At 42.4% G+C, this 123,600-nt stretch overlaps 2 protein-coding genes across 2 annotated transcripts; one reads left to right on the plus strand and one right to left on the minus strand.

The window, feature by feature from the left end:
* Positions 1-4,657: 4,657 nt before the first annotated feature.
* On the plus strand, positions 4,658-66,743 carry LOC142160965 (tRNA (32-2'-O)-methyltransferase regulator THADA-like). The gene is made up of 31 exons (XM_075216118.1): positions 4,658-4,797; positions 5,175-5,352; positions 8,263-8,349; positions 10,179-10,206; positions 10,384-10,532; positions 11,434-11,556; positions 12,926-13,046; positions 18,415-18,560; positions 19,004-19,085; positions 19,161-19,297; positions 19,539-19,736; positions 27,808-28,474; positions 29,142-29,294; positions 34,394-34,503; positions 36,328-36,485; positions 37,659-37,801; positions 39,336-39,515; positions 40,182-40,327; positions 40,409-40,537; positions 55,809-55,913; positions 55,984-56,178; positions 56,289-56,439; positions 56,549-56,774; positions 56,867-57,094; positions 57,673-57,877; positions 57,992-58,189; positions 61,527-61,756; positions 62,049-62,234; positions 62,320-62,565; positions 62,691-62,899; positions 65,510-66,743. Exons 1-31 carry the CDS (start codon positions 4,667-4,669, stop codon positions 65,791-65,793), a joined length of 5,529 nt encoding a protein of 1,842 aa, XP_075072219.1. The 5' UTR covers positions 4,658-4,666; the 3' UTR covers positions 65,794-66,743.
* An 11,334-nt stretch (positions 66,744-78,077) lies between these two features.
* Positions 78,078-122,127, minus strand: LOC142108711 (somatomedin-B and thrombospondin type-1 domain-containing protein-like). Its single transcript, XM_075192550.1, has 5 exons — positions 120,900-122,127; positions 97,837-98,019; positions 97,637-97,727; positions 80,132-80,290; positions 78,078-79,375 (listed from the first exon to the last, which is right to left on the minus strand). The coding sequence occupies exons 1-5, from the start codon at positions 121,126-121,128 to the stop codon at positions 79,270-79,272; spliced, it is 768 nt and encodes a 255-aa protein (XP_075048651.1). The 5' UTR covers positions 121,129-122,127; the 3' UTR covers positions 78,078-79,269.
* Between the last annotated feature and the right edge of the window lie 1,473 nt (positions 122,128-123,600).

Raw genomic sequence — 123,600 nt, forward strand, 5'->3', positions numbered from 1 at the left:
AGTCCTGGTAGGGTACCGGCAACAATTCTGGACTAGGCTGTATAATTCTAAGAGGCAAGGTCAAGCAAGACGTAGAGCACCCGGGACTCCAACGGACAATCTCCCCTGTTTTCCAATTAATAAGGGGGTTATGACTGCAAAGCCATGGATACCCCAATATCAAAGGAGCAGAGGGACAAGAGATAAGATAAAAGGAGAGCTTCTCCGTATGGAGGACTCCGACAGACAACCGAACCATTGGAGTCCTGGCGAGAATCCTTCCCCCAGGCAAGGGGTTACCATCCAAACCACATGTGGTGATGCTTGATCCTAACCTGATATGTGGAATATCAAGTGTCTGAGCCAAATGTATATCCAGAAAATTACCAGCTGCACCACGGTCAAGAAAAGCTTTCAAGTCCATGGATCTCTTATGGAAAGTAAGACGTCCAGGGACTAATAAAGAATTGTCTGAAGAGGTAATCTGAAGACCCAAGCGCACCTCTTCACCTGCACTTAGGCTTTGGAGTTTCCCGGCTTGCTGGGACATGAACGGACTAAGTGGCCTGGTTGACCACAATACATACACAAGCCTAGTGAGCGTCTTCTGGAGCGTTCCTCCGGAGGCAAGCGATAAGCGCCCAATTGCATAGGTTCAGAGGAATCAGGCAAAGTGTTATTGGAGCTAGTGAAAACGTCCATCGGAGCAGCGGACTCCCGTTCAGCCTTCCTCTCTCTGATCCGACGATCAATTTTTATGACAATGTCACGGGCACTAGGAGTCTTTGCCCAGGATATCACCAGATGATGGACTTACCAGAGAAATAGAGTTGGTGCTATGGTTCTCTGGTAGCAGGGTGACAACGGAACAGGAGAAACAGCAGATGGTGAGAGAATGCTCGAGGAAAGTCTATGACTAGCAGCAGCTGGTAATGAGTAGATGAATGTACACGAGGAACCAGATGAACAAGGGAACGTGAGGAAAGTCAGTGGTCTGCGTATAGCAAGTTGTACCACTGCTATAGTGAGGAGGAATGTCCAGGAGTAGCGAGGAGGTAGTGAGAGTCAGCGGTCTGCGTATAGCAAGTTGTACCGCTGTCTATAGTGAAGGAATGGAATCCAGGTGAAGGTAGGTAACGGGGAAGTCAGTGGTCTGCGTATAGCAAGTTGTACCACTGCTTATGTGAGAGGATACTTGAAACTGGTGTCATGGGGAACAGGAGTCAGTGGTCTGCGTCAGCAAGTTGTACCACTGCTATATATATGTGAGGAGGGGCACGAGGAGATGAATGTAAAGCAGAGTATACACGGGGCACACAGAACTTGATCCCACGATGATATCCACAATACAATGATAACTGACAAGCACTGCTCGAAGTATACAAAGTCACAATAACTATCCAGGCAATAGGAAACAAAGTCAATGTAACAATAGCTTCAGTGGATAGGAGGCTCCGGAGGAGAACACAACTCAGTCCAGATGGATATGCAATACACAAGCAAAGTCAATGGAAAGTATGCATACCACGGTTCAGGAGAGCAGGCTGTCAGAGAGACGTGCAGGGATACCTGAACGGCTGAAGGCCGGCAGGAGGAGAGACCACTGGAGGGTGGAAGCGGTAATCAGGTTGGTGCAGCGCACGGCAGGTAATCCAGAATCCACGAAGCAATACTCAGGAAGCAGTAGTAAGTGGAACTGGAAACATGAAGAACACAGGAGAGTTGAGGCTGTCTGGTATCCAGTAGTAGAGGTGGAGGCAGCGGAGAGCTGACACGATCAAACCCAGGAGAGTTGAGACGATCAGGAACTCTGTAGCAGTAACGGAGGCAGTGGATAGGAATCAGCTGAGTGCAGGCACGATGAACACAGGAGAGTTGAAGTGAACAGGAACTCTGTAGTAGTAACGGAGGCAGCGGATAGGAATCAGCTGCGTGCAGGCACGATGAACACAGGAGAGTTGAAGTGAACAGGAACTCTGTAGTAGTAACGGAGGCAGCGGATAGGAATCAGCTGCGTGCAGGTACGATGAACACAGAAGAGTTGAAGTGAACTAAAACTCTGTAGAAGTAACGGAGGCAGCGGATAGGAATCAGCTGAGTGCAGGCACGATGAACACAGGAGAGTTGAAGTGAGCAGGAACTCTGTAGAAGTAACGGAGGCAGCGGATAGGAATCAGCTGCGTGCAGACACGAGGAACACAGGAACACCTTCAGAGGCTCATGGGGAATGAGACTCCAAGATCAGGTAACCAGGTAATGATCACAGGTGGTTTAAATAGGGAGGGTTGCCTGATCATCCAATCAATTAAAAGCAACAGGTACTGAAGGTTTGAAAGGCCTGCACATGCGCAGACCCTCAGGATGGCGGATGGCCACGGTTCCTGGATACACGGGAAATGGCACTCACAGTCCGGTGAGTGACAGACAAGTTGCATCAAGTTCTCCAGCGTGTCGGATATTGGATACTGAACTGAATCCTTAATCTGCTCGGTAAGTCCTAAGCGAAATTGACTTCGCAATGCTGGGTCGTTCCAGGCGCTATCAGTGGACCATCGCCGAAATTCCGCACAATACTCTTCCGCTGAGTGACGTCCTTGCCTTAGCGTATGGAGATGAGCCTCAGCTGAGGCTACCCTGTCCGGGTCATCGTACAATAACCCCAGAGCTTGAAAAAAGGCATCCACAGACTGTAAGGCTATACTTGTGGAAGGCAAGGAGAAGGCCCAAGACTGAGGGTCGCCCTGGAGTAATGAGATGATGATCCCTACCCTCTGTTGTTCGGAACCAGAGGAACGTGGTTTCAGACGAAAGTACAACTTGCAGCTCTCTTTGAAATTACGGAAGGCTGGCCTGCTTCCAGAGAATTGGTCAGGCAAATTCATCTTAGGCTCCGGTGTGTCACCAGCGGAAACTTGATGGAGCTGCCGGTCTCTGGAAGCCCCTTCTTGGACTGCCAGATGCTGGGATAAAGTCTGCACCACTTGGGAAACCGCCTGTATCTGGTTGGCGAAGGGTCAAACTCACAGGCAGAGAAGCAAAATCCGAATTCCAGGCAAAAGGTCAAGGTCAGAAGAGAAGGGTCACAGGTCCAATAACAAGCAGGGGTCAAAACACGGGTAGTCAAATCCAAGGTAGCAGGAACCAAAATGGATAGCACAAGCAGGCAGCTGGACCGAGGACAGAACGCTATAACCGGCAGTGAGGCTGCAGACCTCACTGCCCTAAATACCACAAGCCACCAATCAGAGCCTAGCTCTGAGTCTCACACAGCCCCCATATAAATTACATTAATCAGCCCACAGGCTGTGTTAGATTGCGCGCATGCGCCCGGCCACTAGTACCGCCGGGACGCAGCGCTAAAGTATAAGCGTTGGACCGTTGCCTTGGCAACGGCCGACCAGGAACTGGAAATGACGTCCCGGTCGTCAAGGTGACAGCCGGGACACTAGCAGACCCAGGAAGCGAGCCGCGGCGGCTCGTAACAGATATCATCCAAATATTCCGCCACAAACTGACTGACAACTCATTTAAGTAACTTGTTCTTTAAAGTTTAGCTTTTTTTTGCACATAGATTCTTCACTGTGCCTGTTCCAGTACAGTAACAAATGCCCAATGTTCTCCCACGTCCACCAGTCATGCAGAATTTAGTCATTGCGTTTTGCTCTTGCACATCCATGTGCAGTTCCACAGAAGTGAACGTGGCACTATGGCTAAGGTTTAACTCAAGGGGAGGGCTGGCAAATTTTAGCCCTGGGAGCAAGACTCGACTCAGCAGCCTATTAGGAACATTTTAAAGGACAAAAATGCAGATGGCCCAGTGAACCAGCCCAAGACAGCCCACTATAGGATCGGCCCGAAGGGCAGGTGCCCCCGGCCGCTGGTTTAACCAGAGAATATGTGCTATCTTGTGACAAATCTTTCTTTAGTTTAGCAGTGAATAGCTCTGGAAATTTGAGTTAATTGCAATAAACATGGTACACTGTTCACTGCAATAAAGTTTGCTTTATTTCTAGCAATGTCAATATGGTCCACAAATATATGTTTTTGGGTTCGTAAATGACCTATGATGTATACTCCAAGCAGTGGTTTAATCAGTGGATCATTCATATGAAATACCGTTAAAAGCCTGTATAATCCTTACAACTAGGGTATGTGTAACTCTGGAACTGATGCACCCATTCATGTTGTAACTTAGATAAAAGCTTGGTGGTGCTTTTACATAGACAGAACACAACAAAATACAAATCTGAAATGTTAGTTTATATGCCTTTAGCATCATCTAAAACATATGGGAGTAGAGCCTTAAATAAAGAAAACGCCGCATGCAGTATCAGCAGTTCTACATGGCCAAGAGCTGTTTCTTATTTGTCAAGGCTTGTATTGCTTTGCATATAAGCATCCATAATAATCTTAATTAAAACTTTTTTAAAGTATGGTTTGTATAATGCTTTATTTCATACTGTATTCTTCCACTAAGTTAATTTTATGACTCTATAATGTTCAGTGCTCTCAACAACCCTAGCACATTTACTTTATATAATGAACTAATGAGCAGTGAAGACATGCACTCTCACTTTGTAGTTATTGGTTTTGTGTGATATTCCTCCGTCTCACAAGGTGGCGCTGTGCCCTACGTAGATTATTAGTGTATCCTGAGCTGCATCAGAATGACGTCAGAGTTGACAGCATGATGGCTGCGCCCATTGTAGTACATGCTTGCGAAATGTTGCAGGAACCGGGGCAGTGTGTCGGTTTCTACCAAAAACGGGGGCTAAGCTCATTGAGCTTAGTAGCGTTGAAGCTCGAGCAGTTTGCAAAGTGAGTGTCATCATTCATTGCTCTGCATCATATTCAAACTGAAGATACGCTCGTGCTGTTTATCTTGGGATACCCGATGAGGCACTGAGAAGAGCCCCACTGATAATGTGTTATAAACTATATGCTTCTTCATTCCCTTTCTTCTAGTTATTTACTAACCCAAGTGCCAATCCAGTAACCTATAGTAACCAATCAGCATCAGTTTAGTGAAAGGCAAGCTGATGAAAGCAAGTATATAATTGCTATGGCTTACTGCACCCTGCTATCTTGCAACTATATTAGTAAACAACCTTCAATGAGTCCAAATATTTTTCTTTGCAATAAATGCTGCACATTTTGCAAAGCCTGACCTCATGTCTAATTAACTTCTCTTTTAGGGCTTCTGTGAAGCGTTGTAAAGAAAAGCATATAGATGAGGCTGCCCAAGCATTGGAATCCGCAGAGCAGATTTTGGGAGACCTTACTGAGGATGAACTCCTTCCACTACTTACTTGTATCCTCACCTGTCAGATTGATTCTTGCAACAGCTTAAGCTTTTTCTTGAGGCTTGAGAAGGTGAATTGATTGTTAGTAATATGCACAAGGATTTGGATAGCCTTCAAAGAAACTAAAAGACATAATAAATAGTAAAATGTAGCTTCAAGAAACAAATGAGCTTCATTACATTGTATGCAACTAATTTCTTAAAAAATATCGGCTCCTAATAAATGTGGTGCTTTTGCTTTTAGAATGCACTGGATTATATATCACAAACAACTGGCATTATATATGAACAGACCTCAGTGGTAGGAAAGAAGATGCACAATGCTTTTATAAACAAGTGCAAAAAAGTAAAGTTCCTAAGTGTGACATAAGTTTATGAAAAAGATGTACAAGTCATAAAAATAAATCGTACTTGAGCAATTAGCGAACAAACGCCTGTGTTACTTTTTCTCCTCTAACTCCATTCTTGACTCTCAGCAATCAGGGTTCCATCCCCAACATTCCACTGAAACTGCTCTCACAAAAGTGATCGATGATCTACTTACTGCAAAGTCTAAGGGTCGTTTTTCCATGCTCATTCTCCTGAACCCCTCTGCAGATTTTGACACTGTTGATCACCCTCTTCCCCTACACCCTATTCAATGCATTGGCATTTGTGACAGTTATTTCCTTGTTCACTTCCTACGTATCGAACTGCTCCTTTAGTGTTTCTACCTCTGGCACATCCTCTCCTCCACTCACACAATCAGTTGGGGTCAGACAAGGATCTGTTGTTGTTCCTTTATTTTTTTCCTGGTAAACCTCTTGGGGCACTAATTCGTTCATTCAGCCTCCAGTACCACTTCTACGCTGACACCCAAATCTATATCTCTTCCCCTGACCTCTCCCTTTCTGTACTATCTTGTGTAACCATCTGTTTTTCAGCTATCTCCACATCGATGTCCCAACACTACCTAAAGCTCAATATATCCATAACAGAGCTTACTATTTTCCCTCCTGCCAGAGTCACCAACTCCCCTCAAATCTCCCTCACTGTTAATAACACCACAGTATCCTCAGTCTCCCAAGCCCGCTGCCTTGGTGTCACACTTGACTCCGCCCTCTGCTTTATTCCTCACATCAAGACTCTCTTTCAGTCTTGTCGATTCCACCTTAAAAACATTTGCAGAATAGTCCCTCTGATTACTCAACATGCTACTAAAGCTCTTATCCATTCTCTCATCATCTCCCGTCTTGACTACTGCAACCTTTTTCTATCTGGCATTACTGACACCCATATATCAACACTTTCATCCATCCTAAATGCTGCTGCTGATCTTCCTCTCATTCCACATCTGTTTCACCACTTTGCAAATCCTTACAATGGACCTCTGTATCCTCCAGAATCCAATTCAAATTACTCACCCTTAACTACAAAGCCCTCAGCAACACCACCCACTCATACATCTCAAATCTCATATCAAAATACTCTCCGTCTGCCCTCTTAGATCCACCTCTGACCTGCCCCTTGTGTCATCTCTGGTAACCAACTCTCACAACTACAAAACTTCTCCCATGCTACTCCCCACTTATGGAATTCCCCACCATGCCCAATCGGGCTTTCCCACAGCCTTCAAATCTTTAGACTTACTCTAAAAACCCATCTATTTTTTTTAAATCTTACATTATCCCTTATGATACTGTTCACACCAATACACCCTCACAGCTGTCCCAATCTCTAAGCCACACTCGCTCCTCTTGTTTCAGCTGTGCCCTCTTCCACTTTGATTGTAAACTTTCTAGTGAGCAGGGTCCTCCATACTCTTTGTTTTCATGTCTGCATTTATTTTGTCTGCCTTGTATGTCATGTTTTCCCTTCTGTACTCCTTCTGGAGCACTGTGGCGCATTACAAATCTACAATAATAATAATAATAATAAAAATGCTGTTATGGTGGGACCTATATTACTGCAAGAGATCTGGGCAATCAGATGAGGGTGGACTATTTTGAATCCATGATAGAATTTTGTAATATTACCAAGGTATCCAGTGATGTTACATAAGTGTTGATAAATATTATGGATAGTCCTTTTGAGGAATAGTCTTAATATTATATGCACAACACAATTCCAATTTCATAACTCCAGTGCTTCAAAGTGTGAGTATCAACATAATTGTGAAGTACCCAGTGCACAATCAAGTGTCCAAAGAAAGTAATGGTGCACCCAATGGAATTAATGTTACCTCAATAAGTGGATGTTTCCAATGAAGCAACAATCATTATACATTTTTGTACTGAGCACTTTATAAATTTTTCTATTGGGTACATTATTATTTTTTATTCTTTTTGTCCTTGGCCACCTAATGATTGAACACCATGCACTTTATAATTATACTGATAATCACACTGTGCAGCATTGCATTTATGACATTGAACTGAACTGATGTGCATGAAACATTGGGATTTTGTTCAAAAGAACTATTCTTTGGGCAGTACTTACAGTATGTCACATCGCTGGACACTTTAGTATTGCTGTGTAGATATCACTGCTTCAGGCATTGGAGTCCTGAAATTGAATTTTTTAAAAATATTTTTGTGCATATAATATCAGAGCCTTGTCTGCAAATACTATTAATAATGTTTGCCAGCACTTACTCCACATTATTGTTTACTGACTTATTAATCAATATCATGAGTATGGAATTCTCATTATGTTCATTATGTTGAAGATACTGTACTGGATACTGGATTTTTTTTCTGAATTCAGAATAATGTTGTGTAAGCCACAGTGGCCTCATCATGAGCAGTATAAGATTAACACACACTTGAGTAGATCTCTTGGTTGTAAGCTCCCAAATATGGAAGTCTTTTAAGGTTGTATGATGGATTCCATTCCAGGGTAGATCTCATTATAATTTGCATTGCGCGTGTCCCTATATTATTGTCTGTATTTCTGACATAGCACATGTATAAATAGATGATGATGTGTACATTTGTTTTCAGGTATTATTAAAGATCTCGAAGATTAGACCATGTCTGGTGTCACAACACAGAGAATCATTTCTGAGATCTCTTTTGCACGGTAAAGAGGTGAGAATAAAATGGAACTGTCCATAAGCCACAATAAAGCTTTATCCTTTTTATTAAAATATAAAACTGCCACAAAATGTATGTTATATGGTGTTCCTGCTGTATAAAGCCACAGCAATAGAATTCACAAACTTGCACACAGGTCTTCTTGTTAATGTTCATTCCCTAAGAAATGTGCTTGATTCAGAAAAAAATATACTTATACTTAAATATAATTTACTAAAGCTAGGTACACACTACAGGTTTTTTGTCCAATAATCGCCTCAACCAGCTGAGATACGACCGCTCGTTCGAAAGTCGGGTCAGTGTGTGTAGTGACATGATGGTCGAAAGTCTTCCCAAATGATCATTTGTCGCCTCACTTAGTTGGTCGTACCGTTCAATATTTTTGTTCCAATCACCTTTCCATCGTGTAGTGTGTATAAATTTGCGATCGATCCACAATAATCCTCCAATACTCCCTCCAGCTGGTCGGCGTGCGTATGGAAATTTCAGATGCCTGTACCTGTCCCATGTGGTGCGGTGTCCGCACACCACTGACTTGTTAATTAGATGATTGTAGCGGAATAGCAGTAGTCTATTGTATTGATGTGTCTAGCATATGGCAGCCAGTTTAATATAGTGTAGTGTTATGCCAAAACAACGTTTTTATGTGTATTGCTTATGTCTGCCTTCTTAATTAGGTCCCTGTGCCACCTTTTTGTCCACGCAATATACATTCTTTTGTAAAGCAAAATATACGTATGTCAGAATGGCTAATTCTTTTATAGTGTCCATGCATTGTACTAGAATACATACGTTTTTTGTGTTTTGTATACATGTGTATTGTACCGGTCTGGTTGCAGACCATTACACTTGTGTAAAGCACTTGTGTTATGTAACCCTTTACATCTATATTGGCAACCTATTCATATTTACCCTTTCAACACTTATACCTTTATAAACTAATAAACTTATAAAGGAGAGAATGTGTCTCTCTTGAACCAATCTTTGTTTCAACAAGATCTATTCTTTCTCCTTCTTTCTCTTCAGTTTCATACCTGCAGTCTTCTTGCTACAGCAAGCAGGAGAAGTGCAGTTGCTTGTCGTTCTTCTACTGTATCCATCGTAGGGAAAAAATATGAATGAAGAGGCAGTGTTGTCTTCTGTTTTGATGAGTTTTTGGGTGTTAGCTATAGTGAAAGCTCTGTCCCTTTATGCTAATGTCTTTGGTATACGGTATATCGTTACATGACCCCTGAAATTAAAATTATTGTTCACAAAAACTTGGCTGTACAAGTCATTACCGGGACGGTCACTCTTCCCTTTATCATCTATAACGAGGCTAGTGTGTCTTGTAGTCTATAGTTAAATCGATCGGCATAAAAAGTTGGTGTAAAATTAGGCAGTGTGTGCCTAGCTTAAGCGGTGATTTCGATGAATTGCAGATTCTCTGCACTTTGCCGTCATTTATTAAAATGTCAATTTTATTAAAGACAAAGCCCCGTGGGGGTTGTCTTTAATAAAATTGCTGTTTTAAAAAATGACTGCAAAGCGCAGAGAATTGGCGATTAGACGGATTCACCGCTTAGTAAATATACCCCTGAGTGAGTGATTATTTACACGAAGTCCCATGTGCAGTTCATGAATTCTTGTGCTCTTACTACATGTGAACCTGGGAGGACGTCAATCTCAGACTTGCTCTGGGGAATCTATTGTATATATTAGTGCAGTCGTTGGGTGTTCACCATGTTTGTATTCTAGTTACTACTGTATGTACTGTTTATGTTTAAAATTATATATAACATTCACAAATCCTCATAAACCCACTTTACCTTCTTTGGTCACAGGTGTTACAGCTCAGAGACATGCAGACAGGTACCACTCCTTAAACCCCTTCTAATTATAAGTGTTGTGTTACTGGAACCCTGTACATGTTATTCTTACGTCATCTACCTCAAGTCAATAAATTCTGTTCTTTGATTTTATATATTTATTTTTTTCCATATGTATGTGATTAATCGCACACTGCACGTTTTTGTTTTTTCTCTCCAGTATGTATGTATTTGGAGGGAAGCGCTGCTGGAAGGACATATTTTAAAAATCATCTGCAAGCCTTGCTTTCACAAATGTCTCTAAATTTGTCTTCAATGTTGCAGAACCAAATTGTTGAAAGCACTGGTCACTGTCATCTCACTGTCAAAGTAAGATGGATAGGCAACTAATTATGTTATTATTTATGGTTTATATAATGCTCATGATATTCTGCAGCACTGTACAGAGAATTTGTAATCATTCAACTTTCTGCCCCATTAAAGATTACAATCTAAACTTCCTAGCAAATCACACAATTGTTTTTATTGCACAGTGAGGGCCCACACAAACACGGTAAGAACATACTAACTGCACACACATACGGTTCATGACAGAATCAAACCCATGGGGGAGCTGTATCAGATAGACAGATGCCCTTAGAGATATTCAAAAAGACTGGAATGGAGCAATAATTGATAGTTTAAGTGTTTTATCAGTGTTTGGTTCTCAAATGTTGCAGCCTAGGATTAGATCATTTAGCAAAGTTACACATTGTAGAACTTTTATTTTGGATTCTCCAGTCCATATAAACATGCATATAGTTGTCAGTTTACTGTACATTCTGGTGCTCAAAGTTCAGCCAATTTCATTGGAAGTAAAACTGAACAAATAGTATCTTAACAGATGTTGCATGAGCTGAAAAGACTCTTAGATTGTTTTCTGGACAAACGTACAGTAAAAGAAAGAACTATCAGAGGGAGGATATGCAAACCTGTAACATGTAGGTTGCTTGGTATGCAAGAACTATATGGTACAATGAAACATATATACAACAAAGTAAAATAGTTGTCTCATCTAAGAGATAACACACTCCCAATAAAGAACATAAAGGGGACATAACTGGGAAAATAATAACCTTACACATAGCAAAATCACAACTCTTCTTATTGAGTTTTACCATCTTATGTCTTTTGCCATTTTGATGCATTATTTGGTTTTTTCACTTGTTTATGAAGAGGCTTCTATAGGTTTATAATATAATCATAGTAGCATATCCTCTTTCTTTTCTAGTTGTGCCTTCTCCTGTTTAGAGAGCTGGCTGAGAATATTAGCCCATTGGTGTGGGATTCTGCTTTCACTCCTAACCCTGTGGAAAGCATTCTGGGATCTCTTCTGCATTTAATTAGAGACCAGGTAATGCATATTTGTGTTATATTGGCCACACACGATTGGTTGGTGCTGTCCGTTGGCTTCTGTGTTGAGACATTTACTGAAAAGTTAGGAAAATCCATTGTTTACTTTGAAATCTGATTAACAGATCTGATATGTGGCAAGCTTTAAATACTGGACAATAAAACATGGTTAGTACTGAATGTAATATTTATCAAACCACAAAAAAATGTGCACACACATTCTATGCTCAGAATTTAAAAAGTTACAGTTAATGAATTTTACATTTTAGCTCATCCCCTACTATAACCCTACACCATTAGCTCCTCCATTTTTTATTTAGTGCCCTTTTTTGTGGGGCTGCTAGGGCAGTGTGAATTTTTTTTTATTTCCCTTTTATTGCATTAGAAGTATTCTCTATGAGAACTTTGCTATACAGAGTCGGGCATAAGTGTTAGGATTAGTGCTTCTCTTCTGCTGCCACCTCTTAATTCAAATGGCTCCCAGAGGGGTCAGCTTGGAGAACAGTGACCAGGCACCCAGGGGCAATGAGCAGTCCGCTGTCTGCTTCACTGGAGTATGCAGCAGTCCTCCTGCTGCTGCTGTTTTCTCATTATTGCTCTGAACTTAGGAGACTTTTTGACTTGATTAATTTTTACACATCCTTATCCAGTCCATTATTAGTGACTGTGTAATGTATGCGTGTGCTCTCCTTTCTCAATAAAGATTTGGGTGACTAGCTATCAATTGTCACTCTGTTCTGTCACTGTATCTCCTTATTGATATAGAGTACTGACTGTATTTAGCCACTGTGTCCTATTATTACTAAATATCTCTCTCTCTCTCTCTCTCTCTCTCTCTCTCTCTCTCTCTCTCTCTCTCTCTCTCTCTCTCTCTCTATATATATATATATATATATATATATATATAGATATATATTTAGTAATAATAGGACACTGGCTAAATAAAGTCAGTACTCGATATCAAAGATTAGCTAATGTTACAATTTGTTGTTCAAATATTCACTATGCTATAAGCAACTTTTAAAAAAATGCTTTTTGAGTCAAGTGGAATTTAAACCTGAAAAATAGTTTTTTGTCTTTTGTGGGGGGAACTGTATTATTTTGGTTCTCCTTGTATGTAGTACAGTTTTGTCACGTCCCAAAGTCAACATGGACAATGAAATCCTGATCTGTGTGCAGAATAACTGAATTTTGCCATATTTTATAGATTATTCATAAGTAAATAAATCCTATTGTAAGTTATATTTTCCTTTGAAAAATTGCAAACTCATTTTGCATATAGTATAATATATCCCTCACAAATATATTTATTTATAGCAGAGCTTTTATGCATGCATCCACCTACTGATGTTGTCACATGACTCTTTTAGAACGTTAGTCGCGATGCCAGACTGTTAGCAGGAACAGCTGTGGCCTCCCTGGCAAACACAGGACCAACAGCAGAGTCTGCAGCCCAAGCTGCCATGAACCTTGTACAACAGTTAAACAATGGTGAGCAAGTTGCATCAGTAAGAAAACACAGATTTGACATATTACGGCATTGTGTGGTTTTTTTTTCCGATTCTCTTTTTCTTCAATTCTCTAAGCAAGTTATGGACAAACTATGTTCCATTTATATGCCAATGTGACTTTTTAGGCCTCTTACCCACTGGTGTCAAAAATCATGCTTTGACAAGTGTTTTTTTCTCATTCATTTTATGGAGGACACTGAAGATATTGGGGTATAGAGTGTGTGGATATGGAGCTTGGCTACTTTAAAGTTCCAGGAAAAACTGGTCACTGCCAACACAGGTCGATAGTGGTCAGCCCCTGGCATCAGGGCCTGTACAGGTGCAGGGTCACTGGGTGCTGGAGGGTGGTCATATGTGGGTTCCCATATTGGCAGTGCCGCACTAGGCAGGAGGGGTCCTTCATGATGGCAGCCTCCTGCTTTGCTGGGCCCAAGGGGGAGGTGCCATCCCTGCACATTGTTTCTACTCTGGAAAACCTACCTAAACGAGCAGACATAGAGGGCCAACATTGGAGCAGCATTCATAGCAGGCAGAATCAGCAGTCTGGCAGCTCCTGTCTCCTTTCCTTCTACCCTATTCATGCACTAGATTGGTGGTAAGACTTGTTGTAGGAGTGCTTATTTTCTTTTTTCCCTGTCTCTATCTAGATGACCTGTGTCTGCATTTGACAGGACAGTCTAAATTTATGGAACCCTTTCTTCTCGCACCAGGAAATGTATACCCTCCCAGATACTATGGTAGTTCTTGGCAGAAATTGGCTTTCTGGCTCTCTGCACGGTCTGCATCATACTGTCTGAGAGCTCTTTAGCTTATAAGATATCGGCTTCAATAGCCAACCCGTGAAAGCTAGCCGTACTAAATGTTGATTCAGGAACGGGCTTGAGAGAGAAGGTCTTGATGACATCTTAGATTTCAGCCTATCACATGATGCGAGACGTCTCCCTCATAGCTCCTGGTACCTTCCTGGTGGTTCAGATACGCCACTGATGTGGCATTGTCCAATTGCACCTTTAGGGCTATTCACATAAGGATGAGCTGCGACTTGACCAGTGCTTTGAGTACTGCACTCAGCTCCAGTATGTTGATCGGGAGCTTCAACTTCTTTGGCATTCACCGACCTTGGAATGCTGTTGAAGGACTATTGACCCCCCAACCTTGGAGACTGGCATCCGTGGTGAGGATACTATTCCAGATGGTGAATGGATGTCCGCTGGTGAGGTTGCTTCTCTTCAGCCACCACAATAGAGACTGGTGCACTCTGCGAGACAGTACAGTGAAATACACTTCCCTTCATTCAGAGTGGTGGTAGAAGCCCCCGGAACCTCCTGCCTGTTTCGGTGGTGATTTTGTCCCTGCAGTAATCGTTAGGAGTGGGCAGTCAAGCTAGATGGATTCCACGACTACACTGGTGCAATTTGTACAGTAAGCATTTTTTTTTAATGAAAATTATTAAAATGATGGGGCTGTTAAGCAGCCCCAGAGAATGTGCCACCTCCTGCAGTCACTTCATATAAACTGAATAAGTTAGCCACTAGAGCTGTAGAGGGGTAGGAGCTTACCACTGCAGAATTCTTTAAAGTGCCAGAGCACCTCACTCCACATCTTTACCCCATGGTATTCCAGTGCCCCCAAGAATTGCGAGTACAGTATTTTACGTACGTATCAAAAATCCCATTTTTTTCCTCACTCTGTCTATATCTGTGGAAGGAATTCTTGCCTGGGCTCAACCTGTAGGTGGAACGGCAGCAATGTTTTTTTGCCTGTTCCAGGTGCCACTCTTAAGTTGCTGTGTGCACAGTCTGGCCAGGACACACTAGGTACGGCATGCATGGTAGAGGACCAGCATCCATGCTAGCCAGTGGGGATTCTACATTAGTTGACAGAACCAGCCTGGTCAAAGTCGTTGACCCTGGAGGTTGCAAAGCTCTCTTAGCATCTTGTCACAAGTAGGGAGCTGAGCAGGTATCTTTCCTCTTCTGCCTTCTGGAGCCACAGAGTTTTTTCTGCCTCCTCCTGGATCTCAAGGGCAGGGACATTCGGACTCCATCTAATGCATCGAACATGCCAGCGTGGACTCAGGACCTAGCTAAGTCAGTGCAGGTCTCGTCCTCTTTAGTGAGGATGTTGGATTCTGCTTTTGCTCCTAGGAGGAAGGAGAAGCTCAGGGCTCTGACCTGGACACCTTCTCATTCACCGAAGAGGACCCAAGTAGTGTGCATGGAGTAGAGACTTTAATGTATTTCGTTAGGCAGGTGCTAAATATTCAGAACAGTGAGTACTCTGTAATCCTAGGAAATTTACCATTCAAAAGTATAAAGAAGTATATTGTTCCTTTTCCCTCTTCTGCTCAGTTGGAGGACTTTTGTGTGAAGCTTGGGTTAAACCTGCCGCTTACAAGACCCTCTATCCACTCCTTATTGGTGAAATGGGAATCTCCTCCTCAGGAAGATGCTATCATAGCTTGTCTGTCCAAAGTCGCCACTATTCCTATCCGTAATGCTGCTTTCCTTAATGATAACACCGATAAGGAAGCTTGAGGTTTCCCTGAAATCCATCTTCTGGGCTGCAGGGGCCTCCTTCAGACCAAATTTGGCTGTGGATTGGGTCAATAAGGATGTGGAGAGGTTGTCAGAGCAACTGGCTGAGGGCCTGCAATTGGGGATACCCAGATCAAATTTGAAAGCTTTGGTGAGACATATCCGTGAGGGGAAGTTGCCATTGACGCTGATGTGGTGGAGGCTAGAATTTGCAACTCAGTGGTGGACGCATGCCGAGCACTCCAGCTGAGGACCTGGCATCCGGGCGCAGTGTCCAAAAAGACTCTTGAGTCCCTGTCTTTCTCTAGGCAGGTTTTGTTTGGCCCAGATTATCTGAATGGCCACAGGGTAAAGAGTCCTTTTTTTCCTGCAAATGCCTTGGGCCCTAGTTTTAACCCTAAGATAAGGCAATGAGCCAAGTTTTCAGAGGTCAGATCTCCACCGCTTGCAGGAGCCAGCAGAAGGGAAAGCAGACCTGGGCAGCTAATCATCCAGCTTCCAAGCCAGCTGACAAGAAGTCAGCATGATGGACATGTAACCCACCCGGGTCCCCATGGTAGGAGCCTGTATGCTTTGTTTCTGAGACATGTGGTTCAATTCCACCACAGACACCTGGGTGAGAGGAATCCTGTCAAGGGGGTACATCATACATCCCCCAAAAAATGGTTTGTCACCACAGGCCTTCCTGGAGTAAATAAAACGCTGGACTGTACAGGAAGCCATTCAGACCCTTCTGTTTTCCAGATTAGTGGTCTCAGTTTCAGAAGGGTTTGGGGTTCTACTCCAATCTTTTCTTACTACAGAAGCCAGACTAGTCATTCAGACCAATCCTAAACTTATAGTCACTGAATGTCCACCTCCATGTGGACAAATTCAAGATGGAGTCGCTCAGTTCTGTAATCAATATCATAAAGCATGGAGAGTTTATGGTTTACATGAACATCAAGGACTCCTACCTTCATGTTACAATCTGGGATGGGCACCAGTGTCTCCTCAGGTTTGCTGCACAGTCCGAAAACTTCCATTTCTGGGCCCTATCTTTTGGTCTATCCAGAACACAGTAAACTATGGCAAGCATGATAGCTCTGCTGAGAGCCATGCCTGTCGGTGTCTGTCGTCCCCTACCTGTACGACCTGATTATCAAGGCAGATTTTCTGGCTTTGCTTCAGGCCCATATCCGCAAGACAACTCAGACATTGTAATCGCACGGTTGTATAATCAATTTAAAGGAAATTCAACCTAATTCCTTCTCAGCAGATGGTCTTCTTGGGGCTGTTTTTTGACACCTGCCTTCGGAGGGTTTTAATGCCAGAGGACAAGATCCTCTACTTACATGGATGGACTGGTAAAGACCCTTCTGTCTCAAAGACCGGTGTCTGTCCATTTCTGTATGAAGGTGTTAGGCAAGATGGTTTCAGAGTGAACTTATCTCGAATTGAAACAAGTCTCATATGCAATTGACCACTCAGTGCATCTGCTCAAGGGCAAGGTACCCCCAGAAGGTAAAAGACGTCATGTTGATCTCCTGGGATTATCCCCTCATTTACCTGTTCCTTCGAATAGCCATGCTACCAAGGGTTCTAAGTAAGGTAAAGAAGGAGCGTGATCCTGGTGGACCCAGACTGGTCAACGAACTGTGGTAATCTGACCTCCTCTCTGTGGAGGCTCCCTCTAACACCAGATCTACTAAGCCAAGGTCTCTTCCTGCACCGGCGTTTACCTCTGGTGGCTTTAACTGCATCGCTTTTGAGGCCATGATATTTAAAGACAAGGGGTTTACAGATAGTGTGGGTCAGACCATGCTGAGGGCTTGCAAACCGGCCTCAGAGAGGAACTATCAAAGGTCTAGGGGGTATTCTACTTCTTCCTTGATGTTGGCGTGATTTTTCTGCAGGAAGGTCTGGGTGGCTAAGTTCTATGAAGATCCAAGTTGAGGCTTAGCTCCCTGAATGTCTACTTTGTCAGTTTTCTTTCAAAGAAAACTAGAGCTTTTGCCAGAGCCATAACCCTTCTTGCAGGGTCTGCCGCATGTGTTGCCTCCATACTCTCCTCCAGTGGATTCCGGGGACTTAACACTGGTGTTCAATGCTTTGCAGCATCCTCCCTTTGAGCCATTGCATTAGGTGGATCTTAGATTCTTAACATGGAAGACTAATTTTCTCCTGGCTGTCTCTACAGCAAGGCGAATATTGGAGCAGGGGCTCTGTCCTGCAAGTATCCCTTCCTCACGACTAAGCCTTCTTTTCAACCTATAGTCATTTACCACCTGAACAAAGGCATAGTATTTCCAGTCTTGCATCAAGGTAGATATCAGGATGAAGATGGCTCTTTTCATTCCTTAGATGTGGTCAGGACTTTAAAAACTTATGTTAACCAGACCACAGAGGTGCGCCGGACAGAGGCACTTCTGGGTTTCTATGATATACAAAAGAGAGGCTGGCTAGTCTTTATGTAGACCATTGCCAGGTGGAATACATTGCCAGTCCCTGAGAATTTGAGGACACATTCTGCTAGGTTTGTGGGGGCCTGGGGAGCCTGGCACAGGGCTTCTACTCAGTAGAAGCCCTGTGCCACCTGTGACCAGGTGGCTGCCCTGTCTTCGGTGCACACATTCACTAATTTCTACAGGTTTAACACCTTTGCTTCCAGAAATGCTAACTTTGGATGGAAGGTGCTGCGCTATAAGATGAATGAGAAAATTTAATTTTTGTACTTACATTAAATCCAAGAAATGAAATTAACAGTAATAATTCTCTCATATCTTTTGAAAGCACCTCTTTATTTTCTTTTTCCTAATGTCTACTTTACAGCTGCTGGTGAACTGCGGTTTGGAGAGTTGCATGTGTCTGTCCCTGGCTGCCCAGTAGATGAAGTGGGTTTACTTGCAATATTACGAGGACTGCTAACTTGTGGCCGCAGAGACTTCCTAACCAGTGAATTACATATTTCCAGCCAGGTAATAGGAGCAAAGGCTATTATGTTATACTACACCCCATATTATATTTGTCACCTCATATGAACATTATGTAGTGCCCCGTGGTTATAACCAATCTCCAATTGAGTTTAAATAGTCTGAGCAAATGAAAACTCAGAGCATATTTGAAGCCTGTTCATTGGTCTTGTCTGCCACTCACGAATAAACATAAATATTTGATATTGCACATTCCCACTGTCCGGTAAAAGATTAACATAAAGAAAAGTATAGTAACAACAAGTAAATGATAAAAAAAAATATCTGTTTAAAGCATAAATTGGCTAACTATAAATTGTGTGTGTTTCTGTATGTGTATATATATGTATATATTTATTTGTGTGCAAGCATTTAACTTCATTTAACAATTATTGCTTATTTTATCACAAGCAAGTTTTGTTTTTATTTACTTTTCTATGATTCCTCAGACCATGACCTTGCTGGATATTCTCCTTCCTGTTGTAGCCTCTCTGTGTGAGAGACAGACTGAACCATATTACAGCTTTCAAGGTAAAGTGGCAGAGGGTGAATAGTGTTTTTCATGGCTTCATCAACCAAACCTGATTGACTCCTCCTCTCTTACAGTGCTTTGCCTCTGGTTGCAGCGTGTGCGTGAGCAACTGACCGGGCTTCTCAAAGTCCGGGGAGCATTTCTCTTGATGGACAACAATGAGATTGCCTCTCTGGTGACCAAACTCCTGTGGATCGGTGCTGAAATTTCAGTAATAAACCTATTTTTTATATTATTACTTTGCCTCTTCAAGGCTAGTATGTTAGTAGAAAATAATGCAAAAATGAAAACCTTTTTTTGCAAATTTGTGTCTTGATCTGTGCCCATTCCTATCCTCTAATGTTGTTTCAAGTCTTTATTTCCCCAACCTTTGTTTGTCATTTTACTGACTTGCAGTTACAAATGTGGTGCATCACAGACTTTTATCTAACCTGCTTCTTCTTCCATCATAGGTGGATGGTATGTCTGCAGTGGTGGTCAGCTGCTTTCAGCACTATTTGCACATTCTCCGTATGGAGTGCCAGCTCTTGGCATTATCTGAGGGGACCATGCTCCAAGATATGCTGCAAAAAATCACTGATATCTCCTGGCAGGCCAGATCGAGATACACTCCTCTCTGTGCTCTACTGCCATTCCTGGGACCTAAGAAGGTCAGAGCTCTGAACTGGGCTTGCTTAGCAAGCTGTTAAACGATTAATATCTATACTTTTATGAGTAACAAAAAGTCATTCTCTCCATTCTTCTATGTACTATCAAAAACAAGCTGTTTTGCAAGTTTAACGTTTACTCATACAGTCTTGTGCTATATAAAGCAGTTAATATATAAACCAAATAAATATTAATCTCTTTACGCAGCGAGAAATCTATAGCACTGTTTATTAGGGCATATATCTTACCAGATGCCAACATTTTAGGACTGTTGTCTTTCTCAAGACACTAAAAAGTAAAAGTGAAGGCTTTGCCCATAGCAACCAAATTAGATTCTAACTCATTTATCTAGTACATTTTTGAAAATGATAGTGTGAATCTGAATGTTTGCTACGGACAACACCTCCACTTTCCTTTTTAGAGGGTTTGATACAGTTAATTATTTATTAACTGTTAATCAGTTGTAGATATTATGAGCTGTTCACCATAGTTGTGTCTTTGACACTATTGCCCCTATTCAATTCATGAGTCGAACATGTAATTTTGTCTTAAAGACATTATTTGCGTTTTCAATTTCCTGCCTTTAGGAGACACTGCGACAATGGGGTAGAGTCTTAAACTGTTGAATGATAGCTCCTACCTTACTATGACCCTCCTATCTGGAGCCATCTTCAGTTTAGATAAGTGCCCGATCTATACCGCAATGTACCTTGTGTTCCAAAATGTACTAAGAGAAACGGTTTTAATGCAAGTATAAAAAACCTATTTTTCCCACAAGGTTGTAAAGAAAATGTTAGTGGTGAGGAAACCATTATCCTCTACATATTACTACCGTGTATGGAAAGCTTATATTCCGTGGTGTTACGGCCACAGTTTTCACACTTCACGATTTAGTCTTTCACGCTTGTTATCCTTTTAACAGGAGGGTTTTGATAAGGACCTCAGTTTCTTTTCTTTGAAGATGCAGCCTTTGGCGCTATCAATTTTCTTTTAGCACAGGTTAGCATTAATGTGACATTAACTTGAACCAGGAGATGATTGTTCTGACATTTTGTCCTAAATCTCCAGATTCTGATGTTTCTTTGTAATTTCTTGATGTGGTCTGGGCTCTCAGTTGCTATGAGGGCAGTAGGGCTTCGGTTTCATGTGACCAATACCCTTTTCAATCTGTATAATGTGCACAAGCGTGGTTGGCCGGCTTCTAATCAATGTATTGCTCATTGTCTATCATTCACTATTAGTTTGGCTTACAGTGAGGTGGTTAGACCTGTGCCGTTTGGATTGAAGATTCACTCAACAAGGGCAGTTGGCACTTTCTTGGCGGCACGTCATGGTGCTTCGGCTGCAATCTTGTGCCGGACCAGTACATGGCAGTCTGTCCATGGCTTGTCCAAATTTTAGGATGCAAGCTTTGAGAGTAAGGTCTTAAGTGCAGCTGTTTTAGAGTAATCCCACCCTTAGGGTTAGATTTTGAATGTCGCCATTGTCGCAGTGCTCCAAATGGCAGGAATGAGAAAAGAGGATTTTTTACACACCGTAAAATTCAGTGCTCTGAGTCCATTGCTGGACACTCCTTCCACTTGCCCTGGCTGTTGGGTTGTTAGATTACGTTCTATTGTTACACCTAGTTAGGCCCCTTCTTCTGGGGTTTGTTATAAAACTGAAGATGGCTCCCGATGGGAGCGATATAGTAGGGGATAAACTATCATTCAACAGTTTAAGCTTTAAAGTGCCCTAGTTCCAAGTCCACCTACTATACCCCATTGTTGCAGTGTCTCCCATTGGACTCAGCGAAATGGATTTTACAGTGAGTAAAAAAATCTTCTTTTTGTTAACACATAAATTAGGAACACTCGAGATGAGGTTTCTGTTTTTCTACCACATCCAAGTGGGGACACCAAGGACATTGGGATATAGTGTAGTGAGATAGGCATGTGGAAAGTTGTTAGTTAACACTAGCTCCTCCCCCTCTATACCCTCCTTTCTGTTTAAATTTTAGTTTAGTTAAAGTGCCTCAGTGTGCAGGATGTTTCGGGCTGCTGGAGCTTTTTTTTGTGTGAACTGCATCGACGGTTCAGTGGAGCCACGTCCATGGCTTCATGCTGTGGCCACTGGCACCAGCGCTCACTGAATTTGCAGCTTCTGCACGGAGCTTGCAGTATCCTGGGACCAGCAAAGTGAAAAAGCTGATTATGCAGCGCTGCTTGGAGTGGGGGACCTGAGGTGCGTGTAGGTGTCTCCACCCCCTTGCTCAAAACGCTGGATATCTCCGGGGAGCCGGCCACAGTCGCTACAGGCTGTGCCCGGCATCCCTAGGCAGCGGCTCACAGGAGCAGCTGCTGCTTCACTGTGCACGAGGAGAAATATGGTAGAAGGTAAGTGAGTGCTCTCCCAGCACAGTGCTGGGGAGAGGAAGGGGAGTAGTAATTGACAGTGGGCCCCCTGGGTAGTTGACTCTTGTTAGAGACAGATTAGTTTCCTTAGGGGACTGGGTCAGGTAGGGGTTACTGTGTCTCTGTAAGCTGCTGTTAGGTGCTTGATTGGTGGAGGGTGCTATCCTGATGGATGGCTTCCAATCCAATGCTGGGCCCTTGGGGGAGGTGCGTCTTCCTTCTCACTGCACTTGTGTTTTCCCTATCTGTGTGTAACATGTCAGATAGGGGGAGATCCTTGAGGGTTAATGCTGGGGTAATTTCTGTGAAGCTCACCTGTGCCGTATGTAATGCTAAGTTGCCTTCGGGACAGTCAGGCTTTGTGTTCACAGACTGCCAGTCACATGCCATGTGCGCCAGGGGTTTCTGGCTCCGAAAACTCGGCAGAGCCGGCCTGGGCTCGGTCACTAGCTTCTCCAAATTCCCCTGCCTCTGTGGTGAGTTTGGCGGATTCTGTTCCTGGAAGTCATTGTCTGGCTGGACCTGTGGTTTGCGACTTCAGTACGGGGTTTGGTTTCCGTTTCCTCCTCATTAGAGATTATGTTGCTGTCAGCTATGCTATCCTCCTCTCGTAAGTGCAGGCGGCATCCCTGCAGGGAAATGACATCTTCATGAATAGAAGAATGCTATCAGTATTTTTAATATAAAACTTCTTTTGATGGTCCTTTATCTACAAACTTAGAAAATGAGTTCCTCCTATAGGTAAATTTAAGTCCGGGAATCTGGACTGGAAACTTTTTGCAACATTCAGGAACGCACTGAAGTTCCGGCCTAGTCAGATTCTGACTGTTATTCCCAGGAAGAGGGAGTACTGACATGGAGAATTCCTCCTTTGTGTAGGAAGTTCCTCCTGACTGTCAGAGTGTAGAGAATTTGATACGGGCTGTGCACCAGTTACTCAAGATTCCTGGGGCAGTAGTCCCTAAAACTGCAGAGCCTTCACTCTTTCAACAGTGGACAAAGACTTCCATGTCTTTTCCCTTTTCTTCCCAATTAGAGGATTTGTTGGAGGAGCCCTGGTCTTTACTAGATCGTAAGTTCCACGTGTCCTGTTGGTTTATCCTTTTCCTCCTGAGGTTCTAGCAAAATGGGAGGCACCTCCATAGGTGGATGCTCCCTTTGCAAGGTTGGCTAAAGTCACTACCATGCCTCTACCCACTCGTAAGGACGGCGCAAGTAGTTAGATTGAGGGTGTCCTTAAGTCAATTTTCTTATCGACGGGTGTTGCTATAGGACCCGTTTTGGCGTCGGCGTGGGTTAAAGCTGTAGAACACTGGTCAAAACATCTATCTGAGGGTTTGTTGGCCAGGAGACCGTCTTCTGAACTGCTTCCTTTGGTGGAACAGATTACTTGGGAGAGACAGCCCTGAACATGAGACTTATTGAGGCACCGATCTCTGTCTTTGCAGTCTATGCTTGTCGGACTCTCTGGATTAAGTCCTGGGAGGCTGGTGTTGAGTCTAAAAAGGCTCTTGAAACAATTCCTTTTTCTGGGGGTATTTTGTTTGGGCCTCAGCTTGACACCATTATCAGTCAGGCATCAGGAGGTAAGAGTACTTTTCTTCCTGTCAAACCAAAGATGTCCAGGTTCCATTCCAGTCCTTTAACTCTTCGGTCAGTGCTCCACAGGTCAGTACTCCAGAGGTCAGTCGTCCACCCCCAGTGATGGTCTGCAGCGCGGGCCTGAGGCCTGGTCTGCTCGTCTCCCAACTACTAGGTCAGCAGACAAGCAGTCTGCGTGACAGGCTTTCTACTCCTCTAGGGTCTGCCGTGGTGTGCCTTGGTTCTGCTTTTACCTCGCCAACCGCACTGTCTCCGTCTCCACATCTGGCTCTGCCTCCACCCCCTCCCCTCTCCCGGTTGGAGTCCCCCAGGGCTCTGTTCTCGACCCCTACTATTCTCGCTCTACACTTCCTCCCTCGGGACTCTCATCTCCTCCTACGGTATTCAGTATCACCTCTATGCTGATGACATTCAGCTCTACATATCTTCTGATCTCTCTCCCACTATCCTCTCTCGTGTATCTGACTGCCTCTCTGCCATCTCCTCCTGGATGTCCTCGCGCTTTCTCAAAATGAATATCTCAAAAACTGAACTAATTGTCTTCCCTCCCCCCAGGCTTCCCTCTCACCACAACCTCTCTATCGTGGTTAATAATACAACCATTTCCTCTGTCACCCAGCTCCGTTGCCTGGGAGTCACCCTTGACTCCTCTCTCTCCTTTGTCCCCCACATCCAATCTCTAGCCCAAACCTGCCGCTTCCAGCTGCGTAACATCGCCCGCATCCGGCCCTTCCTCTCACAAGATGCCACCAAAACCATCATCCACGCTCTCATCATCTCCCGCCTTGACTACTGCAACCTTCTCCTCACTGGCCTCCCACTCTCCCACCTTGCCCCCCTTCGTTCTGTTCTCAATGCGGCTGCCCAACTCATCTTTCTCTCACGCCGCTCCTCCTCCGCCTCCCCTCTCTGTCTTGCCTTACACTGGCTCCCCTTCCCCTACAGGATCCTTTTCAAACTCCTCACCACCACTTACAAATCTCTCTTCCAGTCTACTCCCCTCTATATCTCTAACCTCCTCACCATTCACACCCCTGCCCGCTTTCTGCGCTCGGCCAATGACCGTCGCCTCTCCTCCACTCTGATCACCTCTTCCCACTCCAGAATCCAAGACTTCTCCCAAGCTGCTCCCCTCCATTGGAACGACCTCCCTCGCTCTATCCGTCTCTCACCCAGTCTGTGCTCCTTCAAACGGGCACTTAAAACTCACCTGATCCTCAAAGCCTACCAACCATCCACTTAACCCTTACCTTGTTGCTCCTTCTCTAACCTCCTTCTCTCGTTCTCCCCTCTCTCCACCAGCCCCGCCTTTCTCTCCCTTACTTTAATGGCTCCCTCTTGTGCCTGTTTGTCCACCCTCCCTTAGGATGTGAGCTCGTATGAGCAGGACCCCTCTCCCCTCCTGTCTCCATACCTGTTCTTCTGCTCCATCTTCGCCCATATGTCTGCCCGGAGTTCTGAAGTATTGGTACTTTGTGTTTATTGCTCTGTACTATGTCACCCTGTATGGTCTCCTGTTTATATTATGTACGGCGCTGCGGAAACCTTGTGGCGCCTAACAAATAAATGATAATAATAATGATAATAATTTCCTTTTGGTTTGGCCACGGCTCCGCAGGTTTTCACCTAGGTCATGGCAGTCATGGCTGTTCTGTTGCGGTCCATGTGGATTACGATCATCTATTTCCTGGGCGTTCTTCTAAAAGAGGAGTCCCCAGTGGTACTTCTGTCCTATACCCAGGTAACAACCCAGACTCTGGAGTTCCACGGCTGGATACTCATCTTTAAGTCCAAGTTTACTCTGTCTCAAAGGATGTTCTTTTTGGGACTTCTATTCGACACCCAACAACATCTCTTTTGGCTATAAAACAGACCGCTATATACTTCTGCATGAGGGTTCTGGGCAAGATGGTATCGACTTTTGAGGCGATCCAGTTAGCTCAGTTTCATGCACAGGAGTTTCATCTGGAACTCCTTTCGAAATGGAATAGATCACACCTGGCTCTGTCTGGTCAGGTGTTTCTCTATATTTCTCCTTGAGTGTGTCAGTCACTCCTTTGGTGACTACAGAAAAACAATCTCTGCAGGGGTCGACCATTCTCAATCTTGGATTGGACCTTGGTTACAATGGATTCCAGCCTTCGTGGTTGGGGTGTCGTCTGTCTTCAGGCTTGGTTTCAGGGTCTTTGGACTCTGAAAGAATCCAAACTTCCAATCAATGTATTGGAACTGCGAGCAAGGCGGTAAAGATACAGTCGGACAGTGCTATGGCGGTGGCATACCTCAGTTACCAGGGTGGCACTAAGGGTCCTTTAGCCATGCGAGAGACACATAGGATCTTTCGGTCGGCTGAAATTCACGTTTGGACTGCATGGCAATTTTCATCCCACGGGTAGAAATTTGGGAAGCAAATTTTCTAAGCAGGAAAACTCTGCATCCTGGCGAATGGTACCTCCATTCGAAGGTATTTTGCAAGTTGTTAGCATATGGGTTAAAACGGACATCAACTGGATTGCATCTCTATTGAACTGCAAAGGCCAGCTCTTCTGCTTCCAGGTGAGAAATCCTCAGTGGACGCCTTGTCCGTTCCTTGATAGTTCTGCTTAGATTACCTATTCCCACCGGTAGCGATGCTTCTGAGACTCTTAAAAAAGGCAAAGAGTGTTTTCGTCATTCTGCTGGCGCTGGATTGCCTGTGGAGGGCTTAGTACTCCAACGTCCTCACCACGATAGGGGGTCTGCCAGTACCACTAGACCTGTTAAGTCAGAGACCGTTTCATCGTCACGGTTTAGAATGTCTGGCATTAACCGTGTGGCTGTTGAAGTCATGATCCTTTGAGCTAATGGTTTTCCTGAGTATGTGGTGCAAACCATGCTTCAAGCTCGCAAATCAGGTTCAGCTAAAATATATCATCGTGTCTTGAGGACATATATTGCCTGGTGTGAAAAGAAGGGGTACCCTACCTCTTCTTTTCGGTTGTCTAGGTTGCTTATGCTCTTGCATAAACTTAGATGCTGGTTTGCGCCTTAGTTTACTTAAGGGTCTGGTGTCGGCTCTGTCGGTCTTCTTTCAATGAAGACTTGCTATGATGCCTGATCTTCAAACTTTCATTCAGGAGGTGCTTCATCTACAGCCTCCGTATTTTCCTCCTGCACCGCCTTGGGATTTAAATTTGGTGTTAAATGCTTTACAGTTTTCCCTGTTTGAACCCTTGGGCACGGTGGATTTAAAGTTTTTGACTTGGAAAACTGTCTTCTTCTTGGCCATATCGTCTGACAAGGTTTCTCTTCGTTCTCTAGATATAGTCCATGCTTTGCGTACGTACGTGAGTGCTTACTAAGTGGCATGGGATGGTACTTTCGACTGAGAAGCTGTGTCGGGCCGCCATCTGGTCCTCCGTTTACACGTTTACTCGGTTTTACAGGTTTAATGTGTTTGCATCAGGGGATGCCAGTTTTGGGAGAACGTTGCTTCATGCCGTTTCTTCTGAGCGTTCCCGCCCGTGATGTAGGCTTTGGGATGTCCCCAATTGGATGTGGGAAAAATAGGATTGTATATTTTTATATAGTTCACAAGTGTGATCTACTGATTTCTATTACATGCTGCATATGCTGTCTACATGGACAGCAGTGGTATACATGACATGGAGTTTACTGTAATAAAGTGATGTCTCCATTGAGAGAAAACTCTTATGAATGAGCCATTTCCACTATGAGGTTTTACTTGACCCATGTATATATTGTCATAGATCTTTATCTCCTCCTATATTTAAGCCATAGATTACTATGGCCAGGTAAGCCTCTGTATATTTCTATTTAATAACATAAGTGTGAGATGACTTAAGTCAAACTAAATCTCATCCTTAGATTCTACTGTAACAGTTGCAAACATAAGTTTCTTAGTTGTATTCAACTAGAGCTCTACAAAATTACTATTGCCCTAATAGACTAGTTAATGACAGTGTGATATTGACAGACTGAAGAAAATTTTTTTTTTTTTTTTTTGCTTCAGTGTGTGTGATCTTGTTTTTTGATGAACAGATGACTGTATTATTGACATTCTTTTTTTTGCATCCAGGTTCTGTCTCTCTACCCCCTGCTTCCAGATCACCTGTTTTGCTGTGTGGCAATAAACTACCTCTGCCCCCCAGCTGCAGAGATCTACAGTATCCTCCTTACTTTGCAGCGAGAGGAATGGGTTCAGGAGGGCCAGCTGGATGAGAAGGAGCTGGGTAATCTATGGGCTAAAATTTGGCTCTTCCCTCTCTCTAACGCATTGAGTTCCACCGAATATAGTCTGCGAAACAATGCTGCCACTCATCTTCTCCCTTGCACCCTACGCACCTTTGTTGAATCGTCCAATTTGCTGGCAACACGGATGAATGGTTTTGGCCCTTCACAGCTACGTGCATGGATCAGCCTTGCACGTGCACAGAAAGTAATCTTTGGACAAGTGGCAGGAGCAGAAGAGAGGCTGCATCTGTGCCTGGAATCTGCTGATGATGGAGTACGTCTGAGTGCACTGAGTTTCCTATGCTGTGGCCCTAGAAGTAACCAGTCCCCTTCTTCAGAGGAGCTACAGCTCCTCAAGAAATATTTGTTTTACAATATGGGTTGTGACAGTCCAGGCTTTCGGCAACAACTGCAGGCAGTGCTCCGCAGAGCTCTGGAGAGGCTTAGGGATGGAGCAATGTCTGCCGTGCGAAGGGGACAAAGCAAGGAGGAAAATGTGTCCCAGGCAATTGGTGAGATATGACACTTAGCTACTGCTAAGCTTTAACAGTAAAGGTCATAAGTGTGCATTGAAGTTGTCCTATATTATACAATGACCAGCTCTTTTGCAATATACATGTAGTGTATGGTACTGATGGCAAAGCTACAAAGACCAAATCTACTTAAGTGTTATGTTGAGCCATGCTTTCAGAAAATGTAGTAAAAGCTAGTACATGCAACCTGGTTCTCCATCATTCATATAACTATAATTAAAGATTGGCTGACATTGATAGAATTCCGTTTTTGAAATTTGCATGTGCTCATCCCCACCCACTTTGTGTTTAGTTTTTGAAAGAAATTGTTTGGATAGTGAAATAAAAAGCATCAAAATCAGCATCATCATTTATTTATATAGTGCCACCAATTCCACAGTGCTGCACAGAGAATATTTGTAATTCACATCAGTCCCTGCCCCATTGGAATTTACAGTCACACACAGACTAATGCTAATTTTGTCAGCAGCCAATTAACTTACCAGTATGTTTTTGGAGTGTGGAAGGAAACCCTCGCAAACATGGGGAGAACATACAAACTCTACACAGATAAGGGCGTGGTTGAGAATCAAACTTCAGTGCATTGAGGCACTATGTCTGTAAATGTATTTTATATATAGCTTTCCATTGTCTCTTCTATACTCAGACTTCACAGAATGGCTGTTTCAGTTGAGTATCTCATCACTGCCCCCTGCTGGAAATTACCAGCGACGATGCAGTGCCCTAATCACACTCTGTTCTCTGCTGGAAAGCTGTACTGACTGTTGGAGTCCCCAGAGAAAGAAAGGACAGCCACCACGTAAGTTGCTCTGTTCCATAAAATAATGTAAAGACTCTATCCTAGTAATTGTTTGTATTGTTATGTAATAAGAACTCTATCCCCAAATAGCCAAATATACCCAAATACTTATTTTTCAAATGTTTAGTCAGATTGTGAGTGCGAATAAAAACTTGTGTAAGGCTAACTTTATGTACTTCAGGACAGATTTCTTGATAGTTACTGGTATAGTTAGTTACTTTATGTGCTAGTTTGTACTTCTAATTAAAGTAGCATAAGTTTATTCACTCTGGTGTGAATGTCTCCTTCATCCTATCTAGGACACTGCTACTTTGGAGTTGAGATGAGGGCACAAGAGCTGGGCACTTAATAGTTAATTTCTGAAGACTAAAGCTCCTCCTCTCTCCCAACCCCACTCTTCCTCAGTTCATTTTAAGTGCAGGCTTTTTTTTTCTTTTTTCTTATGCTAGTCTGCTTAGGTGTTATTCAACTTTTACTTTATTTGTTTTACAGACAGTGCTACCTTTGCAGCACTTCGGCTGTTACACTCCTATGCATGCATTGACAGCAGGATGAGGTGGTGCTGTTCGTGCATCTCACCTCTCTCCTCTGGCCCCTATTCAGGATTCTCTGGGGCCGTGGTTCTCGCTACAGAAGTACTTCTGCACCAGCAGGGACCACATTTAGCTAGTAGATGGCCCTCGGGCGCTAGATTAATCCATCCCCGCCATGCTTACAGGGGAAGTTCATGGAGTTTTGGTGTGGCATTCCCTTATTGCGGATCAGTCACCAAAGCACTTATTGCGGGTCAGATTACAACACTTATAGCTGATGTCACTAGTGTTGAGGGAGCCAACAGGACCTTTCCTATGGACAGGCTGCATCCACAGTGCTGGACCAGATGGTTCTGCCTCCTTGGTGGGCTCCAATTCAGGAGAAATTCTGCCAGAAATCACTCCCTGGAAAAACTGGAGCTGAGCAGCTGTGTCTGTGCTGTGCCTGGGGCTGCCTTCCTGCTACTGGGTTGAAGTTTCCTTTCCTCTGGGATTCTCCACAAGGGCTCCTACTTCTCTCTGGAAGCCTGGAGGGCTAAGTACCTCATTTCTTAAAACTGTATTCTATTCCTATATTTATGTTTATGGGAGAGTGTTACAGGTTCTATCCCTCCGTTCTCTATTAATGTTACAGCATGTCTGAGTGTTTTTTTGGGGGGGGGGGGGGTCTTAACCAGAATTATAGATATTCTAGGTCAGATTCTGTCACAGTTTGTTTGGTCTCACTGTAGCCTTTATACTATGTCTGAAAAAGGTGCGCATGGCAGAACCTGCTTGGGTAATATCCCTGATCCAGGTTTCGTAGCTGTGGCCCAGGCTGATTTTGTGTGGGACAATATGCTGGATAGATCTGTTTTGGGATTCAGATTCAGAATTCTCTTCTCAGGAAGAATAAGAATCTCCCCCCCGGATGACTCAGACCCAGAAGTTTCAGCGGCATTCGAGGGTGAATTTGTTTTGGAAGTCAGGGCATTGACGAACTGATTATGGCAGTCTGTCAGGCTTTGGACATATTAGATGTGGATGATTCTCCAGCTGCTTGAGACAGTCATATTTAAAAAAAAATATAAAAGTTTTGTCTTTTCCCTTGCCTTCTCACTTATCTGAGTTTCTGGGAGAAGCATGGGTTAAGCTGGATCATAAATATCTTATTCCGCATAAATTCCCTGTGGATGTATCCCCATGGCTAAGTGGGAGCAGCCGCCATAGTTGGACATTTCGGTGACTCGCCTCTCTAAGTCTACTACTCTTCCTATTCCTATCGCAGCTTCACTCAAGATTGGAACAGCCAGGAAAAGTGAAAACATTTTAAAGTCCATCTATGTGGTGGCTTCTGCAATGCTCAGGCCTACACTAGCATCAGCATGGATTACCAAGTCCATGGAAAATTGTCCTGAACTGCTTCTGGAAGGCCAAACTATGTCAGAGTTGATCCTGTTGGCGAACATATCAAAGAAGCATCAGAATACTTGGTGACTTGGCTCAGGGTGAAGCTTCAAGTAGTTCTCATATCTGTGCTTTGGCAGTAATTGCCAGAAGAGCACTTTTACTGGGATGCAGATTTCGAGTCCAAGGAGTCTTTAGAAGCCCTTTAGTTTGAAGGGGCCTTTCTTTTTGGAATTGAGCTTGACTAAATTATCTGTCGGGCTACAGGAGAAAAGAGCCCTCTTCTCATGGTTAACATGTTCAAGCCTAAGGGACCCATGGTTCCTTTGTTTTCGTGCATCCTTTCGTCAAATAAAATCTCTTCTTCCAGGATCTAGCCCTCATCTACATGTGAGAATAGCAGAAGGGAAGGCAGGCTTGGCCTGCACACAGGGACTATGGCAAAATACCCAAAAGATTTTTTCCAACTGGCCTTCTCAAAGAAAAGGCAAGACATCGCCTCCCTTCCTTCTTTGGGAGTGATCACTCCCATTCCTGGAGGAGCAGAAGACTCGGGAGCTGTACTCAAACCATTTCATTGTCCATAAAGCCAGAAAAGTCTTTTTGGTCCATCTTGAACCTGAAGTCCCTGAACTCCAAGTTTCGACTGGACAGGTACATGATGTAGTCTCTCAGTTCTGTTATCAATGGCATAGAAGACAACAAATATTTGGCATCCATAGACAACAAGAACGCATATCTACATATTCCAATCTTGGAGGGGCACCACTGCCTACCTGGATTTGTGGCTCAGGAGTCCTTCTGGTTGGACAGCCACTAGATCTAGATCCATCCGCAACAAATTCCCCTCTATCCATGACCTCTTCTTATCTAACTCTTTTAACCTTCTTGCCATTACCGAAACCTGGCTCACCGATTCCGACACTGCCTCCCCTGCCGCTCTCTCTTTTGGCGGCCTCTCCTTCACCCACTCCGCCAGACCTCGAGACCGTCCAGGCGGTGGTGTGGGCATTCTCCTATCCTCCACCTGTACCATCAGACTCATTCCTCCTGAACCCTCCCTCTCCTTCTCCTCTTTTGAAGTCCACTCTATCCGTCTCTTCTACCCTATCCATCTCCGCATCTTTGTCATATACTGTCCCCCTGGCCACTTCTCCATTTTCCTTGACAACTTTGCTGCCTGGCTCCCACACCACCTCTCCTCTGACATCCCCTCCATTATCCTTGGCGACTTCAACATCCCTATTGACAATCCCACCGACCCTGCCTCTGTCAAACTTCTTGCCCTTTCTTCCTCCCTTGGCCTCCCTCAATGGACCTCCTCTTCTACCCACTGCCTCGGTCACTTCCTTGACCTTGTCTTCTCCCACCGTTGCAGTCTGTCTGACTTCTCTATCTCCCCCTTTCCACTCTCGGACCAGCATCTCCTCTCATTCTTACTCTCCTCTACTCCTGCACCCCTCCTCCTGCCCAAATCTACCCGGTCCAGACGCAATCTCGACACCCTTGATCCTGCTATTCTATCCTCTTCTCTCGAAACTCCTCTCCCCCTTTCCACCCTGTCCTGCCCCAATCAGGCGGCCTCACTCTATAACCAAACCCTCTCCTCCGCCCTTGATGCGGTCGCCCCTGCCCAGCCCATCCACCTTCGCTGCTCCAATCTCCTACCCTGGCACTCCAAACTTACCCGCTTCCTCCAAAAATGCGCTCGTACCGCCGAACGCCACTGGACAAAATCTCGCTCCTTGGCCGATTTCCTCCACTTCAAGTTTATCCTCTCCTCCTACAGCTCTGCCCTCTCGCTCGCTAAGCAATCCTTCTTTAAATCCCTCATATCCTCCCAGTCCTCCAACCCCCGCCGCCTCTTCGCCACCTTTAACACTCTCTTGTCTTCCCCCCCTCCCTCCCTCCCTCTCTGCCGCTGACTTTGCCTCCTTTTTCTCCTCTAAAATCGCTGCCATCAGACTTGAAATCTCCTCCACCCACTCTTGAGGAAATCAAGCCGTACGGTGATAATGGAGCTGAATTGGAATCCAAGAGGGTAGTCAGGAACAGCAGAGTTCAGAGCCAGGAAATCAATGAAGTCAAATCAGATACAAGCAGGAATAGCACAAGGTCAAAGAGGGTAATCAGGAGAACCAAATCAGAATCCAAGCGGGTAATCGGGAACAGCAGCAGAGGTCAAAGTAGAAATCAACAGGTACAAGGCAGGAACAATGCTGGAGCTGGACTAAATAGACCCGGTACTCTGACAGCAATAGACCAACAGAGTCATCTTTATATAGGTGATTCTTTGGGCATTCAGTAATGTCACTGACTGCCTGGAAAGCGCGTTCTGTTGCATGACAACGGGCGAGCATGCGCAAAGGCAGCAGAGGAAAAAGCCGGTGGGGAATCATGTCCCGTTGTCACTCAATGGTCCAGCAAGAAGAGAAGGTAAGAAATAGGTAAGCAGGGACTGCTGCGCCTGACAGGAAGCCCCCGGAAGATCAGACCTTCCTGACTCTTTGCTGGTTTTCTACTGTGTGCAGAGGCGGGATTGGCCAACTTCAAAACAGGCTATAGTCAGATGAATCAAGTCCACTGTTCAGCAGACTTATACTAGTTACGGTTCCAGAAAGTGTTATAATTCACTCTATTAGATCAATGAGTGCTTTTTGAGCGCCACATCACAGGGCTTCGGCCGAGCAGCTATGTTTGGCAACCACCTGTTCCTCTGTCTACACGTTTACCAAATTTAATGTTTACATGTGTTCGCTTTGGACGGTAAGTGTTGTGGTCAGCTGTGTCTCAACGTTCCACAAATGGGCAACTTTGGAACATCCGCAAGGTATCAGTGTCCCTCTAATAGGAGAAAAGAGGATTTTTATACTACTTTCTGAATCCATCTTGGGGACTGCATTCTCACCCTTTCCACTCCATGTTCAGTTCTGCTGTCTGTTTGGACTGTATTTTTGGTTTGTACTTTTGTGTTTACCCTGTCTTTTGGAGCTTTGCAATATATCAATGGAGGATGAGTGGGGTTGGGAGAGGGGAAAAGCATCAGTCTTCAGAAGTCTTCAGCTCCTGCACCATTACCTCCCATTTTTAGACTGCATTTGGCCAAAAACAATTCCAACATGTCTTAATCCAACCTTTGTTCACAGTAGCTGTCCTGTGGGTTTTTTTTTGTCTTTATAGAAGACATGTCTCTTCTGCTGAACCTCGCAAAGGGGAAAGATTGCTGGGATTTTCTTTCGGCTCGCACCATGCATGTGCTGCTGGGATGTGTGCAGGATAGCACTAATGAGGTAAATCCTAGTGTGCATAATGTAATTCTACATAATGGAAATAAGCATCTTGTATTACCAATTTTTACATGACTGTCTGCTTTAGTTACAAGAAAATAACTGTTTGCTTTTAATGTCTGGCAAATACATAGAACTGTTCTCATTTTCTGCCTGCTTTGAGACGTAACTTATGGAGTTAAGCCTCCTCAACAAAACTTTCTCTTGTAATTTATTCATATTTGCCTACCCTCCCAGGTAGGTAATGATCAAAGTAACACAGGTGGGAAAGTCATTGTCCACCAATGAACAGCAAGAGAAAAGGACTTAATAGTGTAAAAATGTTGTTTTCTCGTGTGTTGCATTGAAAGACTCAGGAATGGCACAGTATAGAGTACCAGCAATGTAGACACAAAACAAGGGATACCAATCAAAAGTCACTCTAGCCAGGAGCCTTTAAGATACTGCAGCTTGCACCATGCAACCAAAATTGGTATCTCCTGAGGTTACCGCATGGGTTTTAAAACCTAGTGAAGTTGTGTCTGTGGAGGACCATGTTGGCACTTTACACAGCTGCTGCACCTTGTCTTGACTCTCTTGCAATACTCAGGATGACCAAGTTCAGTTGAGTGGTTATGCTGGTTACGGCCACCAGTAGCTCTTGAGCTGCAATGTTGAGATTGACAGCTTTAATTTTACATTCACTCACCGAGGCATTTGCGTAGGTTACACCAACAATTGTTGAAATAGAGGATTGGACCTTGGACACAAAGCTAGACTAGATAGCTAATGACATGCCTGGGGGGGTCCTTACTTTTTCCTGAGCTCTCAATGTAACATATGAGAAAATATTTTTTCTTTCAATTTACCTATCCTGCTGCCAGGTCGGATCAGTTGCTTGAATGTTCTCAGCACAAAATGCTTTGGCAAATATCTGTATATTGTTTTGTTGGCTTAGTCATTGCAGGGTTTTGCCAGGACCATGATTAAGGATGGATATTTTCTCTTCCCCTGATTGTCTGTAGGATGTTTTCTCTCCACCTGACAGGAGAATTTGTTGGTCTTGAACTGTGTTCTTCATGACAATGCAGTACACACTTACCCACCTTTGTCAGTGTTGTTAATACAAAATGGGAAAATGACTGAAGTGCAATAAATACAAGAGCATTAGATATTGTCTACATGTGCATTTCATTTGTTGCACATTTACCAGTACAATCTATTATACTTGTAGCAAGCTTTGAGACACGAGAGAAATGAGTTGTTAACGTTTTAGAATGCAGTGATGGAATTGAGCTAACAAGAAACCATTCATTCTATTTGTAATACATTTTTCAGACATTAGTTAGAAGCTGAAAAACACATTAACATCGCATAGATGTAAATGAGCCCATACTGTATCTCTTGTTCGGATTTATTTCTTGTGCTGAGGAATCTGAGGATGGATATCATAGTTGTGTCCTCTTTATTAGGAAATTCCTATGAGAGTGCAGGAAAAGAAGCCTGTGCTGATGCAGAGTTGTCCGACGCCTAGTATGTGTCGCATCGGTTTACATGGCTGATTTGGCTTTGGGCATATTTTTGCATTTAACCCCTGTTAAGAATGGCAGATGAATTAGTCTGTATTTATATGTTCCCTTCTTCACTGTTGGACTGTATTCTGGTGGAGTCCCTATCTATATGATTTTATTCCATTAATACTCTATCACTCTGTTCTATAGTGACGTAACAGATGCTGTATACACATGCCTGACAATATTATGTGTACAGGTACATATAAAAAGGTTTAATAGTTGAAAAATGTGTAATTGTAGTTTTCAACATGTTGCTTTGATCATTTACATACAGATTCGAGAGATGGCATCTGATTTGTTGGCTCGCTTTTTCCTGCCTGCCCCCGAGTCATTAACCCTCACACTGTTTGAGCTAGGACAGAAGTTTCTCTGCAGCCCACGTGTACCATTGGCAGAAGCTGGTGCTGTCTTAATGAAGACCTTGCTACAAAGGTATTTAGAAGTAAAGGGCAATGGGGTCAGGGATAAGCCAGGTAAGGGGTTTAAATGAAAAACAAATGATGTTGTATAAATCTCTTCAAAGTTACTAAGTGATAAAATGTTAGAACATTGGAGACTCTATTTGCCTGGGAAAAATATTGTAAAACAGCTTGACCCAGTTTCAGAGTTGAGCTGCACACTGTGCTAGGCTCTGTCCTGAGCCATCACTGGTAAGGCAAGGGGCTCTGTGACCTATGAGGTTACCAACCATGAGAGAGCATAGTGCTCTCCCACACAAGCGGGGCAACAGCAGAACACCATTTTCTATATACAGTACATACATTGTGCATTATCTACTATGCTGTGTATAATTAAATGGCAATACATAACCTGGAGACAGGTTATCTTTAAAGCTGTCATGCTACTGTTTTTCCAACCAGAAAACTGGCTTTTGACATTTGCACAACTTTGTTTAGTGGCACATAGTTTGCAATTGGAAAATATGTTTCCCTGTAATACATGAGCGCTTCAGAAAATACCAGCTGTTAGAGTGCTGAATGCAGAAGCTGGTGTGTGAACAGCAGAATACAGCTTTTCCCCATTTAAAGCAATGTGTAGCTTATTCAGGTTGTGACAACTTATGAACTCTTGATTTTTTCTCAGACAGGCCAGTGTAACACGAACCTAAACATTTTTTTGCAATGTGTTGCAAAAATCAATGAGCAACACTTTAAAGGGGTTATCCAATTTTAGACAACCCCTTCTCAATAAAACATGACCCCCTGCACAGCTAATAGGTGCGTTCCCCACGGCCGCTGTTACATGAAGTTGTTTGTCTCTGTGCTGGCAGACTTAGAAAATGAGTAGCATTCAGTGTAATCCGGCACGCTGCTTCAGGAAATAACTGTCCCCCCTTTGTATGGGAGGAGAGAAATGTTCATTTGAAAACTGGTCGTCCAAAAGGTGTGGTCAAAAATAATTCCATTTGGTTAGATGGAATTTATGATTTGTTCATTAAAAGATGTTATATTTTTGTGGCTATGTATTCGATAAATAAACTGTTAGCTGCATTGTATGCTGCGATAGACAACATCAAAATCGTATCAACTTATATGTCTTTAAAAGACATACAATCTGAGCAAAACATACATATTACCAACTCATTTTCTGTGTTGTCTGGCAAAGGCCAGATGAATCGATTCGATTGGCAGGAGACGTACCTCTGTCTGCACTGGGCCTTGTGACGTATCTTACCAAGATGCTTCAGGATCAGTACTGCTGTGCAAAGGAGAACCTTTTAGTGGCAGCAAGAACGAAACCCATGCATGGTGAGCATAACTTGCAACAACTGAGATAAAATGAATATATCCAGACTAGTAAATGTTATTGTTGATTTTATGAATAGAGAAATCCAAGTAAGGCATACAGACTGATTGTTTGAGGTTAGTCTATGAAGATGCTCAATCAGTTTCCTCTTATGTTATGTAATCCTCGTATGTTGTTTGTTAATAACCGTTCCTTTTTTAAATGTTTTGCAAAGTTGAACACTCACCTTCTATAACTACTAATTTTCCATATAGTTTTTAATAGTGCTTATAACATGTGTATGCAGAACACAGTGCAACTAATAATTTGGCACTGACAAAAATTGCTGTTGCAGGATGTTAACCCTTACATACTTTTTAACATTTAAAAATGTCACACGTGGTGATGCTCCCATTCCTGACCGCTCTTGTCAATGACAGCGTTTAGTACAGCAGTGAGGTCAGGGGCTGTTTTGTTAGATCTTTGACCCTGTGATACTTTCAGACATAATTCAAGACTGAGCACTGTACAACATGAAAGCACCTAACTGCTTCTATGTGGCATTAGAAGGGATTTCCTTCTAGTAACCACGTATGGTAGTTCTCATGTGATAGCCAATTAAGCTACATCATCCATGCTGACATGGATCTAATATTAACATTTATTGCAGTTGCTAATAGACCCAGTTTGCATTGGATCGATTAGTAATAAAAATATGTAATAGTTACAGTTGAATAAATTTGGTGTTTTCTTATTTTTGTCATTTGTGTTTGTATTACTTCTAGCTAATGGTCATCAAATAAAAAGCTATCTTTTATACCATGTTACCAAAAGAAACATCAGTGTCCCAAACAAACTTAATAGCGTTTGATTGGGTAGATTAATAAATTAATAAGTAATTTGTAGGGAAACCAGTCAGTGCAATACTAAGAAAATGGGTCTGGTCATTTTCTCTAGTCATCAAGGGTTTAAAAAAATCTGTAAATATATATTACATTAGCAAATGTGGCTAATATTCCAATTGGCTGGTCGTCTACGTGCTGAAAATGTACAGTGTATTTCCCAGCTCCTTAGGCCTGTTTTCTATCAGACATTGTATACATTCAGAATATTGTGGGTTAATTATATAGTAATTGTTTAAACAATATTTGTTACAGGTATTATCCATTATCCATAATACAGTTTTTTGAAGCACAATGCATGAAGCCTTTGAAAACACATTTATAAATGACTCTTGTCTTTCCCTTCATTGCCCCTGGAATTGCCCTCGTCATTACTTAAGCAGAGCGCCTCAGAGTAAACTGCAGAAGAAACACTTGATGATCATGTCAGCAAATTGTAGAGATCATCAGCACTTGTTGATCATGTCACAAAAATTCAGAATTCATCAGCATTTATTTAGAGTTTTTTTCAGACTTTACTAGATAATGCGTTTGTGAACGAGAAATCACACACCACCTGTACATAGAAAATAAATCCATGTCATCTATGCATATCAACTTATATATGTCCCATGTTCTACATTGATATTTCTCTCTGTTTTCGCAATGTGTCTAGGTGTGCTTTCTGCTCTCCGTTTATGTCTGCTGGACGTTTCCGCTGTGTCACAATCCCTGTCACAGGCTGACCTTGCCCCTAGTTGGCGCTGTCTCCTAAAGAGCTTGGTGAGCTTGTTGCAGCAAGTCGCATCATTCATCTTAAGCATGTTGCACAATGCATGGGGTGAGGAACCTCCAGGTAAGACATGCTGGTATTGCTATATCTTAATATGCAAAATTCCTACCTTTATATGGGAATGTAGGTGTTATGTAACATATTGAATGAACAGGCCTGTATTTGTTTGCTTGTTGCAGGGCTGTCTAACTTGCTGCTATTGGCTAGAGCAGATGCTCAAGAGTTTTTTTGGATTTGTTCTTGAGGATAAACAAATGTTATATTTAAAGTCTCTTTTTTATGGAACTACCCCAATAACATTTTTAGTATTTATAACATATGGTCCTGGATTTGTGAAAAGGCAGCATAAACATAGGGTTTGGGGGGCAGAATATCATAGGAAACCAGGTTGACGTTTGTTTCACCACCTTTTTATTTGATGTATGTTTGCCAGTATAAAAAATTATTATTTTATTTACCGGTAAATACACTTATTTATATGCATATATCTATTAAGCTTGATGGAGGTTGTTGCCATGGGTCTGAGTGGTGGACAGCACAACAAAAGTGATCTAGAGGGCAAACATCTGAATCTGGGAATACTAACATATATGTGGCTCTTCATATAAAACCACTATGGACTTTGCTAAAGTATATATAAATGTATTATTATTCTAATGTCAACTAATATGTTTTTGACTTCTAGCGAGTGATCACACTTACATTTTTAGCATTGTCTCTCTCACACAGAGGTAGCTGCTCCATCTTTTGAAGATATGGGCAAAGCTGTTAGTGTCCTGATTGCACAGGGGAGAGGCCTAGTGGATGTACAGGAAGATATTCTCCTCTCGGAGGAACACAGCCTCATTATGACTTGTTGCTGGGTCTCTTTAAAGGTGAGAAACCTAAAAAGTAAAGTAAGCTTGCTTGAGATGAGTTACATAACCTAGTCATGTGTCCATTTCTTTTCCTCCCAGGAAATTGGAACATTTCTTGGACCTCTAGTAGAGAAGCTGGTTTCTGGTTCTATACCCCTGCTTCCTGACTCTGTAGTACAGGGTTCTGTGGCAACATATCACGATATATTCCTCAGATGTCGTCACTGGGTAAGTTCCATGCAGCCAGCGTTGTTTGTGTCTAAACTGAAAATAATGAGCATGGCTTTTGTTTAGCAGTTATTGAGTGGAAAAGTCACATTATTCATCATTATGCTCCTGCTGACGACCTTGCATGGATAAATAATTTAGATTGGCAAAAAGAGTAATTATGTAGAGAGAAAAAATATGTCACATTCCATTCATTGGACATTGCCAGCGCTTAACCACAGTTTTACTTTTACCAATAAATGAGGACAGAAGGGATTATTAATGGAAGTGTAAATCACTTTTTATGGGTGGTCTCAAATGGGTGATTTTGCTCTCTAATAGGCCTATTTCTCATTACCAGCCCAATCTCGGCAATATGTATCAATATTATTATATTTTTTGTTACTTATCATAGCTAGAAGAAAAAAAATGATCACAAGACTGTCTTCATGAAATATAAAGGAACGAGGCCTGCAAGACAGGGCCCCCCAATTCAGAATTAGGGAAAAGATGAGTAGGAGGGCTCTCATAAAGGGAAGATGGGATGGAATCAACCCCAATCCTTCGGTGGGTGTTACCAAAAAATATCTAAATATTTTCAAATAGGATATAAACGCAATGGGATAGAAAATTTGTAGCATGTGGGATAGATAAAGGATATATTGTGTGGGTAAATCTTGGTATAAGAATATACCAAGGTGACAACGTAGTGGATATATTTTTACTTAGAATGTGTATCCATTACAAATACCTGTGGTTAGTCAAAGCACTGAGCTTAGCCCTCTGTACCAAAGTTAAAAAAAAAAAAATACAACCAAGGTAAAAAAAACAAATACTCAAACTTAATTATCTATTTGTGATGTCCATATACAGTCTTTACACAGCACTTCTTATTGCACTGATTAAATATCTTGTAATCTGCTGTGTCTTAAGTATACATTCAGTTGTGATGAATCAATCTTTACCAATTCAGTTACAAAGTAGCAAGTTTATAAGTTTGAATACTTTTAATGTAAAAAGAAAAAGGGTAATGTCCACATCAAATAGAATTTAAAGTTCGGAAAGCCGCCTAGCTGCTGAAATAGCTATAAGCAAAGGTATTTTCCAAGTCAAGAACTTCAAGACAGCCGTCTCTAAAGACCCAAATGGAGGAAGCTGAAGATCTGAAAGGAACAAGTCAAGATCCCATGGTGCCGGATATGTAGAACCCCCTGTATGAAAGTCTGGACTTCCTGGATCAGAGCCAACTTGCTTTGGAAATACACTGACAATGCCTGAACTTTAAGGGAACTAAGTTTCAGTCTGCCATTCGGTCCATCCTGGAGAAAAGAAAAAACCACGAAAACCTTAAGGAAGGAGTGTGGAATTCTTTTTGTGCGCACCAAATCCTTTGATAGTTGTGTGCAGACTCTGGCCAACCAAGACTATCCCTAGACCACTTCTTCAAGATATGTATCTAAACCTCTAATAGTGGAACCTGAGTACTGAATCGCTTTGAAGGTGGACACCATCTTCCTCATCAACTTCATGTAGAGAATTCTCCTCATCAACACCTGGAGAGTCTGGATCTTGTCTTCCAGAAGGAAGACACTCTGCACCCTGGTAATGAAGACTAGGCTTAGAAAAAACACCATCCTATGATTTGAAAACCAGGTTGGATTTTTGATCATTCAAAATCCATCCGTGCGATTCCAGTACCTGTGTAGTCCTTTGGAGAGGAACCCTGCAGTTAGAATGCCAAATTTGTTTTGGCACAATAATAATTCCCTGCAATTTCAACAGGGCTGCTATCACTGTTTTGACCTGCGAAAATTCAGGTGCAGTGGCCAGACCAAACGTGAGCACCCTGAACTGAAAATTTGAGTTCTGAAACTCGAATCGGAGTAGGCTGTGGTGTCCTTTCCAGGTTGAAATGTGCAGATGCATCCTTTATGTCTGTGGACGCTAGGAATTTGTTGCCCTCCATGCCGTTGATAATGGATGACGGACTTGGTGTTCAAGGTCTTGAAGTTTTCAAGATGAGTCGAAATTATTTTTTCTGGTTTCTGTGCCAAGAAGTGGTTGGAATTAAACTCCTTAGTCTTCTCCTGTTCTGGGATGGGGGTGATTAAACCTCACGAAAAAAGAGAGGTGATAGCCTTCCTGAGTGCCAACTGCCTTGCCTTACTTTGGGTGAAAGGAGGCTCGAAAGGAAAAGAACCTCAGTCTTAGACTAGGACGGGTTGACCTGGAGAAAAGGTCTCTTTCCTCCAGTAGCCTGACAGATCATTTTGTCAAACTCAGGTCCAAAAGAACTGAACTATCGTACAGTAGGGCTCCTAAATATTTCTTACACTCATTCATGTCCCATAACTGGATCCAAAGAGCTTGCCTGGCAACTACACCCAAGGCAGAGAATCCTATATTTAGTAGATGCTTCATCCAGAGCTATGTTACCGATGTGATCAATCACATCTATGATATGCTCCACCAACCGGAGCAATTCTGATGGTCAGACAGCCATCCTTCCAAGATTTGATCAGACCATTTTTCCATTACCTTGGAAAAGTATTCAGATGCCAACAAAGTCCTGAGTACAGCACCAGCCACCATATAGATGGATATTAAAATGTTTTCAAATTTCTTGCCCTGTCCATCCTTGAATGAAGCTACCCAAGAATGGAAGTAGTGGTGGACTTAGAAAGGTAAGCCACTGGGGTATCTACCTTCGGCGTTTGTTCCCACCTATCTATTTATTCAGTTGGCAAAGGATACAATACAGAAAATTTGTGGGGAATAAGAAATTTCTTATCTGACTTAGCTCAAGCTTTACCGAGGAGCTCAGGTAAGTGAGAAGATGAAGGTAAAGAAATAATAATGCCGCCTCATTAGATTGAGAATCATCCACTCTAGCATGTCTAAGGCCTGACCTCCAAAAGATTCACCCTTTATTCCAGCAGGATCCTTTGGGTGTGAGTCACCCAGAAGCTCATTAGAAAGTGTAGCCAGTTTTCTCAACTCAGCAATGATCTGAGCCAGGGTTCTCGCCCAAGCAGGTTCCGCCATGTGAAATGAGTCCATCATAGGCGTGTGCAAGTTACAGTCCTCCTCTTCGCAGGCTGTACACCAGACATATGGATCCTGTCGTCTCTTAGGTGAGTTTGTCTGGCATCTGGAGCAGATGAAAACACAGAATAGACTTTCCTCATCCAGCTTTTAGCCTTAGAACTGGTCTCTTTTCCATAAATGGTAGATAGGGTACAGGCAAACAGACCATGGCAGAATCTGAATATATGTATATTTTGGTATAAATCCCCTATAAGGTACTTCAAGAGCAAACAGAGAAAAGTAGTAACAATCTCCCACCCACACAGAAAAAAAGAGATTTACAGAGCAAATAAAGAGGTATTTAGCCATCAGCCTTCCAGATATCAGCAGGAACCCTTGAAAAGAGGAGCTTCAGCCCAGCAGAGGAGGTGGACATAGGCAAACAGCTTCCCAGCAGGAGCTCTTCCAGGGAGTTGTGTACTTCCAGTGGACTTTCTCCAGTAGGGAAGCCCACCCAGGGGGAGAAACCATATCCCTAGCGGTGTTCCTCCTCCCCAGGTAACCTAGTTCAGTAAGAGCCTCCTGTCCAAGAACAGGTCCCCAAAATGCTCCTAGCAGCCTCAACCCCTATAAGTGCAAGCTGGTAGAGCCAGCAACCTAGTAATAATACCTCCACAACACAGATTTCCCTGCAAGAAACCAGCGGAGAGCAGTGGGATGTGTAAACAGGAGTGCTGCAATCACAGCGTTGCCTGCATCGCTGAAAGTAACAATAACATTGAAAAAGAGTAAGGAGGAACTTCTGTTCAGCTCTGAAAAATTAAACCTTAAGTGCTCAGCTCCTGCACCTACACCATAGCCCATGGCAGCAGCGTTCCCCATAGAAGATGCAGGAGAAATAAATTTTAAACATAATTTTCATTTATTTTAAAAATGTAATATTTTTTATATTCAACGGAAAACATTTTTTAGAATGCTTTTATTTTATCTTTTATTCTTGTGGTGGCTTTAAAAGAAGAGTTATTGCGTAGGTACTTAATAGATGGATTTCACCATGCAAAACTTACCACCTTTGTATGTACAAAGCCCATGTATTTAGTGAAGAGATAACGAGCCATGTTGATTGGCAATAGGGCTTTTTACCCTTTGACAAATAGGACCAGCTTCTTTAGTGCTGTTGCTCCTAGTTTTACAGGAAAGAACATGGATTTGTGTGCCAAGATGACCACATTTGTGGTGGTGCAAGAGTTTGCAATAGTCGATGAGGAGGAGTTGATTGGGTTGGAGACATTCTTTGCTAAGCACAGATTAGATGCATGTCTGCACCAACATATAAAAATTATATTTTGTATTGCGGGTCAAAATTTAAGTGATAAAAGGGTGGAAAGTGCACATTTACAGGATGTCCTCTGGTTTGCAGGAGGACATATCTCGCATTTTGCTCTGCAAAGAACCTTATTTTTCCAGGGCCTTTGAAATGCAGGAGTTCCGGACTTGGTCTATACTTCTTTGTTTGAAGGATTTTAAATCCTGCTGTAGAGTGTCATTAGCTTCAATGAGGTTGTTGTGGGATGCAACCAATTCTTCCAAGGTGGTTGGTGTGATTACAATTTCATCTGTCTCCACATCGAGTTCTTTTATTGACATTTGCACGATATTTGTGAGTTCAGAGTGAAGGTTAGCAAACAGAGGCGCATTAGGGTCAAGATGGGAGGGAGAGGCATTGTGGGGATCCCTGACCACTCCTGTTGGAGTGGTATCGGTATTCATCATGAACTGGATTTCTGACAGTGATTAGGTCTTTTTCTCAGCGCTTTCCGGTTGTGTGGGGCCATTATGCATACATTTGAATGCTGACTAATTGGAGTGAGCAGTCACGAAGTAGTAGGACAAGACTGTGGATGGTGATGAGGTTGAATCAGGTTCTTACTTTTTAAAGCACAAGTGGGCCATCTAGCCAGAGGTTAATCTGTAATCATATTTAGGTACAAGTACCAATAGTGGTAAGGTGAATATGGACCTTTGTGGTGGGTCGTGGATAAGTGTTGCTTTGTCCTGTCACTATCAATTAACATAACATGTAGGTCGAAAGCAACTTGTCAGCTAGTTGTGCCCCAGAGATACAACTCGGGCTAATTTTGCAAATATTTCCCTTGTTGGTGCTAAAGCCTAAGTCTTATCGATCAACTCACACAAGTGTAATGTGATTTAAGAATAGCATTGATCACAGAATGTCTCCAATCAGGCCAGTCTTAAAGGTACTCATTGTTGTAGTTGTATGAAAGAAACAGTCTCTTCCAGAGGTTGGTGAAACAATAGTTATATTGTTATGTAAAGTCCCACTCAGGATTCGTCAGGGAGGGATTGCTGGTTGGAGATCAGAGTCATGGGCACAGATGGTAGTGCCGGCATCCTGGAGGGGAAGCGGTAGTGCACATGAAGGGGGGCCCAGGTGAAGGGAGCTTTTTCCCAGCAAGCCTCCAATGGTTCACCACACTCCAAGACAGTGTGTCTCTTAACATTGATGCAAGATGTGGTGGGGAATCGAATGCAGGGTTCCCCGTTGGTGGCCTGTCCTGTAGAGCTGAGCACCGAGTGAGCAGAGGGGCCTGTGAGACACATGGTGTGACAGGAGGTGATTGCTCCAGATCAGATATTAGTCATGGTGTGTCTTCAGGACAAGTAGATAGGTCTTCTCTGTACTGGACCGAAGGCCTGATGTCGGAGCCGAATACCACCGTCTGGACAGACAGTAAAGATGGTGGGCCGCAATAGTAGGCAGAGATGCCGCCAAGCCTTGGTTTGCAGTGGAGGGTCCCCAGTTAGCCTTGATAGGTAGAAAAAAGTTATTGACAGATACAAGGGATCAAGTCTCTGAACTGAGTGCCTAGCTGAGCGTGGTATACCCACCGATGCAGGTAGATTGGTACTAGCTTTAAATTCTGCACAAAGCTCCAAAGCATTGATGGTTAAGCTTGATTCCTCTACAGTCCACACATGTTAGCAAGTCAGAGATAGGCCGCTCTACATCCCATTTGACTGGCATCCATTTGCCACATTTGAACAGACTACAGACAGACACTTTTAAGTCTGGTTGGATATATCCACAGTTGATGTTACCTACTGGTGGTAATCTTTGACAACTCTTGGTGATACTTGTCCTATGACCTCTGATGGGGTTTGAAACTGAATAATGACACTGCTTGGAGACCACCATACCCTGAAAATATAGGCAGTCCTCTGCTGACACTGAGCGAAGATTGAGGACACAAAGGGTTACTGAACCGACCTGGTTACCTTATTCTGAGATGTTATTAATATTTTTTACATGTTTTTGCTACTCTTTCAGTTTGGTCCTGAGAGGAAACCCTAATCAGAATGTTGTTCAAGTAAGGGGTCACTGATATCAATACTCCATTGAAGAGTTACACCCTAAAGCATAGACTAAATGGGAAGCCCAGGTATTGAAAGTGTTCATTATCCACAGTGAACAGAAGGAAACATGGATGGGGAGACATGACTTGTGGGTATTGTAGATAATACTCCTGAAAGTCTTTCATAGTTATGAACTTATTTTTATGAAGTGGATTTCTGATTTGAGAGACTTCATTTTAAAATTTTGGTTAAAAAAAACCAAACGGATTCAGATTCTTGAGGTTGATGACTGCTTAATGTGATCCTGGGGAGATCAGAGGCAATACATTCTGAAATGGGAGGTGGAACACATGGAATTTGGCAACATTGCTGACTTTAGAACACAATAATACTGAGTGTCTGCCAGCTATTCCTGGTAGAAGAGAAAAACACCCCACCAGCATTTTCTGTTTTCAGGATGGTGGCCCCTTCGTGCATCATTCTTGGTGGTGGATGATTTGATAGTGGTCTTGTTGCTGTTCTTCCTTACAAAACCCTGTTTATTTTGGAACATTAAATGGTTGCGTTTAGGGTCTCTGTCGTTAAAGGAGCAAAATATTTTTAAGGAATATTTCTGCCACCTCAGCATCTGCCCTGATTAGATCAGGCTTTTTTAAACATGAAAATGTCTGTAAAGTGAGTTGACATCTCCCAGCTCGTTTCTGGAGGCAGTGTATCCCTGACAAGGAGCAAAGTCATAGAGCTCCTCTACTTTCTGTAGAATGAGTGAATAGTCTAGATACATTGCTAAATTGAGGTTTGTAATTAATTTTTCTGGGTGCCATTGAAGCTCATTTTGGGGAAACCAGTGCGGAATATGAGACTTCCTGAAACCAGAATTAACTTGTTTGGGTCAACCCCATGGAGATCAGCGCAGGAAACAAAATAGACATCAAATGAACATGTCTTGCGGAAAGTGGTCTCAATTCACGTATTCATCTGTAACTTGAAGGAAGCAGAATCCTCTGGCAGGAGGGTAGTATGGCATGAGAGCAGAAAAAGCCAAATTAACCCTAGGTGGTTAAGACTTCAGCACATGGGACATGCTAATGATTCTTATTGATATAAATTAGCAACGTTTGGTCTGTTTCCATATCTGCTCAGTAGCTTGAGCAATGGGTTTGAATACCAGAAATGTGTAAGATTTCTTGGATTGCATGCCCAGAAACCTGCCTGCTTTAGAGAGTTAGCTCATTTCCAGTTTTACATATATCTCCTTAAGATTTCAAATTTCTGGGCATACTTCAACTTACAATAAAAAGTTTCAAGGACTCAAAAGTGACACACAATGTACTTTCAATCTCAAACAATTTAAGTCACATATAAAGCAAACAGAGCGGTATAGTAAGCAGGGCCGGTGCTAGGGTCCATGGTGCCCTAGGCATTTTGAAAAAATCGGCGCCCCACCCCCCGCAAAAATCTGCGCCCTCCTCCCCCCTCACCCCGACTTTCCTTACCTTGTCACACCACCGCCGCCTCTCTGCTCCGTCTCCTCCCCTCCACTCACTGACACTAGTGAGTGGAGGGGAGAAGACAGAGCAGAGAGGCGGCGGTGGTGAGCAATAGCCTCTCCCCCCTCCCCCGTGCATCTGAATGCTGTGCGGCGGCCGTGACAGGTATGGTCAGCGGTCGCCGCACAGTTTTAAAGTAATTTACATTCTTGTGGCGCCCTCCAGAGCCCGGCGCCCTCCAGAGCCCGGCGCCCTAGGCAAGTGCCTAACCTTGCCTAATGGGAAAAGTTTGAAAAAGTTTCACTCTTTCTATCATGTGCAGTTTCAGGTGAGTTTGCAGACACCCCAAAGCTAAGAGCAAATTGATTCTTGGGGCCAGTACCATGAACTGTGTAGTGAGCACACACCTTGAAATACACTAAGTGTACAAGTGCGCACATAAATAAGCGTAGTAAGCCAATACTTTTTGCAGTTCATTAATTGATGTTTTCGTAGTTAGTAAAAAAGCAGTTTTCTGAAGCTTTGAATAGCTACTGTATCTGTCAGCAGTGGTGGTGTGGACTTATATTCTTCACACCCTGAAGATGAAGGAGATTCACTTAAGATAAATTATGAAAGTGACTGTTAATGTTTTATGTCTGCACCTTCCACTGTCTGACATCATTCCAATAATACCACACCACTGATAAAAAAAAATGCCAGTTGCCATTGGTGGTTTTAATATTGGTGATTGATAATGATTCTGTCTCACAGTATCAACAGTATCGCCATCAACAGCTACAGTTATTATTTCACTACCATATGTGACAAGTGTTCCACTCCCATCTCTGATTGTAAGCTCATTTGGGCAAGGCCATAGTTAAATTATGTTTCATGCCATTGTATGTTGTTTATGTGTATAACAATTGCCTCAATGTACAGCGATGCGTAATATGTAAGCGTTTTATAAATAAAAGATCATAGTAATACTAATAGTCAGTGGGATAAAATATTTTCTCTTTCATCCAGTCTGGGGGACACTGCTTACCATGGGGTTGTGGAGCGGAGCACGGAAGTTGGCACCTAGCTAGTTAATCTTTAGCACTGCTGACAGACCCCTCCCCTCTACAATCCCCCTGCCTCTTCTTCTTCCTGTCAGTTTTTTCTAGGTGCCCAAAGGAATTGGGCAAGTTTTAGAAATGGCTAGTTTTTTCTTTTATTTTTTATTTTTAATAACTTTAATTTTCTTTATTTTTTAGATTAGTTAGCTTAGGGCAGAGCTGGGAGTGTGTTCTACTATAGAGAGCACACTCCCAGAAAGCATGCAGCACTGACCGGGCTCTGACAGAGAGAGCAGACTGCTCTCAATGGCACAGCATTAGCGGTCATATTACAGAGTGACAAGCGGTCTCCCGGACCGCTGTCACTCTTGGAGGCTCCCCTGATAACCGGCGCTGCCACTGCAGGCATAAAGCGCCGCTTGTCAGATTACCTTGCCGGCGGCCATGATGGCGTCATCGGCCCGCGGAGGTGCGCAGGAGGAAGGAGAGAGAGAGAGCGGGGGCCATACCAAGATCCCCCCTCAGGAATATAGGAGGGGGCATCGGGGTATATACTGCTGCAGGAGACCTCTTCAAAGGGGTCTCCACAACTCTGCCAGAAAGATAAGTTCTTTAAAAAAAAAAAAAAAAGGAGAGACAGAAGGCTGCAAGAGGGGGAACTATCATAGAGCTCCCCTGCTCTTCAGCACAAGTGGTACAGTCCAGTCCTCTGGCACCAGAGAAGCCCGGGAAGGAACTTATCTTGGAGGGAGCAGACACCAGGACACAGCTGTTGGACTTCTCCCCTGTGTGGCCCTTTTGGCTAAGTACCAAAACCTTTCTTTAACCATTTACAAACTGTATTTTGTGGTTTGAAGAGGGAGCCTAGTAAGGATTATATTGTGTTTTATTACTTGCATAAATATTACACTGTCTGTTACACACATACAAGTACAACCTTTATTACAGATTAGTTGGTTAGTTGTTGCTGGCTCTGTTTTTCTCAATATATCTTTATCTAGTGTGTTTGGAGTGCTTTTCCTTATAAAATGTCAGATAAGGGAAAAGGCCCTATAGCTAAATATTTTACATGCTCTAAATGTAAGGTTAAATTAAATTAAAAAAAAAGAGAGACAGCATTATCGGAGGGGGAGGGGGGGGAGCTAAGACATAGAGCTCCCCTGCTCTCCTGCACAATTGGATTAGCCCGGTCTTCTGGCGCCAAGGAGAAGCCCGGGAAAGGAGACAGATCAGAGGGAGCAGACACCAGTACACTGCTGTTGGACTTCTCCCCTGTTTGGCCTGAGGGCTAAGTATCTGATTTATTTAAATCTATTTACTGTATTTGCTCTGATTACAAAGTGGGCTAGTAGGGGTTATATTGTGGTTCACCTACTTGCCAATTCTATCACATTGTTGTTTCACACAAAATACAAGTACAACTTTTATTTTAGATTAGTTGATTACTTGTTTTCTTCACTGTCTCTCTCAATCTCTAAACTCAAGTCTGTGTGTTGGGTGTGCCTTTCCTTTGTGAAAATGACAGATAAAGGAATAGGCCCTATAGCAAAATATTTTACATGTTCTAGATGTAAGGTTAGATTACCATGTGGGCAGAAGGACCAGTCGCTCTGCTCTGACTGCGAAGGAGGGGTCCCCTCTGCGCAAACCCAGCTCATTCCAGCCCCACTGACGAAGGAGTCGGCCTGGGTGGCTTCCCTGACACAGTCGGTTTCCTCTTTAGCACAGATATTATCTCAATCTACTCAGTTGCTATCTAGTGTGGCAGCCTCTACGGCTAACAATTCTATTACACCTTTGGGGCTCCCTGCTGCCACAGGTTCTACTGGAACGGCTATAGCAGGACCTTCCTCTTTGCTTACGGACCAGCCCCCTGTTCCCACAGAACCGGCATGTTCCTCAGCATTTATAACGGGTTTGGACAGACTGAACCAGTTACTTGAATCCCCAGACTTGCCCCCTGCTAAAAGAAAGCGGCTTAGATCCGCTAATCCTCTTATGGTCCTTTCAGATTCTGAGGGTTTTTCAGAAGAGGAAGGGGAAACAAATTTTGATCCTGACCAGGTTCAACCTTTGGAACAGGAAGAGAACACTAAAAATTTATTGACGATTTGGTTTTAGCAGTAAGACAGGCGTTGGACCTCCCAGAACCGGAGGATCCTAATCCTACAGACAGAAGTCTTTTTAAGAAGGCCAAAAGGAAAGTCATCCGGTTTACCCCTTTTGTAGAACTCGGAGATTTTGCAGAGGGAACCTGGAAACAGCCTGATAAAAAAGTTCTCTGTTCCCAGGAGGTTCTCATCCCTGTACCCATTGCAGGAAGAGGACGTGGCTCGCTGGGAAGGAATCCCTAAAGTAGATATTCCAGTAGCCCGTTTGGCCCGACACACACTCCTACCAGTCCTGGGCTCAGCAACTCTGCAGGATACCACTGACCGCAGAGTGGAATGTCAGCTAAAATCTATATTCGTAGCAGCGGGCTCTTCCTTTAGACCAGTGGATTCCAAACTTTCTTAGTTCGAGGCACCCTTAGGGTCTCAATAATTTTTTCAAGGCACCCCTAAGCCAAAAAAATTACTAAGTAGTCACCCGCCTTGCTTACCACCAGCCCTGGCCACGGCACCCCAGGGAGGTAGCCGCGGCACCCCAGGGAGCCACGGCACCCAGTTTGGGAACCACTGCTTTAGACCCACATTTGCTTCAGCAAGGGTTTCTAGAGCCATGGAAGCATGGGCAGATCAACTGCCAGAGGCCCTACAGGACTCTGATTTACTTCCCCTAGCTTTACATTTGAAAGAGGTATCGAGGTACCTTTATGAGGCGGCTCAGAGCACAGCGTCTGTGTCCTTCTCTATTCAAGCTGCGTCAATTTCAGCAGGAAGAACGTTATGGCTGAAATCCTGGGAGGGCGATTCGGAATCTAAAAGGTCCATAGAAACCATTCCCTTTTCAGCAGCAGATTTTGTACGTTCCCGGAATTGGATACTATGATTTCACAGGCAACAGGGGGCAAAAGTATTTCTTTGCCGGTATTCTCAAGTAGGGGCCGGGCCCCACCATTTAGCTCTTTTCGTTAGCCCTTTCGAGGGACCTCTTTGCCTAGGGGGCAGTCATTTAGAGGTAGACAACCAAATGCTTGAGGCCTCTCGGTCAGAGGCAGGTCCTCGTTTGCAGCTAGGCGCCAGGCCTCCAAGTCCCAGGAGGAGCCTGCGTCCTGACTTCCACTCTTTTCCCCAGGGGGTGGCGACCGTGGGGGACGTCTGTCGCTTTATCAGGAACAGTGGACAGCGTCATCCCAAGACCCTTGGATTCGGGGCATTATATCAAGGGGGTACAGGATAGACCTGCTGGGTCCGGTACCTCATCGTTTCTTTGTAACTCCGCTTCCCCGAGATCCACAAAGAAGACAGGCAATACAGGCCTGTGTCACCTCTCTTCTTTTGAAAAAAGTCATTTGCAGGGTCCCAGACAACCAGAAAGGGAAGGGATTTTATTCAAATCTTTTTCTGGTCAAGAGCCGGATGGGTCTTTTCGACCCATTCTAAACTTAAAGAACCTCAATGTGCACTTACAAGTAGACAAATTTCGTGTGGAGTCCCTGAGGTCGGTGATAAACGGCTTAGAGAAAGATCAGTTTTATAAAGGACGCATACCTCCACGTTCCCATTTGGAGCGATCATCAGTCTTTCCTAAGATTCACAGAAGGTGTTCCTGCCGGTGGAAAAGATTACTTCTATTCAAAGTATAACATCTCAGGTCTTGTCCTCTCCTAGTCCCTCAATTCATTTGTGCATGCGGCTGCTGGGAAAGATGGTGGCCTCCTTCGAGACGATCCCCTATGGTCGGGCTCATTCTCGATGCTTCCAGTGGGATCTGTTGGCAAAATGGTCAGGATCCCACCTGCGTTTAGATCTCCAGAGGATCTCGCTGTCTCCAGGGGCGAGAGAATCGCTCCAGTGGTGGCTAAATTACGATCATATGTCGATGGGCAGGTCTTTTGCTCCATGATCATGGAGACAGGGAGGAAGAAGGAGTGCAGCTGCAATGCGAGTTGCAGCTCAGATTTTTCTTTGGGCAGAACAGTATGTTCCAGCAATCTTGGCAGTGTTCATTCAAGGAATAAAGAATTGGGAGGCCGATTACTTCGGTCGCAATGCGATGATGCCGGGGGGGGGTGGTCCCTCCATTCGGAAGTATTTCAGTCTCTAGTTCAGAGGTGGGGTCTTCCGGATATAGATCTCATGGCCTCCAGACACAACAAAAAGGTTCACAGGTTTTCCGCAAGGGCAAGAGACCCCTTAGTGGTAGCGGTGGACGTGATGATCATGCCATGGGTTTTCAGGTTGGGATATCCCTCATGGCTGCGTCGAGTATGGTACGCGGACATAATTTCCATGGCGGTAGGACAGGGATATCGTCTTCCGTCGCGAGAAGACCTTCTTCTACAAGGTTCCTTTTGTCACCAGAACTTACCTCAGCTCAGTTTAACGGCATGGCTGTTGTAGCCAGCCTCTGGAGAGCTAGGGGTTTCTCCCCCAGTGTAGTGAACACTATGCTGTGAGCTCGTAATCCAGTGTCAGCTCGCATCTATCATTGGATTTGGCGGGCCTATATTAGAGGGTGTGAAAATAAGTCTTGTCACACGTCTTCTTTTCGTCTCCCTCGCTTATTAGCGATTCTTCAGGATGGCCTGGAAGCAGGACTCCGTTTAGGGTCCCTAAGAGTTCAGGTATCAGCGCTTTCAGTTTTCTTTCACCTGAAGTTAGCGGAGTTGCCAGACGTCAAGACTTTCTTCAGGGAGTCTTACATATTCAGCCTCCCTACGCTCCACCCACAGCACCATGGGATCTTAACCTGGTACTGGATATGCTTAAAGGTCCTCCTTTTGAGCCATTACTGGCGGCAGATTTTAGGTGTCTGACCTGGAAGGCCGTCTTTCTTTTGGCGATTGCATCTGCACGTAGGGTTTTTAGAATTGGGAGCTCTGTCTTGCCGAGAACCATATCTGTTTTTTTCACGAGGACAGAGTGGTATTAAGAACACTCCCTTCTTTTGTCCCAATAGTAGTTTCGGCTTCCACTTAAACCAAGAAATTGTGGTTCCGGTTTTTTCATAGACCTCTCATTCTGATCAGCAGTCTATTGAAAAGTTAGATGTGGTTAGAGCTCTCTTTATTTATGTCAAAAGAACTTCTCAGGTTAGACGTACAGATTCTCTGTTCGTTCTTTATGATTCTATCAAAAGAGGCTGGCCAGCCTCAAAACAGTCCATTGCAAGATGGTTTCGGCAACCATTAAGCAGGCATACATAAGGGTTAACCGTCCTGTGCCAGAGAGACTTTCGGTCAATTCCACAGATCGGTGGGGGCGTCATGGGCAGCGAGAAATGGGACTTCTGCAGACCAGCTTTGCAGGGCAGCCACCTGGTCCTCTGTCCACACCTTTACAAAATTTTACCAGTTTAATGTATTTGCATCCAAGGATGCAAATTTCGCTACGAGCAGGGCTTTCACAGCGGTCCCACCCTTAAGGGGCTGCTTTAGAACGTCCCCATGGTAAGCAGTGTCCCCCAGACTGGATGAAAGAGAAAAGAGGATTTATATACTTACGTTAAATCCGTTTCTCTGATTCCGTCTGGGGAACACTGCGATACCTCCCTTCTGCTTTTCCTCTGTGTGCTCTTGGTTGATTGGCCTTTTCTCCTTGGGGCTTTTTAATGAACTGACAGCAAGAGGAAGAGGCAGGGGGTTTGTAGAGGGGAGGGGTCTGTCAGCAGTGCTAAAGATTAACTAGCTAGGTGCCAACTCCCGTGCTCCCCTCCACAACCCCATGGTAAGCAGTGTCCCCCAGACGAAATCAGAGAAACGGATTTAACGTAAGTATATAAATCCTCTTTTCCTGTCCTCTCTGAAGACGCTGATGTATGTTAAGCAGATTGTATTTTCTGCACATAAATTGCACTACTGATGTTTAAGGGCATTTCACAATATAATGAAACTGCACATTAGTACATTGTACTTCATGTACTTGGCAAGTACATTTTAACTGTTTTCATATTGTGATTTGCACTAATAGAAAAGGATATTTGAATCTTGGTCTTTCTTCTTATTTGGCAAGTAGAAACATAGAATTTAAAAGCAGAAAAGAAACTATAGGTTCATCTAGTCTGCTCTTCCAGTAGTGGATGGGCTCCAGTTGTGTAGACCACAATTAGTAATTAAGCATTTATATGGCAGCTGCAGGAATATGGTCTCGGGCTTGAAACCCAGCAGTAATGTTACGGGATATTTTTACTTTTGCAAATCTTCTATGTGGGTTAAATGTCTACTGAGTCATGAATGTTATTGTGTGTATCCTCCAGGGTGCCGTAGATGGCTGTATTGCAGGATTTACTAGGCTTTGTGCTGCATTGCATCACCATAAAGATCCAAAGTTGAGAGCTCTTCCAAGGGAAATGATGGAGCAGGTATGGTATGGTCCATTTACTGTATAAATCCTTCTCCGTGTCAGTCATTGACATGCTCTGTGTTTTACAGACTTTGGTACGGGCACAGTCTCAGAACTCTCTCTCTGTAACTCGCAGAGCTGCAGGCTTTCCTGTGCTCCTGCAGTGTATCTTATCTGCGGAGGGGCCACAGCATCCTCTACTTGACACCTGTGTGCCGTCTTTGCTGGCATTAGCTAGAGAGCCACTGCCCTGTAACTGGGACCAGACACGAGACCTGCCACAGGTAAATAAGCCAGAAGAAAAATACTATAGAGTTTTGATAGAACTACATGTAATAGGCTGTGTGGTGAGAGAGAAATGTCAGTTACTATTTTCATACATTTGTTTTTTCAGGTATCTGCAGTTCATGCTCTTCAGACTATGCTACGATCAGCGAGCCTTCGTTCCACACTCCTTAATCATGCTGTCCCTATGATGTCACTTTCACTCAACAGTCTGCGCTCTCCCTGCTGGGCCATGCGCAATGCAGCTTTGCAGCTTTTCAGTGAGTTGTACCGTACTTCCCCTACCCTAGCTAAGCATGAACAGACATAGGTAGTGTAAGTGAATTAATGACATGGAGAATGTATCTACCTCTTTTCACTTTTATCCAGCTGCTCTTTCTGTTGGTATGTTGGGACTTTCTCGCAGTGACGTTGATAGCTCAGTTCAAAGCACACTGCATATTGGAGCTCTACTGCGGAGATACCCAGGATTGCTGGATCTACTGCTGCAGGAACTGCGCAAGGCTAGAGAAGAGAAAGAGATGCTGCATCCCAGTCTGCATCCTATCCTTACCCTGCTTGCTAAACTGCAACCTGGGGGAGACGGTGAGGCCAGGTACTAGATAGTTATATAGTGAGCAGCAAATGTTTTATGTTTTTATGATCCGTTGTAGATATTGACTCTTTACCATACACTATTTATGCCAGATGTTTAATGGAGCCTCTGTTGGACCTGAGAGAAAATCCCATCTATTCAGTGCGTGGCATGGCTGCCCGTGCCCTTGTGCCTGTTGTCCAAATGACGGATTATCATATGCTACTTCTTCAGCTGACCTTGGGCCTTCCCCATACAAATGAAGGAGTGTCCCACAATGGATTACATGGCCGACTGCTGCAGATTTATGCTCTGCTGTCCCTAGCTTTGAAGGAAAACTGGTGAGAATACAGTGACAGAGTGGGGATAAAACATTGGTATTTTCTTGCACATACTTTACAATAATAATACTAATAATACTATTTTGATGATCTTGAGAAGAATTGAATTCAAAATATGTCTTTTCTCTTAAGTGGCTCCATTAATTGTCCAGTCCACTTGCTGGTTTTCTCATATATTTTTGGAGTGCCCAATATTTTGCGAAGACTGTTGCGCTTTGCTGCAGACTCCAAAGACATTGTACAACTACTTACTGTATTATAATGATAAATGTATGGTTAGCACATAATAAGAACTTTATTGTATTTGGTACTGGTAAGTCATTAGTTCATGTGTTCAAACATCGGTGTTTACCTATATACACCTTGTTTTCTATATAATTTGTATAGCTTTTTTTAATGCTTCATACATAAAACATTTATTTTGTTTACGGACAAGTTTACATATTGCTTCATCATTGTCATTTATTCATTCTTGTGCCCATTTTCTTATTGCTCTACTACCAATTTTCCAATTGTATTCTATATGTTTTCTCTTTCCTTTCTTCAATTATCATTTGTGTCTCTCCTTTTCTATTCAGTATTTCAGAAGGTGTGAGGCAGGAGGTGGCACAGAAGCTGCTACCGTCACTCTGGCTGCTGTCACCAGTTCAAAGGTGCTTCCTGGTGCGAAATGTCTTCCTGGATATTCTCATTCTGTTGTTGCCAAGTTGTGGAGAGAACTTTGCCAAACAAGTTCAGAAGGCAGTCTGCCAGGAGCTGAGTGCAAAGGGGCCACTAACACAGGTGAGAGCCTCTAATGAGCAGCAGCCATTACTGGATAGAAACCTTTACGTTACTATCCTGTATCTAAATCACAATGTCAGTCAGTGACGCCTCAGTCATATGTTACTCATTCAGGTGGGCGCTGACGCTTTCCATGAGACATGTGTCCAGTATGTCTGCAATGAAGCCATCAGGTCTTTTGACCAGTCCATCTACAGTTACGTGTGTCAACTCCTGGAGACTGGAGATACAGCTGTGCTGAAATGGTTGTGTGAGCGGCAGGTTGGCGATGTGCCGGCTGCATTGGGTCATTTAATGAGGGACATGTTACAGGTATGGTGTTATTTATATATACAAAGAGAAAATAATGGCTGCGCTACATGTATCTCACTAAACACAATAAGTAAATTTCAACTGATAAAGAAGCCAGCATATAATAACAACTAACATTTTATTAGTTTAAAAACATAACAAGGATTGCTCTCATAAATGACCAATCATTATAGACTTAGATGGTTAGACAAACACAGCTGTATATACATGTGTCAGAGAAATAAATCAATCCCTAATAGTACCAATTAAAACTTGTGGCAAAACATGTCATAAAAGCAGTAAAAATGTAAAACTGTATCAACTAGTGTCTGTGTAACCTAATATTGTAGGTCCCAAAACATATAATCATCCAAAGGAATAGGTTGTAGCTAGAATGCACTAATTACCACGGAGCAAAACAAGCACAGCCCGGTGTATGTAGAAGTTCTACTATACTGCCATGTAGAGTAGATTTAGTTGGGCAGAAGGTAGGAATCCCCTTTGATGTAAGGTGGAAGCCATGAACGGTAGTCGTACTCAATCAGCGCCGGCTATCTCTGCATATAGGAAGTGTACGGAGCTATAGTGGCAAAGGCCAGTGATGTTAAACCTGGTACAGATCAGCCTCTTAAAAGACCCCAATTTACAATTCAATGTGTCGCTACATTAGTCAATATAAAAGAAGCAGCCGTTCAGAGGAAGCTGGTGATAAACAGATGATAGCGATCCCAATTCAGGTGAATTTTATTATGGGATCTCCAGCCCCCAGTTTCTAATACAGTCTAAATAGCGGAACTGGCTGGCAACAAGCTAACAATGTATGCTTTGTATTCAAGTTTATGCAAAGTTTCACATATGATTTGAAAACATCCGTTCTAAAGATGAAAAAGCAATCAAGTGTGATCCAATATAATCCTTGGCACATTTCTTTGTTCAAACTAACAGTTTATTCAGAAGGAATAGTTATCTATGTCTAACCACCATTGTTTGTGGTTTCATTTGTTTATGTGAAGGTCATCATTGTCATTAGAGAACAGATGTGTTTTTTTTTAACTGCTTGCATTTACAATTTTAGGAACTTTGCATTAGTTTTCATTCACTTCTTTGGGTCATCTTGGTTCCATCATACTTTGATTTTATTTAACTGTGACAAGCGGTTCCGGATATCTCTCTTTTTTTATGAAAAAGAAGATACACAATTTTTTCCAAGCTTCTTCTGAATAATCTGAACTTTTGGATGAAGCCTGACAAAAACCTTATAGGAAATTGCAAGTACTTTGCAGGTTTTGCATTAACTATCCTTTCTCAAAAGAGGAGACTGGAAAAATGGGAAATTCTGCCTATTGGCTATCTTTCAAATCCACTACAATTCTAATTACAAATGCTGCTTCCTTGACGAACAGCGCGGATAGGAAATGTAAGGTGATTTTGAAGTCTGTTTTTATTTAAATGGGTGATTCGCTTAGACGCATTGGGTAAGTAAAGCAATAAATAAGTGGGCTGAACGGATTGGTAAGGCTTTGCAATCTAATACCCCAAGATCTAAATTGTTGCCCTTGGTGGTCCAAGTGAGCAACGTGTCCAGAATCTCAGCATTGGGTGGTTACAGCCAGACATACATTTGGCATAGATACTGGGAGGCAAGGGGAGTGTTCTCTTGGCCTAAAATTGGACAGTATTATCTCTCAAGCTACAATAGGAAAAAATCTTATTCTTCCCAGTGAACACTCCCAAGCCTAAGGTCCAAAGATTTTGTTCCTTTTGCTTTTCATTGAAAGCTAGTAGATGTTCCTCAACGGGCCATTCCAGGTTTTGTCAAGCAAATGTCCAGCCCCCAAGTCTGCTGAAAAACAAACCAAGTGACAGGCTTCTTCCCCATCCAGCAGTGTCCGTGGTGGAAGCAGGTCTCTTTCTGTTTCAGGACAAATGAATCAGATCTTCGGACATGAATCATAGAAAGAGGTTATATCTTGGGCCTCGACCAAGGCACTTTTTCTCTTCTGGAGGACATTCAGTCCCCATTTTTGTCAGGGGTGATTGCCCCAATCCCGAAAGAGCAGGAGAGTTTGGGTTATTACTCAAACCTATTTCATGTACAGCAACCAGACTTGACTTTTTGGCCCATCTTGAATTTGAAATCTCTTAACACTGGACAGTTTCAAAATGAAGTATGTAAGATCTGTCACAATGACATTGAAATGAGATGAACTTGTCGCCCAACTAGACATAAAAGATGTATAACTCCATGTCCCAATTTGCCAGGGTCATCACAGTTTTGCTGTGAAGGATTCCCACTTGCAGTTCAGAGCACTGCCCTTCGGTCTGCCTATGGCACCAAATGTATTCTCCAAAATTATGGCAGCCCTCTTGAGGTGAAAAAGGGTAACTGTGGTTCTGTACCTGGATGACCTTCAGATAAAGGCAGAATCTTCATTCCTTTTCCTGACTCATTTGCAAATAGCAGCAGAGAAACTGGAATTCATGCCTGCGCTATAAAAATTCCAATCTCGTTCTAGCCCAGCACATTTTATTTCCGGGTATCCTTTTCAACAGCAGATATCAACGTTTCTTTTTACCTGAAGAGATGACCCTAACCATTCAAAATCATGTGAATACTCTGTTAATGCTAAATCAGGTATCAGTTCTTTGACATGGAGATGACCAAAAGCCCCCTAGCAATCAAAGAGAACACCAACATTATGTGTTTGTCAGAAAGTTATTTCCAAGCAATCTCTGCAGTATTCATCCCGGGGGTGGAGAATTGGGAAGTTGAGTTCCTGAGTCGGCATGCCATTCTTCCTGGGGAATAGTCTCTCCACAAGGTGGTCTTCAAACAGATCGTGGGGTGGGTCAACTTGAAGGGGAACCAGGGATCTGAAGGTGTTCTTAGTGGATGATATTTCCAGTGAAAATATTGGCTAATGGAACCTCCCCTGGATTTAACATAGTATAAAAAAAACCTCTTATCTACCTGCCAGCCTTGTCCTCCTGATTCTCTAGTTTGTTTCTAGCCAAGAAGTGTCACCTTTGCGTTTCATAGACATACTACTAAACACCAAACCACATTAATGTTTTTTATTACCCCATGATTTCATACTGCAACTTCATTGAACTGCACAAAGAGCACATGGTTTAGGTTAAAAAAAGGCCATAATGGGATGGAAATATCTCTTAAATTAAACCAACCATATAAAATCTGAGACATAAACAGATATATATATAAATTAAGAAAAAAATGTACCTCTATAATCTCCAAATGAGAGATCATTGAAAATAGCGGTAATATGGTTCCAATGTTTCACAGATTATTTAATTGTATTTTAACCTCTTGTGCTTCTGTTTATATTTCCCGTACCAGGATATGTTATACAAAGTGCTGACTGATGGGCTCTCTAACAATCTTAAGCTGTATTTAGAGGGCTACGTTTATCTGCACAAAGTGTGTCCCACTCTGCCAGTTCGCAGTCCGCCCTACACCAAGAACACTGAGTGCACTCACAAACTGCTTAATCTTCTGGAGTCAATCAAAGGAGGTCCACAACTTCGTGGCCACGCTCTTTGCACACTAGGCTTGCTATTGGCTAATGGGTAACTATGAGTCTTATGTTGCTTGCAAATATCTGAAAGATATGAGGGAATTCTTTGCAACCATTTACATGGATGATTAGAGGTGCGAATGTATTGTGTAATCACTGTTGGGAACTGGGTGTTCTGCATCCTGGTGAAATGAAGTAGATGTGCAAATGGAAGTAAAATTGTGTGGGTTAGAGGTGAGGGGTTCTGTATGTTTCCTTGTGTTTTTAAAATTGGTCTCCAAAGTGTGAGTTACGAGATCATTATAATTATGTGTATATTCAATGTTTTTATTTCTCATTGGTAGGAAACTTTTGGACGATCTCTCATTAGGTACCCGCTGGCTCTCTGCTCTCTTTATTTGTGCAGACCCAGCAGTGTCCTGTGAGAAATTAAGATTGGCTGCAGCAGATGCTCTGCAATTGGCTGGAGCTGACCTGGTGAAACTAGCAGTCGGATGTGGAACTTTGGGTCTCACACAACTGGCAGTGAGGTGAGAAGACTCCATTATGGTTCTCTCTTTATATTATGTTTTCGTTCTTTTATAATTTCACTCTGGTGTCTCGGTTTTCCATTAGGACTGTATGGTGTGGAGTGGATCTACTGCAAGATGAGGACCGAGGTGTTCGAGAACTTGCTACCAGGTTTGCTATATCTGTCTTGAATCAGCCAGCTGAGAGGACCTTACACAGTGACTGGGCAATTTTGGGTCTCCTTGAACTTCTGAGGGAAAGTTTCTGGAGCTGTGAGGAGACCTTCCATGCTCTGATATCTCGCCTTCCTCCATATGATCTTCACGCTGCACTTTGCTCTTTTCATGACAGGTGATTTGGTCGACACTGATATTGTCTCCATAAATATTTCCCCCAAATAATTTAATTTTTAAATATATTTGTTGTCTCCTTTCCCTCTGCAACATATCAGTGACACTTTTCACATGTTCTTGCAGGTCGGTTACACTGTATGAAGAGGATGAGCACAATACGTTTGCTGATCCCAACTTTCTTTCCTCCCTATTATGTCTATTTCTCTTTGACTTGATGGGTTTCATGTCTCGCAGTGAATCTTTGTGTTCTGTTGTGCAACAATGGGTGGTACCTACACTAATACCAGTGAAAGAGCAGATAAAAAGATGCCTCAGCTGGGCAGAAGAACAGGGTAAGTTACAGAGTCAAATATGAATGGTGTTGTAATGTAGTGAGAAGGTAAACATCACCTCTCAAGTCTGTTACATAAAGGTTAAGCCAAAAATAATATACTAGAAGCTGCTGTGGCACTGTGTTAAATCTCCATTGGCACTTTGTGTCTTGATTTGCACAGGTGCACCTTATGCATCTTCTAGAAGTGAAGAAAATCACTCCTAGGTGCACTTTGCTCAATGTAAGAAAATAAATAAATAAATCTAACACACACAAGTGCCACATGCAATTAAGGGAGTGTGGCTGCTCATCTCTCTCGTTAATTTATACCAACAAAGAGGCGCTAAACCAAGAAGTTTTGAGACAAAAAATGTAAAAGTGTAGGGCTGGTTGCAGAATGTTCTGTGATGTGACAGGTACACATTTACACAGTGCACCTCCTGAGATTTTTCCACCTCCCTGCTGACCTACGCACATTTCTAGTTTGAGATGTTCACCTTGAAATACAGGGTGATTCAAAAGTCGCAGTACACCCTTTTATTTCAAAAACTCTACAGGAATTGGGCCGATTGGCCGATTTCAAGATTGCGCCCATGTTTGGTACATACCGTAAAAGATAGACCACGTCACCCCTACCTTACTGGAGTATTCAGGTTTCCCAATTTCCTGTAGAGTTTTTGAAATAAAAGAGTGTACTGCGACTTTTGAATCACCCTGTATAATGGCCATCAAGGCATGTGCAAAACCAAGGCGCTTGCAGTACGAATTCAGTGCACTTTGTAAATTAGGTTACCGAGTTCAACCTTTTCTAAATGCTTTGTTTAGAGGAGAGCAAAACAAAAACCCCAGCAACACAGCTGCCAGTTTAAACACACAGGGAAGTAGGAAGGGGATACTCCTGATGTGTTTAGGTGTCATATTTTTAATAACTGCAGGCACAGTGACTTGTAAGAAAGTCATCTAACCAGCTTCATTATTATTATAGTCATACAGTTTATTGAAAGCATAAAATATAAGTGTTGCAGTAGAGTGCCGAGATAAGGCCTTTGGAGGAGTGGCAGTAGAGGCAGAGTGGAGCTTTAACACAGTAAAAAAATATATATCTAACTTGCAAATGCTGGTGTCCATTTGAGAAACCAGGCAAATAGTCAAAGGGGCCTATTCAATGCTGAGAATCTCGCGGTCCGCGCACGATTACCGTTATTACGGTAATCGTGCGCGGAAAAACCGTTAATACGGTAATTTTCCCTGAGCCGTGAGCTGAAATCCAGCTAACTATAATAGTTTTTCCGCCGCGCGGAAAGCAAACATTTGAATATGCCCCAGAGAATTGAGGGAGATTTTTCAGGAGCAACACTCCCCATCTAACCCATTTTAAATGTATTCAGTAAATATACCATCAGGGTGTCCCTTGGTAGGGGGTTTCCGATCCTGTCCCTTGCAGTGAAACACTCCCTATTATTAAAGTAATTCTATCGTTTTAAAATAAGCATTGCCCAATCAATTGAATGTGTGTCCAAAGCACAAAGTAATTTATTTTTAGCAGATGTAAATAGTCAACATTTCAATACATTATTATATTATGATAAAGTACAATACAGCCAATACCAAAAGATAAGTACATACCAATGCAATCGCTTGCGCACGCTGCGCACCCACCGGACCCGATGGACAATATTCTGTATAGAATATTGTGTCAGAGTTGACTGAGGCCCCAGTGAGATGCAGCTAATATATATACAGTCAGTGTTTCATTGTGAACAATAGAGATGACGTATATTGTTTCTATAGGTCCAGACGTTGGGTGGGTCCAGGCCAGACAGATAATAGGTTGATTCAATCTAAGGAATCCAAAGGTGGGGGTCTTCTCTCCAGGGGGTCTGCTCCTTTTCATAGCCAGTATCATACAAAGGTTTACTCTCTAATATCAATAACTAAAGTATGCAATGTACGATCTCTTCGCCGACTGCACCGGACAGCTGCTGATGATTAGGGCTTCAATATGATATCAGGCATGACACCTTTCCTATTACCTAAACCTTTAATAACACTACAATGTACATATAATCACTATATATATATATATATATATATATATATATATATATATATATATATATATATATATATATATATATATATAGACTAATAATAAACCGAATACTATCTGCTCCTGAATTACAGTGTAACAGAACCAATATGAAATTATATAAATAACTAACTGTTGTAATGCGAGTGTGTGCGTGCGTATTTTACCGTGCGAACGCACCACGTCACGTAACACGTGGCGTACGCTTCGCAATACGCACGGCAAACCAATATTAAACCAATATACTTTCGTTCATCCAATTATACGACTTTGACACTATGTTAATGTTGAAACTGTTTTTCTTTCATAGTTGTTTTACATTGACCCTGGATATATTTTTTTATACATATTAATTAGATCACTCCTAAGGTACAGATTTTTTCCAGTGTAAGACTAGAAAGTCCATTTCCCTACTTGTTCCCAGTGTTTCTTAGTGATATTAAGGGAAATCCAGCTGACTTCCATATACCTTTTCTTTTCCTGTGGTAAATCAGTTCTCCATTGTCATTTTATTCTGCGTCTTGTCCTTTTCATTTCCAGGCTCTGCATCTCTGCTGTGGCTTACAGCCTCTGGTTGCTCCCATGTACATGCTGCTGTTTTGGGTTTATTGATTCGTGGGGAGCTGCTGATCAGGGCGCAAGAGATGTTGACACAGAGTGGTATCAAATTGAAAGACTTGGTAATACCTCCAGACTCACTAAGCGAGGAGCTAGCTCAGCTGAAGGAGGAACTTACACTTCATGGACTGGGATATTTCAATACAGAGACCAAAGTGAGACTTCTTTGGAGAAATTTGCCTTCAATTGTAAACTCTGATTTATAACTGTATGTTACTTGTTTCTGTTTATTTATATTAAAATATAATAATTACCCCTTGATAACACGAGAAAGGTCAGAGAACTGTGACGCATTTACAGGGCATACCAGCTTCTCTACCAAATGACTGACCAATAAAGAGGTGCTGTGTGGACCTCCATGACATATAGTGGGCTTCATGTTTAATGTACGAGTCACCCTTCTTGCATTTACTGTTTATGAATAGAAATAAGAGTTGATCTCTCCTGCATTTCTGTGCAGTTTTAGGTGATATCTCAGCTACAATATACCATTCCAGCATATCTGGATATCAGAATATCCAGGTAACAATACGTCTTGAACTATATTTCTATTCTACAGCTGTGACAATGACTGCTTTGTACACCTTGTTTTATTAAGCACAATCGTTAAGTTTCCTCCATTAGACTGTTCTGGCAGATAATTAGGAGATTGGTCATTAAACAATGGAATACTATGTATTTTAATAGTGTTGCTGCACAATAAAATATGATTTTTTTTTACATTTGAATATCTACAATCACTAATTTTGCTTGACGGTGTTGACACAATAATGAAAAAAAGGTTGCAACTGGTGTCACTGATTGTTTCGTAAAGGTTTACATGCGTGGGTTTCCTCCGGGGGCTCCGGTTTCCTCCCACACTCCAAAAACATACTAGTAGGTTAATTGGCTGCTATCAAAATTGACCAGAGTCTGTCTCTGTCTGTCTGTATGTTAGGGAATTTAGACTGTAAGCTCCAATGGGGCAGGGACTGATGGGAATGAGTTCTCTGTACAGCGCTGCGGATTCAGTGGCGCCATATAAATAAATGGTGATGATGATGATGTGTAGGTATGTGTACAGTTTTATTTTTTTCTAAATATGTAGATCGTACTGTGCAGTTTGTTATATATTTTTGTCAAAATAAAACACTTATTGTGTTGGTGTTTTTCCCAATTGACATGTATTTCATTTTACAGGGGAGATTCCCATATTGAACTGCATCTCCCACACCTGCAGATTTTTGGTTTTTGTCCATTTTCTATACTGAACAAGGCAGATCTTGATACTATTTAGTAGATAGGGAAGACAGATTTAATAAAAGAACTTACCAAATCTTAATACACCATTTTTATTGTCCAGTATGGAGCAGTAATAACACTGCTTCCTGCTAACATTGTGTCCTCTTCAGCTAGCCCTATGCCTCTGGCATGCTAAGCTCCACTTAGTTTACTGGGATTTTCTCCACAATAGCTGGAGAATCTAGAGCACATGAAACTTGTGGCTCTCCAGCTGTTTTAGAACTTCATGTTCAAGCATCAAGTGACAGTGAGTATCACTGAGTAGACTGTGACAACAATATCTGGGTAAGTACTGACAGTCATACTTGTGGCATATTTACTGGGCATTACTGTTAATGATACACATATTACTGGTCTCTAATACCAAGATGGCTTAATACTGGGCATTACTGTTATTGGTAGTATTACTACTATGGCGGTCTTTTCCTAGCACTATTACAACAGCTGGTATCTTAAAGGGCACTATTACTATTGTGATAAAATGTGGGCATGACCCCTTGTTTACTAACAATACTGATTCTCCTGTCACCACTGGGTTATTACTGTTGCTGATATATCAATGCTGGTGACTTTTATTAATGGACACTACTGTTAGCATATTACTAGGTATTATTACTAGTGATTGCTTATTACTGGATATTATTTTTCTCTAAAGGAAAGGACAAACATTGAAGTACTAGCCTCTCACTTTTACATACTACTGGGCTTGCCCTCACTCTTATCTTATTTTCTCTTTCATCCAGTCTGGGGGACACTGCTTACCATGGGTTGTGGAGGGGAGCACGGGAGTTGGCACCTAGCTAGTTAACTTTAGCACTGCTGACAGACCCCTCCCATCTACAATCCCCCTGCCTCATCCTCTTCCTGTCAGTTTTGTTTAGGTGCCCATGGAGTTGGGCAGTGTTTTAGTTACTGCTAGGTTTTTTTCATTTAATTTTATTATTTTCCTATTAACTTATCTTTTTTTTTTTTATAGGAATTTTTTCTTTGGTGGCAGACCTGGGAGTGTGTTCTATTATAGAGGACACACTCCCAGAACAGCAGCGCAGGCACTGCCCTGTCAGATGAGAGCCAGAGGCTCTCACTGGCAGAGTAAATAGGGTGCCTGAATACAGAGTGACAAGTGGTCTCTCCGGACCGCTGTCACTCTTGGGGCCTCCCCGATAACCGGCGCTGCCACTGCGGGCATGGAGTGCCGGTTATCGGAGTGAACAAAATGCCGACAGCCATCTTGGAAATCCGCGGAGGAGAGAGGAACAAAAGGGGGCCATACCAAGATCCCCCCTCATACATAGGAAGGGGCATCGGGGTGCAAAACCGCTGCGGAGACCTCAATTTGAGGTCTCCACTACTCTGCCGTATACCACCCGTTTTTTCTAATGGTGGCCTCTAAAAAAAATCCAGAGAGACAGCATTATCAGAGGGGGGGGAGCTAAGATATAGAGCTCCCCTGCTTTCCATGAAAAATTGGACTAGCCCGGTCTTCTGGCGCCAAAGAGAAGCCCGGGAAAGGACACAGAGGGAGCAGGCACCAGGAAACTGCTGTTGGACTTCTCCCCTGTTTGGCCTGTGGCTAAGTATCTGATTTATTTAAACACATATTACTGTATTTGCTGACTGCATAGTGGGCTGGTAGGGGTTATATTGTAGTTCTACTTGCCAAGATATTATATTGTTGTTTAACCAAATACAAGTACAACTTTTATGTCGATTAGTTGATTACTTGTTTTTCCCACTATTCTCTCTACAGTCTCTCAGCTAAATCTAACAATTTAAGGCTGTGTGTTTGGTGTGCCTTCCTTTGTAAAAATGACAGAAAAAAGGAAAGGGCCCTATGGCAAGGTATTTTACATGTTCAAGATGTAATGTAAAATTACCATGTGGGCAGAAGGACCCGTTGGCTCTCTGCTCTGTCTGCGAAGCAGGGGTCCCCCCTGCGCAAACCCAGCATATTCCAGCCCACTGACGGAGGAACCGGCCTGGGTGGCCTCCCTGACTCAGTCGGTTTTCTTCTTTAGCACAGATGATTTCACAATCCACTCAGTTGCTATCTAGTGTGGCAGCCTCGGTGGCTAATAATGCTAGTACACCTTTGGGCCTCCCTGCTACCACGGGTTCTATTGGAACGTCTATACCAGGACCTTCCTCATTACTTACGGACCAGGCCCCTGTTCCCACAGAACTGGCTTGGCCCGCAGCATTTATAAAGGGTTTGGACAAACTAAACCAGTTACTTGAATCCCCAAACATCCCGCCTGCTAAAAGGAAGCGGCCTAGATCCGCTAATCCCCTTATGGTCCTTTCAGAATCTGAGGGGTTTTCAGAGGAGGAGGGGGAAATAAATTCTGATCCTGACCAGGTTCAACCTTTGGAACAGGAAGAGAACACTAAAAGCCAATTTATTGATGATTTGGTTTTAGCGGTGAGACAAGCGTTGGACCTCCCAGAACCGGAGGATCCTACTCCTAGAGACAGAAGTCTCTTTAAGAAGGCCAAAAGGAAGGCTATCCATTTTCTCCCTTCTGTAGAACTCAGAGATATTGCAGAGGGAGCCTGGAAACAGCCTGATAGAAGGTTCTCTGTTCCCAGAAGGTTCTCTTCTGTATCCATTGCAGGAGAAAGACGTGGCACGCTGGGAGAGTATTCCTAAGGTGGATATTCCAGTAGCCGTTTGGCCAGACACACTTTACTACCAGTCCCAGGTTCAGCAACTCTGCAGGATGCCAATGATCGCAGAGTGGAATCCCAGCTGAAATCTATATTTGTGGCAGAGGGTTCTTCCTTTAGACCCACATTTGCTTCAGCTTGGGTTGCTAGAGCCATGGAAGCATGGGCAGACCAACTGGCAGAGGCCTTACAGGACTCCGATTTACTTCCCATGGCTTTACATTTGAAAGAGGCATCGGGTACCTTTATGAGGCGGCCCAGAACACAGCGTCTGTGTCCTCCTCTATTCAAGCTGCATCTATTTCAGCAAGAAGAACGTTATGGCTGAAATCCTGGGAAGGTGATTCGGAATCAAAAAAGTCCGTTGAAACCATTCCTTTTTCAGCAGCAGGTTTGTTCGGCCCGGAATTGGATACTATGATTTCCCAGGCAACAGGGGGCAAAAGCACTTCTTTGCCGGTATTCTCAAGTAGGGGCCTTTCGTCAGCCCTTTAGGGGGATCTCCTTGCCTAGAGGACAGTCATTTAGAGGTAGACAACCAAATGCTTGAGGCTCCTCTGTCAGGGGTAGATCCTCGTTTGCAGCTAGGCGCCAGGCCTCCAAGACTCAGGAGAAGCCTGCGTACTGACGACCACTCTACTCTCCTGAAGGCGGCGCCAGTGGGGGGACGTCTGTCTTTGTTTCAGGAACGATGGCCAGCGTCACCCAAAAAACCTTGGATTCGGGGCATTATATCGAGAGGGTACATGATAGACCTGCTGGGTCCGGTACCACATCGTTTCTTTGTAACCCCGCTACCCCGAGATCCAACAAGAAGACAGGCAATAGAGGCCTGTGTGGCCTCTCTACTTTCGCAAAGAGTCATCTGCAGAGTCCCAGGCAACCAGAAGAGACAGGGGTTTTATTCAAATCTGTTTCTGGTCAAGAAGCCGGACGGGTCCTTTCAACCCATTTTAAACCTAAAGAACCTCAATGTGCACTTACGGGTTGACAGATTTTGGATGGAATCCCTGAGGTCGGTAATAAACGGCTTAGAGAAGGATTAGTTTATGGCTTCCATAGACATAAAGGACGCATACCTCCACGTTCCCATTTGGAGCGACCATCAGTCTCTCCTAAGATTTACAGTGGGGTCCTCCCACTATCAGTTTCGGGCCCTTCCCTTCGGCCTCTCCACAGCTCCAAGGGTCTTCACGAAGATCATGTCAGTGATGGCAGCGTGTCTTCACTTAAAGGGAGTTCAGGTCGTGCCTTATTTGGACGATCTGCTCATCAAATCCTCAGAGATTTGCTTACATCAGCACTTATCCCTCACCTTGGCGGTTCTCGAGAGCCATGGGTGGCAGATAAACTTAAAGAAATCCCAGGTGGGTCCGTGTTAACGCATTGTTTTCCTAGGGCTCATCATGGACACCAGTCAGGAAAAGGTGTTCCTGCCTGCCGAGAAGATCAGTTCAATTTGGAGTATAACATCTCAGGTCTTGTCTTCTCCCAACCCCTCAATTCACTTGTGCATGCGGCTGCTGGGAAAGATGGTGGCCTCCTTCGAGACCATCCCCTTTGGTCGAGCTCATTCTCGATGCTTCCAGTGGGATCTGTTGACAAAATGGTCAGTATCCCACCTACGCTTGGATCTCCAGAGGATCTCGCTGTCTCCAAGGGCGAGAGGATCGCTCCAGTGGTGGCTGAATCAGGATCACATGGCGGTGGGCAGGTCTTTTGCTCCATGGTCATGGATCATAACCACAACAGACGCCAGCCTGAGAGGTTGGGGGGGCAGTAGTCCTGCACCTCAGGCTCCAGGGGCTCTGGTCAGTTCAGGAATCAGCCTTATCAATCAACACATTAGAGTTGAAGGCAATTCTCTTAGTTCTCCGGTGGGCCCAGACTCTTCTTCAGGGCCACCCAGTCAGAGTTCAGTCCGACAATGCCACAGCTGTGGCATATGTCAACAGACAGGGAGGAACCAGGAGTGCAGCTGCAATGCGAGTGGCAGCTCAGATATTCCTTTGGGCCGAAAGGTATGTTCCAGCTATCTCGGTGGTGTTCATTCCAGGAATAAAAAATTGGGAGGCTGATTACCTCAGTCGCAATGCGATAATGCCAGGGGAGTGGTCCCTCCACCCGGAAGTATTTCAGTCTCTAGTTCAGAGGTGGGGTCTTCCGGATATAGATCTCATGGCCTCCAGACACAACAAAAAAGTTCACAGGTTTTGCGCAAGGGCAAGAGACCCCTTAGCGGTAGCGGTGGACGTGATGTCCATGTCATGGGAATTCAGGTTGGGTTATCTGTTTCCCCTGATTCCCATGCTTCCTCGAGTGCTCAGACGAGTGAGGCAAGGCGGTCGGCCGTTGATTCTAATAGCTCCCTCATGGCCGCGTCGAGTGTGGTACGCAGAATATCCATGGCAGTAGGACAAGGATATCGTCTTCCGTCACGAGACGACCTTCTTCTCCAAGGTCCCTTTTGTCACCAGAATTTACCTCCGCTCAGTTTAACGGCATGGCTGTTGAAGCCAGCCTCTGGAGAGCTAGGGGTTTTTCCCCCAGTGTAGTGAACACTATGTTGCGAGCTCGAAAACCGGTTTCGGCTCGCATCTATCATCGTATTTGGCGAGCCTATATTAGATGGTGCGAAAATAAGTCCTGTCACATATCTTCCTTTCGTCTCCCTCGCTTATTGGCCTTTCTTCAGGATGGGCTGGAAGCAGGGCTCCGTTTAGGTTCATTAAGAGTTCAGGTTTCAGCGCTTTCAGTTTTTTTTCACCTGAAGTTAGCGGATTTGCCAGACGTCAGGACTTTTCTTCAGGGAGTCTTACATATTCAGCCTCCTTACGTTCCACCTACAGCACCATGGGATCTTCACCTGGTACTGGATATGCTTAAAGTGCCTCCTTTTGAGCCATTACCTACGGCAGATTTTAGGTGTCTTACCTGGAAGGTCGTCTTTCTTTTAACTATTGCATCTGCTCGTAGGGTTTCAGAATTAGGAGCTATGTCTTGCCGGGAACCATATCTGGTTTTCCTCAAGGACAGAGCGGTGTTAAGAACCCTCCCTTCCTTCGTTCCAAAAGTAGTTTCAGCTTTCCATCTGAACCAGGAAATTGTAGTTCCGGTCTTTTCTCCCTCTTCCATTTCGGATTCAGAGGCTATGGAAAAGTTAGATGTGGTTAGGGCTCTCCGCATTTATGTAAAAAGAACTTCTCAAGTGAGGCGTACTGATTCCTTGTTTGTTCTGTATGATGCTAATAAGAGAGGCTGGCCAGCCTCAAAACAGTCCATTGCAAGATGGATTACGGCAACCATTAAGCACGCTTACATAAAGGCTAACCGTCCTGTACCAGAGAGACTTATGGCCCATTCCACCAGATCGGTAAGGGCGTCATGGGCAGCAAGAAATGGGGCTTCTGCAGATCAGCTTTACAGGGCAGCCACCTGGTCCTCTGTCTACACCTTTACAAAATTTTATCAGTTTAATGTATTTGCATCTGCGGATGCAAATTTCGCTCGTAGTGCTCTACGAGCGGGGCTTTCAGAGCGCTCCCACCCTTAGGGGGCTGCTTTAGAACGTCCCCATGGTAAGCAATGTCCCCCAGACTGGATGAAAGTGAAAAGAGGATTTATGTACTTACGTTAAATCTGTTTCTCTGATTCCGTCTGGTGGACACTGCGATCCCTCCCTTCTGCTTTTCCTCTGTGTGCTCTTGGTTGATTGACCTTTCTCCTTGGGGCTTTTTAATTAACTGACAGGAAGAGGCAGGGGGATTGTAGAGGGAAGGGGTCTGTCAGCAGTGCTAAAGTTAACTAGCTAGGTGCCAACTCCCGTGCTCCCCTCAACAACCCATGGTAAGTAGTGTCCCCCAGACGGAATCAGACAAACGGATTTAACGTAAGTACATAAATCCTCTTTTACTGTTATATCTGTTACTGAAGCTATAGTCGAAATTAAACAACAGCGTTTTATTTATATTGACATGCACGTCCACTGTAAAGATACCGGGTTTTATGGCCCAATTCTACCCACTTCACCACGAGCCAGGGAAGCCTACCCAGTACCTTCTACGTTTCTTATTAGTCACTCAGGCAAATGCAGTTATAAAAGTACAACAGTACATTTATTGTAATAAAAACAACACTAAAATATTATGTACACACAGTAAATAAATGCCAGGCAGGTTTACCACATAATCTGTCACTACACTGCTCTTGGACCAGATGTAGATCACAGATCTGAAGGTAAATCGTGTATAGTGTGTACACATGAATCGACATTCTGATCAGGACTTATTTTTTTCCCTCTGTCTTTGGTAAAATTGCTTCAACTATCGTATCATTATATCTTTCCTGTAGTATGTGCCCAGCCTATGTCATTTAATAGACTTTAAAAAAGGACATTTGCTGTACAAAACCAACAATCCCAATTTATTTTAGAGTTTCTGATAGACTGTTTCTTAGTATCTCTTTTATACAAAGTGTTCATATTAGGACCTAGGTGTTTTCTATTCCGCAAGACCAAAGAGGCATTCATTGACAGTACCGTATTGTTTTAATATATAAAACTGTGCATGGGACATCAGAAAGGAATCGTGCCTGGAAGCAAAACAGATCCTTTTCTGCATGCGAGTCAGGTTATTAACGTCCTTGACCGTATTTAAATGCTATACCCCACTACCAGCCTTCTGTAGCTGTTGTTACACTGATTGCCAGCTGTGAGACAGTCATGGCAGTCAAATGGTTAATATATGCAAATGAGCAGAGAAGTAATACTCTGTGGAGAATAGCTATGTTTCATACAACATCTATAGATCAGTTCTGTGATGAATACCTCTTATACACACACGTTATAAGATCTACTGTAAGGCTACGTACGTTTGTTCTTTCTAAACTAAACACTCCTGACTCATCAGCTTTTTTTTTTCTTTATACAGAATCCCATATATGTAAATGTTGAGGCATATGGAGAGGCATCAAAATGCTGAGTATACACTCCAAAGAAAAGTATCCCTCTGACAGCCTACAGAAGAGCAGTTGGAAGTGGTTATTAATACAATTGTGCCTCATTACCTTCATTTTAGTGTTGTGAAAGTAGTTACATGAAGAGTGCCACCGTATGTTAAGACTATGTGCTCACAGGTCAAATTTAAATGTTTCGGATTTAGTCTTTTACATGTATTATCAAGAAGCAGTGTTGTGCTACTCACTTGCCCATTGGGGTCGGGGGCAAGCGCAGGATTTTTAGAGAGGGGTTTGAATGGGGAAGTCTATATAGCAAGTATCGTGGTGGTACTTGTACTGCCTGTTCTTTAATCGGTTGGTAATAACAGATTAACATCATTTTTAAAAGTACTTTATTCACTAAAAAATGCTTTATTGAAAGAATAAAGTTTTTTTATTTTGTTTTGTTTTTTTTATAACTAATCTATATTTGAAACTTTAATTTATTTCTCCACAATTCTACTTCTTACTGGAGTAGGAGACCTATTGATAAATATAGCTTACAGCATTACTAACAGCCACTCATATCTACCCAGAAATGCTGTCTACTCCTGGCCGTCCATGTGAGGGAATAGAGTGGGACCAGCTCTATTGTGTCACACTCAGGCTCTGTCATGTGATTGGGATGAAATCTTGCACGCGCACCTTGTAACTTATGGTACCTCCTGTGACTGCTGACAGTTACAGCATACTGCATTGGTTGCTAATATTCAGTGGTGGTGATTTAGGAGATGGGTTAAGGGCAACTGGAAACTCACGTAAGTGCATACCTGGGGCAGAGATGAAAGGGCAAAAGGAGACAGACATACACACAAAGGGAAACATGCACAAATTCCCAAAAACTCACCACATTGTGCAGTGCATGCAGCCTGAAGATCAAGTCCCGGCCACCTGCACTGGCCAGGACTTGAGCGAAACGCGTCAGCAGTACTTAGACTGATGTTCACAGGGTGGATCCAGATACCCAATTTATCTAATTGTGCATTACTGTTGAAGGAACTAATTTCCATGGAACACTTATATTCCTTTATTGGCTTCTGTCCGGGCAGTAAAACAGGTCCGCACCACTCTCATCGGGACCTGCCACTATCGGAGAGTCAACACAGATGGAAGAAGCGTGGAGACTGTGGGGCCTATTTATTAATCGTAATATTACTGTTAATTCCCTGAAAATTATATCTATTGCTTTGCATTTTTGAAATACAGATCAGTCCCCATAGATGTCTATGGGAATTGCTCTATTCCACAATTTAACAAGTGATGAAAATGCATTTACACATAAGGTAATATACGCCAGCTCAAGCTGGTGTACATTACCGTATGTGTAAATGTTCAGCTGTGCTTTATGGGGAGAGCATTGTGTTAGAGAGATCTTTGGATCTCTCACCACATCTTACTGCTCTCCCCTCCGGTCACTATTGCAAAGGTTGTCACTTTGCGTTAGTGACCATAGAAAAGATAAGAGAGGGGTCTTCACAGGAACAGAAATATTTAGTGACTGCTGTTCCTGTTGAAGATTTGTAACAAATACGATCTTTCAATCCTTATCTTTGCAATAAGGATTGAAAGGGTTCCTGTTAAAATTGCTGTCATAAGAAATAGGCACCTGTAAGTGTAAAGAATTTACTCTCTCCTGACTAGTCCGGTTACTGGATTTCTAGGTTCGTTCATCCGAAGGTACATATCTGTTGGCTTGTTTCCCATTTACTACAATGCGGAATCAGTTGCCAAGAAACTGTTTGTTGAAAATCTCTCTCAATAGAGAGACACTCAAATCTTAAACATAATCAGCGATCCAGATCTTATATCTATTAGCAAATTGAAAATGTTTTAACACATATTCTTAGAAAGGATGGACTATATTACTCACTAACGAGACAAGAACAGCTAATCTGATAAATACTATCTGCCGTGGATGTGTAGATGTGCATGCAATATTGTTCTAAAATTTATAGGAATTGTATTATATCTTGTAGTACATGTCGGTTTTTACATGTATTTTAATTTTTTTAACATGTAATAGCACTTTATACCACAGCAATTTTCTTATTCGTTTTAAATATCAGAGTATTAATGTTTCATGTTTTTTATTATTAAAGATTTTCATTGATAGTTAGACATTGTGTGGACCTCTTATTTGCACAGTTCAGTCTAATTTCCGTGGCAACCAAGCTCCACCACTGATCATGTTCCATCCTCTTGATAGAGTTTCCCACTGTATTTTAGGAATGGGTGAAAGTTAATCATACAGTCTAATAGAAGGCTATTGCAAGAGACTGTGGAATGACATAATTACTTAATGGCCACTTTATTAGGTACACCTTTCTAGTACTGTGTAGAACCCCTCTCCGTCTACATAACAGCCTGAATTCTTGATGGTATGGATACAACAAGGTGCTGGATGAATTCCTTAGAGATTCAGGTCCATGTTGACATGATAGCATCACGCAGTTGCTGCATATTTGTTTTCTGCACATTACTGTTGCAATTCTCCTTTTCCACCACATCCCAAACGTGCTTTATTGGATCGAGTTCTGGAGACCACTGAACTCATTGTCATATTTGTGGAACCAGCTTAAGATGAGGTGTGCTTTGTGGTATGGCATGTTAGCCTGCTGGAATTAGCCAATAGAAGAGGGGTAGACTGTAGCCATAAAGGGATGCACATGGTCAGCAACAATACTGAACACAATTTGGTATTAAGGGGACTAATGCGTGCCAAGAAAACATACTCCACACCATTACACCACCAGCACTGTGGACACAAGCCAGGATGGATCCAAGATGTTTATGTCAAATTCTGACCCTACTGTCTGAGGTATTTGTGGAATTAGCCAGTAGAAAATCTGTAGGCCATAAAGGAATGCACATGGTCCTCAAAAATACTCAGGCCCCTTACTATCAATAGAGCATTAAGTAAACCTAATGTGTGCAAAGAAAATATTCTCCACACCATTAAACCACCAGCACCAACCTGCACCATTGACACAGAGCAGGATGGATCCATGGATTCTTGTTTGTTATGCCAAATTCTGACCCTACCATCTGAGGTACTCAAACCACCTCATGTAGCACTAACAATCATTCCACAGTCAAAATCGCAAATCACATTTCTTTCCCATTCTGGTGTTTAGCCTGAGCAACAACTGAACCCTTGACCAGGTCAGCATGCTTTCATGCATTGAGTTGCAGCAACATGACTGTCTGATTAAATATATATATATATATACATATATATATATATATATATGTATATAAATATATATATGTGTGTAGTTTGTTATGATGCTATTACTGTGTCATATTTTAGTTAGTCTGTTATCTTTAACCTGAAGGTTGTTAATTACAGTCCAATAAAAGTTTTTATTCATGACATAGGGGTTTATTTACTAAACTGGGTTTGAAAAAGTGGAGATGTTGCCTATAGCAGATTCTATCTATCATTTATTTATTCATTCTACAAAATGACAGCTAGAATCTGATTGGTTGCTATAGGCAACATCTCCACATGGTGTTTTCCACATCTACCAAAGACGGTGAATTTAAGAACTGCCAGGTTTTATTGTTTTTCCAAGTTGTTCAGATGAAACTAATCACATAATTATATTTAAATGTAATTTTGGACACATTTAAACACCCACTAAAAACTAAGCAATTCATCCTCTGGTGGCTGTTGATTCAGTCACTCACTATGTTTATCAAAAATGTTATTTTAAAATAGTATTTAACCTTTGTAGCATCTCTAGAATACATAAAGACATTCCATGCAAGTATGCAGAATAAATTAACGAAATGTGTTACATACTGTCACCGTTATCTGGATAATCTTACGATTAGGTGAATATACATTTATTAGGACATTTTCATGTCATTTTCACTCTTGGCGAATTGCAGCAGGGAGGAGTAGAGCACTCTGACTGGTGGCAGTGTAAGGTTGGAATTGTAACTCCTAATGTATTACATTGTGTTCTAATTTTAATGTCCTAGTAGCCTTACAACTAGAGTAGAGATGTGCAAAATTTTACACGAGTTCCATTAATACAATTTCTACATCTGCTTTTGCTTTGCTGCCCCGTAGAATGCCATTATGCAGTGTATGAAAATGTCAATTTTCTGGAATGGATAGAGCTGGAATGATGATCAATTAATTCTGCTGTGTAGTTTTGGTTGGGATAGGACTATGAACATTAAAGGCCAAATTCCACTAGGCAAATCATGCAAACTTTTGTGGCCAAATGCTGAACAAGGAGAATATTTTGCAGAACAGTTTTGGGAATTTCAGTCATCTCTACTTAGTATACTTACTATGGTTAGTTTAGGTGCTTCAAGTTGGTCACAGTTCATGTTTTCATACATCACTGAGCCTTATCTTACCTCCTGAAAGATTCACAAGAAGATACATATGCAGATCTGAGGTTTTGTAACCCTGCTTGGTTAGCCAGCAAAGCTATAATTTAAACACAACTTTTCCCATGCTGGTCTACAAATAAAACTTCAGAAGCCACTTCACATCTTGTAGAGTTGAGAAGGGCATCAGAAACATGACCCTGTGACATGAAGGGAAAATATATATTCTCACAAATTATTACACAATAGTAAAATTAAAATGGAGAACAGCTTCCCTCGAAGCAAGTTACAGAGGTAGGTATATGAGAGGTAAATTATTTGGCTTTGTGCTTTGCAGGGCACAGCAATGTGTGCGACTGCTGCCCTACATCCAAAGACGATGATTCTCCTTGTCACACAAAAAGGAAGGAAAGGATCTGGCATGTGCAGTCTTCTCTTAGGTCTTCCTGTACCCAGGAGCCCTGGCACCCAGGGAGGGAGGCAGCAGTCCAAAATGTCCTACAAATACAAAAAAATAGGTGGATTAATGCATAGCAGTAGCACCTAGCTACGTTCTGATCTACTCTTTTACATAATTTACATTTTTTTACATCACTTTTCCATACTTATCAAAATTGAAAAAACAATTTTCAGGCACTCTGCTGATCGCCAGGTGCTTCTCTATGGTGGCAAACGCTATATTGGCTTGACCATTGGAAATGGTTATAATAATGTTTTATTGAAAATGAAATACTCAGCCTTAGTAAGTTTTACTCCACAGCCAAAATGGTGGTACAATGATTAGCATTACTGCCACTCAGTTCCAACAAGGGTGATTAGCAGTTTATTTGGCTTCTGGCAAAATAATGTGTGTGTATGTATGGTAGGGAATATAGATTGTAATCTCCATCGGGGCAAGGAATGATGTGTATGATTAAATATTGTCTGCAAAGCGCTTTGTAATCTATAGGTGTTGTATAAATAACTTAATAAATAAATAGATGAAGGGTTCAGACCTTTGTGAGATGGGATCGGTGTATGTTTATCTATCACAAACTACTGACTATTAAAGATTAAAGATCAAGGACGTACAAGTGGATTATTGATGTTATATATTTGGACCTGTCTCCACCCCAACCCCTACCCCTTTGTTTCCTCAGAAGACCTGGGAATTCATGTCACCTTGTTCTTTTTTTTCTTTACAGAACTATTTTACTTTCTGCAATATTAATAAGAAATGTCTTGTCTGCATGTATCTGCCTAATGTACACTTACCTTGCACCTGCAATGCCATCCCCTAGGCATCGCCCATTTGCACCCGCCGCCTCCGCTTGGCACTCTACACACACAAGTTGTTCTCGCATTAGTTGTCTTGTCCAGGCTTGCAGTCCACAGACAGGCCCCACATGTTTCAGCCGGAAGTAGACACAGTAACTAAGGAATGAGAAAAAATGTCTGATTTTTTTTTTTAATACTTACAAATAAGTTTATATTGCTGGCAAAGGAACAATATGAAACTGCAGGTCACTTATTTGCATTGTACGTATGCCAGCTTGTTTAGTTTCAAATCTATGAACTGGATTCGTACATAATTTGTTTAATTTCAAATTGGGGTACATAGTTATTAACATTGGTGTAAATGTGCAGTAAGTTATTACGAACAGATATTCGATTTCTTTATCCAACTTGCATTCCTTTAGCTGTTGTGTGGAATTGGTGGATATACTGTTTATTCTTTCAAACTAAGACCACCCTTGATATACCAAGTCAAGGAAGCGTCTATCTGGGCCATCTGAAGACATGCAGATACCATGTTTCATTCTCCAAATCAGAACCATCATTTTTTTTTTTTTTGAAAAGATATTTTATTGAGTTTTTCCAAACAGACAAAAAGGGAAACAGGCAATACAGGTGAAAGAAAGCTGCAACGAAGTTTCCACGAAATATAAACAGTATATTGTTAATGATATGAAGAAGCAAAAATAGATTTAAAGAGGAAAGAAGGGAGGGGAAAGAGAGAGGAAAGAATAGGGGTGAGAGGGACGGGGGGGGGGAGAACCATCATTTTTAATCCGCTCTACACTCAATGCAGCTACAAGACTCATCTTCCTTCCTTGCCGCTCCTCCTCTGCCTCCCCTCTCTGCCTTACCTTACACTGGCTCCCCGTCCCCTACAGAATCCTTTTCAAACTCCTGATCATCACTTACAAGGCGCTCTGCCAGTCTACTGCCCCCTATATCTCTATCCTCCTCTCCATTCACACTCCTGCCCGCTCCCTGCGCTCGTCCAATGACCATCGCCTCTCCTCCACCCTGATCATCTCTTCTCACTCCAGAATCTAAGACTTCTTCAGTGCAGCCCCCTTCATTGGAACGACCTTCCCCGCTCCATCCGTCTTTCTCCTAATCTGTGCTCCTTCAAACAGGCTCCATCTTTACTGCATTAACCTGCCTGGAGATTCTGAAGTTTTGGTATTTTTTGTTTATTGTTCAGTTATGTTTCACCCTGTATGGTCTACTGTTTGTGCTGTGTACGGCGCTGCAGAACTCTTGTGGCGCCTAACAAATAAAGGATAATAATAATAATAATCAGGCATTTTAAACGTGTTACAATCTAGAACAAACAAATCTGACAATAAAGCAGGAAGGAACTGGGGCCCGCAGGTGAAGGCCCATCACTGTTTTATTCCCTTTGAAATAAGGTCTAGACTACCTTGTTAGCTTTTGAGATGACCCCCACCTTTGGATTCTTTAGTTTGAACTAGCCTATGATCTACAACCCCCTGGAACTTCCTGAAGCCTGGACCAATAGAAGCAAGCCACACCATCTGCATTGTTTTACTGTATTTCTGTTAGCATATAAGCAGGAGCTTTTCATCTAGTGTTCAGTCATCTTGACCAGAGCGCCTGCGATAAGTAACGGCTGTACTTATTATTATTTCGCTTGAATTATTCTGCTACTTTTTGAGAATATTTGTACGTTGGAAACACAAATCGAGATTCGACAATCGTTATTGGATAGCGACAAAACATACGTAACAATTTGGGGGCTCGTGCGAAGGTTACGTTACCGGACGATACGCAAGACCAACGGATTTCGGTTCCGCAATAAAGGGTGGAGACGCGTCATATACGGGTAAGAACGCAATGTGTTCAAAACCTGATTTTTACTCTGTGAAACCGAATGTCCGTTTTGCATAATCTGAAGGTGCGCTAACTTGAATCTAGGGATAAAAGAGAAAACTTTATTTTTGTTGTCATATTGCGTTTTAATATATTGTATTGCTTAGCGTATGTGTACTTCCTGCCTAGCGTATGTGAACTTCCGGTAGATTTGCCACGTGTTCAAACAATCGTTTTGATAGCTATTATACATGCATAGTATAATCACTTGTGAAAGCCTCTGAAACGTTATTACTATTGTTGGGAACTTTTGAATTTCTGTGCAGAAAAGGTGTATATTGTGTGATTTTGTGACGTAGATACACTGTTTTATTATGGATTGTGCTCAGTTGCTATCTGACGAGGCAGGTTGCCCAACTGAAGGACGGTATACGGGGCAGGTATACCGAGTGCAAAAACAAAGGGGGTTTTCGCAAAGCGCCACCAATAGATCGCAAGGTTTACTGATAATTAGTATTAGTAAGCAGTGCAATCTAACCGCACGGTAAGGACAACCGTAAGTGTGAATTGGGAGAGCAGCTTGGAGGAATTATATTGGAAAGGCTGGTTGATTGTATCGACTTTGTGCTACCAGTGATAATAAACTCAACAGATTTTGTGGTAGAGCCGGGGTATCGAAGGAGCTGATAGCCCTGGGGCCCACAGTGATATTTCTGTGTTAGGGGTCCTTGTCTGGTGAGAGAGGAAGCGAGTGGACGCGGCTTGCGGAAAAATGTCCACGGCCATTAGAGATCTCTAGCGGTAGATTGTTTGTAGCAAAGGGTTAAAAGTGTTTGTGGAAGTGTGGTCCGCATAGATTGGTACTGTTCAACATGGGTGCTAAGCATATGCTAGAGATGGCCAGTGTACTGCCTAAGGAAAGGCCTATTGGTTCAGCGAGGGTTCTTATGTGTAAGAAATATGGTGAATACACAACGGTGTATTGCGACACGTGGGTCAAGGTGACCAAGGATTGTGTTAGGCCTTTCCCAACAATAGGAAGTTTTAATTCAGAGGTACTAAATAATGTAAAATATAAAGTGTGGTTGATTAAGTCAACAAAAGTGAGAAATAAACATAATGATTGTTTGAAATTGTGGCAAATGGAAGGCAACACGTGGCAGGGAAGCGAGTGCACAGCGGAAGTAGGCAGGGCGAAAAGCGCGCGTTCAGCGGAAGCAGCTGTTGAGAAGCGTGGAGAACTTAGCGCAAGCGCGCCCCCGCCACCCTATGTGGCGGGAGGAGTAAGTACAGCCGTTATTAAAAATGAAAAGAAGGAATTTGCTGTTATATCCTGTTTTAAGTCAGTTTAAAACAAGTGTTTCCGAAGAAGAGGGTGAACCCACTGTAATTTCAGCCATTGCCCATGCTGTTAATATGCTAGAGGTTCAGCGTAAGTATGGAAAGGGGGCAATGGCTGAGATAGGTGAGAGTAGTGTGACCACTAGGAGGGATAACATCAAAAGTACTGAAGTAGTTACTCCTGTAGTTAATCCTGAAGATAGTGAACCTGTGGGTACGTATCCTGTCAGCACAATATCAGTTCCCAATGGGAAGGCAGATAAGGATGGTGTAGTTCCTTTAGGAAATGTTACAATGCATTGTCCTTGGACTAGATCAGAATTACGTTCCATTATGACTGAATTCCCAGATACTAGAAAAGAGTTGGCTAAGTGTCAGAAGTTTGTTAAAGACTTAGGAAATGCACACGAACCAACCAATAAGGATTTGCGTGTAGTGTTGAGGACGTGTCTTCCTCCCAATACTAACATACAAAAAATTATTAAAGATTGTTTGTTGGAGGGAGACGACACCTTGACAGATGAGGTGAATCAAGAGAATATAGAACAAATTGTCACACATTTAGCCATCTATTTTCCAGTAGTAGTAAATTGGAGTAAAATTTTCAACATTAAACAGAAAGATAGTGAAACAGCAGCAGATTACTTCATTAGAGGTATAGCAGCGATAACACGGTTCACTTGGATATCAAACATAGGTGAGGATCCACATCACAAGGAGGTAGCTGTAAGGGTATTAATGGATGGTCTTAGGGAAAATTTAAAGACGAGGGTACAAACCTCATCACCAAATTGGAGAGTCAACACAGTAGATTCTCTCAGGGAGTCTGCTGTGGAGCATGACAAAAATATTTTTAGAAAAAAGGAAGAGAAGAGTGATAGGTTGATGACGGTAAGTATACAGGCTCTAGAGGGAATGCATACACGACCACCAGCATACAACCCACATAACAAGAAACATAAAACAATCAGATGTTTCAACTGTAACGAAGAAGGACAATTCATAAGAGATTGCAAAAAGGAAAGACACAATACACATAGGGGTGGGTCACGTAAATATCCTCAAAGGAGGAATTCACATAGACTAGAAGACTCACACCTGCCCGCGCATGTTATAGCAGCAAATGCTGCGCGGGAAAGCGATAGTCAGCGCTAGGGGTCAGGTCATACCTGTAGTCTACAGCCAGTGAGGTTAACTGAGAGTCTGAGATAAGAACCAACAATGATAGTTGACATAGCTGTTAGGAAACAAACTTTCCTTGTAGATACGGGGACGGCCAGATCTGTGATAACCTCTCCTTTCAATCTACAGGTGACCAGTAAAACTATTCCAGCTATGGTGGTAACGGGAAGAGTGTTACATTATCCTCTAACTAAACCCACTAAAGTTACTATCGGGCCCCTGCATACCAAGCATTCATTTCTCTTGGCTGCAGCGGCTCCTACTAACTTGCTGGGAAGAGACTTGTTAAGTAAAATGGGATGTGACATATACTGTACCCCAGATGGTGTATTCCTAGATATATCAGAGAAGGTCATGCATGAGGTACAGGATATATTGGACACCCCTCAAAGGTTAATGTTGCACACTATCGTTATAGAACAAAGTCCATCTTAAGTAAAGGGGATGTTGCTGGAAATACCGGGGTCCCTATGGACCAGAGATGGACAGGACACTGGATTGATGGCAAATGTAGCTCCTGTGATGGTAAATCTAAAAAGTGGTAGGATAGCTCCAAAAATCCCACAGTATCCATTAAAACCGGAGGTGGAACTAGGGGTATATCCTGTTATTGAGAGGCTGATGCAACAAGGGATTTTAATTTGTACATCCAGCACAGCAAATAGTCCCATTTTCCCTGTGAAGAAGAGTTGGGTTAGGGGCTATAGATTAGTCCAGGACTTAAGGGGAATTAATAAAGTTGTTGAGAGCCAATTCCCCGTAGTGCCTATTCCAGCTGTCATCCTCATGCAGATTCCACCATCTGCTAGTCATTTTACTGTCATTGATCTATGTTCTGCTTTCTTTTCAGTCCCTCTTCACCCTGACTGCCAATACCTTTTTGCATTCTCCTACCGGGGGGGCAATATACATGGACCAGACTTCCCCAGGGGTTCATTGACAGCCCCAGTATTTTCTCCCAAGCCTTACATGACTGTTTACAATCCTTCCAACCAAGCAATGGGTCTGTTCTAATTCAATATGTGGACGATTTGTTGTTGTGCTGATTCCTTTATGTCATGTTTACATGATACTAAAGTGTTTTTGCGCCATCTCTCACAAACAGGGCACAAGGTGGTAAAGGACAAATTACAGCCATGTCAGACTAAGGTCAAATACTTAGGACACTGTCTCACCCAGGGACTAAGACACTTGACAACGGACAGAATTGAAGCTATACAACACATGACTCTGCCGCAGAGCCAAATGCAAATTCATACCTTCTTGGGGATGTGTGGATACTGTAGATCCTGGATCCCAGGTTTTTCTATTCTGGCATTACCATTGCAGGAGCTAGTCTCTTCCTCAAAACCAGAATGTGTCGTACACACAGAGGAGTCAGAGCAAGCGTTCTTTAATCTCAAAGATAGTCTGACTAGAGCACCTGCATTGGGAATACCTGATTGTGAAAAGCCTTTTGAGCTATACTGTATGGAAGCTGATGGTTGTGCAGCAGGTGTCCTCACACAGAAACATGGTGACGCTAGAAGACCGGTAGCATACTACAGTGCACAATTGGACACTGTGGCCAGATCACTCCCAACATGTCTCAGAAGTGTACCAGCAACTGCTCTTCTGGTAAGTAAGAGCGAGGACGTAGTATTAGGACATGATTCGACTGTCTATACACCCCATGCTGTATCAGCTCTGTTAAATTCAGCTCAAACCAGACATGTCTCTTCTGCTAGGTTCACAAAATGGGAACTAGCTCTGATGGCACCCTTAAACATCACCATCAAACGATGTAGCACCTTAAATCCAGCTACATACCTTACATATGTGTCTCAAGAGACACAAAGGGTGGGAGGTGAGGAGACTCTGGGTAGTGATAAGTTTGTCAAGAGTACTGATACGCATGATTGTATGGAGTACCTGAACCAGACCTTTACTGCAAGGCCTGACATACGTGACACCCCTTTAGAAAATGTAGATTTTACGTTTTATACAGATGGGAGTTGTCATAGACAGACAGAGACGGGAGAACTATGTACTGGTAATGCTGTTGTAGACAATCAGGATGTTGTAGAAGCTAGATCCCTAGCGTAATTCAGCTAATATATATACTGACTATAGGTACTGACTATAGGGCACGATTTTGGGGCCCTTTGGCATCTTAGAAACTTTACAAAAGCAGCAGGCACGCCAGTGGCACACTCACAACACATAAAAGGACTTTTGACAGCGATACAGTTACCCAGGACAGTAGCCGTCATAAAATGTAAGGCCCACACTTCTGAAGAAGACCCGGTGTCATTGGGCAACAACAGGGCGGACAAAGCTGCTAATTGGGCAGCAGGGCAACCTATGACTGTATCGACCGAGACTATGATGGTTTTTCAGACATTAGACATGCAGAAATTAATTGAAATGCAAGATTTGTGTTCCCTGCAGGAAAAGGCGGTCTGGAAGGCAAAGGGATGTGGTCAAGAGTCCTCAGGACTCTGGAGGGATGGACAAGGTAAGCCTGTAGCTCCCAGAACATACTATCCAAGCCTGGCTGAAGCAGCACACGGTCTGACTCACCTGGGTAAAGAAGGTATGTGCAAACTGGTGAGAGCATACTGGTGTGCTCCTGGATTTTCCTCTCAGACTGGTAGGAAGGCAATGTCATATCTTACTTGTTTGAGGAAAAATGTTGGGAAAACTTATCCAACTGAGCCATCACACATCCCTCCTACAGATGGACCTTTTCAGGTAATACAAATTGACTATATCCAATTACCACCTTGCAGGAATCTAAAGTATGTGTTAGTATGTATTGATGTGTTTTCCGGTTGGGTAGAAGCATATCCGGCAGCCACTAATACTGCTGTGTTCACTGCAAAGAAAATTGTACAAGACTTTGTGTGTAGGTTTGGTATCCCTAGAATCATCGAAAGTGATAGGGGTACCCACTTTACTGGTGATATCTTCCAAAATATGTGTAAGCTCATGGGAATCAGTAGCAGACTTTACACCCCTTACCGACCACAAGCCAGTGGTAAGGTGAAAAGAGTAAATGGTACTATTAAGAACAAGCTTGGTAAGATAATGGCTGAAACTGGGTTGGCGTAGACTGAAGCTTTGCCACTAGTCCTCCATAGCATCCGAACCACTCCTAGACTTCCTCTTAATCTGTCCCCCTTTGAGATACTTTTCGGCCGACAACCTCATTTGATCGTGAGTCCACAAGACGACTTAAAGTGTAATAATGAAGTGACTGTACAATATCTTATAAAAATGAGCAGACAGCTAAAGCAACAACAACAAAAACTAAAAATGCTGTCACCTGGTATGCCAGAAACGAACTGTCATGATGTTGAACCGGGGGACTATGTTATGATCCGCAATTTCTTACGCTCAGGTTGTTTAACAGACCGTTGGGAAGGCCCATACCAAGTGCTGCTGACCAGTACCACATCACTGAAGGTTGCAGAGAGAGACACTTGGGTCCATTCCACCCTCTGCAGGAAAGTCAGTAACCCGGAGAAAGTGCGAGACAAAGCTAAGACTGACAACACCGATCTGTCACTCATAAACCTGTTTCGGGAGATCTAAAGCCTGCAGTCAAGACACCTGAGCCAGAGACGTTGCCTATCTTTCCAGCAATGGAGTGGCGATTTTTGTTTTTCTTTTGTTCCAGGATTTTTCTTGTTTTCACTTTTTATAGGACACCCTATTTTTGTGAATGAGAATGGAGGACAGAGGAAGGTTATGGTAGTGATGAAATGGATATCGAGGGAAAGTTACTAGAATACTCAGAGCAGCCCATTATCAAGCTTGGTCCAGGGGTTATGAAAAGATCTGCTAGCTCTTGAACTCGGAGACAGTGTGAGGGGCTATTGTCTGATGAGTATTGTATCTGTAAGTTCTGTGACTCCCTAGTTGAAGAGAAGTGCATCCAGCGATGCCAGTCCACTGGTAATCTGGACGTGGGTGGGCATCCTCTAGAGGATTGTCACTCCTTAGTGGGTAAGGTTTTAAACCAAACTGAGTGCTGGGTGTGCTCTCATGTACCTCAGGGACAACATAACATAGGACTAGTGCCGTTCCCGCTAAACATCTCAGAGGTGCTCGAATTAAGGGGAGGGAGGTCCATAGAAGGGAAGTACAATAACACTAGTTCCTCTAGTCTGAAGCTTCGACAATATTCCTTCGACAGATCTTTACTGTGCCTGAATATCTCTCATGCAAAGCGTCTGGAGAATTGGGAAGCTGACCTATCAGATCAGACAATGGCTCGCCACACTCATTTTGGAGGGAGACTTGCAAGGTCACCAATAGGCAGGAATGTTGATGGACACCACAAATTAGGGCGTGTAACTAAACATAAGAAAGTATCCATTGGAATGGTCTCTATAGGTAATTGTAAGAATGTCATCCATGCTGACACGTATCTTGAACAAATCGAGACATTAGGCATGGGTAGTTTTGTCAAAAGCTTATGTTATATAATTAATGGACATACTGTTCCTTATGTTCTCCCTGATGATGTGTACTTTGTTTGTGGGAGAAAAGCTTATTCCTGGGTGACTCCGAATTCCAAGGGCTTGTGTTTCTTAGGTAAACTGGTTCCTGAAATCATGAGTAATAGTCATGAAGAAATGGTTGGTATTCACAAGGCTACATCACCACCATACATACACACACAGTATGAACACCATGGCAAGAGAAATATGATTCCTGGTGAGGAACCCATAGCTACAAAATTGATTAGTGAAACCACTGGTTTTCAAGTTATGGTTGCTCTAGATCTCACCAGGAACGCTCGGGGAACTTTAAATTTTAAATATATTTAAGACCTAGCTAAATTGATAGACAATATCACCAAGATGTATGATGACACTTTCAGGTATACGGGAAGGGAGCTACAAGCGTACAAGGAGTTGGTGCAACATAGGTTGGTACTGAATTATCTCACCTCTATTACTGGTGGATACTGTGTGACTCTGGCCACCCAGTTTGGTGTCAAATGTTGCACGTACATCACCAATAATACAGATGACCCCAAAGAGGTTATAGACCGGAAGATGGATGAAATTCTGCAACTGAAATGGGAATTTTGAAGGAACCATAATTATTCGTTATATGAGGTCGGGGAAAAGGTGGCAGGTTGGTTCTCGTGGTTGAACCCTATAAAATGGTTCTCTGGTCTGGGGGAGTGGGTACAGGAAATGGTTGCTAGCGTAGGTAAGCTCCTTCTCCTTATACTGGGTGTCATCTTAGCAATTGGTTTATGTGTCAAATGTGTTCCTACTGTGTTGAAGTGTGAAAAACAGTCTTCTAGGGGAAACACTGAAAACGAGACTGAAAGGGTGGTGCGAGATACCGAAGTCATGGTCTGTGAAGAAGTGTTGTATAATCCTGAACTTGAAACGGTGATTGTGTGATCGTTTATTACACTATCAAAGGGTGCAGCTGTCGAAGTCAGCAAATTGGATAAAGTCATTTCAATTAATATCGAGCAAACTTGGTTGTCTTTGTCTGAAAATATGCGTAGAGCACGCTACAGCGTGGAAGGGCGTGTTTAGCCGCAACACGTGGCAATAACAGTTTTACACTTTTGTATACATTCGCACAAACACACACATTTGTAAATAGTACACATTAATTGTAGTTGCAACACATAGTTATTTATGTCGAAATATAGTAGTGTTTATGTGTAATATTATATGTTATATGCATATTAGTAATACATATGGTACAGGTTAAATGAAAGGTGTCATGTCTGGTATCATATTAATCCCCTTTACATCAGCAGCTGTCCGGTTCATTCGGCGAAGAGATCGCACATTGCATACTCTAGTTATTGATGTTAGGGAATAAACCTTGAATATGATGCTGACTATAAAATGCTAATGGACTAGTTGAAACTGGAGTCTATGGAGCACATCCGCTGGAGAGATGACCCCCGCCTTTGGATTCTTTCGTTTGAAGTAGCCTATGATCTACAACCCCCTGGACCTTCCTGAAGCCTGGACCAATAGAAGCAAGCCACACCATCTGCATTGTTTTACTGTATTTCTGTTTGCATATAAGCAGGAGCTTTTCATCTAGTGTTCAGTCATCTTGACCACAGACTTCAGACCTGAATGATTGTTCACTGGATCCAGAGTGCCTGCGATAAGTAACGGCTGTACTTATTATTATTATTTATTAGAAATCGAGATTCGACAATCGCTATTGGATAGCGACAAAACGTGCATAACAGATATATCTAGCTAACTGTCCACAAATTAAGTCAGAACGAAAGGGGTTTTCTTTAACAACATTAAACCACATGCAGATATTAGATGGATTTGGTCAGCTAATAAGGCCTTCATTAGAGGTTCCTTTATGAAAACGGTCTTCCCAATTAAACAACAACACACTCAGACTAGGACCCTATTACAAGATTACTTATAACATGGAATCCAAGAACCAGAGCTCTTCCTCATCAACATTGCTTAAACAGACCAAACAATTTAAATCTGACCTATTAGCTATAAACACCACAGATGATGAGAATGCACTTTGTTGTAAGTTGTACATTTTACAGATATGCAAACAATCCATCCCAGGCATAAGTGATCAGTGTTTTTAGTGTCCGTGCACCTGATGGTTAAATCTCTTAGAACCCCGATGAGATTCATACTACTTTTTTTTCTTTACAACATCAGAGAAATAATACAGGTCACAAAATGTATTAAAAATATAAAAGGCAGACTATACAGATAATTCAATACTAGAATTTGAATGAATTATATGCAAACATGAAGATTCTAGATTTTGATGATCAATCTTTCGATATTTGAAAACAAAAAACAATAACATAGGATGACCTTAGATAATGAGACCTTGATAATATAAGAGATTCAGACTACTTTTCATAAGTACTATGCCCTAAGATTCCACATATATTCCTAAACTCCCCCATATGCCCCTCCCATGCCACTCAGACCTCCCTAAATGCCACCTACTTGCCACTCAGATTTCTCTACATGCCCCCCAGGCTACTCAACCTCTCCACATGCATCTCAGACTTCCGCTACATGCCAGTCACACCTGCCCTACATTTCTTAAAACACTAACCTCCACAGCCTGAGCCCACAGAGGAAATAGGCATGCGATGTAGAATACACTGCACATGCTTCTCCCCTTAGATGAGCTTTGAGACCTCCCTGCAGTGTGCAGGAGAAGTCTCATGACTCGGTAGCCAGATGCTCCCATTCAGTCTTATTTTCTGCTTTAAAACGGAGCAGAGAATGACGCAGTATGGGGGGAGAGAACTAGGGGGCAACTGCAGCTAGTGTACAGTCTGGGCCCCACCGTACATTATCATAGGGGGAAGGGCAGTCGGGATGTGGGGCCCACCGAAGATTTCCCCAGTACCCTTGTAGGCCACTGCAAGAAATGTCAACTAGTATTCCTACATCCAAGAAATGTCATGCAGTATTCCTACATTTGTTTTCATCTCAGATTTTCCTAGTTGTATTCCATTCAATAGGCAAGTAGCATAATTATTACCCTAGCTTAGGTGAATAGCCTTACTTAATTTGCCATATATCAACCCAGTTTGCTATTGTACCTAAATCTTTCTGAAGTGAGTAACTATTCAGCTTTGTGTTTATAACTTAAATATATTCTAATTGTAAGGGCATAAATAAAACAATTAAAAAAGGACATTGCCTAGATCGCTAGTTCTCTGAATTTGTGTGGCAACACAAACCCCAACGTACTAGCTTTACCACTTTGCGCAGAGCGACGGTTGGTGGTCGCAGGGGCTGTCCAGATATCCGCCTTTATTATAATGCTACACCCCTAAGTCAAGCCGTGGTGGGGTTTACAAAAAGCCAAGTTCCTCAGTGGATTGATCTGGAGTCTTCCTGCTGTAGTATACAGTCCATCGGTTTAGCACTGAGGGTTCCAATGGGCGATAGACCTCCTTTACTAAGAAAGCACCCAGTTGTTTTTTTTACCTGTCAGATTTGAGATTACTGTAAACTTCACTTCGAGACCACCTCAACCTCCTCCCCTATAACGCCTCTCTGGGACAACCCTGCTTTTCTCTCAGGGCAGTGCCTCTCTCAATTCAGAATGTGGCGGGAGAGGGGCATCAGGATGGTGGGGCTGTTTTGACCGCAGACCAATGTATTTCTCTGCTGCTATTGTGGGAAAAATTTGACCCCCCTAATGTCAGCCTGTTTGCTTACCTACAAGTGAGACACTATGTCTACCTCCTTCCTAAGCCTGAGATAACTAAACCTTTAATGCCCTTGGAGTCTTTATGTATGCACACACTCCTGCATAGGGCTATTATCTTTATCTTGTATAGCCTTCTTGCATCTTTCAAGAATTCCAGCACCCCCATAAATGTACTCTAGTGGAAGGCTGACTTTGGCAGACCACCGGGTGAGGACACATGGGAGACAATCAGAGAGCGGGTCTCCAAGACTTCCTTTTCATCCCTGGTTAAGGAAGATGCTTAAAAAATATACTACTGATGGTACCTGGTGTTACAAGCCGCGGCACCACTACAGGCCGCCGAGCCTCGCTTCCTGGTGCCTCTGGCATCCCGGCCGTCACCATGATGACTGGGATGTCACTTCAGCCCTCTACGGCCAGGTTGCCTAGGCAGCAACCGGGATGCTTCCCCTGCCGCTGTGCCTGGCCAGCTGTCTAACAGGCGGGCACGCACGTATAGGGGTATGAAGTCAGCACACTGATTAGGGAGGGGGCTCGCTGGCACTCTGCTGCTATTGGTTTCCCTCACTACTTAAGGCAGTGAGGACTGAGTCTCACTGCCAGTTATAGCTTCCTGCGTAGCTAGACTCCCTGTTCTGTGTTCTTTATTGACTTCCTGTGTATAACCCCTGGCTTGCTTCTGGACCTTGTTAGATTGCCCGTGACCCTGACCTTAGCCTGTTCTCTGGATATGTTTACCTTCTGCCGGCCCCCGATCCTTGCCTGGACTTCACCCTGCTGTCTGCTATTGCCCTCTGACCTCGGCCTGTTTACTGGACTCCATTACTACCTCCTATCTGGCCCTCGCCAGCGCTGCGGCGACATCATAAACTTGTACTACTCTGAGTTCAAGTCCTGGGGGTATCTGAATACCTGTGAGCGCATCTAGCTCTATGGGAAAGGTGGCTGCTATAGGTGAAGACCTCTTCTGCCTGTTCTACAAGTTCATGGTATTCCCTGTCAGCCATAACACCTGGTTCCTACCTGTCTGAAAACAATCTATGGGTCCACTTCCGACCGGTGTTGAAGGGGCTGTGGGGAACAGAGGTCCTTTCTTCACATCTGGTGGTATTGCACAAAGATCGCTTCGTTTTGGGATGATGTTGCCACTCTGATCAGTGATGGCATTACAGTCCAAGTTTCCAAATGCCTATGCTCTTGGGCTCCACTATAGAGGTCCTAGACAAGTACTCAGAGAAACTTTGCATTCAGACCCTTAATGGGGCCAGATGCCAGGTTGTGAAACATTGGAAAAATCCAGACCCTCCCTCTAGACAGCACCTTAAAATCTGGTATTTGGCGTCCATGGTAAAAATAGCAACAGATTTGAACAGCAAATCCAATAAATTTCCCCAAATCTGGTGTGATTGGTTTATTTACAATAGCACCACCAACCAACCAAGTCCAGAATGTGTCAGCCCTCTTCCTATGAACGACAAAGGGTGGACTAAACTCTGTATATTGTCCTGTCTTGATTATCTACCAATCACCAGGGGTCCTAGGCTAAGTCTCCACCTACACCCCCCTTCTCTCTTATCTTCTCCTTATCTACTATACACACCGGCACACCCTTGCATACCTCATCAGTGTTCTTAACAAATTCTCTACAGCAAAATGTGTCTATCTTCATCAACATATGGTTGTCCCAAATGGACTGGTTTAATTTGCCTGTTTGTATCAATGATAACTGCTTATGTCTTTCCCTTATCCTATGTACAAGTCTGATATGTGGAACAGTATCAAATGATTTTGCTAAACCCTTTATATATATAATCATATGCACTACCAAGATCCAGTTTGCAACAAAACTCCTCATATTATTTTTTTCATAACCATGTCCTTTATGAAACCAGGCTGACACTGCGTTATCAAATTATTTTCTACAATATACTTCTGAATAGCATCGCTCAGAATCCCTTTAAATTCTTTATCCAGGCTGAAGTCAGACTCACAAGTCGATAATTTCCTTGTTCAGACTTTGTACCATTTTCAAATATCGGTTTCACATCTGCTTTCTGCCAATATTGTTATTGATTCATAGATATAATAAATAATTGTCGATAACTGAACTTAGTTCCATTTGCACACATGGTGGATACCATTTGGGCCAGGTGCTTTTAATATTATTTAGACTAGAGTTGTGCAAACTGTGAGACAGGATCTAAAGTGAGGGATTCCCTGATTATCATATGCAAATAATTTTATAAAGAACAACATCTTGTAGGCGTACAAGAACAATGGGGATAATACGGACACTTGAAGCCCCAGCAAAAAAAGAAAGGTTGATGGTTTGGAAAAATTCCACTTTCCCCTGTGTTGGGCATGTATTATTGGACATGGGTATGTATTATTGGACATGGGTTATCATCACACAACATATTGATTTATTTCTGTAGCACATGTTCACCTGGCGATTTTTATGTTTATTAACTAATCCAAGTATCTACACATACATATTCCTAAATTGTGTTAAATTATGTTATGGGTGTATTCCCCTGTAATAAAAAGTCCTTCTCAGTGGTTCATTACTAACAACAATATGTTTTTAAAAGTAGACTTACCTGTAAAACAGACACGGGAGCTGTGTTAAACTGTATTGTTCCTATAGTTAGTGTGGCTGGTTAAGAACACCCCCCCACCCCATGTCCCCAGGAAAAGGTGGAAGTTCCAGCCAGCAAAGAAGTACAAAGGAGTTCAGCCTGGGTACTAAGGAGAGCAAACCCTAGAGAAGGTCCCGGGAAGTATTTTTAGGCGGGATTTGTAGATTAAATCTCCCGTCTTGGACTTAATGGCATGAGGGTTGGAGAGGAGGCGGAGTTATCCTCCCTTGACAGCTCGTGGACAGGGGGGATGAACACTCTTCCCATGCCATTAGCAACAATGTTAAAGGTGTGAAACCCCTCCAGGCTGATTCATGTGCCAGCTGCATGAATCATCCTAGATTGGTTTAATGGAACAAGAAACTGGATTACCTCCTGCCAGGTTGTGTGTCCAATACTGTATAAAAAGTATTGTATTGTCCATGTTAAAGTGTATTCCATCTGTTCCTCTGAATGATAACCAATACCGCTAACTGGTGTGTAAAGGTCCCTTTAGGAGCAATAAACCACCACTACTGCATTCAAGATTCTGCCTGGTGCCTATTGAGTGCAGTAATCCTGTGACAAACAGATATGAGCTAACACTCTAATCAGGTCCCCAACCTGTCCTGTGTCAATGCTCCGCCCACTATCCAACAATCCTGATCCAAAGTGAGTGAAAAGGAGGAACCAGCCAGTCACCAGCAAAGAGGTGCTGCAGTAACTAAACCAACTGCGTTTATATGTATTAAACTCCCTATAAAATTAACTTACGGGCAAAACTTAGCAATTGAACAGGATTGTTCAAACAATAAATTTTGGACTGGCTGCCTGAACCAAGGAAATGAAGTGGTCCTAAATTAGTCTTTCTTTCTGTGTTTTTAATATGTGATAGAGGGTTCCTCTATTCTTGGCATTTGCTGTTATATTTCCTTCTGCCTGTTAGGTTTCCCTTATTAATAGGTTATCCTTGGCAGGTAGATGAAAGGATTAGCAGAGTGTGCACTCTGATCTCTACTGTGACTGCATCACGGTTAGCTCATTAACATGGCTCACCATAACAAAGTAGAACAGCAGAGCTAACCTCTCACATTTCACAAGTGCTTTTTTTATGCTGTTCTCAATAAATCATCATCAGTACACGCAGTATTGAGATCTACTGTAATATCTATCTATCTATCTCATATCTATCTATCTAATAGCTATCTATATATCTATCTCAAATCTATCTATCTATCTAATAGCTATCTATATATCTATCTCAAATCTATCTATCTATCTCATATCTATCTATCTATCTATCTATCTAATATCTATCTATCTATCTCATATCTATCTATCTATCTATCTATCTATCTCATATCTATCTATCTATCTATCTCATATCTATCTATCTATCTATCTCATATCTATCTATCTATCTATCTATCTATATCATATCTATCTATCTATCTATCTATCTAATATCTATCTAATATCTATCTATCTATCTCATATCTATCTATCTATCTATCTCATATCTATCTATCTATCTATCTCATATCTATCTATCTATCTATCTATCTATCTCATATCTATCTATCTATATCATATCTATCTCATATCTATCTATCTATCTATCTATCTATCTCATTTGTATCTATCTCATATCTATCTATCTATCTCATATCTATCTATCTATCTCATATCTATCTATCTATCTCATATCTATCTATCTATCTATCTATCTATCTATCTATCTATCTATCTATCTCAGATCTATCTATCTCATTTGTATCTATCTCATATCTATCTATCTCATATCTATCTATCTCATTTGTATCTATCTCATATCTATCTATCTCTCTCATATCTATCTATCTATCTATCTATCTATCTATCTATCTATCTATCTATCTATCTAATATCTATTTATCTATCTCATATCTATCCATCTTCATTCAGTAAGGGCTTACACAATTAGTTACCTCTATGTAATAAATATGGCATAAGAGCCGTAATTTAAAATTTTACTGCCTTGGGCAAGAAGCCCCTCCCCCCCAACCTGCCCTAGATTTTAACCAAATTAACCTAAAATATTCATAAACTGCGCCCCCTTCAGCGTTGCACCCTGGGCAGCCACGCCTCTTGCACTGCCCTAGTTATAACCCTGTATGGTATCAAAGGCAAGCACCTGATCAATATGCCATTCTGTATACAGCAAGGAAACAGACTGCACCACTTCTAAAATATGACATTGCTCACTGCAGTGTACAGTAGTTTAAGCAAAATATCTCTTACGTATGGTGAGCTTCATATAAATATGGATTTTTACCTTGGGGTCCTTACAGCTGTTCTGGTGTGGGGTCTTCTCCAAGGGTCCCTGGAATACCTTTTAAAAGAGTCCGGTAAAATCTTGGCAATTTCTGAGAAAATAAATGATAAATTAGTGAGTTCCTAAGGGTTATTTAGTGCAGGAGTATTAATTACAAACTGTCTATGTTCCAAGCTGCAAAAAGAGATATATGTTGTAACCTTTGGAAGTATAACACGTGGGGTCATCTGCATAGCAGCCACGGCGCTGTCTGAGGTCTGGGCAGGGGTTTCCTCCACCCTTAGGTGGCACTATAACTTGCCGTGCCCGTTCTCTGCTTCCGACTCCACAACCTGAGCTGCACTCACTCCACACACCCCACGGGCCAACGACACAGTGCGAGACTGCAGGAGAGAGAAAAGATGGATGTCACCATATTGGACAGATTATGAAGCTCCACGGGACAAAACTAGTCCACAAAATATAAGTAAAGCAAAAAACATTATATAACACCTTTTGGTAAAGCAATTTATACACCTCTGCAAAGCCTGGGATTATGTAGCACAGGACTTTTCAGCTGACGGCATGTGTTCCAGTTGTAGCCCTTCACTGATTTTTAGGCCACCAGCTTACCTAAGCGGCATGGAATCCAATCCACAAATATATATTTGACACACAGCCAATATGCAACATGTTTAACTTAATGTTTGGGAAAACATTTATATATAGAGTTCTATTTACTAATTCTGCCTAGTGAACTATGGGGTATATTTAACAAATTGTGATGGTGCACTAACGTGCACTTAACATAGAATCCATGCCCCGATGTGTCCCCCGCATATTTATTAAAGATGCATCGCAGCAGATATCGTGGATATCTGCTGCTTTGCATTCTGCTTTGTTTTGGGGAGTAGTCACCATTCAATAGTATGGTGACTGCTCCCTCTTGCAATCTAACAAGTTCCGAAAAATAGATTTTTTCGGGAACTTGTCTTGATAATGAAGCTGGCGTACATTATCACATGATCCCTCCCTGTCAGTCACACTCTCTCTCTGCAAACTATAATTGCCGATGCAGAACAGAGATGTTTGTGCGCATGCCCGAGGGTTTCACTCGGCGCATGCGCACTGGAGTAAGAACAGGACCCCCGTTGACCACATACTGCTTCGGGATGAAGAGGCAGTGGTAAGTATGATTTCTACTTCACAGGAACAGCAGTTTTTCGGAAATTTTGTAATGGACTAAATAAATCATAGCTAGAATCTGATTGGTTGCTATAGGCAACATCTCCACTTTTTCAAACACGCAGTTTAGTAAATATACCCCACAGTGTAGTATTACAGAGCCACAAATGGATAACAACATAAATATAATGTATGAATGTTCGTGTGATAGCATACATCTGAACGGTGCCTGTCTATGGAGACTCAGTTACACCTTGTCACTGAAATCCCTCCTTTTTACACTATTATTCCACCCATCATCATCATCATTTATTTATATAGCGCCACTGATTCCGCAGCGCTATACAGAGAACTCATTCATGAGTCCCTGCCCCATTGGAGCTTACAGTCTAAATTCCCTAATATACACACACACACAGACTAGGGTCAATTTTGATAGCAGCCAATTAACCTAATAGTATGTTTTTGGAGTGTGGGAGGAAACCCACGCAAACACAGGAAGAACATACAAACTCTTCACAGATAAGGCCATGGTCGGGAATTGAACTCATGTCCCCAGCGCCGTGAGGCAGAAGTGCTAACCACTTAGCCACCGTGCTGCCCTGGGAAAATACTCATATTATACATGGCATGGTGGATTGGTGGTTGGTGCTTCCATAGTGACCATTCACAATTGTTATATATGATAACCGCAAAGCATGTCCTCTGCATTTCAAAGCCCTGTTATTCCAAGATAGAGAACTAAATGGTACAACTAGTTTTAGAACGTATAAAAAAAACATCCTAATAATCTCAATAAATGTATGTGAGCAAGGAAAAATATTGGACTAAATTCTATATGTCCATTGCTGTGAGATTTCTTGCAATTTTCTACTATTCAAGGTTGTCTGAATTTTAAGGTAAACACGTTATTTGTGTGCTCGGCCACCTTCTAAGGCGTACATTTTTTCCTCTGTTGAGACATGAGGTCAGGCTGGCAGTGGCTGTGTGGTGGCAGTACAGATGGGAGGCGGCAGGATGTTATGCTTGCACTCCATGTTTCTGTATCAGATCCGGCTGGACACTTTCTCACACGGGTCCTGTCTGCATATTTACATATGCTTCAGCGCGTCCCTTGGCTGTTTACTTTGGCCTGAAACCAGCACCTCACTGCAACATACACAACTTTCTATTGTACATAAGATGGTCTGGTAACACAGCAGTGCCTCCCAGCAGAGGTGGTACCAAATGGCAGCAGAATATACATTTAGCCCTATTTAGTGTTATTTTCATTTTCAAAAAGGAAACAAGAATATACCTTAAACATAAAATCCCATTTGCTTTCCCTTGGTGCCAAATGCCTTAAAAACTGCAGTAGGAATCTTTTCTCACTGAGGGCTTGCCCACTCCTGTGATAATATTACACGTTCAACGACTGTTAAAGCCTAGTAAATGAACCTTAACAAGGATCATCCAATAAATAGTGAAATTCTAGGTATATAAAAACTACCTGGTAACTATTGCAGCTTCCTTGATCATGGACATTTATGAGAAAACTGGAAGGCACAGCAACCCAGTCTTATTAGGGTTAGGGTATTATATAATAAGTGATATTATCATTTTGTTGCTGTCCCTTTATGCATGGTTTATAAATATATATGCAGGTTTAGGATTCTTTATCCAGGATGTTTGGGAGTTCTGGGCAAGAGGTTTTCTCCCATAATTTGGAGGACCATGTCTAAGATCTGCTTAAAAACACATTTAAAAGTTATCTTTCCCATGCTGTAATCTGCATTCTCCTCCTCGTTACCTTACTAGCAACTCTCCTCCAGTTACTGTAACAGGATGCGCTCAGTGGTCTGTGTGTATGACATTTTCCCCTTAGATCTCTGGATATTGGGTCCCTGTACATAAGATCCAATACATATATAACATACAAATCTACATCTATTGACAGCGGAAACAAGAAAAAAAAAGTCCTTGATGTGAAATCATCTGTGTAAACAAATTAAGTTTTATTATACTGCCTTTTACAGCAGATATAACTTTGACAGCCATTTGATAGATATTCTCTACCCGAAGAAACTTTAGTAGTTTATTATAGAGTGTCAGTGACCACTAAAACCTATTATTTATTATTTCATTCTGTGCATCATTGTGTGCTGTTTATGTATAAACAGATAACGTATGTATGCATTACCCGGTATTGTTTTATTACTGTTTGGTCCCAATTGTAAAGCGCTACGGAATCTGCTGGCCCTATATAAATAAATGTAGATGATGATAATAACACTCCACTGTATAAGTGAATTATGTCTGAAAATGTACAGTAGCTCAAGGTCTGAGCTGTTGTGAGCTCCTCATATACCTTTAATCCAATAATAAAAATAATTAGAAAAAAATGAATGTTGAATAAGTCGTGAGGACACTGGCTGGATAAGCATTACTGTGATGCCCCTGATGAATGGGCACAAAGTATCCTTTGCCATGTGATGACACTATGCCAGGACACGAGAAAGTTTGGGCGAAGCTGTTCTCGCCCTCATTAGGAGATATGAAACAAACACAGCACGTACAGACAATAACCAGTGTGACACTGACCATCACTGACTGGAGATGTGTCACAAAATAGAATTATTCAATAATGTAAAAAAAACTGCAATCGGGAAGATTCAACCACAAAGTGGCATCTTTGGAGCACAGTTAAGATGCTGATGCTGTGAGTCAATACAAAAGGACCATCATATGGGTGTCTATTGACTGTGAATTTTCAGTTTTTCAATATGTTGTGCTATAGTGACTATTGTTCAAGAACATGGCTCTGAGAAATGCACCTAAACAGATTACAGGCAACTGCCCACCACAGATAACTGAGCAAACATATAAAGTCTCAGGGGTAGATTTACCAAACCTTATAAACATCACCATCATCATCACCATTAATGTATATAGCGCCACTGATTCCGCAGCGCTGTACAGAGAACTCATTCACATCAGTCCCTGCCCCAGCTTACAGTCTAAATTCCCTAACATACACACAGACAGTGGCGGGCTGGCCCGGGGGGCAGGGGGGCATCGGCCCCCCGGGCCGCTTGGTCAGGCCGCTATTAGGGCTGCAAAATACAATTCTTTCCCCCACGGCCGCATCTGATGACATCAGAAGCGGCCGCGTCAGCGCACAGGCGGCCGCATCACACGACAGGGGATGCGGCCGCGTCATCAATGACGCGGCCGCATCCCTTTTTATGAGATGCGGCCGCCTGTGTGCCCCCCGGCCACGCCTCTCCCAGCCCGCGTCTGCACACAGACAACAGGAAAGGGTGAGTTGTTGCCCTTAGCAACCAATAAGATTCTGGATATCATTTATCTAATACACTGATGAGCAACAGGTGGCCCTCCGAGACTTTATCTGCAGCCCGCAGCTTCTTCCTAGTTTGTCAGATTTCTTTGTTATAGATTGTAACACTTGTTTAAAATGCCTGCTGATATGTTATTACAGATAGGTGCCTCTTTATTTTAAAACAAGTATTGTTTTAATTTATTACTTAGATTAAGAGTAATGTGAGGCCCATTTGAAGGTTAGAGGGCTGCATCATGCGACCCCCAAAGTTTTTCACGTTGCCCATCACTGATCTAAAACATTCTAGAACAGTGATGGGTAGACAAAAATGTATGGTAAAATGCATACATTTCATCAAAGAAAGAGACACCTATCTATAGTAAAATATCAGCAGAAATTTTAACATGCTTGCTTGCTTACTCTCCTGGAATTTCTGGGAGGTTCCAAAACTTCACCCTCCCGGATCCTGGCAGTGGCAGAGCTTAAAGACGAGATTTGTGTCACCAAGACCCGCCCCCACACTATGCAATGCTGTAAATCTTGGCATTAAATAGAAGGTGTTGTCACCACGCTCTCTCCTACACTTGCCACCTGATTGGTTGCTATGGACAACACCTTTACATTTAATTTTTAGAAGGTTTGATAAAACTGTAAAAGCACAGTAATCACGTCTTTTGGAATGATATTTGCTATTGTTTTAATTCCATAATATTTGATATGTAAATGTGCAGGAGGTTATGCCTGGTTTATTGAAGGAGGGATTATGTCTCTGGGATGTGTCCAAGAAAAGTTATGGAAGGTCAAAACTTTTGGACTATTTTTTAACAAACTTTAATTGGCACTTGTTCTGCCACATTAGCATATACACTGTCCTTGTGAATGTCTTCCCAGTTAACCCAGCTTAAATACCCTGTGCGTGAAATGGCAGATTGTCAGCTCTTGGGATCTCAATCTAATTGAAAGACTGTCCATTTCATGCTGCTTGTCTCCGGGATACAGATTCTGATACGCAAGTTCTATTTTCTGTAATTTCATCCTGTTTTTTAAAAAAAACTGTATTGTTATTATTTTTGTATGTCATTTATTATATGTTCCTTTTTTATTATATCCAAATGCTCTGTACCTTTGTATATTAAATCTAAAATTTAATAAGTTTTGTCCTTGATACGCTAATGAATCCATTAGCCTGTTATGAAGAATATCGCTTGACCATGTTAACCCTTTGAATGCTGGTGTGTGAACTATTAATCCATAGGACTAACAAATCTAGTGTGTGCCAGCGTGTACATTTGTGTTACAGAGTTTTGATGTGTTAACCCTTTGATTGCTGGCAAGTGCATTGCTAAACTGTGTGAAACAAGGAGCATAGTGTGTGCCAGTATATTGGGGTTCTATTGCCCTTTTTCAATAGGTGGTAGCAATCCATAGGTGTGTATGGGTTTGAGAGCACTGTTTGGGGGCGATTCAGAAGGAGGGGGGAGGAGGGAGGAAATTTTCAAAGTGTTCCTGCGGGGGGGGGGGGGGGGGGGGCGCGTACGCGGATTTTGGCGGGGGGAGCGCCGATTTTGACAAAGTGCCTAGGGCGCCATGGATCCTAGCACCGGCCCTGGATTCAGCAAATCTATAGCCTTTGCGGAAGGTGAGTAATAGACTGAGTGCTGGAAATGCATGTAACCCCATACAATAACAACCCAAAGTTAGGGATGCTGGGACCCTCCTCTGGAACACTCTCAGCCCTTCTAAAAGCTCTTTAGCCAGGAAGTTTTCCCCGGGCTGTATGTCTATAGGGACTGGTAGGATTTTAAAGAAAAAGTTAGTTATCTCCTTTCATTTTAACATAAACACATACACACACACACAAACACACTTGTTAAAAAATATTAACAGTCTTCTAGACTAAACAAACAAACAAAAAACAAACACATAGAAACGGTGAGACTCTTTTCAATCTGCCTGGTTTAGCTCCAACTACCACAGAGGAACGGAGTCTAATGCAGCAAAGGTTTTCATGGAGGTTTGGTCTTTGCTGCTTCACAACGCAGATTGTGGATCTCCAGATGGGTACCAGGTGAGACTGACAGGAGAATAAGATGTTAAGCAACAAGGGGGTCCAGAATAGGAAGGACAGGATACAAGGATAACTTAAAGGGTAGCAGGTACAGGATACCAGGATTAGCTGAGAAGCATATAGTGCTGAATACCAGGATCTGCTAAATAGGAGTGGATACGGGATACAGAATATGGGGATTAGCTGTGAAGCACATAGCACTGGATTCCAGGATCTGCTAAATAGGAGCAGATACAGGATACAGAATATGGGGATTAGGTGAGAAGCATATAGCGCTGGATTCCAGGATCTGCTAAATAGGAGCAGATACAGGATACAGAATATGGGGATTAGGTGAGAAGCACATAGCGCTGGATAACAGGATCTGCTAAATAGGAGCAGATACAGGATACAGAATATTGGGATTAGCTGTGAAGCACATAGCGCTGGATAACAGGATCTGCTAAATAGGAGCAGATACAGGATACAGAATATTGGGATTAGCTGTGCAGCACATAGCGCTGGATAACAGGATCTGCTAAATAGGAGCAGATACAGGATACAGAATATGGGGATTAGGTGAGAAGCATATAGCGCTGGATAACAGGATCTTCTGAATAGGATACAGGACACCAGGATTCACAAAGGAAACACAGGATTACAGGAGTCAAACAATCCAGCAGCTAGCAGGCTAACCGGACATAGAAGATCTGGCACCATATTGCCAGAACAGGTGCCTTAAATAGTCTGGAGGATGAGGGGGAGTAAAAAGTACTCAGCCAATGACTGAACAAAGAAAACAAAAAAAAATATAAAAGATGGTGGCCGCCATCAGAAGACTGCAATGGAGAGGAGTCCGACGGAGACCAGGTCTGCACACCAGACCCCGGTAAGTCAGTCGGAGGTTTGGCATGTGACACACAGATTACTTACAAACACTACATATCAATGTATCCACAATGAGAATCATCATTGTTCAGATTTTGAAAGCCATACAGAAACAATATCAGGCTGTGCATATACCACATATCATACCTCCCAGCACTAGAGGACTTCAAAATGGGACAGTCGACGAAAGGGGACATGTCTGTGTTATTATGGGGGCATGTCTCTGTCACAATGGGGGCATGGCTAAGCCCTCGGGGGAAGTGCTAAGCCGCCCATAAACCTTCTCCCCTATCCACAAAATGTCTTATCACACCAGTGGCAGGTGTGCGGCACACGTTCACCGCTTCTCTGCTATGCAGAGCAGCAGTGAATGAATTTACCACCCAACATTCTGGCCTAAGTGGGACAAAGCTGCGGGACAGAGCCCATAAATAGGAACTGTCCCGCCTAAGTCGGGACAGTTGATAGATATGCACATGTTAACATGCAGGCCACAAGGGCGGCCAATGGTGGATTGAAGTTACCAATGAAATACTGGAGAATGCAATAAGTGAAGAACATGTCATGTTCCTAATTCAATTATTATGTCAAAGATTAATTTAAAAAACTTTTACTTGTGGTCAAGAGCACTATATAATGCTCACACTGAAATACAGGATTTAATAATGTTTGTGTGCCACTTAAATCTGTACGGCCTCATTAATATGACTTAAAAACTCGATTAAAGTCACACTGGACTTTTCTTAGTTTCACTTTGTGTTGCTAAATGATTCTGTGGCAGCATGAGTGCCTTCATATTGAAGCAACATGGAGCGCACCGGTATGCACAGAGTTACAAAACCCTAACCCTGTCTACACCATGTCCCAAAGGGGGCACTGAGAGGGGGAAGGGTCTGTCCTGTGCTTCCCAGCATGGCCTGTGTATACACTCACCGTGACCTCTGACCCCCTGTCAATGAAACCATCCATGTGAAATAATAGAGATGGGCCCCATTCAGAAGACATGCAAGGGGGGGTGGGGGTTGCCTGGCGCTGGGGGTGGGGCTGGAAGTCTCACACAAAACTACCAGTCTAGTCTCACAGCAAAAGAACTTTATATTTTACAGGTTCACAGCTCTCCTTTATTAAGCTTAAATATTTTCGTGTTTTTATACTAAAATCAAGTAAAAATGTAAGTCAAGGAGGGGGTAAAAGGGACAAAATAAAGTGTGGGAAAAGGGTGAGAGAGTGTCACAATAGAGCAAATACAGTGACATATGTAGGATCCACAGATAAAATTTGTCACATGTTTTTAAATTGCCAAATAATGCCTAATAACAATAACAATCTTCAGTAATGATGCATAAACTAGACATGTGTAATAGGCATAAAAGGGGCCACAAAATGTGTAATGTACTCATGAGAAGCTGGTTAGTTCTCATCTAGATTAAACCAAATGTCTCAGACAAACAATTTGTCCAACCACTATTAATCCAGTTCTTCCACTTGTGCGAAAAACCCTTTTATTTATAATTTGTTCTGCACCGGATGTTGTCTGGGATTTCATAGCTCTCCTCTTATCAGGCCTCATCCATCTAGGCACATATCTGCCCATTTTGAGCGTATCATACACAAAATGACTCTGCGCATGGCTAGAACCTTGGGCATACAACAGTAATCGCAGCCCTGTCCACTCAGTCTTCAAACGCAAAGGGAACTTACTACAGCCTACGATTTCTGGGAGTCAACAGGACAGGGAAGGGGCGTTCGTCCATAGTCAATGTACAGTAAGGTTGTGACAAACTTAAGCGCACGCAGCAGCATCGCAATCAAGCTCTGGGCATTGCAAAACTACTTGTTTTTCTGCCGTATCTCTTGCTCCAGCTACAGGACTAGTCTAAGTCCTGAGTACTAGTGATAACAGTCTCGTATGCAAGGTATAACATATGTCTGCAAACAGGAGCAACTGTAATAATGTATAGTATGTTTAGCAGACATGAACAACATCCTATTAAATGTATTTCATAGTAAAAAATAAATCAGTGGCATCAATTACATATATATTTTTATTTTTTTACTGTGCGTTCTTTTGCGAATTAGTATTCCACATAGGGTTTGGACTTATTGTGCAGTGTCTTGTGTAGTAAAGCCCAGCAGACCTACACCAGAATTCAACAGCGCCCATATTTTGAGATCCGTGTCATGATGAATTTGGGATTGCGCAGAGCACAGTGCACTCAGTATGCATGCCTTGATGAATCACGCCAAACCTGTAATAAAATGGAGTCACTTTGGTTTATTAAGACGGATTCCACAGTGTTAAAATGAATTAACTTTGGTTCTGGCAGTAAGCAGTTTAACTACTTACCATACCTAGGTCTTATTTCCACATATGTGCTTTCAATAACTTCTTTCTTGCACAGTAGTGGTCACACCCATTACATGTCTAACCCCATGTTTACTTGGTGGGTAGTGGTGAATTTCTCCATTACACCTATCTCTGTAGTACTCTTGGATCTGCCACCCGACTGTAGCTCAGTCTCTCTCCCCTAAGGCGTCTGTGGGGGAACAGCAAACAGTTGTCCCTGCACACACAGTTTTAGTACCAGCAAAGTACATGTAGTGCAGAAGCAGCAGGTGTAGCGTAGCAGCAGTGTGCAGTTACTAGTGCTGAAAAGAATCAATTTGATAAAAATAAATGAATTAGGTCTCTATTAATATCTTCCAACTTTACTCTCCAGCACAATTCACTTTGTTACATGTTGCAGTAATTTCCTTTGGCGTTAGAGCTGACACTCACACAGTGTGACTGTCACTTTTCTTTTTACACTACATGTTTGCAGTCACATCAGCCTAATCACACTCCCCAGGTATGGGCTCCACCTGTACACTTGGGGTACGAGTGCAGGTTCGAACTTTCTGGGTGCCTCTCCGAGCAAGCACCATGCTCACACCACTCGGTACATGCGCAGGACAGGTTATCAGCATCCTGTCTGACTGTGCTCTCAGTCTTAGCACTATTGGCAAGCTGCCTACACGTTCCTGAGTGACTGCTTTATAGTATTTATCTGCTCTGATTTAAGACCAGCACCATCTTTTATTTCTCTTGCAGGCTCAGCTGTGTCCAAGCATAAAGCTTATTCTATCCACAGGCAGCTCCACAATCTTCTTTGCTAATTCAACCTGTTCACTGTATTTACTAATAACCTGTAACAAATTTGAAAACTGATTATTCACTCCCAGCTACATTACTGTGTTTTATGAATTACTTAATAAATAAGTTTTGCTTTTAACTGAATTGTCTGCATTTAACCTTTAGAAAGGTCAACCAACCAAAAGTATGTAAGGAAGAACTTTAAATATCCCTCAATTCAAGTCAGCATTCACTTTCTGAAAAAGTAAACAAGAAGTTAATGAAAAGTGCGTTAACGTGTTTCAGGGACCTTGTTGCCAAAAAAAGGCGGAGGCTTTCGTCACTCAGAGATTTATGGATTTTTTAGTAGATTACAAGCCACTTTTAATCCATTGGCTATGTAAGCAGAGCTGTCTTAACAGCATTATAGGCCCCTGGGCAAAGCAGTGCACTAGGGCCCTACCTACACAACCTCTCATAGGAATAAAAATGTAAATTATCCATAAAATAAGTCCTTTCTTCCATTATACTTTCGTATTTATTCTTAATTCAAACTCTTTACTGCAGGGGTGGCCAACCAGTCAGACATGAAGAGACAAAAAATATCTTTTATATGTCTGTATATACATATACACAGTATAAACACACACAAAAATACATACCATAACATATAACAGAATTTACAATATCTTTCGAAGTGAAAAATTAAATATCCAACAATGCTAAAATGTTCACAATAATCACCAAATCAGTGCAGCTCTTACCTCGCTGCTGTATCCAATGGAGGAGGGTTCAAAGGGCTACATATAGTATCTTCACAGTACTTCACAATCACTGTGGAGGGAACTGTTGGATTGAGGATAAAAAAAGTAATGAATGGCCAACATACCCATCACACCACTCCACATGCCATCAAACTTAACTAAATGTCCTTTGCATGCCCATCAGACCTCCCCATATGCCCCTTACATCCACATCAGACCTCCCCATATGCCCCTTACATTGACATCAGCTGCATTTGCTCCCCCTCACCTGTCTCCCCTGTATCAGACTATGCCCTTCATTATTCTGCGTTTTCTCCCCTTTACCTGTCTCCCGTTTCACACTGCGCCCTCCATCATGCAGCATTTGCTCCCCTTCACCTGTCTCCCTGTATCAGACTATGCCCTCCATCATGCTGCTTTTGCTCCCCTACATCTGTCTCCCGTTTCACACTGCGCCCTCCGTCATGCTGCTTTTGCTCCCCATTCACTTACCTCTCTATTGCCCTCTTCTGATTTCTTCTCTTCTGCCTTGCTCGTGGCTCCTCTCTGTGCGCTCCTCACTGAAAATGTCGGTCGTGATGTCATTCAGCGAGTACGGAGCAGGGAAGAGGGTGTCAGACGCTGCAGCGATCAGATACGTTTTTTTTTGGGGGGGGGGGGTTTTCTGGGCCGGCGGACAAGCAGGGGATGGCTGTCGGGGGAGCGCCTCTCAGGCTTGGCGCCCCCCCCCCCCCCTCACCTTGCTTACCGCGTTTCACCGGTCCTCCCTCTGGGGCACCTCTGCTCATGGGGCCCCCGGGTAACTGTCCAGCATGCCCATGCAGTAAGACAGCCTTGTATGTAAGTGCCACTGGATCTGTATTATATATATATTTTATATACTGGTCTTACACTATTGTGAGTGTTTATGTTCTAAAATATTTTTGTTTTGTCTGTTGAAATTAAAGACATTGGAGAAGTTTTCATTTTATTTGATTCGGCGAGATATGAACAAGAAATCGATAAGGTGAGCAAGTCAACATTTCATTTGATTTTTTAAACTGAGTTACACTATGTATATGTTTCTTTCTTTTACATTTAATGGGCGATAAATCACCAGGAGACAGAGGATATTGACTTCCAGCTTATGGTGTTATATATCATAGTTCACTTTCATCTGTAAGATCGTCAGAGAAAATGCTGCAAATGTGTTGGTCTGCTGGCTCGGTTCCTAAGTCAATAACACTACTTCAGGGATGCTTGTTGCTCTGCAATGCAGAACTCCACATTGGGTACCATTTTGTTGCCCCACATTGGTGGCAGTGAATTTCTTCATTACTGTCTCCACTTGGGTCAGCCATTGGATATAGCTATGATGATGATAAGTGTTACACATGTATTTTTGCAAGATGGTGTCAATGGTACTGGACACTGAACTGTCTGTGGCCATAGCTCCATAGCACTTGAGTCAAAAGGACTCAGATAAAGCTATTACTTTCAAGTATCTTAAATCTTGTTTTGTTACACATAATTAGCACAGATGAGTGTGAGCAAAATTGCAGAGACTAGAACAATGTCACAATTAATTAAAAAAAAAAATGCACTCTTGCAAAACAATTTTTTTAAATAGTTTTTCATTTCAATTATTATACAGGAAACATAGAGGGATCCTCTCAGGGGCGCACGCAGGATTGTCAGGGGGGGCCCCTGACAATCCCCCCTGCCCCCCTGACCAAAAAAAAAAAAAAACACGAGAGAGAGCCGTTTCGGCAGCTCTGTCCTATACAGCAGCCGCGGCGCTGTCAAAGAAGCGTCCGCAGCGGTGCTGTATACAATACAGCACCGCCGCGGACGCTTCTTTGACAGCGCCGCGGCTGCTGTATAGGACAGTGCCGATATGGTGGGCACTGAGTTAGCGCAGGGGGGTTTCTGGAGAGTCAGAAACCCCCTCTGCATGCGCCACTGCCTCTCGTTTTTAATCAAACTGTAATGAAATTAAAATGTGTGTAGGTGAATATATATAAAATATGATCACATTTAGATGTCTGAATTGATTGATAAAGTTCTCACAATGAAGTTCTTTGAAGCATGTAAATTCTTATCATGTCACAAAAGTCTAACATTGTGATAATGTGTGAGAAGATTGCTAATCAAATAATTTATCAAAAATATGATTTTTGTTTTAAGAGGCAACATTGTCCAATAGGACTATAAAATTAGAGATTTAAGCCTTAGCATAAAAATTACAGATAGAGGGACATGCTCTTAGGCCAATGAAGCAAATTGAATTGCCATTTTAAAATCATGGAAACAGATGCTGGGACTTCTAGAGAGTAGTTTCAAATTTACTAGATCTCATCAGAGCGAGATAAATAGATCAGTAACTTCATGCAAGGATCACGCTTCCCCAACTGGCAGTCTGATAGACAAATTTGTGTTTGGCGGATGACAGGAGAACACGTCTTACAAGATTCGCAACTGTAAAATTTCGTGTAGGAGGAATAATGGTCTGGGGCTGCATTATCCTGATTGGTTGCCTGCACTATTTAAGACCTGTCCTGACACTCCATCTTTGCCAGTGACAGTGTTTTGCTCGAACGGTAGCATCCTGGTTCCAGTGCTGGATTATCCTGTGTCTATTTTCTGGTTCTGATCCCTGGTAACTTCTGACTATGAATCTGGTTCTGATCCCTGGTAACTTCTGACTATGAATCTGGTTCTGATACCTGGCTCTGTATGACCATTAGCATTCCCATTGCCTGCCTGACTGCCAAATACTCAGAGCTCCATTCCTGGCTGAGAGGGTGGTGTCCCAAGAAAGCCGCAACACTGGTACCATTACCATTTATACAACCTGTTCTGTTTGCTGACATCTGAAGGTACATCTCTCTGGCAGTCAGCTACCCCACAACCATTCCTTCCTGTATTCTGATCAGCAGTTGTGCAGCTTCATTCAAACCAATTGGAGTGGTAAGAAATTGCATTGACTTTTGTACTGCTTCAAGTGCTACTGTGGCCGGCTGTTCTGAGGTACTCTGGATCTGTCTCAAAATACTTTAGAGCCTCTGGACTTTGTTATACACTGCTGATAAGTACACTGGGACATTCCGCTGTACCACATTTGCTGATTTCGGTCAATCTCCTGCTCTGATATTTGGGCTTTCTGTATCCTTCATTTTTGCCCATTTATTAAAGAGCCATCTGCATATGATTCTGAACCTGGTATTCTACATCTGATATCCTGTATCTGTTACTCTGCATATACTGTTTGTTGCTGATCAATTGTGTTCTAAAATAAAGACTGTAATTTTAAGTCGCACACCTCGTAATTTCTGCTGCAAACCGAACACGAGGCCTTATAGACCACCATCAGTGCCCGACCTGAGTAATTATTTTGTGGTTGAATGGATGCAAATCTCTCCAGCCAATTTCTGACAATCTAGAGAAAATTAGAGGCTGTTATAGTAGCAAAGGGTGGACCAACTCCATATTAATGCCCATGGTTTTGGAATGAGATGTTCAACAAGCACATATAGATGTGATGTCCAGACGTCCACATACATTTGGCCACAAGGTATATCTTGGGGGAATAGTGGTATAACTAAACAAACTGTTTTATATGTTTTTTAATGTAGCAATAGCTTGGTGTGCAACTATATATAACAATTAAATTGCTGGTTGTAGCAATGATATTAAAAACAGATTCTAAACATTATTTATTTTTATGGACTGAATGTGTGAATAAATTCAGCACACACTCTTCCACTGACAGCACAGCATACAGTATGCTACTCCCTTTTTTGTACATAAGCATGCTATAGAGATATCATTAAATCTTACAAATCAAAGGATAACTCAGCTAAAAAAAAAAGTTGTAGCCTTCTAAGGAACCTTCCAGGATGAGAAGCAGTTTACTGAAAATTGCTTCATTGTTAACCAGAGCCGTAACTTAGAATTCTAGTGCCCTGGGCGAGAAAGACAAATGCCGCCCCCCTAGCCCTCAATTTTAACCAAATTTACCTAAAATATTCCTAAATTCCTCCCCCTTCGGCGTTGCGCCCTGGGCGGTCGCCCCTGTCGCACAGCCCAAGTTACGGCCCTGTTGTTAACCCCCCCCATCCCAACTCCCTTGCAATCAGCACTGGAAACAGCCATGAAAGCTGTGTGAGACTGAAGTCTGGAGACAGATTGTAAAATTAAGAAAGTTATCAAATATAAATGTGTAGAGAATGTAGCACCTGGTTCTGCGGCAGACATTCAATTTGGTGCTACTGTTTGGACACATACCCCTTTGATAACCTTTTCAATTTTACCTGCTCCAGTTATCCATAACCATCAGAGCTGTTATGGTTTTATCAGCTAAAAGGCCATGTGGTGGCTTTCTTAAGGGTAAACCAAGCCATTCTTTCAGTCTATCCAGACTTGTTTCTGCAGCTCTGTTAAAATGTGTAAATAAATATTTTCTTCTTTCATCCTCTATGGCAGCCATTACAATGGGCTGGTCTCCTTCTATCCTTAGGTAAATAGAAAAGATCTCAGGTAGTATACCACTGTGTCTTTTCCTCTTTCTTGCTGAGAACAGCTAGCAGGCTGTTGCTGACTGTGTGTAAGGGCTTACACCTTCTTCCATGGTCCTGGTGACATACCACTGTGGTGCAAGCCGAGGATGATCAGGGACAACTAGTGACAATTTTTGGCAGCAAATATGGTGCAAAAAGTATAGAATCTTGTATAAAAAAATTGAACACGGCTCGCACTGAGATTGGTGCTTAGTGTATGAGTGAGCACCATACCCAGGGTTAAAGGACGCCGATATGGTGGTCCAAACAGAAAGGACCTTGGAATTGCTAAAGTGAGCATTATCTATTCAATAGAAAGCACCACTGGCCACCGTAAAGAGAGCAGAGAAGTACAACCCCAAACAGCCAAAACAGCCAAAACACCCTAGGTGAACCTATAAGTTAGGATTGCAATTACTTAGCTATTGAGTAATACCATCTCAGTATTCTTGATGAGCTTGTGAGGGGGGGGGGGGTAGATCATGTCTGTGAAGCCAGTGACAAACCATTGTCTACTGATTGTGAAAGGGCCTTTAGTGCAGCATGTAATCCCCAGCCTCCTGAGTAATTTAAGGAGTTGATAGCTTGGATGATGATACCACCAAGGAGGATTAATATGCTATGCAGGGGGTGAAGAGAGCAAGGTCCCCGTCACGTATAGACTAACAGTACAGGTTTTCACATTCAGAATTAGATCTGGATGTGGATGAGTCCTCTAGTAGTGAATCTGGGGAAATTAATTAACAACCCAGGAAGTAAAGGATTTAATTACTAAAGAATGGGATCAAATAGAAAAGTCTCAGTCTAATTATGAAAATATTAGAATACATCTATCCCTTCAGTGATAAAGAGGAAATGAGTTAAATTCCAAAAGTGTATGCAGCAATAGTCAGTTTATCATCAGGACCACTAGTCCTTTAGAAGACAGTGGTACATCTGAGACATCCTATGGACAGGAAGTTGTTTTAAAAAGCTTCATATTTCTTCTGGAACTACTTTGAAATCAGAGCTAGCTATGGCTTCAGTGGCTAGAGCACTGAGATTATGGGGTGAGGCTCTTCATAAAGATATTGAGGAAAATATTAGTAGACAATGTTTTCTGAAAAGCGCTGAAGATATGCAGAGAGGAATAGAATTCCTTTACAAGCCATCATTGGATACCATCACCTTTTCAGCCAGAACTAAGGCTTCAATGGCTTTATCTAGAAGAGCTCTCTGGCTGCATCCATGGGCAGCAGATGCTCAATCCACAAATAGTCTAGTGATAATCCACTTTGAAGGATCTTTACTATTTGGTGATAAACTAGACAACATGGGGTAAATGTATCAAGCTGAGAGTTTTCTGGCAGGTTGAAAAACCAATCAGATTTTAGCTATCATTTATTAAGTACATTCTACAAAATGAAAGCTAGAATCTGATTGGTTGCTATAGGCAACATCTCCACTTTTCAAACCCACCAGAAAACTCACAGTTTGATATATTTACCCCCATGGGTCAGAAGTTTTCTGGGGATAAATCTAGCCTCCTGGTGCAGGATTGAATGGTGAACACTTGAAAGATGTAAGAAGTTATAAACCTGAGAGACAATACACCAAACAAGGTGGTAACACTGCATCCAAACAACCAGCCAATCAAGTACAGTGCAGTGAATGTAATCTCTAGATATTAAGCAAATGCTACAATCATTTCAAACACTCATTAATCTCAAATGTCACAACAGTTTCACGAACACTCATGAACTGCCATTCCTCCCTATTATCACTGCTGAGAGAAGCAGAAAAAGACAGCAAGTAGCATCTTTGAACTGAGTGCCTGAGTAAATGAATGAGTAAATCATGAACTTTTAGAAAGCCCCCATCCCTGCCCCACAATGTTCACTATAACTGTATGTCCTGTATATTGTCTGCCTCTGAGAGGGTCCACCTGATAAACAAAGGGTTGTTACATTGTGCAGACACACTTCTTATACTGTACACCTCTTACCAAGTTTGGTGTACTTCCAATATAGTCCATATAAGGCAGAAAAGGAGCCAGAATAGTCAGTCATGAGCCAGATACATTTCTCTCCCACACAGCTACAGTATATACATTGTACAGGCAATGCTAACATGGCATGATCTGTAAGTCTCTGTCCTTCCTGTCACTTAGTTGAATATAAAGTACATTACTGTTATCTAGGAAGGCAACTTTTACATGTATTAAATTAGTATTAAGTTAATAAATAACTGCAGGACATCCATACAATGAGGTTGAACTTTGTCACTATATATATATATATATATATATATATATATATATATATAGTCATTACTGAGTTCACTATTAGTCGTGGAGATCAATTGGAATAGCATAAAGCATAACATAGTAACCAGATAGAAATTAGCACAAGTTATTATCAATATTATTTATTTATAAAGAACAAACACCTATGACAATATATCTGTAGTCTATATGTGTTTCCCCTGAAATAAGAGTTTTTTTCCTAACAGGAAGTAAAGAGCCATTCCAGTCTGACCCTTGTGTAGGTTTTATGTAAGGCTAATCCCCCTTTTGTGCATTACCCAAAGTACATAGGGCCTCAGCACTCCTCTCTGCTTGTACCCAATGCACCAATTTACCTACTGTAGATCACTCCCGCTGCCCTGCTGCCTGACCCAGTTTAACCCTCTCCCTGCTTCACACAACAAAGTCTTTCATTCGGAAGTTATAGACATCAGCTGCTCTTGTGGGACGTTCATTTTCAGTCCCATCAACGTTTAAGTAAACACAAAAAATGAAAACAACTTAAGACTCCATCGGGTCTATTTATCAAGAATGTATTTGCCTTAAATCATGTGGAAATTGCAAATATTAGAATAGGGGCTGTTTAGCAAAAATACTACAGCAGGAAATATCTTCGATACCGTCTGCATTTACCAAACTAACGGTCGGTACCACAGTCTCTATAATTTACTATGGGGACTGTGATTTACCAAGCATCTGAAGATGGCATTAGCAGCTGAAGTCTGGGCACTGTAACACAAATGTGATGGGTAGAGGGATGTTTCAGATTCCTCCCCCTCTCAAAATAATGGTGCATGTACAGTTAGGTAAGCCAGGAACAGAATGAGAAACCTTAAGTTTTCTCAATGGAATTGTCTTCGCTGGGACAGTGAATGATTAGGATCATGAATTAGAATCATGAATTGATCCAAAATTGCTTCTCTTATTGCTAAAATTAGCACAATAAGAGGTGCCAGCGACGGAGCCTAGTGGTGGCTGCAGGCCACTCCTACTGCGTTTAGAGGGGTGAAATTGAGATAAAGAAAGGGGACGGTAGCAAGGCAAGCCCAGCCGGTCCCCAGGGTGGCATAGGAGGTCCATCCTGTCACATGGACATACATAGTTTTTAAATATGACCAAAGCACACTCCCTTTACTTTGCAAATGTTTTAAAAAGCAACAGAGCATTATTTTTTGCACAAAAACTATATTACAGAGATGGAAAATAGGTAATTTCAAATGTAATACAACAGTGACATTTATGCACTCATGCTTACCAGTGTTTATTTACAGGTGTAATAAAGTATTAAATTAAGCAATCACTGTATTGAAGACAGAAGCGTGAATATTGCAAAAACAACCAGATAACCTTCAAAATGTATATAAAAGTGTAAAAGCTAAAAAACAAAATGCATTATAAAAATGTCCGCATGTAATAGTGCATAGTTGTACCAATTCTACAGCCAATCGATGTTAATAATGCGGCATTCTCTGAACGCTTCCTGTCTACAAAACAGTGTCCTCTGTGTTTTCACTTCTTTAGTATACAAGACTTTGGGATTGAGTTGGTATTTTTGTTGAAATCATAGATGTCAACATTAAAAACAAAAACAAAACAGGACCACTTCACAGCTGAGCAATCATGTCAACTTTATTAAATTTGATTATTACTTACATTTGGCTTTTTAAGTATTAACTTATAGGGGGGAATTCAATTTAATGCTAACGCAGTCACAGCCTCGCATAACATGCGCTAAGTAAATCATTGCAGTAATGTTTTACTGCCCGAACATCCCGCAGAGTCTCATCATAAGAACTGTATTATAAGACTGATTGATACTGAAATTAGGGACATTTCCAGAGACACATTTTTTGAGTTTGTTATTGTCCATGTAGATTAGGGACAGTTAGTTAGTTATGTGATTTTAGTGCCATTCACCTTTGACTTCTGGAGCTTGCTTAAATAACTGGAGCTTTTACATTGATCTCACATGTCACAAATGCCATCCTCCCTAATGCTGATCATTGCTGTTAATGCTGTCAGTGTAAAGCTCAGCTCATCTGCAGATCAAAGGCCAGAGCCCCATGTACTACAATCCAGTCACATATGATATTATAACCAAAATGGAGACCAATATGACCTATTATTGCACATGAGATATACAGGGAGATTTTGGGAGAAGCCCTGTAATATATAAATATGAAATCTACATATAGCTTCATATAGCTCACACCAATTTAGCTTTAAATATAAATAATAGCTCATAAAGGAGATACTGCCATTAGATTTCGTAGGGGTGCCAGATCAAATATTAAGAAAAGGACATAAATGAAATACAAGATGCTGCATGCTTCACATTACCTTATAATCATGCAGTTAGTGATCTATATGTACTTTGTGTCTTGTTTAGATAGATGACCTGGCAAATCCATGTTTTAGGTGTGCTATGAACCTCTTACAAAGCTCATCTAATCCACCTGTCTTTAAGTACTCAACAGAAAGTTTCAGCCTGGCCATGAGACATTATTCTGCTTCATGAAACATATATGAGATCCACATTAGATGAAGGACTTGTTTTCCAGATACATGGATATCTATTAAAGGGCAAAAAGACCTAGGCCAGCAAAAAAGGGGTGTTTTGCCAGTGATAGAGCTTCATCCTCTACATCAAAGGGTCTCCACCAGGGTCTCGCTGGCAATAACTACAGTAGTTGTCCGTGTATTAAACATGGGGACATGTATTTAACAAGCATTCTCAGCGTACATGTATCTCCGCAATCCTTGTTCTGTTATCACAATCTCAGAATGACCATAACAGAAGAAAACCAATTTTTAAAAAAATTGCTTTATTACATAAATAAATTGTGGATACTTTTAAAATATTTTTTCTTTTTTAAATACTTTAAATCTATTTTTATTTATTTATTTTTCTACTAACTGAAACTAAAAGATTGTCTGGGCTTTCAGTTCCATTGCGCATGCGTGTGCCAACTAGCTGTGTCACCCATGCGCTTATCCCCTCAGACTGGCATGTTGAAGTTAACTCTTACCACTACAGGCCAGTAGATTTTAATGATAAATTGTGGTAATAATTGATTTATTATTCATAAGCAATGGTAGAAAATCTGCTTTGACGCATATTAATAAGTAGACTACACGGTTCTTAACCGTTGTCTCTAACAAATCCCCGATATTTTTAACTATTGACCCACATCATAGTACCACTTCTGTTCAACATGGGATTACTTCTCTGTGCCTCTTTCATTTTGCATCTTGTATACTTTCATATGTATAGAATGTGACCAATTAAATTCCAATATAACTGCATTAAGTTTATGTCCCTTTGTCATTTCACATTGATGTGAGTGAGTCTATGTCCACCTTCAGTCACTGTACCTGAACAAGTGGAACTTGTAAAGAAAGTTTTCTATCTAGTGTTTGCCACTTTGTTTTATTTAACAGTAATCCAGTTATAGAATGTATATAAAACACAAGGTCCTCCTGCAGTAAAACCAGCATCTAGCCTCTTTCACAGTCGTGGGACAGAGAATCCCACTATAATGAATTAATTTAAATATAGATTTCCAAATCACTAGATGCTTTTACTTTGGCCACTAAACCATGTATAGACAGATATACTTGATGACATATTGATTTCCGTAATAACTAACCAAGAACAACGGAAGAATACAATGTAGCAGCTCCTTAATGGTACACACACAGTACCTATGGTTTTTACCTCTCGGAGCAGAAGAGATGAGGTAGACATATACCACACCTGGCCCTCCAACCATGGCAAACTACAAGTCCCAGCAGGACCAAAGAAACTAGTCGGTGGCCTAGGGTGCCGATGGTTAGGGGCGCCTAGAACATTTAATAAAAAACCATGAATGAATGACAACGTCCAGTGCTTTTAATTCCCCTGCTGCGACCCCACATGGATAGCTGGCCGCTGACATAAAGGAGAAGCAGACAGCAGCTTCTTACACGTGGAGCCTCTGGCTGCTGCCCCTCTATGTCACTGTTAGGCTGGCAGTGTCGCACTTGGAATGATGTCACAACCCAGCGCCACACTCACAGTCTGAGGAGACAAGGGAGCCACTTCCACCTCCCATCTGACAAGGTAAGAACCTAAGAACCAACAAAAGTACCCGGAAAAAAACATGTTACGATATAAGGGGTGCAAATACTGTCTGCTTTTGCATGTAGCACACAAATACTGTGTCAGCTTTATTTGTACATTAAGATATCGAATGGATTGCAAAATCTGTCCGCGCAATTTATTTTTTAGAACATCCCTTCCCTCCCCTGTCCTACCTCTCCTGGCGCAGGCGAGCGTAAGTGCCATAGTCGCGCAAATCTGCACAGGCCCATATGAGAGCGCCTTCTTTATGGGTATATGCAGTGCGATTTCACAAAAGATACGCTACACAAACTGGTGTACATCCAACACTGCATCAGGCCTAGTGTACAGGTAATACATGTGAACATATTACATACAACAAAAAACAAAATCTATACAGTGTCCTGGTCTTGAGAGCTAAACCTGAAAGGCATCGCCATGCCAATGTTTGACTGTTCAATATTTTGATTAATCAGCTGTATTGAATTACAATTCTCAAAATCTGCATTTGTTTCACATAGGTTGAAAAGTGTTGACAGACAGTAATGAATTAAGACTCTGATAACAACTCTGATGTTCTATTGCAGTGTATTACAGCGATAGAAAATCTTTTATCAGGCAATTTATTAAGAAAATGTCACCAGTCCTGCTGAACCATTCCTGGTACCCTCTACACAGGCATAAGCAGGCATGTCTGGAGTGGGCCTTTCAGATTCTACAAAAATATATTAAGGATGAAAATCAAAATAAAAAAAATAGATTTTTTTTTTTTTTTTTAAAGTAATAAACAAAAACAGAAAAAAACTCTATTTTAATAATAAAGCATTTCCCTTTGGGCACCCTGGGCTAACACAATCCTGAGATGGCATTAACAAGCAAAGGACAGAGGAGGTACTTGGTCGTCCATTGTTAATCCTTGACTAATGCCTATGGTCAGCCTAGCACTACTTGTGACACACCTGTCCCTAAAAAGTGCTTGAAAATCTTGGCAAGTATGGCCACTACAATGTACTGATAACCCCGAACCCCCACACTGAGTACTCACCGCTCCCCCCGCACTGCCCTAGGTAGTCCTCGCAGCAGTCCACGCTCCGGCGGCAGTAGGTGTCACAGTAACATGTGGTCCCAGATGGACTGACGCCGCTGCATGCATTATTCCTTCCTGGGCAACACCTGGGATGTCCACGGCGGGCACAGACACACCGACCACCTGGGACCTGAATAGCCCAAATGGAGCCGAGCAGCAGCCACAACCCAGAACTCCGGAGCTGCATCCTGGGACATCCAGAATCTGGAGACGATGAGGAAAATATTGTGGAGGCTGAGTGAGGAGGAGAGAGGATACCTGCACGTTGGGCTGAGCAGGGTTTAGTCTGTGCTGATCATTTATACCCTAAAGATGCAGGAAGCCTAGATTTGGGGGACAGCACAGATGGTAGAGATAGGAGTGCCTGTACTCCTGAGTTACAGATCAGGTCATGTAAGGTCAGAGCTGTCTGACAGGCACCTCTGTACAGCTGTTCCAAAGTAATCGCCACATTACATCTCCTCTGGGAGGTTTTGTATATAGCCGAGAGGGGGCTTCGTACAGCCCCTGTCTCCAGCCCAGCACTCTGATTGGTGTCCTAAACGACCAGCCCTGTGACTCCCACTGTCTCCTAGTGTAAAAAAAAAAATCTGATTTAGAAGAGATGAGTGTTTTATTCTGACAAGAATTTTCGTTCCTGATATATTTAGCAGCCCCTCATTTGTGTCTGGAGGGAGTAGACATGCTGCCAGTTTGCAGAAACATCTGTCACCGTTGGTCAGCTGTGAATAGATTATTATATATAATTTATGCTGTTGGGGTGGTGATATAATAAGAAGGTGTTAGAGGTTTGTGGCTAAATAGGGATGGTAGATATTATTATTAACAGTCTACCATGGGACACCTTCTTCAGCCACAAGCTCCCTACTGCTGTTTAGCCACCTGCCAGTCGTGATAAGTTTTGTGATATCTCTACCACAAAAAAAAGTGTTGCTATCGACACAACAGTAGGCGTCTTTCATAAAAGTGGTGCTCTACTTTTTCACCTGTTAACACTTTTACAAATGTACACAAGGATCCCGTTTACCATCATGGCTTTATATCTGATTGCTCTTCAACAATATTTTTTAGTGCATTAAACAGAAATAAGGGTGCAACATTAGTTATTGGTGTAACAATATGATAAGCTGTTACAGCATACAACTATATAAAGAATAGCACAAAGAATACATGGACAGTGGACAGTGTGAAAGCAAAGATAGGGCAGAAAAAACAGGGATTAGGTAAAAGCCAGAACTGCCGGAATGCCGGTACACCGGAATGAGTCCGCTCACTACAGCGCCCTCTGCTGCTTGGATTTTGAGTGAAGCTTGCTGTGTTTTCTCTGCCTGTATAGTGCATTCTGCTCTGCTGCACCGATATGTTCTTTTGTAATATGTGGAACAAATCATATTGCATATATATTGTATTGTGTGTGTGTGTGTGTGTATACACATATATATATATATATATATATATACACACACAAGTTAACCTGTGCATGATACTCATGCATTCTAGTCAAATCAAGCTACTTAAGGTGTTAAAAAGGTTCTTGTCATGCATTTGGGCCTAGCCCAGGCCTCCTCAGGGGAAGAGCGTTACTTCCCGACGCAAGCGCCCTTTTTTAACGTGGTTTTGTCCACATGTCACCACCTCATCATTTTTCTCCATCACCTCATCCTTCATCTTTATCGCCACATCTATCCAGATGTCTATCCAGACACAGGGATCTCTCTCAGCGGTCCTGAGTATCACACTCCTCTCGCTCTGTCACCCCCGGCAACCACCAACCACTCCCAACTGTCACTTCTCCTTCAAGAAATATATATATATTTTTTTTAAATCTTTATAAACACTTTTAACAATTAACAAATTAAATTAACAAATTAAAAACATCTTAGTATACCAAATTTCAGCCCTTTCTGAGTTTTTTTTCCCACACACACTAAGAATTTAGTAGGTCAGTGTATAACTTCGCCCAGCAGGTGGTGCTGCAGCAAATTTCAGCCCTTTCTGAGGTTTTTTCCCCACACACACTAAGAATTTAGTAGGTCAGTGTATAACTCGGCCCAGCAGGTGGCGCTGCAGCTTGTTGTTTTTTTTCCACACACAGACACACGCCACTAGGCTTTTATATAGTAGATATATATATTAATATATATATATTAATATATATATATATATATATATATATATTAATATATATATATATATATATATATATATATATATATTATACACACATACACATATTATATTTATTTATAATTTTGTATATTGTAGCTATATATTCTAGTTATCCGTTCTACCTGCCTGAATTTATGTTGGAATGGAGCGCTTAGTCCAGGGTTTCCCAAACCCAGTCCTCAGGGCTCCCCAACAGTGCAGGTTTTCTGGATCACATGTGACATAATTAGGACCACCTGTGGATCTGTTACAATGTGTCAGTCAGTAATTAATACACCTGTGCTCCAGCAAGGAGATATGGAAAACCTGCACTGTTGGGGAGCCCTGAGGACTGGGTTTGGGAAACTCTGGCTTAGTCCATTACCCATCCATTCCGGCTGCCAGAATTGGGCTTTCAGAATCTTTGACAACTATTCCAGGTGCCAGAATGGGGCTATGAATTACATTACTAATCCATTTCGGCAGTCGGAATTGGGCTTAGAGTACCCTA

This window comes from Mixophyes fleayi, chromosome 1 (genome assembly GCF_038048845.1).
Source record: "Mixophyes fleayi isolate aMixFle1 chromosome 1, aMixFle1.hap1, whole genome shotgun sequence".
Taxonomy (NCBI): Eukaryota; Metazoa; Chordata; class Amphibia; order Anura; family Limnodynastidae; genus Mixophyes; species Mixophyes fleayi.

Coding starts and splice junctions, on each gene's coding strand:
- LOC142160965 (XM_075216118.1), top strand. CDS start 4,667: ATGATGGCTGCGCCCATTGTAGTACATGCTTGCGAAATGTTGCAGGAA. Junction 10,533..11,433: donor ACTGTCATCTCACTGTCAAA/GTAAGATGGATA, acceptor TTTCTTTTCTAG/TTGTGCCTTCTCCTGTTTAG. Junction 36,486..37,658: donor ATGAAGACCTTGCTACAAAG/GTATTTAGAAGT, acceptor TGTCTGGCAAAG/GCCAGATGAATCGATTCGAT.
- LOC142108711 (XM_075192550.1), bottom strand. CDS start 121,128: ATGCAGCTCCGGAGTTCTGGGTTGTGGCTGCTGCTCGGCTCCATTTGG. Junction 98,020..120,899: donor AGGGCAGTGCGGGGGGAGCG/GTGAGTACTCAG, acceptor TCTCTCCTGCAG/TCTCGCACTGTGTCGTTGGC. Junction 97,728..97,836: donor CACGTGTTATACTTCCAAAG/GTTACAACATAT, acceptor TTATTTTCTCAG/AAATTGCCAAGATTTTACCG.